The sequence below is a fragment of the Nuphar pumila genome, chromosome 15 (genome assembly GCF_984573655.1).
Source record: "Nuphar pumila chromosome 15, dmNupPumi1.hap1.1, whole genome shotgun sequence".
NCBI lineage: Eukaryota > Viridiplantae > Streptophyta > Magnoliopsida > Nymphaeales > Nymphaeaceae > Nuphar > Nuphar pumila.
The window spans coordinates 2,835,802-2,979,980 of NC_143263.1; the positions used below are offsets into that span (position 1 = coordinate 2,835,802).

The 144,179-nt window shown below is 37.6% G+C and overlaps 4 protein-coding genes and 1 long non-coding RNA gene across 5 annotated transcripts; 1 reads left to right on the top strand and 4 right to left on the bottom strand.

The window, feature by feature from the left end:
* Window positions 1-12,323: 12,323 nt before the first annotated feature.
* LOC149814137 (flavonoid 3',5'-hydroxylase 2-like) lies at window positions 12,324-15,609 on the bottom strand. Its single transcript, XM_089989888.1, has 2 exons — window positions 14,674-15,609; window positions 12,324-12,950 (listed from the first exon to the last, which is right to left on the bottom strand). Exons 1-2 carry the CDS (start codon window positions 15,607-15,609, stop codon window positions 12,324-12,326), a joined length of 1,563 nt encoding a protein of 520 aa, XP_089846014.1.
* A 39,828-nt stretch (window positions 15,610-55,437) lies between these two features.
* On the bottom strand, window positions 55,438-58,541 carry LOC149814138 (splicing factor 3B subunit 6-like protein). Its single transcript, XM_089988678.1, has one exon. It carries the CDS (start codon window positions 58,439-58,441, stop codon window positions 58,070-58,072), a length of 372 nt encoding a protein of 123 aa, XP_089844804.1. The 5' UTR covers window positions 58,442-58,541; the 3' UTR covers window positions 55,438-58,069.
* Window positions 58,542-60,020: 1,479 nt separating this feature from the next.
* LOC149814139 (uncharacterized) lies at window positions 60,021-62,701 on the top strand. The gene is made up of 3 exons (XR_016427918.1): window positions 60,021-60,063; window positions 60,455-60,646; window positions 62,533-62,701. It is a non-coding gene; the product is annotated as an uncharacterized LOC149814139 (long non-coding RNA).
* Window positions 62,702-63,342: 641 nt separating this feature from the next.
* Window positions 63,343-100,680, bottom strand: LOC149814140 (dihydropyrimidinase-like). The gene is made up of 13 exons (XM_089989068.1): window positions 100,150-100,680; window positions 99,314-99,466; window positions 81,961-82,012; window positions 81,520-81,789; window positions 81,164-81,375; window positions 67,738-67,858; window positions 66,147-66,234; window positions 65,969-66,047; window positions 65,506-65,593; window positions 65,327-65,367; window positions 65,159-65,211; window positions 64,084-64,240; window positions 63,343-63,972 (listed from the first exon to the last, which is right to left on the bottom strand). The coding sequence occupies exons 1-13, from the start codon at window positions 100,231-100,233 to the stop codon at window positions 63,784-63,786; spliced, it is 1,587 nt and encodes a 528-aa protein (XP_089845194.1). The 5' UTR covers window positions 100,234-100,680; the 3' UTR covers window positions 63,343-63,783.
* Window positions 100,681-105,059: 4,379 nt separating this feature from the next.
* LOC149814141 (uncharacterized) lies at window positions 105,060-118,475 on the bottom strand. Its single transcript, XM_089989069.1, has 5 exons — window positions 118,340-118,475; window positions 118,105-118,188; window positions 114,754-115,355; window positions 106,475-106,650; window positions 105,060-105,762 (listed from the first exon to the last, which is right to left on the bottom strand). Exons 2-5 carry the CDS (start codon window positions 118,124-118,126, stop codon window positions 105,309-105,311), a joined length of 1,254 nt encoding a protein of 417 aa, XP_089845195.1. The 5' UTR covers window positions 118,127-118,188; window positions 118,340-118,475; the 3' UTR covers window positions 105,060-105,308.
* Between the last annotated feature and the right edge of the window lie 25,704 nt (window positions 118,476-144,179).

The window sequence follows — 144,179 nt, forward strand, 5'->3', positions numbered from 1 at the left end:
AAACTTATTCAAATTCATTCATCATTTAAGATAGAGCAACATCATATTTTTCAAAATTCTTTTCCAAAATCCAAGTGATCTCAAATATCTTTCTTCAAATCTATAGTTTAATTCATTTTTCAAAGATTGAAATTCCAAGTTCAAAGTCCAATTTGACTTTGAAATTTCAAAATTCAATCTTTATATTCTTGATCATTCCAAATTCAAGCTCTAAAATCAAAGTCCAATTTGACTTTGAAATTCATTTATAATTCAAATTCTCAAATCAATTTTGAAATTTCAAAATTCCAATTCAATTCAAAAATTCAATATCAAAGTTCCGTTTAAACTTTGAAATTCTTGATTCATTCTCAAAATCAAGTTCATCTTCTTATCTGCAAAATTCAAAAACCACAGTTTGCGATTGATTCTGAGTCTCAAAAGCTTGACCTTTCCTAAATTTTAAATTTAATCTGGATTTTCAAAACCCAGATCCATAATTCAAAAGTCCCAGTTGGACTTTCAAAATCCCAAAATCCAAAGTTAAATCTCAACTTGGATCTCAGATTTCAGATCAAATCCATTCTAGGATCCAGAACCCAATTCTACACTGGATCTCAGATTTCAGATCCAAATCCATTCTAAGATCCAAAATCCAATTCTACTTTTGGATCTCAGATCCAATTCCATTCTAGGATCCAACACTCAATTCCCCTTTGGATCTCAGACTTTAGATCCAAAATCTATTATAGGATCCAGAATCCAATTATACTTTGGATCTTAGACTTCAGATCCAAATCCATCTTAGGATCTAGAACCCAAATCTACATTTGGATCTCAGACTTCAGATCCACTCCATTTTAGGATCCAGAACCAAAGGTCCATCTTGATTTCTAAATCTCGGATCCCATTTTTTTGTCTAGGATCCGGAATCCAATTCCAATTCTAGATTTCAGTTCCATTTTCGGATCTAATCTGAATCCCTTAAATCCATTTTTATTCTTAAATACCATTTGATTTTCTCAGTCCATTTCAAATTTCAAACTTCAAAATCTAAATTCAATTCCATCTCAAGTATTCCTTTCATTTCCTAAAATCAAGTTCAAAATTTCATTTCTGACATTGAAGCTTATTTCCTTTCATTTCAAAAGCTTCAAATCATTCTCAAAATTCATTCTTCAAAATCTGATTTTACTTCAAAAACTTAAAACTTCTCTGATCTGTCTCAAATTCTAAGTTAGATTCAATCATTTCTTCACTCCCTTATCAGACTCATCTCAGAAACAGTTGGGAATTCTTCAAAACATTTTCAAAAAAAGCATACATCTTCGCATTCGCACAAGCATGATTCTTTGTGCATTTAGGCTTAGAATAAATTCGTAGATAATTTCTTAGCAAAAGCAAAAAAGCATAAATTCGACCCTTGGTTCGATTACCCCTGGTAAAGGCGCCAGGAACGGTCGAACCTCGTACCGACGAGCGGATCCCGTCTCCCAGTTTTCCCGCAAATATTTCAAAAACGGAGGCGAGTTATTTCAAATATTTTCAAAATTAAGGTCAAGTGAGACCCGCAAAAGAATTCATCTTCTCTTCTCTTCTTTTCTTTTCTCTTCTCTCTTTCTTTTCTCTTCTCTCTTTCTTTTCTTTTTTTTATTTTTTTCCCTTCAAAAAGGAGGAAAATAGAGGTTAGAAATGGAAAAGAGAAGGAAAAGAGAGAACATTATGAAAGGAAATTTTTTTTGCGATGATCACACTCGGTGGAGGACTTTTTCACCAGATTTGATGATTTGTTGGGTCGGTTCAACATCATGGTTGTTGAATTGGATGTTGTTCGACGAAAGAATGAACAATTGGAGCGACAGTTGAGAACTGCTCCGGTTGGCGGTGTTGCAACATACGTGGATAAGCCACGTTACAGGCTACCTGAGCCCGCAAAGTATAAAGGCACGCGAGACTCAAAGGATCTCGAGAATTTTATCTACGAGATGGACCAGTTTTTAGAAGCTGTGAGGATAAAGGAGGATGCAAATAGGTTGTGGACCGCAACAATAAACTTTGCGGATGAAGCGACCCTCTGGTGGAGACATAGCTTGGGTGATGTTCGATGGGGATTGATTGCTATAGTCTCATGGGAGGACCTCCAGAAAGAAATGTAAAACTACTTTCTACCTAAAAATCAAGAGAAAATGGCCCACAAAAGGTTGCTGGCATTGAAACAGACAGGGTCAGTGCATGATTATGTCAAGGCATTCTCTTCGATAATGCTGGAAGTGGAGATAATGGATGATCAGGATCAGTTGTTTTACTTTGGCAATGGGCTGCAAAGATGGGAAAACCAAGAACTCATTCGTCATGACCCTGCAACGCTAGCTAAGGTGCTTGTGGTTGCAGAGAAACTTGCCGAGCTTGATAGAAATGACCTTGCATTTCAAGGCAGACAACAAGGAAATGATCGCAACAATCGAAGGGACAACCGAAGAAATGACCAAGGACAAAATGTTGGTCGAGAAAACCAACAGAATCATGGCCGACAAGATGGCCAAAACAATAATCAAAATTGGAATAACTTTCAGGGTGGCAATTATCGTCGCCGTGACTGTCGTATCTGCCATGGGGATCATTGGCAGGATACATGTCCCAATAGAAACCATAGTCAAGGGAATAGAGATAACCGCGCATCCCGAGTTGCGAATGCTGTTCAGGATGAGGAAGATGATCAACCGGCAAAGGCGCCAACAGTTGGCGCAATGCAGATGATGAATGCAATAAAGGTCACAACCGTTGTGGAACCGATAATATGCAAAGAATTGATGTATTTGAAACTTCTGCTCAACGAAAGACTTACCAAGGCATTGGTAGACACTGGTGCCATGCACAACTTCATCTCGCATGAAGAAGCAAAACGGTTGGGATTACAATGGGAACGGAAAGAGAGACGCATGAAAGCGGTTAATTCAGAGGCTAAGGTCATCTATGGCGTCACTCGAGATGTACCATTGCGGATCCATAACTGGTCAGGAAGGATCGCGTTATCAGTCGCACCTATGGATGATTTTAAAGTCATCCTCGGGATGAAATTCTTGAGAAGCAACAAGGCAGTGCCGATGCCCCACCTCAACGTTGTCAGCTTTGAGAGTGAGAGTGAGCTCTGCATGGTTACTGTGATGACAGGAAAGCTCTGTGAGCGCTTGGTGTCTGCGCTCAAGTTGAAAAGAGGCATGAAAAGCGATGACAAGATTTTTCTTGTCACAATCCGCGCTACAGATGAGGCAGAAGAAGTCATGGATGTCCTAGAGGCCTTAGCGCCAGTATTGAAGGAGTTTGGTGATGTTATGTCCGCCGAGATGCCGAAGAAGCTACCTCCGAGGCGGGAGATAGATCATTAGATTGAATTAGTACCGGGTGCACGACCACCCACAATGGCTCCTTATCGCATGGCAATTCTTGAGCTGCAGAAATTACGCAAACAACTGGATGATATGCTCGAAGCAAGGATCATCCAACCATCCAAAGCTCCCTTTGGAGTACCCGTGCTATTGCAAGCAAAGCATGATGGGTCGAAGCGGTTGTGCGTCGACTATAGGGCACTAAACAAAATGACAGTGAAGAACAAGTACCCGCTTCCTTTGATCACAGACTTGTTTGATCAACTTGGAAAAGCAAAGGTCTTCTCTAAGTTGGATTTGAGATCTGGCTACTGGCAAGTTAGAGTTGCAGAAGAAAATGAGTCAAAAACTACTTGTGTAACGCGATATGGGGCGTTTGAATTCTTTGTCATGCACTTTGGCTTGACGAACGCGCCCGCTACCTTTTCGACTCTAATGAATAAGATCTTCTACCCGCACCTTGACAAGTTTGTCGTCGTATACTTGGATGACATAGTGGTGTATAGCGACTCGATGGAGCAGCATGCTCAGCACCTTCAGATTGTGTTTCAGACTCTGAAAGACCACGAGTTGTATGTCAAGCGAGAGAAGTGCCTATTCGGCCAGAAGGAAGTCCATTTTTTGAGGCATATTGTGAGAGGAGGCACTCTCAAAATGGATCATAAGAAGATTAAAGCTATTCAAGCATGGGAGCCACCCTCTAAGGTTCATGAGTTGCATGCCTTCTTGAGGCTTGCAAATTATTATCGGCGCTTCATCAAGGGATACTCCCAGATTGTGGCTGCGCTCACATATCTGTTGAAGAAAGACAGACCATGGCTATGGTCTGATGCCTGCCATAAGGCTTTTGATGGGTTGAAGCATGCCTTGACCGAGGAGTCAGTGCTAAAGTTGCCTGATTGTCGGCAACCATTTGAAGTGTAGACTGATGCGTCTGACTTTGCTATTGGTGGGGCATTGCTTCAAGAAGGACATCCTATCGCATTTGAAAGCCGAAAGTTGAACGACGCTGAACGTCAATACACTGTGCATGAATGCGAGATGTTGGCGGTTGTGCATTATCTCCGCATATGGAGACATTATCTTTTGGGGTCGCAGTTTGTTGTGTGCACCGACAACGTTGCGACAAGCTACTTTCAAACTCAGAAGAAGCTGAGTCCAAGGCAAGCGCGTTGGCAAGATTTCTTGGCAGAATTTGATATGGTCCTCGAGTATATGTCAGGCAGAACCAATGTTGTGGCCGACGCCTTGAATCGAAAGACGGAACTTGCAGCTTTGCTCGCTTGGGAGGGCAGTGTGAGCCAACCGACGAGCGATCTTCTTGAACAAGTGCGAGAATCTTCAAAAAGTGACCCAATGGCTCAATAATTGATCACATTGGTGAAGGAAGGAAAGACACGAAGATTCTGGCTAGAGGATGGTTTGCTCCGCGCTGTGGGCGATCGTCTATATATTTTGCGACAAGATACCTTGAGGAGGCGCTTGATGCACGAGTACCGCGATACTACTTGGGCGGGTCACTCAGGGCAACAGAGGACCATGGCATTGTTGGAACGTGCATTCTACTAGTCGTAGATGCGCGATGACGTAGATGCTTATGTGCAGACTTGTTTGATTTGCCAACAAGACAAGCCCATCAATCAGAGACCTAGTGGACTACTGAAGCCCCTACCTGTGCCAAGTCGTCTGTGGGAGTGCATAACCATGAACTTCATTATGAGCTTGCCGAAAGCACAAGGATGCAGTTCGATTTATGTGGTTGTGGATAGGTTCTTGACGTATGTTGTCTTTGTGCTTGCCTTAGTCACCTGCTCAGCTGCAGATACTGTAAAGTTATTCATGCGGAATATAATCATGCATTGGGGAATTCTTGAGAGCATCGTCAGTGATCGTGATGCACGCTTCACTGACAAGTTTTGGCGAGAAGTGTTTCCCTTAATGGGGACAAACTTGCATTTCAGCACAAGTTTTCACCCCCTAACCGACGAACAGACAGAGAGAATAAATGGCATGCTGGAGGAATACCTGCGACACTTTGTCAGTGCCAACCAAAGGGATTGGGTTGATTTACTTGATGCGGCTCAATTCTGCTACAACCTTCAAAAGAGCGAGTCATCCGACCATAGTCCATTTGAAGTCGCAACCGGACAATAGCCGCAGACTCCGCACTCCCTTGCTGCACGAGGACGTGGCAAAGCACCTTATGCATATCAGTTTGTCAGAAACTGGCAAGATCAGACAGAGTTGGCGAAGGCATATCTAAACAAGGCAACAAAGCGCATGAAGAAATGGGCAGATGAGAAGCATCGTCCAACAGAATTTCGTGTTGAAGATAAAGTGTTGGCCAAGCTTTTTCCTTACCACACAACTATCTTTTGGGGCCACCACCGAGGCCTTATTCACAAGTATGATTGTCCCTTCACAATTATCAAACGTGTGGGGAACTTGTCATACCTGCTGGATTTGCCAGCAAACTTTCAAGTGCATCCGGTATTCCACATATGCAACCTGAAGCCGTTCCACAAAGATAAAGGAGATCCTCAATGGAGCATGCCTCAACGTGCTCTGATCCCGCAGCGGGCTCCTTCAACAGTCAGTGTATCAGGCAGAGAGCCAAATGTCATCCTCAACTATTCCAACAATTATCTAGAGGAAGTCAAAAAGTACTTAGTGCAGTGGAAGGGATTGTCAGAATGTGAAGCTACCTGGGAAAAGGCCAGCAACATGTTTCAGCATCGACAGCCTGTAGAAGGCTACCATGAACAATTGGCGTCGAGGACAACGCCAACTTAGGCGGGGGAGCATGTTCCGGACCACCATGTTTTTCACCTTTTTGCTATGATGTATATACCTCTTTGGCACTCTAGAGTGTCTCACAAGGCCTTACGGCCTAAGCACCCCGTGTATTCGGACACTCTCTTTCCCTCTTGATGTACTTTGCTTTCAAGTATCTATAAAGAAGCTTTTTGCATCCTTGTCTCTTTGCTCTTTTTGTATTTGTGCATATGCGTACTCTTGCTTTCGCTCATGCGCGCGTGTTGTACGTTGCTTGTGCGCTTAAAAGGCCTACCTTCGGTGTTTGTGATTGCCCGAAGCTACGTCATGGGGGTTTTAGCTTCCAAGCCCGTGACAGATAATGACCCTCTTATTTTCCTAGCCAATGACCATGTAAGGATACCCAAGGAAAGGTAAACTGTTTAGAATAGAAAAAAGCATTTTTACAGAAGTCGTTCTTTCAAATATTAATTGTTTCAGCAATGCTGCAGCAATGACAATAAGAACCCGACTAGACGCAGATAGGCTTCCGTAATATTATACGGATTCACAGGTGCTGCTCAGTAAAGAAATTCTCTCAACATGGGTCTCTCTCTCTCTCTCTCTCTCATGAAATAATTCCAAAACATGTGTATAAGTTTTAATTAGAATTCTAAAAATTTAGAAAGACCGTAAATTTTGGATGAGTATTGTGTTGCATTCTAATTGTTCATCTTATTTTGTGGCGAGCAAATAATGAATCATTGGTTTTAAGCTCAGCAGAAAAGATGAGCCTGTTGACAGAAAAGTTGCTGCAGTACCATGCTTGACTTCCAGTTGCAGTCCCATACTTTCATCACATTTTGAGTGAGGCAGCTGTAACTGCTGCAGACATTGAGGGCAGGTGTACATGTTAATAAGCGTTGTTCATGTATAATAGGGCGTTGATGATGTGTAGTATGGCTCACCCAGTGATATTGGTGTTTGAAAGAGGCCGGTGAAGTTGATGTTGGCAGTTAATATGTAATTTTATAATGAGAAAAAATGTTTCGTTACGAGACAAATTTATGCCACTTTAGCTATTAAATTTTATCCATCAATCTCTAAGAGATCCAGCCAATGGGATGAAGAATTCGAATGCATCAGTTGTGTTATAGTCATTCTATTAATCTTCCTCTTCCATAACAGTTTAAGATTGATTTACATCATAGATTAGGTATAACCAGTGTCGTCAGTATCCTCGTGAACCGATTCGTGTCATATCGGCCCAAAATTGATTCGATATGGATCAATTTGACCCTCACCGATTCTTAATATTTTAATAAAATTTCAAAAAATATTATTTTCTTAAATTTTTAATAGTTTTTGTATTAAAAAAAAAAGTATGAATGACCGATTTAACCCGATTCAGTTCAGAATCCGGATGGACCGATTCTATAATTCACATTTAAACTCAATTCAGGTTTGATCATACTGAACATTTGGGTATAACCAAAACCGAATAGCTAAGCGGTGCTCAGGATATAAAATGACCCCTCCCTACGAGTCACATGATTATCTTTTCTTTTTTTTTTCGAGAGAGAGAGAGAGATAAGAATGGCGGTGGACTGGGGGTTGGGGGGAGACACGGCCCTGTCCTACCTCGCCCCATTTGGACTGGGGATGGAGGACATGAAACGGGGATGAAGGTTAAAATCAAAACCCATGCGGATGAAGGCGGGGATCGACTTATGCTTTCCTCTACCCCATCCCCATCCTCTATCATCGCCCTGCCCCGTGCCCGATCTTTCTTTAGAGATGGCAGTGGACCGAGGGAAACTGGAGTCCCATACTGCCTTGCCTCGTTTGGACCGGGGATGGAGGACATGAAACAAGGATGGAGGCGGGAATGAAAGTTAAAATCAAAACCCGTGCGAAGATGGTGGCAGGGATGAAAGGTAAGATTTTGAGACGGGACAAGAGTGAAGACCTTGTCCCCTGCCCCTGACCCAGTCCATTACCATGAGAGAGAAAAGAGAGAGAGAAAGAAAAAGAAGATGGCCGAGAGAACTATTTAGTTAATGGCAATTCAATACTTTTCAACACTACCAATACTTAAGGTAGTACATCTGATAACGCAAAGTCCTTGCCCCCAAACATGGAATTACTCTAGTAATAGCAATTAAATGGAGGGTGGTTCCTTCAACTTATTACCACCTACAGACTTAGGAAGACCAAACCGCGACCCGCATGCACGACTAGGGTGCAGAGTCAACAATACACATGAGAGGCCAACCTTGGTGTAGACACAGCTTTGACCGGCACGGCCTTCTGCAGAAGGATTCGCTCATGTCAATCTTCTCTCCTCCAGGCATCTTCCAGTCGAATGCATGCACCAGCGAGCCTAAACTGTACTCGACGAGAATGACAAAAATATCCTCCATTCAAAAAAAAGAGAAACAACGGTTCAAAAAAAGGATAAAAAATGTCTTCCATCCAGAAAGTCGAGGATGATGTTGACTCTTCAAAGTCTAAACAGCGAAATGAACCTGAAGCTCTCTCTCTTTCTTTTCTATTTGAACTTTTTGTCGTCATCATCTTCTTCTTTCTTCTCCATGAACCACTGTAAAACTCTTTCTCTCTTTCTCTAAAGAAGAAATTAAGGGAGGCAAAGAGTCTGCGGTCCGATGGTGATCGTCATCCTCTTTCTGCTAGCAGTGGCCGGAATGCTGCCCTCATCCAACAGGCAACCGATTGCGGTGGCCCCTCCGTCTCCTTCGAGGGATACCTACAACAAAATCTTCCTCCAGTACACCTACAACGGAGTCTTTTAAAGTATAATCCCTCTACCCCTACATCGGTAATACTTCCGATCAGGACTATGCCTTCCACGCTACCCTGACGTTGCTCAACACGGGCGTTTGCACCCTTAGGTTTTGGCGAGCATTCGTTGGGTTCTGGCACTGCAAGGTCCTTATCTTGACTTCTGACGCCATGCACTCCGACAGGACCCACCTCTCCGCCAAATCAATGGCAAATCGCTATGCAATTTTTGTAAATTGCTAAATCGAGTAGCAATTTACGAAAATCGCGTAGAAAAAAAAAATAGAAAATCGCTATCGAGTAGCGATTTACGAAAATTGCGTAGCGAAAAAAAAAACAAAAAAACCCGGAAAAGGATGTTACGAAAACATCGAGCAAGAAACAACCGAAGGAAACATATATATGAGCGTCACGATCAAACAAAACACTTTATTGTTCTTTTTCGACAGTTAAGGAGGGAAAGAAAAGATATAATTTATACAATGCCCCAAAAAAATTTGTTCTGGGAGGCGCTGCCCCCCCCCCAAAACCCCCCTCTAGAGGCGGCCTCCCTGGACCACTGACCGCGCAGTGGGATCCACGTCGATGGGAGCCCCCGGACCCCCCTCTTGTAAGGGATGAACCAAGCTCCACAACTCATCAAGTTGAACCATGCTACTGTATAGGATTGTCTGTTGGATGTGCACAGAGGCAGTGTGCAGGTCAGTCGGTGCTTGATGGAGCAGTGTAGGATCGTCTGTTGGATGTGCACAGAGGCAAAAAGAGAATGGAGAGAGCGAGAGAGGGTTGATATTCATGGCCTTCTTCAGGGGGGATTCCTTTCTCGGATAATCCTGCAGTGCAGAGACTGGATCTTAAATAAGCATCTTCGGGGTACTTAAGTCTTTGCAACTGCTTTTTTTTTTTAAATCATCATTTTTTATGCTACCAATGAAGGAAAGGGTACTTAAATCTTTGCAATCGCATCGGGCTCCGACGCTAACCGATGCTGACAAATATGGGGATACGAGCCACATGTGCTTACATACATGGCGCTCATTGGGATCCCCGAACACGAGATGCAGCTAACGGCCGTCTTTGGGGGGGGGGACATATATATAACCTCCTTAGCCTACAGTGAGGTCATGAAGTGAAAGAAGATGGTTGGAGTACTCAAGGGAAGCACCCATGTTGGTTGGGAAGCTTTCTTAACAGTCCCTTTCTCTCTTTCATAGGTGTTTTGAAAGATCCTGGGTTTTGAGGTATGATTTATAGATGATGGGACTCAATGTGAAGTTTCATGTTCACTCTTACCAATATGACGAAACTAAGTCATGTTGAATATTCGATTCACAGCCCATGTTGATTCAATAGTTTAATTGGATGGGTGGGTTGAAGAAAACGAGGGTTTATCTAGCTGGTTGCTCCCCCACGTGCCACCCTCCAGTGCTAACGCTCCGCTCCACCTCATCGATCCTTCAAGAGTAAGGAGTGAGTGTGCACGGAATGTACTAAAAAAATTCACACTTTTTTTGTATTAGTTTTTTTTTTTTTTTTTTGTATATTCTTACTGCACAGACGTGATCTCAGCGGTAGAATTCTCACTCAAAATTAGCTTTTGAATCATCCGATGACTCACAAATTTTTAAATTTCCAACTTTATAAAATCATGTTTTTATGCTTTTTCATGGAAAAAAACAAGAACCAATGGTTTGATGCCCCCTATACGCTTCAAAAGGCAATCATATGCCAACAACCGCTGTCTGATCAACTCCCCAAGTATTTATTTATTTATTTTTAAACGGCATGGATATTTATTGATGCCCCCCCTACGTTCTTAGAGAACCTTTAGGTGCATAGATCATACATTGGGGTTTCACCACTTTCGATATCCACCGTCTCAGTACCACCGTGACAGTCAGGTTCCACTGTTCCCTTACATCATTCCCCATGCATGTTGTTTTGATCAAATCTGACCCTACACATGGATTCAGCATGGTAGATTTAATAATAATCAACCCTTGAATTGTACTTTTTTTTTCATTGAAAGTATGTGATTTTTTAAATCACAAAGTTTTGTAATTTATCAACCATTGATCTTTTGAATTGCCAAAACAAAACCTGCACACACATGGGATTTAGTTGGTTTAAATGTCGACCTTCACAATTGAATGATGTAGATCACGTCCATGTAGTCCAAATTTTTTTTTCTATCAAAAATAACTTGCATCAATGAAATCCCAGAGAGGGATACAAAGATCAGATGACTTTGGGTGGGGATGAGTAGAACCGATTTGCCATCCATCAAGACGCCCCTTACCACCAAGATGTGGGGGGAATATTGACAAATCACCATTAGTGGTGATTTTAAATATCATCTGATCCCATTCCGAGAGGAAGTTTTCTTTTTTTTACAGATGTATGGTCATGGTAATACATATTTATGTTGTATTAAACAAAATATATATAAAAAAAAACGCATTACGAAAACCAGCCCAAATTTTCTCTTATTATATTTAACCACTCAAAGTTTTTCAGCAACAATATTACGGACATACAATATTCAAAAATCAATCGCTTAACATTTAACACAAAAAACTGCTGTCCTTTTAGGAATTTTGGTGGAAAAACTCGACCCTTTTAAAACATATGGAGCACGAAAATGATATTTGATCACATTCAACATACTGAGCCTCGACGCTAGTTCGTTATAACTATAGGTTCATTCAATTTCTTTTTTTTTTCTTCGACTCATGATAAGTGGATGATGAATTGATGCTTTCCCTTTAAGTGCTTTTTGTCTGTTCTTTAGCTATATATTGTCTTTCTTTATTTTTATTTGTGTGCAATGTGTTTTCCTGTTTCTAATGTATTATGTGATGTGGGTTTTGCATGATATATATATATATATATATATATATATATATATATATATATATATATATATATATATATATATATATATATATTTCTAAGTTTTTGCTAACCAGGTTTTGGTGGAAAATAAAGGGATGTTTGACAAGTATCAGATACAATTCCAGCATCACGTCTTTTATATTAAGTTGGCAAGTCTATCAAAGAAAAGTTTCTATTTTTTTCAAAATCTTTTGAGATTTTCCTTTACAGAGAAATTCCAAAAACATTATTTTGTGACTATGAGCGTAATCAGGTCCCCCACCCCCACGTGGGTATCACATGATTATGGATAAAGAGAGAAAATAAGATGGCCCGCACAACAATTATTTATTTAATAGCTTCAAGTTCTCAACATTATCATTACTTGAGCATATGTTAGACATTGTCCCCCAACATGGAATTACTTTATTCACAGTAATCAAAAGCAGGGTGGACCCTCCAACTTATTGCTACCAACAGACTTAACAAGACCAAACCGAGACCCACATGCACCACTAGGACGTAGAGTCAACCATACACATGTGGAGCCAACCTGGGTGCGGCCATGGCTTTGACAGGCACGGCCTTCTGCAGCGCAAGGCCGAACAACTCGTTCATGTCAATCTTCTCGCCTCCGGGCATCTTCCAGTCGAATGCGTGCACCAGCGATCCTAAAATGTACTCGACAAGAATGATGCCCATCCGGGTTCCTGCGCATATCCGTCGGCCCGCACCGAAGGGGATGAGCTCGAAGTCATTGCCGCGAGGGTTGATCTTGGAGTGCTGGGCGCTCAAGAACCTGTCCGGGTTGAACTCAAGTGGGTTAGCCCATACAGCCGGGTCCCTGCCAATGCCCCATATGTTGACCATGAGCCTAGTGTTCTTGGGTATGTAGTAGCCGTTGACCTCGCAGGGTTGGGTGGCCACGCGAGGGAGGTTGAGTGGGGTGGAGGGGTGCTTCCGGAAGGTCTCTTTGCATATGGCTTGGAAGTAGGGCAGCCTACGTAGGTCAGACTCCTCCAATCGCCGGTCTCTGCCGATCACACCGTCCATCTCTGCATGAGCTCGCTTGAGGACTGTCGGATTGTGGAGTATCTCAGCCATGGCCCACTCCACTATGCTGGACGATGTGTCCGTCCCGGCTGAGAATAGGTTCTGCAATAATCAAATGGTTAAACTGTTTTAATAAGAAAAAGCGTAAAACTGGGGCCACATACAACCAGACCAGCACTCGAACACGCTGATATTGGATTGCATATCCAACCTATCAGCACAGATCCAAACCCACCCATACAAATCATGTAGTCTGATTGAGGTTAATTATGTGGATCGAGAAAATGATAGCCCAAACCTGACGTTTGTATTTTAAAGAGGGTTTAAGGTTATATCTGGGAGCCCAAGAAGAGAGAGAGAGAGAGATTTAATGAGGGTTTAATTAATGAGGGTACACTGACTGGTGTTTAATAACCCCCATTTGAGAGATGATAATGTTGTAGAGAGTGGAGAACAAAAGAAGCAGATCCATTGTTCAATTCAGGGCAAAACACTTATGGAGTGTTCTACCCAACTAGGGGTAGCCTAGTAGTGGCCGCTGCCTAAAAAAAATGGAGCACCCCTATTAAAGAAGGACACGGATCCCATCATTTGAAATAGGATGGGTTTTATCCGTATGATAAAAACCATCCTATTTCAAATGATGGGATCTGTATTCATTAAAGACGGGACCCGATGTAGTGTGCTCACTACCCAAGAAGAGAGTGGAGATAGGTTGTATTCAACTACATCCTTATGAGCAAGTTGACAACTCCTGCTTCATCTCTCATTTTCTTCTCCACTATCATCACCCCTTTCATCTTCTCTCCAACAATGGATAAAAAACAAAGCCTTTATATATATATATATAATGTTTCTTAAGATACACAAAATTAGGTTAAGTGGGCTCGTTTAGCTCGGACTTTCATAAACTCATGCACTGCTCAACTGGATGTAAGAAGCGAGCTGAGCTTGAATTCCCTTTGTTCGGCTTATTTACCAGCCAGTTCAGATAAGATTATCCTTTTTTTCTAGTTGAGTCCAATGGGTGAGAGAGTCAAACTCGATAAAGAAAATTGGTGATCCTTCAACGTAGTAAATGAGAGAGAGGATCAGGTGCATATGTGTGCTTCTGCACCTAATCACTCACTATCTTTAGGATACAGTCAGATGTGAGGTCCAACAGTAGGTGGGTGATCAGGTGCAGTAGCACACTTAAAGTGTGCAACCGCACTGCATCTATCTCAATTCAGTAGCGAGGAGTCAGCTACACTTGCGTGGTGGGAAGCTCAGGCACAATGTGATCTCGCGCTTTTTTGTCTGCTGCTGCACCTGACCACCCACCATCTTTGGGCTAACAACAGCAGATGATGGGTGATCAGGTGCAGCAACACATAAAGTGTGGAATCACATATTGCATCTGACCTCAATCCATTTGCGTGGGTGCTGCTTGATTCAGTTCCGAACATCCAAGGTTGCCCATAAATTAATTATGTATGGGTGCGATGGAAAGCACGTCAAGTAACTCACAGGGACTCTGCCTTTTTCACTATAGGCGGCAACGGGAAGCCGGTCAGGTGCAGCAGCACGATCAAAGTATGCAATGTGATTGCAGTTGATCTGTAGTCTGGCAGTGGTTTGTCACTTGACATGAGATGATCACGGTTCCAAATACCAGGGCATCCTTCGCACAAGGTTGAAGTTGAGTGTACTCTCCAGTGAACCGGAAGAACTTTAAGGGTTTTTCCAAACTTAAGTGACCCAGCTCTAGGTGAGGGTTTTCCTTCATAAAAAATAAAACTATATATAATTATAGTGTATACTCTTAATATGTGCAACTACTTACAAGCAGCAAGGCCTTGATGTTGGTCAAGCTGAGCTTCTCGCCATCCTCACCACCTTTATCATCATCACATTCATACTGCATCACCACGTCCAACAGATCGGGTTTTTCTTTCCTCTCTTCCCTCGTGGCCTCGTGCTCCTTTATCATCCTCCTGATCAGAGAGTCCCACCTCTTGTGCAACCTATTCATGCCTCCCTCTATCCCCTGAACGTCCATCCATGCGATTGACGGTATGAAGTCGCCGACGTTGAACAGCCCAGCCGACGTCATGAGCTCCACCACAATGTCCTTGAACTCGTTCGACGACTCACTCGCTTCCCTCTCGAACAACCTCTTGCTCAGTACCACCATCCCAATCATGTTGGCCATCACGCGAGACAGCATCTCCGGTATATCCACGGGCTCGGCCCGGCGAGCGTGGCCCAGCACGGCCTGTACCATGTGGACCATCTCGGCCCTTCGGACGCCCGCCCAGTCATCCAGGGCCTTCCCGCCCAGCATGTGGAGGTTGCACACCTTGCGCAGCAGCTTCCACCTAGGCCCGTAGTCGGCGAAGACGAGGTCCTGGGAGTTGTAGGCCAGGTGGGTCGCGCCCGCATTGGGTGGTCGGTTCGAGAAGCTCGTGTCGAGCGTCTTGAGGAAGGCTCGGGCCGCGGCGGGGTTCGATGCCACGACCATGCCGCTGGTGCCGAGCTTGAGATACATGACGGGGCCGTAGAGCTTGGCGAGGTGGAAGAGGGAGACGTGGGGCATGGTGCCTAGCAATGGCAGGCAGCCAATGAGAGGCCATCCCTTTGGCCCGGGTGGTAGACGTCGCATGTTACCGATGCTTCCAATAAAGGAAGAGATAAAGTAACGTGTTACAAGGAACAGGACTACACATAGCGTAAAGTCATTAAGTGAAAGATGGAACAAGTTCTCAAGGAAGGCACCCATGACGGTTTCTCTCTCTAGCCTGTGTGTAGTGCACTCAAGCTATGGGATTGAACTTACTAATAGTTGTGTCGAGCACTCAAAAAACAGTTGAGCACGTGAGGGTAGGCAGTCACCTAACTCATAAGCTATGGGATTTCCCAGGCTTAGTGGTTGTTTTAAATTGTTTCCATAGCGCTGCCTAGAAAATAACCTTGTAGTTGGAATAAAAAAAAAAATCTTAAATTTTTTTTTTCAAAAAAAAATCTTTTTCGTTTAGAATGATTGAAACATCAATACATTTTTTTTTCCTACCTTCAAACGTGTCCTAAAAGAAAGAGATGACGTACCAAGGAAAAGGAAAAAGAAGAAAGAACACAATTACACATGCACAGTTCTATAAACCTTTCTCTCCATAAATATATGATGATTTCAATCTTTCACCTCCAAGGTAGCAACCAAGTTTCGATTTCTACCCAACTTTGTACAAAAAGAAATCAAAGCACATCAAGGCTATGTCGGGGAGCCTTGAATGGGAGGTATCTTGCGTTTTTTCCCTGTACTTTCATGCTCTCAATTGTTTGGGAATGACACTACATTCAACTTGCAACGTCCCAACCAAAAGGTGGCGTGCACTAACTGCTCCTGCCAGCACCAGTCTCACTGTTCTCAAACAGTAAGAGACTATGAGATCATGGCTAAAGCCGCAACACAACCTCTGATTCAAAGCTCCCAAACACAGCCTAAAATATTGTCTGATCTGCTCTTAAAGTATGTGTTTTTTTAAATGGCCTGTAAAGAAGGCGCTAACCCAAGTATTGTATAATTGTAATAAAAATAAAATTTTAAAATTATGTGGGTACGAGTTTGAAATTCTATTTTCATGACTCAGCAAAACCCAAACCTGAACCCAGTTATTAGTTATATGAGCGAGTCTGAAACAACCCTGACCCGACCCATTGACAGCCCTATGTACAAATGGTCATTTCAGGTTCCTAAATGACTTCACATTATATGCAGACCATCGCTGCATGTAGGCATGCAGCGACCTACCTGAGCAAAAACATCTTGGAATTTTTTTTTAAATGGGTGTGGTGTCCATATCTCAAAAAATGTTGAGATGGATGGTAAGCAGTAGGGGAGTAAGCAAGCAGTGCCACTGCATAAAAAATTAACCTCTTAATTAATAATGCTCAAAAAACTTTGGCCAACTTTCAAATGCCACCAAACCCCGGTTATCTGCCCCTGTTATTTATTAACAAGTTTCAGCTTGGCTATCCCAGGCTGTTGGGAATGGAGTAATAATTGTGGAGTTTTATACTGCGGATACCAAAACCTCTCAACCCGTAACAGAACATCCCAACCAAAACGATGGTTTCCCTCCATTATCCACCCCAGCTAAAAAAAATCAATTTGCTGGTAGAACAATGCCCAGTTTTTTTTCAAGAGTAATAGGGAAACCACCTTCCAGGATCATAGACCTAGTGGCGCTATCTGAGCTTGCAGTACTTATGATCGCTTTCTCGGTTAATGCATAGTTTAATTTTTTTTACTGCACTTAGTTTGAACTATATATACCAAATCAATTCGAGAAAACATTAGAACTCAGAGAGAGAGAGAGAGAGACATCTGCCTTACGTCTGATAGAATATGATGCAAAAGGGGGTTACGTGAATGGGTAACCATAAGTCATGGGTTAGTGGGTATGCGTTAGAGACGTTTTAGAATCCACGATTGTGTTGTGGTTCTTAAACTTAAGGAGTAAGTTATGTAATTCATGAGTTATAAATGGGTCATGAGTAGTGGCTATTAATGACGAAGTGACCATTATAGGTTTACCTTTTTAGCTATAAATAGGGTCTTGGAGGTTGTATGAGACATGTAATCTCTCACCTTTTGCTTTTACTTTGTGTTAAAGATTTTCAATATTTTACTCCATTGTTAAGTTAATATTTTATATTGTTGCTGCATATATCTTTGCTTTATTCCAACAAGTTTGGTATCAAAGTCTCAGGTCCGATTAAGCTGGGTGTGTTTGAGCATTGCGAAGATCATTGCCGAAGCTGAATCTTCAAGTTGGTTGGTAATTACGTGGTGTAATTCACGATGTCTAACGGTACAAATCTAAACTCTATAAATCTCTCACATGCCTTGGTACCCATTTTTAATGGAGAAAATTATGAATTTTGGAGTATTAAAATGAAGACGTTTTTCATTTCTCAAGATCTTTGGGATCTAGTTGAAAATAGTTTTGTAGAGACACAAAGCTCAAAAGCAACAGAAAAGGCAGCAAGTGAATGCATAGTTTTTTTTTTTACTGCACTTAGTTTGAACTATATATACCAAATCAATTCGAAAAAACATTAGAACTCAAGAGAGAGAGAGACATCTGCCATACGTCGCCATCAACACTACCTCACAGCTTGAGCCCGACCATTCCATTGACCACATATATGTCCTACGTGTCCTAACCACACCGTCACACAAATATGCATGACCCAATTATACTAACTGTTTTTTCAATTTAGCATCCATGTCACAAAGACACGAGGACATGAAGCTGCATTTTCTAGCTGCATATATTACCTAGCTGCATTTTCTGAACCAAGTCCATCATTTTTTTTTTTTTGAGAATAAGTCCATTATCAGTGTTATTCAGGTTTATCCGACTCTTCCAACTAGCCGTTCTGGAAGACATCCATTACCCTGTAATAAGAAATATGCAAATATGAATTGCTTGTTTCTAACCTGCCAGATCCACAGATGCATATTATTGCTATTCCTCTCTTTATATTCACTTCTCTTTCTTAGATGTAGTCACTCCAAGCATGCTTTCAAAAGGAAATGATGATAGTTCCTGCTGGATCTATCATTTTCTTCAGACTACTTAGCTGCTAAGCTTAATCTGCCAATACTTGCACATGGAAAAAGGAACTTCAAATATGTATTCCATTGACCATCATGAGGTTTGGGCTTCAAACCAATTTCCCATTTTTTTTTCAGAGGAAAACCAATTTCCCATATTCAATTATCATCACGGACAACATTATAAAGCTTATCTTTTATTTCACATCAGAAACACTACCCTCCAGCAGTCGAATAATATCTCTAGTTCCATAGCTTGGCTTATTTCCCAATCCTCAGTCAAGTACGTAAAAAAATTGCTCAATTAGAACTAGGCATGTGTGTAAATTCTGTAAGACATCCCAATAATCTTAACCAAGTGATTATTTTGTCATTAGGTAGCCTTCAACCATAAGGTAGGGCAAATTATCTTGATAAAAGCTAATCAAAAACATTCTTTCCATGCTTCAGCAAGAAAATATTTGCTCATTAGGAATGACTGCAGAGGACATCAATTCTTAGGAAATACAGTACATCTCTTTTCCATTATTTTCCTTTGTTGGCGAGAGGAAATCAATTAAGGATCTGAACCAGTAGTCACACAACTGGAGCCTTTCGTTTTCGATGACTGACTACCATAACCGTTAGCAAAGGATACTATCCTTGCGAGCAAAACCATAAATGAAGGTTGTGGCTTTTCCAGTCAAGGACTTGAAAACAATAAAATGGATATGCATAACCTATTTCATGAAGCACAAACATAACGGGATGAATATGTCATGGAACCCAGACAAGGAAGACCAGCTTTTCTGGAAAGTCTCTAACAATATCTCTATTATAGAAGCATGGCAGCAGTTAAGACAGAGAGGTGATAGCCTGCGATAAGTCGATTTCATTTGGTATCCCAAAAACATACCCAGAGCTGCCTTAACCTTGCGATTTGCTATCGAAGGTAGCTTGCTCTCTCAAGACGTCTTATACACCTTGGATTTCAAAGGGCTAGCAGTTATATGATATTTGAAGATAAGGAGTTTTCTAGTCAAGAAATTATCAGATTTTGTCTTAACTCGGTAAGAGAGGTCGATCTTTACATTGGAAGGAATTATGTGCAGCCAATTTTAATGAAGTGGTGTAATGCTGGGTGGTGAATTCCCCCAAGGGATAAATGGGTGAAGGTGAATGTGTATAGCATATTCCAGTGTCATCGGCTTATTGGATTAATCATCAGAGATAGCTTCAGAAAGTTGTTGAATGCAAGGTGGATGCAGGGAGATTCATTGATGCAAAGCAGGGAATGGTGTTGGAGTGTTTTTTCTAAACCATATCGATCAAGACAATATGTGATCATTGAATCTTTCCATAGAGATGTCGGTTGGTTCAATCAACAGTTGGAAGGGCGGGATAGACTGGGCCTGGTAAGCACAGAATTGTTACATTCCCTTCACCGTTTCAAGAGGCTTCATATTGTTCAAGTGGACAAATCTTGTAATATCATAGCTAAGTCTCTTGCTAATTTAGCTATCATTAATAGTCGGTCCATTTGGAAGGATAAACCACCTGATTGGGTTTGAATGTAAGATCTTTGAGTCCTCTATTAATGGACCGGTAGGGGTTGGCCTAACCCCAGCTTTATACTCCAAAAAAAAAAAAAAAACAGGAATTTCTTGTAATAAACGTTAGAAATTGGATGACTATAATATCAGATATTAGATATATAATTAGAACCTAATGGTTGCCTTTAGAGGTTTAGAGAATAACCTGGATTGTGGAAGCCTATTTGGTGACAGTGGTTCTCCACCTTGTGGATCTCACCACTTCGACAAAGCTTGACAGAGAGACTACCAAGGTAATGACCCGTAACTTCAAACAAGAAGATGAAATTTTGAAAAGTCATATTACCTCAGAACACTCTGTGCTACCCTAATGCCAGGATTTTTATTACTTCTAATGGGGCAACATCTACCCCATATAACAAACAGGAGATAAGACAATCTGAAGGCTTCATTGATCGCTGGAAATTTCTGAATGTGACACAAATAGGAAAAACCAAACCACCCCATGTGGTCAAAATCAAAATTTTATATATTTTGTGATTGAAACACATCAATTTGCTCAAGAATCAAGGCAGTACAGAACACAGTTTTCCTATTTGTGTTCTGTATCCAAATGGAGCAATCTTCAGTCACATTTGACAGCTATGTCACAGGGACCCGGCCAACTAAGTGCCGCACCCGCGTCGGGTGCGGGTGCGCGTGGGGCACCCGGTGCGGTCAACCTGACCTTGGGTGCAGTCAACGCACCCAGGGTCATTTATGTCTAACTTTTGGACTTTATATATATTTATATTTTATATTTTTGACGCACCCCCGCACCCAAGTTTTTTTAAAGTGCCACACCCCTGCACCCGCACCCATGTGACATAGTTTGACAGTATCCAAATGGAGCCATGTGCATTCATACCAGTCATGCCCTACGAGCCACAAAGGTGAAGGGCTATTACAAGCTAGTTGCAAGTGTCAAAATGTAAAATGTAACATATATAATATATATAATAATATTATTGTATTAGATTATTATTATTATATTTTTTTTTATTTTCTCTTTTTTCTTTTTTTTTATTTCTTTTATTTTATTTATTGTCTAGTTCATTTTGAACTAAACATTACATTCAAGTCAAGTCCCAACTAGGACTTTACTAGCAATATAGACGCATGAAGCCCCTATTGAAAAGGTTTCGCTTTTTGGTAAAATGCTCTTTTCGTAAATACTAAGTCATTTACGTATGGCCTTGCTATGGCCTAGGGCTTCCAACAACCTTGATGGATGCAAGGTACGCACAACGGTGCATATTCATTTTCCGAGTTAAGCGTAGCGATTTCCCGTCAAAGAGGGGAGATGCCGCTGAAATGAATAAAAGAAACGCACGCTTTCTCCGTCAAATAGAGGAAGTGATGCAAAAAATTTTGAAGAAGCTAAGAATAGCTCAGAAAGAACGTAGCAGGATGCTCCGTCATATAGAGGAGTACTACCCAGTTCATGGAATGCTTTTTAAAACGTAGAAAGGTTCGTCGCAACACTGCCGATAGAGCAGGGGAGGTGCTGACGGAATGGTTGGCAGAAGAGCTGTCGGAACCGGTTGAATGGCACAATGATGTCTGTTGTTGGAACGATGTCAGAATGGCTCGTCTCCCAAATGCCTGTAAGGGCACCTTACTCGTAAGGGCCGCTGAGCCGGAGTAGAGGTTGCGCCTTGACTAGGTTTGGACTCGTTGCGTAAAAATACGCCGAGCAGCCAATCTATTTAGATCGAGTCATATGCATGCTTATTGAGAACGGTTACACAACCAGACTCGTAAGGGTCGCAGAGCCAGAGTATGTTGTTTCCACCCGGAAGAGGTGTGATGCTCGTGATGGCCGCAGTGCCGAGAGCGGTGTTCAGCATGCATATGAATAAGACTTAAGGTCGCATATACCCCGCGGTTGAAAATCCTGTTAGGGGTATCCCCCTCAGTTAATGACTGTTTTGGGGCATACTGAATGGGGTCGGGTACATACTCCCATAGTGTTGAGGCACGAGCTGCCTAAATGGCATGCAATATCGGTCCAAGTAATTGTAAGACTGGCAGACCCCTTCAAGAATTATGCTCACTGTGGAATGACAGTGATGGTACAACCTTGAGTGACATGTATTTTACTTTGGACCTAATAGAGTCCACGATGGCCTCAGTCACTCATGGGTTTTGGGGTCGTAGTTATCCTTAAGATCTTAGGATTGAACCCAACTATTGCAAGTAGAGGATGCATCCGAATATGGGCTTAGTCGGGTTCTCTCAGTTGAAACACACTGCCCTACTATGGATAAGGTCAACAGGCCTTTGGGGTATTTAAAATACATAGAATAATCAACCCCCAGAACGTCGAGTTGATGCCCGGACAATTGCTTCGCCTGCGTATCACGGGTGAAAGAGGTTAATTATCGAAATAATGCATTAGCTCTAGGTTCAGCGATGCTTGAATGTATGAGTGTATGGACGTTGTTGAGTCAGTCCTGCATAACGTTTGTGAAGGTGTCATGGTCGGTATACGATTGGACCGACTGGGCAAAGTCTCGTGTTGTATCTGCACGACTAAGCAAAGCTCGAGAAGTTGTTCTTAGATACGTGGGATACAGATGTGTCAAGTATGAAGACTTGAGCTAGACATCCCTTTGAGACCCGGAAGAGGTCAAGGCTAAGTCGTGGAGACTTGAGCGGTTATCCAAATCACAACCCTGAAGAGGCTTGCGCTAAGTCATGAAAACTTGGGCGGATGCTCAAATCATAGCCCTGAAGAGACTCTTGCGATATATGCTAAGTCATGGAGGCTTGAGCGTCGTTATTACGAACTGCGAACCTGAGTGGTCAACTCATTTACTTGAGTTGAATGGATATGTGATTGCTTGCTTACCAGACCATCAGTGGTTCTGACCCCATTTAATGGGGATTTCATGTGTTGGACCTGCGTTGCGATATGCGGAGCAAGGTGGCATTGAGTTCCAGGGTTTCTCTAGACCGAGTTATACTGCTTCCTTTTATTGAATCTATACTGCTTTTTCAAGCAGTGATATTGTAATAAACATGTGGTTTTTGATAAAATGGAACACTTTGGTGATCAATGAGTTGCTTGGCTACATACATGTAATGTGCCCGAGGTTTTCTAAAACTGACGACTCATTATCGTCTAATTCCGCTGCTAAAAGTTTTTCTAAGTTCCGCTGCAAAGAAAAAAAAAAGAAATTCATGAAAATTTTAACATAGCTTTGTTTTGGAAATCCGGAGCGTTACAATGTATATGCCAAGAATAGTAGGAGTAAGTTTATTGTGTTATCGATTTATGTTAATGACATTTTAATTACAGAAAATAACATAGACTTGATAAATATGACTAAGTCATTGTTAAGTTCTGGATTTGAAATGAAGGATATGGGTGAAACTTCATATATCGTTGAAATTAAAATATAAAGAAATAAAAAATCGAGATTGCTATGTCTAAGTCAAGAAAAATATCTTAACCACGTTCTAAAGAAATTTAGAATGAAAAGTATCAAGGCAAATGATATTCTTGTAGTAAAAGGTCTAAAACTAAGTAAGAATGATTGTCCAAAAAATGGATCAGAAAAGTTGAATGTTCCCTATGCTCAGGCAATTAGAAGCCTTATGTATGCAATGCTTTGCATTAGACCTGATTTAAGTTTTACAGTAAATTTAGTGAGTAGATATCAAAGTAATCATAGTCTCTCTCATTGGGAAGCAGTGAAAAGAATTGTTCGATATCTAAAGAAAATTAAAGAACTCAAATTGTGCTATCAGTCAGATAGTGTAAAGCTTGATGGGTTATTCAGATGTTGGCTTCACTGATGATAGAGATGAAGTAAAGTCTACATCTAATTATGTATTTATATTAGGAGGTGGGGCAATTGCATGATCATGCAAGAAAGAATGGTGTGTGGCACAACATACCTAGGAAGCTGAGTATATTGCCTATAACATGGGAGTCATTTTTGGTGTGTGGATAAATCGCTTTCTAAATTAGTTGAAAATGAATATTTCAAAAGATCTAATTCAACTCCATTGTTACAACAAAGTTGTTATAAGACTGATACAATCAGGAGTTGAAAGCTCTAAAAGTAAGCATATTGAAGTTAAATATCAATATATTCATGATATGCTTATTAAAAATAAAAATGATAATGGATTATATTCTTTTAAGTAACATGGTAGCAGATCCACTAACTAAAGCAGCCACAAAGGATGATTTTACTAAACATATGAGTCAGATGAGACTCAAGTATGTCTAAGTGGTGAATAAATAAATATCACTCAAAAAGTGTGTATGCAAGGTTCTGTTTGAGAATCAAGCATAGAAATGCAGGATATCCCTTATGGTCAAGTGGGAGATGTATGATCATATGGCCATAAGATAACTCTTTGGAGGCCAAACCAACAATCACTTTCTCTCAACAATCACAATCGTTCGTGCATGTAAAAGTTAAATTATATACATTTTACATATAAAATAATCAGATAATAAAACTTGTTTAAGATATAGTTACAAGTATAAAACACCAAGCGATTGTCTTTTAAAGCTTAATGGATTTCTTTCAGGGATGTGTCTCAAGCTTGAACCTCCTCAGGAATGTTTTCTATCAAAAATTTATACAACAACAACAACTACTACTACGCCTTCATCCCAAAACAATTGGGGTCGGCGATATTTCTATCAAAAAAAAAATCTTAAATTTTTTTTTTCAAAAAAAAAAAATTTTCGTTTAGAATGATTGAAACATCAATACATTTTTTTTTCCTACCTTCAAACGTGTCCTAAAAGAAAGAGATGACGTACCAAGGAAAAGGAAAAAAAAGAAAGAACACAATTACACATGCACAGTTCTATAAACCTTTCTCTCCATAAATATATGATGATTTCAATCTTTCACCTCCAAGGTAGCAACCAAGTTTCGATTTCTACCCAACTTTGTACAAAAAGAAATCAAAGCACATCAAGGCTATGTCGGGGAGCCTTGAATGGGAGGTATCTTGCGTTTTTTCCCTGTACTTTCATGCTCTCAATTGTTTGGGAATGACACTACATTCAACTTGCAACGTCCCAACCAAAAGGTGGCGTGCACTAACTGCTCCTGCCAGCACCAGTCTCACTGTTCTCAAACAGTAAGAGACTATGAGATCATGGCTAAAGCCGCAACACAACCTCTGATTCAAAGCTCCCAAACACAGCCTAAAATATTGTCTGATCTGCTCTTAAAGTATGTGTTTTTTTAAATGGCCTGTAAAGAAGGCGCTAACCCAAGTATTGTATAATTGTAATAAAAATAAAATTTTAAAATTATGTGGGTACGAGTTTGAAATTCTATTTTCATGACTCAGCAAAACCCAAACCTGAACCCAGTTATTAGTTATATGAGCGAGTCTGAAACAACCCTGACCCGACCCATTGACAGCCCTATGTACAAATGGTCATTTCAGGTTCCTAAATGACTTCACATTATATGCAGACCATCGCTGCATGTAGGCATGCAGCGACCTACCTGAGCAAAAACATCTTGGAATTTTTTTTTAAATGGGTGTGGTGTCCATATCTCAAAAAATGTTGAGATGGATGGTAAGCAGTAGGGGAGTAAGCAAGCAGTGCCACTGCATAAAAAATTAACCTCTTAATTAATAATGCTCAAAAAACTTTGGCCAACTTTCAAATGCCACCAAACCCCGGTTATCTGCCCCTGTTATTTATTAACAAGTTTCAGCTTGGCTATCCCAGGCTGTTGGGAATGGAGTAATAATTGTGGAGTTTTATACTGCGGATACCAAAACCTCTCAACCCGTAACAGAACATCCCAACCAAAACGATGGTTTCCCTCCATTATCCACCCCAGCTAAAAAAAATCAATTTGCTGGTAGAACAATGCCCAGTTTTTTTTCAAGAGTAATAGGGAAACCACCTTCCAGGATCATAGACCTAGTGGCGCTATCTGAGCTTGCAGTACTTATGATCGCTTTCTCGGTTAATGCATAGTTTAATTTTTTTTACTGCACTTAGTTTGAACTATATATACCAAATCAATTCGAGAAAACATTAGAACTCAGAGAGAGAGAGAGAGAGAGACATCTGCCTTACGTCTGATAGAATATGATGCAAAAGGGGGTTACGTGAATGGGTAACCATAAGTCATGGGTTAGTGGGTATGCGTTAGAGACGTTTTAGAATCCACGATTGTGTTGTGGTTCTTAAACTTAAGGAGTAAGTTATGTAATTCATGAGTTATAAATGGGTCATGAGTAGTAGCTATTAATGACGAAGTGACCATTATAGGTTTACCTTTTTAGCTATAAATAGGGTCTTGGAGGTTGTACGAGACATGTAATCTCTCACCTTTTGCTTTTACTTTGTGTTAAAGATTTTCAATATTTTACTCCATTGTTAAGTTAATATTTTATATTGTTGCTGCATATATCTTTGCTTTATTCCAACAAGTTTGGTATCAAAGTCTCAGGTCCGATTAAGCTGGGTGTGTTTGAGCATTGCGAAGATCATTGCCGAAGCTGAATCTTCAAGTTGGTTGGTAATTACGTGGTGTAATTCACGATGTCTAACGGTACAAATCTAAACTCTATAAATCTCTCACATGCCTTGGTACCCATTTTTAATGGAGAAAATTATGAATTTTGGAGTATTAAAATGAAGACGTTTTTCATTTCTCAAGATCTTTGGGATCTAGTTGAAAATAGTTTTGTAGAGACACAAAGCTCAAAAGCAACAGAAAAGGCAGCAAGTGAATGCATAGTTTTTTTTTTTACTGCACTTAGTTTGAACTATATATACCAAATCAATTCGAAAAAACATTAGAACTCAAGAGAGAGAGAGACATCTGCCATACGTCGCCATCAACACTACCTCACAGCTTGAGCCCGACCATTCCATTGACCACATATATGTCCTACGTGTCCTAACCACACCGTCACACAAATATGCATGACCCAATTATACTAACTGTTTTTTCAATTTAGCATCCATGTCACAAAGACACGAGGACATGAAGCTGCATTTTCTAGCTGCATATATTACCTAGCTGCATTTTCTGAACCAAGTCCATCATTTTTTTTTTTTTGAGAATAAGTCCATTATCAGTGTTATTCAGGTTTATCCGACTCTTCCAACTAGCCGTTCTGGAAGACATCCATTACCCTGTAATAAGAAATATGCAAATATGAATTGCTTGTTTCTAACCTGCCAGATCCACAGATGCATATTATTGCTATTCCTCTCTTTATATTCACTTCTCTTTCTTAGATGTAGTCACTCCAAGCATGCTTTCAAAAGGAAATGATGATAGTTCCTGCTGGATCTATCATTTTCTTCAGACTACTTAGCTGCTAAGCTTAATCTGCCAATACTTGCACATGGAAAAAGGAACTTCAAATATGTATTCCATTGACCATCATGAGGTTTGGGCTTCAAACCAATTTCCCATTTTTTTTTCAGAGGAAAACCAATTTCCCATATTCAATTATCATCACGGACAACATTATAAAGCTTATCTTTTATTTCACATCAGAAACACTACCCTCCAGCAGTCGAATAATATCTCTAGTTCCATAGCTTGGCTTATTTCCCAATCCTCAGTCAAGTACGTAAAAAAATTGCTCAATTAGAACTAGGCATGTGTGTAAATTCTGTAAGACATCCCAATAATCTTAACCAAGTGATTATTTTGTCATTAGGTAGCCTTCAACCATAAGGTAGGGCAAATTATCTTGATAAAAGCTAATCAAAAACATTCTTTCCATGCTTCAGCAAGAAAATATTTGCTCATTAGGAATGACTGCAGAGGACATCAATTCTTAGGAAATACAGTACATCTCTTTTCCATTATTTTCCTTTGTTGGCGAGAGGAAATCAATTAAGGATCTGAACCAGTAGTCACACAACTGGAGCCTTTCGTTTTCGATGACTGACTACCATAACCGTTAGCAAAGGATACTATCCTTGCGAGCAAAACCATAAATGAAGGTTGTGGCTTTTCCAGTCAAGGACTTGAAAACAATAAAATGGATATGCATAACCTATTTCATGAAGCACAAACATAACGGGATGAATATGTCATGGAACCCAGACAAGGAAGACCAGCTTTTCTGGAAAGTCTCTAACAATATCTCTATTATAGAAGCATGGCAGCAGTTAAGACAGAGAGGTGATAGCCTGCGATAAGTCGATTTCATTTGGTATCCCAAAAACATACCCAGAGCTGCCTTAACCTTGCGATTTGCTATCGAAGGTAGCTTGCTCTCTCAAGACGTCTTATACACCTTGGATTTCAAAGGGCTAGCAGTTATATGATATTTGAAGATAAGGAGTTTTCTAGTCAAGAAATTATCAGATTTTGTCTTAACTCGGTAAGAGAGGTCGATCTTTACATTGGAAGGAATTATGTGCAGCCAATTTTAATGAAGTGGTGTAATGCTGGGTGGTGAATTCCCCCAAGGGATAAATGGGTGAAGGTGAATGTGTATAGCATATTCCAGTGTCATCGGCTTATTGGATTAATCATCAGAGATAGCTTCAGAAAGTTGTTGAATGCAAGGTGGATGCAGGGAGATTCATTGATGCAAAGCAGGGAATGGTGTTGGAGTGTTTTTTCTAAACCATATCGATCAAGACTATATGTGATCATTGAATCTTTCCATAGAGATGTCGGTTGGTTCAATCAACAGTTGGAAGGGCGGGATAGACTGGGCCTGGTAAGCACAGAATTGTTACATTCCCTTCACCGTTTCAAGAGGCTTCATATTGTTCAAGTGGACAAATCTTGTAATATCATAGCTAAGTCTCTTGCTAATTTAGCTATCATTAATAGTCGGTCCATTTGGAAGGATAAACCACCTGATTGGGTTTGAATGTAAGATCTTTGAGTCCTCTATTAATGGACCGGTAGGGGTTGGCCTAACCCCAGCTTTATACTCCAAAAAAAAAAAAAAAACAGGAATTTCTTGTAATAAACGTTAGAAATTGGATGACTATAATATCAGATATTAGATATATAATTAGAACCTAATGGTTGCCTTTAGAGGTTTAGAGAATAACCTGGATTGTGGAAGCCTATTTGGTGACAGTGGTTCTCCACCTTGGGGATCTCACCACTTCGACAAAGCTTGACAGAGAGACTACCAAGGTAATGACCCGTAACTTCAAACAAGAAGATGAAATTTTGAAAAGTCATATTACCTCAGAACACTCTGTGCTACCCTAATGCCAGGATTTTTATTACTTCTAATGGGGCAACATCTACCCCATATAACAAACAGGAGATAAGACAATCTGAAGGCTTCATTGATCGCTGGAAATTTCTGAATGTGACACAAATAGGAAAAACCAAACCACCCCATGTGGTCAAAATCAAAATTTTATATATTTTGTGATTGAAACACATCAATTTGCTCAAGAATCAAGGCAGTACAGAACACAGTTTTCCTATTTGTGTTCTGTATCCAAATGGAGCAATCTTCAGTCACATTTGACAGCTATGTCACAGGGACCCGGCCAACTAAGTGCCGCACCCGCGTCGGGTGCGGGTGCGCGTGGGGCACCCGGTGCGGTCAACCTGACCTTGGGTGCAGTCAACGCACCCAGGGTCATTTATGTCTAACTTTTGGACTTTATATATATTTATATTTTATATTTTTGACGCACCCCCGCACCCAAGTTTTTTTAAAGTGCCACACCCCTGCACCCGCACCCATGTGACATAGTTTGACAGTATCCAAATGGAGCCATGTGCATTCATACCAGTCATGCCCTACGAGCCACAAAGGTGAAGGGCTATTACAAGCTAGTTGCAAGTGTCAAAATGTAAAATGTAACATATATAATATATATAATAATATTATTGTATTATATTATTATTATTATATTTTTTTTTATTTTCTCTTTTTTCTTTTTTTTTATTTCTTTTATTTTATTTATTGTCTAGTTCATTTTGAACTAAACATTACATTCAAGTCAAGTCCCAACTAGGACTTTACTAGCAATATAGACGCATGAAGCCCCTATTGAAAAGGTTTCGCTTTTTGGTAAAATGCTCTTTTCGTAAATACTAAGTCGTTTACGTATGGCCTTGCTATGGCCTAGGGCTTCCAACAACCTTGATGGATGCAAGGTACGCACAACGGTGCATATTCATTTTCCGAGTTAAGCGTAGCGATTTCCCGTCAAAGAGGGGAGATGCCGCTGAAATGAATAAAAGAAACGCACGCTTTCTCCGTCAAATAGAGGAAGTGATGCAAAAAATTTTGAAGAAGCTAAGAATAGCTCAAAAAAGAACGTAGCAGGATGCTCCGTCATATAGAGGAGTACAACCCAGTTCATGGAATGCTTTCTAAAACGTAGAAAGGTTCGTCGCAACACTGCCGATAGAGCAGGGGAGGTGCTGACGGAATGGTTGGCAGAAGAGCTGTCGGAACCGGTTGAATGGCACAATGATGTCTGTTGTTGGAACGATGTCAGAATGGCTCGTCTCCCAAATGCCTGTAAGGGCACCTTACTCGTAAGGGCCGCTGAGCCGGAGTAGAGGTTGCGCCTTGACTAGGTTTGGACTCGTTGCGTAAAAATACGCCGAGCAGCCAATCTATTTAGATCGAGTCATATGCATGCTTATTGAGAACGGTTACACAACCAGACTCGTAAGGGTCGCAGAGCCAGAGTATGTTGTTTCCACCCGGAAGAGGTTTCAGCATGCATATGAATAAGACTTAAGGTCGCATATACCCCGCGGTTGAAAATCCTGTTAGGGATATCCCCCTCAGTTAATGACTGTTTTGGGGCATACTGAATGGGGTCGGGTACATACTCCCATAGTGTTGAGGCACGAGCTGCCTAAATGGAATGCAATATCGATCCAAGTAATTGTAAGACTGGCAGACCCCTTCAAGAATTATGCTCACTGTGGAATGACAGTGATGGTACAACCTTGAGTGACATGTATTTTACTTTGGACCTAATAGAGTCATCGATGGCCTCAGTCACTCATGGGTTTTGGGGTCGTAGTTATCCTTAAGATTTTAGGATTGAACCCAACTATTGCAAGTAGAGGATGCATCTGAATATGGGCTTAGTAGGGTTCTCTCAGTTGAAACACACTGCTCTACTATGGATAAGGTCAACAGGCCTCTGGGGTATTTAAAATACATAGAATAATCAACCCCCAGAACGTCGAGTTGATGCCCGGACAATTGCTTCGCCTGCGTATCAAGGGTGAAAGAGGTTAATTATCGAAATAATGCATTAGCTCTAGGTTCAGCGATGCTTGAATGTATGAGTGTATGGACGTTGTTGAGTCAGTCCTGCATAACCTTTGTGAAGGTGTCATGGTCGGTATACGATTGAACCGACTGGGCAAAGTCTCGTGTTGTATCTGCATGACTAAGCAAAGCTCGAGAAGTTGTTCTTAGATACGTGGGATACAGATGTGTCAAGTATGAAGACTTGAGCTAGACATCCCTTTGAGACCCGGAAGAGGTCAAGGCTAAGTCGTGGAGACTTGAGCGGTTATCCAAATCACAACCCTGAAGAGGCTTGCGCTAAGTCATGAAAACTTGGGCGGATGTTCAACTCATAGCCCTGAAGAGACTCTTGCGATATACGCTAAGTCATGGAGGCTTGAGCGTCGTTATTACGAACTGCGAACCTGAGTGGTCAACGCATTTACTTGAGTTGAATGGATATGTGATTGCTTGCTTACCAGACCATCAGTGGTTCTGACCCCATTTAATGGGGATTTCAGGTGTTGGACCTGCGTTGCGATATGCGGAGCAAGGTGGCATTGAGTTCCAGGGTTTCTCTAGACAGAGTTATACTGCTTCCTTTTATTGAACCAATACTGCTTTTTCAAGCAGTGATATTGTAATAAACATGTGGTTTTTGATAAAATGGAACACTTTGGTGATCAATGAGTTGCTTGGCTACATACATGTAATGTGCCCGAGGTTTTCTAAAACTGACGACTCATTATCGTCTAATTCCGCTGCTAAAAGTTTTTCTAAGTTCCGCTGCAAAGAAAAAAAAAAGAAATTCATGAAAATTTTAACATAGCTTTGTTTTGGAAATCCGGAGCGTTACAATGTATATGCCAAGAATAGTAGGAGTAAGTTTATTGTGTTATCGATTTATGTTAATGACATTTTAATTACAGAAAATAACATAGACTTGATAAATATGACTAAGTCATTGTTAAGTTCTGGATTTGAAATGAAGGATATGGGTGAAACTTCATATATCGTTGAAATTAAAATATAAAGAAATAAAAAATCGAGATTGCTATGTCTAAGTCAAGAAAAATATCTTAACCACGTTCTAAAGAAATTTAGAATGAAAAGTATCAAGGCAAATGATATTCTTGTAGTAAAAGGTCTAAAACTAAGTAAGAATGATTGTCCAAAAAATGGATCAGAAAAGTTGAATGTTCCCTATGCTCAGGCAATTAGAAGCCTTATGTATGCAATGCTTTGCATTAGACCTGATTTAAGTTTTACAGTAAATTTAGTGAGTAGATATCAAAGTAATCATAGTCTCTCTCATTGGGAAGCAGTGAAAAGAATTGTTCGATATCTAAAGAAAATTAAAGAACTCAAATTGTGCTATCAGTCAGATAGTGTAAAGCTTGATGGGTTATTCAGATGTTGGCTTCACTGATGATAGAGATGAAGTAAAGTCTACATCTAATTATGTATTTATATTAGGAGGTGGGGCAATTGCATGATCATGCAAGAAAGAATGGTGTGTGGCACAACATACCTAGGAAGCTGAGTATATTGCCTATAACATGGGAGTCATTTTTGGTGTGGATAAATCGCTTTCTAAATTAGTTGAAAATGAATATTTCAAAAGATCTAATTCAACTCCATTGTTACAACAAAGTTGTTATAAGACTGATACAATCAGGAGTTGAAAGCTCTAAAAGTAAGCATATTGAAGTTAAATATCAATATATTCATGATATGCTTATTAAAAATAAAAATGATAATGGATTATATTCTTTTAAGTAACATGGTAGCAGATCCACTAACTAAAGCAGCCACAAAGGATGATTTTACTAAACATATGAGTCAGATGAGACTCAAGTATGTCTAAGTGGTGAATAAATAAATATCACTCAAAAAGTGTGTATGCAAGGTTCTGTTTGAGAATCAAGCATAGAAATGCAGGATATCCCTTATGGTCAAGTGGGAGATGTATGATCATATGGCCATAAGATAACTCTTTGGAGGCCAAACCAACAATCACTTTCTCTCAACAATCACAATCGTTCGTGCATGTAAAAGTTAAATTATATACATTTTACATATAAAATAATCAGATAATAAAACTTGTTTAAGATATAGTTACAAGTATAAAACACCAAGCGATTGTCTTTTAAAGCTTAATGGATTTCTTTCAGGGATGTGTCTCAAGCTTGAACCTCCTCAGGAATGTTTTCTAACAAAAATTTATACAACAACAACAACTACTACTACGCCTTCATCCCAAAACAATTGGGGTCGGCGATATTTCTATCAAAAAAAAATCTTAAATTTTTTTTTTCAAAAAAAAATCTTTTTCGTTTAGAATGATTGAAACATCAATACATTTTTTTTTCCTACCTTCAAACGTGTCCTAAAAGAAAGAGATGACGTACCAAGGAAAAGGAAAAAGAAGAAAGAACACAATTACACATGCACAGTTCTATAAACCTTTCTCTCCATAAATATATGATGATTTCAATCTTTCACCTCCAAGGTAGCAACCAAGTTTCGATTTCTACCCAACTTTGTACAAAAAGAAATCAAAGCACATCAAGGCTATGTCGGGGAGCCTTGAATGGGAGGTATCTTGCGTTTTTTCCCTGTACTTTCATGCTCTCAATTGTTTGGGAATGACACTACATTCAACTTGCAACGTCCCAACCAAAAGGTGGCGTGCACTAACTGCTCCTGCCAGCACCAGTCTCACTGTTCTCAAACAGTAAGAGACTATGAGATCATGGCTAAAGCCGCAACACAACCTCTGATTCAAAGCTCCCAAACACAGCCTAAAATATTGTCTGATCTGCTCTTAAAGTATGTGTTTTTTTAAATGGCCTGTAAAGAAGGCGCTAACCCAAGTATTGTATAATTGTAATAAAAATAAAATTTTAAAATTATGTGGGTACGAGTTTGAAATTCTATTTTCATGACTCAGCAAAACCCAAACCTGAACCCAGTTATTAGTTATATGAGCGAGTCTGAAACAACCCTGACCCGACCCATTGACAGCCCTATGTACAAATGGTCATTTCAGGTTCCTAAATGACTTCACATTATATGCAGACCATCGCTGCATGTAGGCATGCAGCGACCTACCTGAGCAAAAACATCTTGGAATTTTTTTTTAAATGGGTGTGGTGTCCATATCTCAAAAAATGTTGAGATGGATGGTAAGCAGTAGGGGAGTAAGCAAGCAGTGCCACTGCATAAAAAATTAACCTCTTAATTAATAATGCTCAAAAAACTTTGGCCAACTTTCAAATGCCACCAAACCCCGGTTATCTGCCCCTGTTATTTATTAACAAGTTTCAGCTTGGCTATCCCAGGCTGTTGGGAATGGAGTAATAATTGTGGAGTTTTATACTGCGGATACCAAAACCTCTCAACCCGTAACAGAACATCCCAACCAAAACGATGGTTTCCCTCCATTATCCACCCCAGCTAAAAAAAATCAATTTGCTGGTAGAACAATGCCCAGTTTTTTTTCAAGAGTAATAGGGAAACCACCTTCCAGGATCATAGACCTAGTGGCGCTATCTGAGCTTGCAGTACTTATGATCGCTTTCTCGGTTAATGCATAGTTTAATTTTTTTTACTGCACTTAGTTTGAACTATATATACCAAATCAATTCGAGAAAACATTAGAACTCAGAGAGAGAGAGAGAGAGAGAGAGAGAGACATCTGCCTTACGTCTGATAGAATATGATGCAAAAGGGGGTTACGTGAATGGGTAACCATAAGTCATGGGTTAGTGGGTATGCGTTAGAGACGTTTTAGAATCCACGATTGTGTTGTGGTTCTTAAACTTAAGGAGTAAGTTATGTAATTCATGAGTTATAAATGGGTCATGAGTAGTGGCTATTAATGACGAAGTGACCATTATAGGTTTACCTTTTTAGCTATAAATAGGGTCTTGGAGGTTGTACGAGACATGTAATCTCTCACCTTTTGCTTTTACTTTGTGTTAAAGATTTTCAATATTTTACTCCATTGTTAAGTTAATATTTTATATTGTTGCTGCATATATCTTTGCTTTATTCCAACAAGTTTGGTATCAAAGTCCCAGGTCCGATTAAGCTGGGTGTGTTTGAGCATTGCGAAGATCATTGCCGAAGCTGAATCTTCAAGTTGGTTGGTAATTACGTGGTGTAATTCACGATGTCTAACGGTACAAATCTAAACTCTATAAATCTCTCACATGCCTTGGTACCCATTTTTAATGGAGAAAATTATGAATTTTGGAGTATTAAAATGAAGACGTTTTTCATTTCTCAAGATCTTTGGGATCTAGTTGAAAATAGTTTTGTAGAGACACAAAGCTCAAAAGCAACAGAAAAGGCAGCAAGTGAATGCATAGTTTTTTTTTTTACTGCACTTAGTTTGAACTATATATACCAAATCAATTCGAAAAAACATTAGAACTCAAGAGAGAGAGAGACATCTGCCATACGTCGCCATCAACACTACCTCACAGCTTGAGCCCGACCATTCCATTGACCACATATATGTCCTACGTGTCCTAACCACACCGTCACACAAATATGCATGACCCAATTATACTAACTGTTTTTTCAATTTAGCATCCATGTCACAAAGACACGAGGACATGAAGCTGCATTTTCTAGCTGCATATATTACCTAGCTGCATTTTCTGAACCAAGTCCATCATTTTTTTTTTTTTGAGAATAAGTCCATTATCAGTGTTATTCAGGTTTATCCGACTCTTCCAACTAGCCGTTCTGGAAGACATCCATTACCCTGTAATAAGAAATATGCAAATATGAATTGCTTGTTTCTAACCTGCCAGATCCACAGATGCATATTATTGCTATTCCTCTCTTTATATTCACTTCTCTTTCTTAGATGTAGTCACTCCAAGCATGCTTTCAAAAGGAAATGATGATAGTTCCTGCTGGATCTATCATTTTCTTCAGACTACTTAGCTGCTAAGCTTAATCTGCCAATACTTGCACATGGAAAAAGGAACTTCAAATATGTATTCCATTGACCATCATGAGGTTTGGGCTTCAAACCAATTTCCCATTTTTTTTTCAGAGGAAAACCAATTTCCCATATTCAATTATCATCACGGACAACATTATAAAGCTTATCTTTTATTTCACATCAGAAACACTACCCTCCAGCAGTCGAATAATATCTCTAGTTCCATAGCTTGGCTTATTTCCCAATCCTCAGTCAAGTACGTAAAAAAATTGCTCAATTAGAACTAGGCATGTGTGTAAATTCTGTAAGACATCCCAATAATCTTAACCAAGTGATTATTTTGTCATTAGGTAGCCTTCAACCATAAGGTAGGGCAAATTATCTTGATAAAAGCTAATCAAAAACATTCTTTCCATGCTTCAGCAAGAAAATATTTGCTCATTAGGAATGACTGCAGAGGACATCAATTCTTAGGAAATACAGTACATCTCTTTTCCATTATTTTCCTTTGTTGGCGAGAGGAAATCAATTAAGGATCTGAACCAGTAGTCACACAACTGGAGCCTTTCGTTTTCGATGACTGACTACCATAACCGTTAGCAAAGGATACTATCCTTGCGAGCAAAACCATAAATGAAGGTTGTGGCTTTTCCAGTCAAGGACTTGAAAACAATAAAATGGATATGCATAACCTATTTCATGAAGCACAAACATAACGGGATGAATATGTCATGGAACCCAGACAAGGAAGACCAGCTTTTCTGGAAAGTCTCTAACAATATCTCTATTATAGAAGCATGGCAGCAGTTAAGACAGAGAGGTGATAGCCTGCGATAAGTCGATTTCATTTGGTATCCCAAAAACATACCCAGAGCTGCCTTAACCTTGCGATTTGCTATCGAAGGTAGCTTGCTCTCTCAAGACGTCTTATACACCTTGGATTTCAAAGGGCTAGCAGTTATATGATATTTGAAGATAAGGAGTTTTCTAGTCAAGAAATTATCAGATTTTGTCTTAACTCGGTAAGAGAGGTCGATCTTTACATTGGAAGGAATTATGTGCAGCCAATTTTAATGAAGTGGTGTAATGCTGGGTGGTGAATTCCCCCAAGGGATAAATGGGTGAAGGTGAATGTGTATAGCATATTCCAGTGTCATCGGCTTATTGGATTAATCATCAGAGATAGCTTCAGAAAGTTGTTGAATGCAAGGTGGATGCAGGGAGATTCATTGATGCAAAGCAGGGAATGGTGTTGGAGTGTTTTTTCTAAACCATATCGATCAAGACAATATGTGATCATTGAATCTTTCCATAGAGATGTCGGTTGGTTCAATCAACAGTTGGAAGGGCGGGATAGACTGGGCCTGGTAAGCACAGAATTGTTACATTCCCTTCACCGTTTCAAGAGGCTTCATATTGTTCAAGTGGACAAATCTTGTAATATCATAGCTAAGTCTCTTGCTAATTTAGCTATCATTAATAGTCGGTCCATTTGGAAGGATAAACCACCTGATTGGGTTTGAATGTAAGATCTTTGAGTCCTCTATTAATGGACCGGTAGGGGTTGGCCTAACCCCAGCTTTATACTCCAAAAAAAAAAAAAAAACAGGAATTTCTTGTAATAAACGTTAGAAATTGGATGACTATAATATCAGATATTAGATATATAATTAGAACCTAATGGTTGCCTTTAGAGGTTTAGAGAATAACCTGGATTGTGGAAGCCTATTTGGTGACAGTGGTTCTCCACCTTGTGGATCTCACCACTTCGACAAAGCTTGACAGAGAGACTACCAAGGTAATGACCCGTAACTTCAAACAAGAAGATGAAATTTTGAAAAGTCATATTACCTCAGAACACTCTGTGCTACCCTAATGCCAGGATTTTTATTACTTCTAATGGGGCAACATCTACCCCATATAACAAACAGGAGATAAGACAATCTGAAGGCTTCATTGATCGCTGGAAATTTCTGAATGTGACACAAATAGGAAAAACCAAACCACCCCATGTGGTCAAAATCAAAATTTTATATATTTTGTGATTGAAACACATCAATTTGCTCAAGAATCAAGGCAGTACAGAACACAGTTTTCCTATTTGTGTTCTGTATCCAAATGGAGCAATCTTCAGTCACATTTGACAGCTATGTCACAGGGACCCGGCCAACTAAGTGCCGCACCCGCGTCGGGTGCGGGTGCGCGTGGGGCACCCGGTGCGGTCAACCTGACCTTGGGTGCAGTCAACGCACCCAGGGTCATTTATGTCTAACTTTTGGACTTTATATATATTTATATTTTATATTTTTGACGCACCCCCGCACCCAAGTTTTTTTAAAGTGCCACACCCCTGCACCCGCACCCATGTGACATAGTTTGACAGTATCCAAATGGAGCCATGTGCATTCATACCAGTCATGCCCTACGAGCCACAAAGGTGAAGGGCTATTACAAGCTAGTTGCAAGTGTCAAAATGTAAAATGTAACATATATAATATATATAATAATATTATTGTATTAGATTATTATTATTATATTTTTTTTTATTTTCTCTTTTTTCTTTTTTTTTATTTCTTTTATTTTATTTATTGTCTAGTTCATTTTGAACTAAACATTACATTCAAGTCAAGTCCCAACTAGGACTTTACTAGCAATATAGACGCATGAAGCCCCTATTGAAAAGGTTTCGCTTTTTGGTAAAATGCTCTTTTCGTAAATACTAAGTCATTTACGTATGGCCTTGCTATGGCCTAGGGCTTCCAACAACCTTGATGGATGCAAGGTACGCACAACGGTGCATATTCATTTTCCGAGTTAAGCGTAGCGATTTCCCGTCAAAGAGGGGAGATGCCGCTGAAATGAATAAAAGAAACGCACGCTTTCTCCGTCAAATAGAGGAAGTGATGCAAAAAATTTTGAAGAAGCTAAGAATAGCTCAGAAAGAACGTAGCAGGATGCTCCGTCATATAGAGGAGTACTACCCAGTTCATGGAATGCTTTTTAAAACGTAGAAAGGTTCGTCGCAACACTGCCGATAGAGCAGGGGAGGTGCTGACGGAATGGTTGGCAGAAGAGCTGTCGGAACCGGTTGAATGGCACAATGATGTCTGTTGTTGGAACGATGTCAGAATGGCTCGTCTCCCAAATGCCTGTAAGGGCACCTTACTCGTAAGGGCCGCTGAGCCGGAGTAGAGGTTGCGCCTTGACTAGGTTTGGACTCGTTGCGTAAAAATACGCCGAGCAGCCAATCTATTTAGATCGAGTCATATGCATGCTTATTGAGAACGGTTACACAACCAGACTCGTAAGGGTCGCAGAGCCAGAGTATGTTGTTTCCACCCGGAAGAGGTGTGATGCTCGTGATGGCCGCAGTGCCGAGAGCGGTGTTCAGCATGCATATGAATAAGACTTAAGGTCGCATATACCCCGCGGTTGAAAATCCTGTTAGGGGTATCCCCCTCAGTTAATGACTGTTTTGGGGCATACTGAATGGGGTCGGGTACATACTCCCATAGTGTTGAGGCACGAGCTGCCTAAATGAAATGCAATATCGGTCCAAGTAATTGTAAGACTGGCAGACCCCTTCAAGAATTATGCTCACTGTGGAATGACAGTGATGGTACAACCTTGAGTGACATGTATTTTACTTTGGACCTAATAGAGTCCACGATGGCCTCAGTCACTCATGGGTTTTGGGGTCGTAGTTATCCTTAAGATCTTAGGATTGAACCCAACTATTGCAAGTAGAGGATGCATCCGAATATGGGCTTAGTCGGGTTCTCTCAGTTGAAACACACTGCCCTACTATGGATAAGGTCAACAGGCCTTTGGGGTATTTAAAATACATAGAATAATCAACCCCCAGAACGTCGAGTTGATGCCCGGACAATTGCTTCGCCTGCGTATCACGGGTGAAAGAGGTTAATTATCGAAATAATGCATTAGCTCTAGGTTCAGCGATGCTTGAATGTATGAGTGTATGGACGTTGTTGAGTCAGTCCTGCATAACGTTTGTGAAGGTGTCATGGTCGGTATACGATTGGACCGACTGGGCAAAGTCTCGTGTTGTATCTGCACGACTAAGCAAAGCTCGAGAAGTTGTTCTTAGATACGTGGGATACAGATGTGTCAAGTATGAAGACTTGAGCTAGACATCCCTTTGAGACCCGGAAGAGGTCAAGGCTAAGTCGTGGAGACTTGAGCGGTTATCCAAATCACAACCCTGAAGAGGCTTGCGCTAAGTCATGAAAACTTGGGCGGATGCTCAAATCATAGCCCTGAAGAGACTCTTGCGATATACGCTAAGTCATGGAGGCTTGAGCGTCGTTATTACGAACTGCGAACCTGAGTGGTCAACTCATTTACTTGAGTTGAATGGATATGTGATTGCTTGCTTACCAGACCATCAGTGGTTCTGACCCCATTTAATGGGGATTTCATGTGTTGGACCTGCGTTGCGATATGCGGAGCAAGGTGGCATTGAGTTCCAGGGTTTCTCTAGACCGAGTTATACTGCTTCCTTTTATTGAATCTATACTGCTTTTTCAAGCAGTGATATTGTAATAAACATGTGGTTTTTGATAAAATGGAACACTTTGGTGATCAATGAGTTGCTTGGCTACATACATGTAATGTGCCCGAGGTTTTCTAAAACTGACGACTCATTATCGTCTAATTCCGCTGCTAAAAGTTTTTCTAAGTTCCGCTGCAAAGAAAAAAAAAAGAAATTCATGAAAATTTTAACATAGCTTTGTTTTGGAAATCCGGAGCGTTACAATGTATATGCCAAGAATAGTAGGAGTAAGTTTATTGTGTTATCGATTTATGTTAATGACATTTTAATTACAGAAAATAACATAGACTTGATAAATATGACTAAGTCATTGTTAAGTTCTGGATTTGAAATGAAGGATATGGGTGAAACTTCATATATCGTTGAAATTAAAATATAAAGAAATAAAAAATCGAGATTGCTATGTCTAAGTCAAGAAAAATATCTTAACCACGTTCTAAAGAAATTTAGAATGAAAAGTATCAAGGCAAATGATATTCTTGTAGTAAAAGGTCTAAAACTAAGTAAGAATGATTGTCCAAAAAATGGATCAGAAAAGTTGAATGTTCCCTATGCTCAGGCAATTAGAAGCCTTATGTATGCAATGCTTTGCATTAGACCTGATTTAAGTTTTACAGTAAATTTAGTGAGTAGATATCAAAGTAATCATAGTCTCTCTCATTGGGAAGCAGTGAAAAGAATTGTTCGATATCTAAAGAAAATTAAAGAACTCAAATTGTGCTATCAGTCAGATAGTGTAAAGCTTGATGGGTTATTCAGATGTTGGCTTCACTAATGATAGAGATGAAGTCAAGTCTACATCTAATTATGTATTTATATTAGGAGGTGGGGCAATTGCATGATCATGCAAGAAAGAATGGTGTGTGGCACAACATACCTAGGAAGCTGAGTATATTGCCTATAACATGGGAGTCATTTTTGGTGTGGATAAATCGCTTTCTAAATTAGTTGAAAATGAATATTTCAAAAGATCTAATTCAACTCCATTGTTACAACAAAGTTGTTATAAGACTGATACAATCAGGAGTTGAAAGCTCTAAAAGTAAGCATATTGAAGTTAAATATCAATATATTCATGATATGCTTATTAAAAATAAAAATGATAATGGATTATATTCTTTTAAGTAACATGGTAGCAGATCCACTAACTAAAGCAGCCACAAAGGATGATTTTACTAAACATATGAGTCAGATGAGACTCAAGTATGTCTAAGTGGTGAGTAAATAAATATCACTCAAAAAGTGTGTATGCAAGGTTCTGTTTGAGAATCAAGCATAGAAATGCAGGATATCCCTTATGGTCAAGTGGGAGATGTATGATCATATGGCCATAAGATAACTCTTTGGAGGCCAAACCAACAATCACTTTCTCTCAACAATCACAATCGTTCGTGCATGTAAAAGTTAAATTATATACATTTTACATATAAAATAATCAGATAATAAAACTCGTTTAAGATATAGTTACAAGTATAAAACACCAAGCGATTGTCTTTTAAAGCTTAATGGATTTCTTTCAGGGATGTGTCTCAAGCTTGAACCTCCTCAGGAATGTTTTCTATCAAAAATTTATACAACAACAACAACTACTACTACGCCTTCATCCCAAAACAATTGGGGTCGGCGATATTTCTATCAAAAAAAAAATCTTAAATTTTTTTTTCAAAAAAAAAAAAATTTCGTTTAGAATGATTGAAACATCAATACATTTTTTTTCCTACCTTCAAACGTGTCCTAAAAGAAAGAGATGACGTACCAAGGAAAAGGAAAAAAAAGAAAGAACACAATTACACATGCACAGTTCTATAAACCTTTCTCTCCATAAATATATGATGATTTCAATCTTTCACCTCCAAGGTAGCAACCAAGTTTCGATTTCTACCCAACTTTGTACAAAAAGAAATCAAAGCACATCAAGGCTATGTCGGGGAGCCTTGAATGGGAGGTATCTTGCGTTTTTTCCCTGTACTTTCATGCTCTCAATTGTTTGGGAATGACACTACATTCAACTTGCAACGTCCCAACCAAAAGGTGGCGTGCACTAACTGCTCCTGCCAGCACCAGTCTCACTGTTCTCAAACAGTAAGAGACTATGAGATCATGGCTAAAGCCGCAACACAACCTCTGATTCAAAGCTCCCAAACACAGCCTAAAATATTGTCTGATCTGCTCTTAAAGTATGTGTTTTTTTAAATGGCCTGTAAAGAAGGCGCTAACCCAAGTATTGTATAATTGTAATAAAAATAAAATTTTAAAATTATGTGGGTACGAGTTTGAAATTCTATTTTCATGACTCAGCAAAACCCAAACCTGAACCCAGTTATTAGTTATATGAGCGAGTCTGAAACAACCCTGACCCGACCCATTGACAGCCCTATGTACAAATGGTCATTTCAGGTTCCTAAATGACTTCACATTATATGCAGACCATCGCTGCATGTAGGCATGCAGCGACCTACCTGAGCAAAAACATCTTGGAATTTTTTTTTAAATGGGTGTGGTGTCCATATCTCAAAAAATGTTGAGATGGATGGTAAGCAGTAGGGGAGTAAGCAAGCAGTGCCACTGCATAAAAAATTAACCTCTTAATTAATAATGCTCAAAAAACTTTGGCCAACTTTCAAATGCCACCAAACCCCGGTTATCTGCCCCTGTTATTTATTAACAAGTTTCAGCTTGGCTATCCCAGGCTGTTGGGAATGGAGTAATAATTGTGGAGTTTTATACTGCGGATACCAAAACCTCTCAACCCGTAACAGAACATCCCAACCAAAACGATGGTTTCCCTCCATTATCCACCCCAGCTAAAAAAAATCAATTTGCTGGTAGAACAATGCCCAGTTTTTTTTCAAGAGTAATAGGGAAACCACCTTCCAGGATCATAGACCTAGTGGCGCTATCTGAGCTTGCAGTACTTATGATCGCTTTCTCGGTTAATGCATAGTTTAATTTTTTTTACTGCACTTAGTTTGAACTATATATACCAAATCAATTCGAGAAAACATTAGAACTCAGAGAGAGAGAGAGAGAGAGAGAGAGAGACATCTGCCTTACGTCTGATAGAATATGATGCAAAAGGGGGTTACGTGAATGGGTAACCATAAGTCATGGGTTAGTGGGTATGCGTTAGAGACGTTTTAGAATCCACGATTGTGTTGTGGTTCTTAAACTTAAGGAGTAAGTTATGTAATTCATGAGTTATAAATGGGTCATGAGTAGTGGCTATTAATGACGAAGTGACCATTATAGGTTTACCTTTTTAGCTATAAATAGGGTCTTGGAGGTTGTACGAGACATGTAATCTCTCACCTTTTGCTTTTACTTTGTGTTAAAGATTTTCAATATTTTACTCCATTGTTAAGTTAATATTTTATATTGTTGCTGCATATATCTTTGCTTTATTCCAACAAGTTTGGTATCAAAGTCCCAGGTCCGATTAAGCTGGGTGTGTTTGAGCATTGCGAAGATCATTGCCGAAGCTGAATCTTCAAGTTGGTTGGTAATTACGTGGTGTAATTCACGATGTCTAACGGTACAAATCTAAACTCTATAAATCTCTCACATGCCTTGGTACCCATTTTTAATGGAGAAAATTATGAATTTTGGAGTATTAAAATGAAGACGTTTTTCATTTCTCAAGATCTTTGGGATCTAGTTGAAAATAGTTTTGTAGAGACACAAAGCTCAAAAGCAACAGAAAAGGCAGCAAGTGAATGCATAGTTTTTTTTTTTACTGCACTTAGTTTGAACTATATATACCAAATCAATTCGAAAAAACATTAGAACTCAAGAGAGAGAGAGACATCTGCCATACGTCGCCATCAACACTACCTCACAGCTTGAGCCCGACCATTCCATTGACCACATATATGTCCTACGTGTCCTAACCACACCGTCACACAAATATGCATGACCCAATTATACTAACTGTTTTTTCAATTTAGCATCCATGTCACAAAGACACGAGGACATGAAGCTGCATTTTCTAGCTGCATATATTACCTAGCTGCATTTTCTGAACCAAGTCCATCATTTTTTTTTTTTTGAGAATAAGTCCATTATCAGTGTTATTCAGGTTTATCCGACTCTTCCAACTAGCCGTTCTGGAAGACATCCATTACCCTGTAATAAGAAATATGCAAATATGAATTGCTTGTTTCTAACCTGCCAGATCCACAGATGCATATTATTGCTATTCCTCTCTTTATATTCACTTCTCTTTCTTAGATGTAGTCACTCCAAGCATGCTTTCAAAAGGAAATGATGATAGTTCCTGCTGGATCTATCATTTTCTTCAGACTACTTAGCTGCTAAGCTTAATCTGCCAATACTTGCACATGGAAAAAGGAACTTCAAATATGTATTCCATTGACCATCATGAGGTTTGGGCTTCAAACCAATTTCCCATTTTTTTTTCAGAGGAAAACCAATTTCCCATATTCAATTATCATCACGGACAACATTATAAAGCTTATCTTTTATTTCACATCAGAAACACTACCCTCCAGCAGTCGAATAATATCTCTAGTTCCATAGCTTGGCTTATTTCCCAATCCTCAGTCAAGTACGTAAAAAAATTGCTCAATTAGAACTAGGCATGTGTGTAAATTCTGTAAGACATCCCAATAATCTTAACCAAGTGATTATTTTGTCATTAGGTAGCCTTCAACCATAAGGTAGGGCAAATTATCTTGATAAAAGCTAATCAAAAACATTCTTTCCATGCTTCAGCAAGAAAATATTTGCTCATTAGGAATGACTGCAGAGGACATCAATTCTTAGGAAATACAGTACATCTCTTTTCCATTATTTTCCTTTGTTGGCGAGAGGAAATCAATTAAGGATCTGAACCAGTAGTCACACAACTGGAGCCTTTCGTTTTCGATGACTGACTACCATAACCGTTAGCAAAGGATACTATCCTTGCGAGCAAAACCATAAATGAAGGTTGTGGCTTTTCCAGTCAAGGACTTGAAAACAATAAAATGGATATGCATAACCTATTTCATGAAGCACAAACATAACGGGATGAATATGTCATGGAACCCAGACAAGGAAGACCAGCTTTTCTGGAAAGTCTCTAACAATATCTCTATTATAGAAGCATGGCAGCAGTTAAGACAGAGAGGTGATAGCCTGCGATAAGTCGATTTCATTTGGTATCCCAAAAACATACCCAGAGCTGCCTTAACCTTGCGATTTGCTATCGAAGGTAGCTTGCTCTCTCAAGACGTCTTATACACCTTGGATTTCAAAGGGCTAGCAGTTATATGATATTTGAAGATAAGGAGTTTTCTAGTCAAGAAATTATCAGATTTTGTCTTAACTCGGTAAGAGAGGTCGATCTTTACATTGGAAGGAATTATGTGCAGCCAATTTTAATGAAGTGGTGTAATGCTGGGTGGTGAATTCCCCCAAGGGATAAATGGGTGAAGGTGAATGTGTATAGCATATTCCAGTGTCATCGGCTTATTGGATTAATCATCAGAGATAGCTTCAGAAAGTTGTTGAATGCAAGGTGGATGCAGGGAGATTCATTGATGCAAAGCAGGGAATGGTGTTGGAGTGTTTTTTCTAAACCATATCGATCAAGACTATATGTGATCATTGAATCTTTCCATAGAGATGTCGGTTGGTTCAATCAACAGTTGGAAGGGCGGGATAGACTGGGCCTGGTAAGCACAGAATTGTTACATTCCCTTCACCGTTTCAAGAGGCTTCATATTGTTCAAGTGGACAAATCTTGTAATATCATAGCTAAGTCTCTTGCTAATTTAGCTATCATTAATAGTCGGTCCATTTGGAAGGATAAACCACCTGATTGGGTTTGAATGTAAGATCTTTGAGTCCTCTATTAATGGACCGGTAGGGGTTGGCCTAACCCCAGCTTTATACTCCAAAAAAAAAAAAAAAACAGGAATTTCTTGTAATAAACGTTAGAAATTGGATGACTATAATATCAGATATTAGATATATAATTAGAACCTAATGGTTGCCTTTAGAGGTTTAGAGAATAACCTGGATTGTGGAAGCCTATTTGGTGACAGTGGTTCTCCACCTTGGGGATCTCACCACTTCGACAAAGCTTGACAGAGAGACTACCAAGGTAATGACCCGTAACTTCAAACAAGAAGATGAAATTTTGAAAAGTCATATTACCTCAGAACACTCTGTGCTACCCTAATGCCAGGATTTTTATTACTTCTAATGGGGCAACATCTACCCCATATAACAAACAGGAGATAAGACAATCTGAAGGCTTCATTGATCGCTGGAAATTTCTGAATGTGACACAAATAGGAAAAACCAAACCACCCCATGTGGTCAAAATCAAAATTTTATATATTTTGTGATTGAAACACATCAATTTGCTCAAGAATCAAGGCAGTACAGAACACAGTTTTCCTATTTGTGTTCTGTATCCAAATGGAGCAATCTTCAGTCACATTTGACAGCTATGTCACAGGGACCCGGCCAACTAAGTGCCGCACCCGCGTCGGGTGCGGGTGCACGTGGGGCACCCGGTGCGGTCAACCTGACCTTGGGTGCAGTCAACGCACCCAGGGTCATTTATGTCTAACTTTTGGACTTTATATATATTTATATTTTATATTTTTGACGCACCCCCGCACCCAAGTTTTTTGAAAGTGCCACACCCCTGCACCCGCACCCATGTGACATAGTTTGACAGTATCCAAATGGAGCCATGTGCATTCATACCAGTCATGCCCTACGAGCCACAAAGGTGAAGGGCTATTACAAGCTAGTTGCAAGTGTCAAAATGTAAAATGTAACATATATAATATATATAATAATATTATTGTATTATATTATTATTATTATATATTTTTTTATTTTCTCTTTTTTCTTTTTTTTATTTCTTTTATTTTATTTATTGTCTAGTTCATTTTGAACTAAACATTACATTCAAGTCAAGTCCCAACTAGGACTTTACTAGCAATATAGTCGTTGAACCTAGTCCAACGGCTATATTTAGGGCCGTTGGATCAAGGAGAGCTCTCCTTCATCTCTTTCACTTGTATAAATAGGGGTGATCCCCCTCCACTTTGTACCAATGCTTCTTAAGCATTTCTTGTGAAGAAATAAAGATTTATTTATTTTAGTGTGATTCTTTCATTTTTGAAGTGTCTCCAATAGACACTCATTTGAAGATTTCTCGTGCTTTTGCGGAAGGCCACCAATTCATTACATGGTATTAAAGCATTGAAGATCTTTCGATCTTGAAGATTCCTGCCTCGTTTTTCGTGCTCCCTTTGCAAAGAGTGTTTTATCTTCTTATTCGTGACTCAAGAGATCATTTTAGAAAAAGAAAAGACTTTGGAGAAAGCTTGGCTACAAAATTTTGAGATTGTGCTCATTATTCTCCTCTCTTATCTTTTTCTTTCTCTTCTTTTTCTTCTCTCATCTATTCTTTTTTTTTCACACCCTTGTAAAAGATGGATGACAATGATAAGAACACCATTATACACAGAAAATTAAATGACACCAACTATGTAACGTGGGCTTCAATCGTGAAGCACCACATTTGAGGAAAAGGATTGTGGGGTATAATTGATGGTTCCAATTCGGAACCAAAACTAATTCTCACAAAAGTTGAGAATGACAAAGAAGTATCTCTTACTCTCACGAAAGGAGAGAAGGATAAGGCATTGGCAACCTATGAAAAAAAATGAAAAGAATAGAGAATAAGACACGCCAAGATTATGTCATGGTTAATTAATAGCGTTGACATCAAAAAATGCTCTAGTCTTGCTAAATTTGAGCATGTTGATAAAGCTTGAGAATATCTTAAAAATATATATTCCCTTAAAGATATTGCACATGCGTGCAATTTACAAGACAAAGTCTGGAAGATGACTGAAAAAGATAAAACTATTAGAGAATATTACAATGAGTTATCCGAACTTTGAGAGGAATGGACTCTTCTTGAGCCAAAATGGCATTGTTCCAAAGATATTGAGCTTCGCCAAAAGCAACTCAATATGAAACATGGTTATCGATTTATAAACAGTTTAATACCGAAATTTGAGTCGACCAAATTGGCTCTTCTACATAGAAAAGTTTTCTCTATAATTGAAACAATAGAGGAGCTAACTATGGAGGAAAACAAACTTAGAAATAATATTCTAAAAACTGAAGATGACTCTATTCTAGCTCTGTCAAGACCGGGTAACTATGTGCGCACTTATAGGCCTCCTCACTTTGGTAGACAAGGTAGTGATTTTGACAAAAGAAAAGTCATTTGTCATCATTGTCATGAGTCGGGGCACTATAGGCCTTAATGTCCTAAGCTAAAGAGAAGAGACAAAAAGAAGGTTGCATCGGTCGGATCATAATCAAAAAATCAAGATGCACCAGTTTTTATGGCTCAATTGATGAAAATTCTTCAACCTTTTCTCAAAGGAGCATCCGCCTCAAGTGAAGCCTTAATTGGAGCAGTTGTTTCATCATTCTCCGATCTCAGTAACTTTTCTTAGCTCCTTGATTCTGGTATCTCTTTTCATATGACCTCAAATGTCAATAGCTTATCTGAATGTCTTAAAAGTAACTCAAGTGTGTCAAAAGTTTTCACAACTGATGGGATCTCTCTTGAAATAGAAGGAATAGAAAATTTTAAAAAACTTCTTAAAACAAATAAATTTTTTCTCCCAGAAGTTAGATATATTCCTAAGCTAAATTTAAAGTTGTTATCTGGTTCTCAAATATCTAATTATGGGTGTAATATCTCATTCTCTTCTCGTAGTTGTTCGGTACAGGATCGTCAGTCAGGGAAGCTGATTGGGGAAGGCCATAAAGAAGGAGGACTCTATTACATGAATTTTTTTGAATTGCCTAAGAATGTTTTTTGTTATAATGTTTAAAAACTAGAGTTGGATTTATAACACAAAAGACTTGGTCATCCTCATATGTCTAAAATCCAACATTTTCCAAGTTTAGAAAAAATTTGTAATTCTAAAAGTTTTACTTGTAAAGACTATATCACTGGCAAAATAAAAAGATTACTATTTCATGATAGAATTTTTGTTTTCTCTAGACCACTTGATTTAATACATTCGGATGTTTGGGGTCCTACGCCAGTTATTTCAAAAGGTTAATATGCATATTATATTATTTTTGTCGATGACTATTCTAGGCATACTTGGATTTACTTCCTTAAGTACAAATCCGAGGTTTTTTCACATTTTCAAACATTTCATAAAATTGTTAAAAATAAATTTCAAAATGATATTTTCATTTTTCGCACTGATTAATGGAGGAGAATTTATGTCCAAAGAATTCAAGACTATATCAACTTACATGACATTACACAACAAAGATCTTGTCCACATACACCACAACAAAATGGTCTGACCGAACGTAAACATCGACACATCATGGAAACTACTAGGACCTTACTAATAGTAAATCAGGTTTCAAAAGATTTTTTGGCGGAAGTTACCCTAACTACTACCTATCTTATTAATCGAATGACATCTTCTTCTTTAAAAAATATAACTCCAATTGAAAAACTTGTCAACTTATCGCTTATTATTCTAGATTAAGAGTCTTTGGATGCAAATGTTTTGTTTTCACCAACAAGAACGACAAACTCTCTTCTCGTGCAATTCCTTGTGCCTTCTTAGGATATGTCGATAATAAAAAAGGTTATAAGTGTTTTGATTTCCAAAATAAAAAAATTATATGTATCAAGAAATGTATCTTTCCTAGAGAAAGAAAGTTTTTTTGAATTCGAAAAACCCAAGGAAGTCACTGAATATTCTTTTTTAATAGATTTGACTTCAAAATCCAATGAATGAGATCTTGAATGTGACTTTGACAATGATCAAAGTCCTATTGTTGTTAACCATAATGATGATAACGAATAGCAAACTCATAGAGATAGTCTACAATATCCAAGACGTAAAGAGTCAAATCTTCCATGTGCATTAAAAAAATATTTTGAAGTACCAACCAAAAAGTCATCTAGAATTTCTAGACCTCCTGGAAAATTTGTGTCATACGAATCCTTTTCACCCACATACAGGCCAGTTATTGCATTAATATAATCATACGTAGAACTGTCATCCTATTCTCAAGCCAAAAACCATATAGAATGGGTAGAAGTCGTGAAAACAAAATTGGACGCATTAGAAAAGGCTAACACTTAGACCATTCAAGATATTCTTCCAAGTAAGAAACCTATAGGCTATTGATGGGTATACAAAGTCAAAACTAAGAGTGATAGAACTCTTGAAAGGTATAAAGTCCGTTTAGCGGCCAAAAGGTATGACCAAAAATACGACATCGATTATGAAGAAACTTTTGCCCATGTTGCTCGTACGACCACTGTCAGAACTTTAATAGCTTTGGCCTCCATCAGAAAATGGTCTATATTTCAAATGGATGTCAAAAATATTTTTCTCAATGAAAGTCCAATTGAAGAATTATACATGGAAGCTCCACCTAGTATTAGTATCCCTAAGGGTAAAACTCTTTGTTTAGAAAAAGCATGTTATGGTCTTAAACAGGCACCAAAAGCCTAGTATGACATATTTAGTCGTGTTATGACTGATACAATCTTGTTTGACTGACACTGCTTTGTTTATTAAGAATTCTCCTTCTCTGTATGGATGATATGATCATCACCGGAGGCGACAATCAAGCAGTTGTAAACATCAAAACTTTTATTAAAACTCATTTTGAAATGACTGACTTAGGTTTATTAAGATATTTTTTAGGAATTAAAGTTGTTTATTCCCCTCATGGGTATTTAATATCTCAGTCTAAATTTACCTTTGATATTGTTTTCAGGTCTGGAATTACAGATGACAAAAAATAACACTCCAGAAGTTGTCAACATCAATTGATGATCCCACTCCTTATAGACAGCTTATCGGAGCATTTTCCTATCTCCCCATTACTTGGCTAGATACAACACACGTACACACAGCTAGTCAATTTCAACATGCTCTCACCTCTATTCGCATGGGAGCAGTCTTGTGCATTATTAGATACATAAAGTCCTCCCTTTCACGAGGACTCTTCTTATCTGCTTCGTCGTCTTTAGATTTAATTGCCTATATTGATGCAGACTCAAGAGGTGATCCCAATAATAGACACTCAATCACTGGTTTTTGTATTTTCTTAGGTGAATCATTAATTTCATGGAGATGCAAAAAACAGAAGAAGGTCTCTCTCTCCTCCACCGAAGCTGAATATAGAGTCATGGCCACCACGACAATGAAAGTAGTTTGGCTCGGACGTCTGCTAGCTGACATGAGAGATGAAGCAATACAAGCTTCAAAAATGTGATGTGACAACAAGAGTGCGGTCTATATTGCCAATAATTGGACATTTTATGAACGCACCAAACATATTGAGATGGATTGCCACTATGTCAAAGAAGAATATCTACATGGAACCATTGATTTGCCTTATGTTACATCAGAATACCAATTAGTAGACTTATTCACTAAACCTCTTGTTGCTCCCAAATTTCACTTTCTCTTAAATAAACTTTCGCTCATTGTACCGTAAGTTTGAGGGAGAGCGTTAAAATGTAAAATATAACATATATAATATATATAATAATAATATAATATTATATTATTATTATTTATTTTTTTATTTCCCGGAAGCGACGCGTCACACCGGCGCCCGGGTGTGGTGTCAAATAGGCAAGGGTTCCCTCACTTTGTTGGACGGGTGGGGGTAAAGAAGTTAGTCCAAGACCATAAAATTAGGTTAGCCACTTGGAACATAGGATCTTTAACTGGTAAGTTGGTAGAGTTAGTGGATGCTATGTGTAGGAGAAAGATTGATATTTTATGTTTACAAGAGACCAAATGGGTAGGTGAGAAAGCAAAAGTGATAGAACATTGGGGATCTAAGATTTGGTATACAGGAATAAATAGGAATAGGAATGGAGTAGGGATTGTTATGAGTCGTGAGTTTATAGATAATGTAGTTGAGGTCCGTAGGAAGGGTGATAGGATTTTACTTATTAAATTAGTATTAGGTTCGAAGATTATTAATATTATTAGTGTTTATGCACCTCAAGTAGGTTTAGATGATTCCATTAAGCGTCAATTTTGGGAAGATTTAGATGGAGTAGTACAAGGGATATCTTATGGAGAAAGGCTTTTCATCGGCGGTGACCTTAATGGGCATGTAGGCATTAGTAGGGATGGATTTGAGAGTATCCATGGAGGCTATGGTATAGGAGAAAGAAACGAAAGTGAAGAAAGGATTTTAGATTTTGGTTTGTCCCATGATATGATCTTAGCAAACACTTGGTTTAGGAAGAGAGAGTCTCACCTAGTAACATTTAAAAGTGGGGTTAATACGAGTCAGATAGATTTTTTCCTACTTAGAAAGAGAGATAGGGGTTGTTGCATCGATTGTAAGGTGATTGTAAGGTTATATCGGGAGAAAGTGTAGCTACACAACATAGAGTCTTAATTTTAGATCTTAGAATTAGAAAATGTCGCAAAAGGGATAGACATAGGATAGATCCTAGAATTAAGTGGTGGGCACTGTAAGGAGCTAAACAAAAAATGTTTGTAGAGCAGGTAGTTAAGGAAGTTGATTGGTGTCTCGAGGAGGATTCAGAGTCAATGTGGAATAAGATAGCGGGTGGCATGAGAAAGGTGGCTAAGGAGGTATTGGGTGAGTCTAAAGGTGGTGCACCACTAGGTAAGGATACATCGTGGTAGAACGAGGATGTCAAATTAGCTATTAAGGTTAAAAGAGAGTGTTATAGACATCTAAGTAAGAGTCGTGATAATGAGAATTTGAAGAAGTATATGATAGCAAAGAAGGAAGCTAAAAAAGTAGTTCGGAACGCGAGGGATAAGGTATATAAGGAGGTTTATGACAAGTTGGATAACAAAGAGGACGAGAAGGATATTTATAGGCTTGCAAAGATGAGAGATAGGAAATCGAGGGATCTGGGTATGGTTAGATGTATCAAAGATGAAACGCAAAGGGTTTTAGTCAAAGATGAGGAGATTAAGGAGAGATGGAAAGATTATTTTGATAAGCTATTTAATGAAAGTCATGCTCAAGATCTTGGAGACTTGTCCATTCCTTTTCATGAGATGAACTGTGACTTCATGCGCAAGATTCAAAAGAAAGAAATTGCAGAGGCTTTGAAGAAAATGAAATCAAGAAGGGCAGTTGGCCCAGATGGTATACCTATCGAGGCTTGGAAATGCTTGGGAGAGAAAGGTTTAGAATGGTTGACAAATCTTTTTAACTTGATTTGGCGAACAAATAAGATGCCTAATGAGTGGAGGAAGAGTACTTTGGTGCCTTTATATAAGAATAAGGGTGATATACAAGATTGCACAAATTATCGTGGTATAAAACTCATGAGTCATACTATGAAACTTTGAGAGAGGGTGATTGAGTCTAGGTTGAGGAAGGTTGTCATGATATCGGAGAATCAATTTGGTTTTATGCCTGGAAGATCAACTATGGAAGCTATACATCTTCTTAGACAACTTATTGAAAGATATAGAGAGAGGAACAAAGATTTGCATATGGTTTTTATTGATTTAGAGAAGGCATACGATAGAGTACCTAGGGATGTTCTCTGGTGGACAATGATGAAGAAAGGTGTTTCCCTAAAGTACATTAGTATAATTAAAGATATGTATGAAGGAGTAGTAACCAATGTCCGCACTTGTGGAGGGGTGACAACCAATTTTCCGATAACGGTTGGGTTACATCAAGGATCTGCTTTAAGCCCTTTCCTATTTGCTATAGTGATGGATGAGCTTACGAGATCAATTCAAGAAAATGTGTCGTGGTGTATGTTGTTTGCTGATGATATTGTTTTGATTGATGAGTCTAGAGCTGGGGTTAATGCTAAGTTAGAATTATGGAGACAGACATTGGAAGAAAGAGGTTTTAAGTTGAGTAAGAGTAAGACAGAATACATGGAATGTCAGTTTAGTAAGCAACGAAGTAGTGATGGGAGTCTAGTGAAGCTTGGTGAGCAAGAAATACCGGTGGATGATTGTTTCAAATATTTGGGATCTATCATTCAAAAGTATGGAGAAATTGATGGAGATGTAAATCATAGGATAAAGGTTGGGTGGATGAAATGGAAAAGTGCAACTGGAGTATTGTGCGATCGTAGAATGCCATTGCGGTTGAAGGAAAAGTTTTATAGGACGACTATTAGGCCCGCTTTACTATATGGTACGGAATGTTGGACTGCCAAGAGACATCATATTCAAAAAATGAGTGTAGTTGAGATGCGTATGCTGAGATGGATGTGTGGAAATACAATAAAAGATAAGATTCGGAATGAGGAGATACGTAAGAAGGTAGGCGTTGCACCCATTGAAAATAAGATGAGAGAGAATCGTTTACGGTGGTTTAGACATATTCGGTGAAGGCCTAATGATGCTCCAGTTAGAAGGATGGAGAAATGGGAAAATATATTAGTTAAAAGAGGTCAGGGTAGGCCTAGGAAGACATGGATGGAGGTGATAGGAAAGGATATGAATGCTTTGAACCACGCCGAGGACATGGCATTGGATAGAAATGATTGGAGGAGAAGGATTCATGTGGAAGACCCAGAATGATTTTCTTTTTTGGTTCATATCGCCGACCACAATTGTTTTGGGATGAAGGCGTAGTTGTTGTTGTTGTTTGTTGTTTTTATTTTATTTATTGTCTAGTTTATTTTGAACTAGACATTATATTCTAGTCAAGTCCCAACTAGGACTTGGCTAGTAATGTAGTTGTTAGACCTAGTCCAACGGCTATATTTAGAGTCGTTGGACTAGGTCCAACAACTCTCAAGGAGAGCTCTAAAAGAGCTCTCCTTCATCTCTTCCACTTGTATAAATATGGGTGATCCCCCTCCACTTTGTATCAATGCTTCTTAAATCTTTCTTGTGAAGAAATAAAGATTTATTTATTTTAGTGTGATTCTTCCATTTTTACCCTTTTATGGGTTATGCTTGAAGTGTCTCCAATAGACACTCTTTTGAAGATTTCTCATGCTTTTGTGGAAGACCACCATTTTATTACAGCGAGCTCCTGAAACCAAACAATATAAGGGGAGTGGACCTCTTCCCTCGTTCATCGAAGCAACAAGAATCAAGACAGCACTAAGGATTTGGCAAGATCAAGCGGGCAATCACATGCTATCCATCAAGTATGAGGAAGATGAACCTCCAAAGATGCAAAAGGAATTATATTCTTAGATGGTAATATCAAAGAGGCCAAAAGAAAGGACAAATCTATGGCACTCTATGTCACAAGGACTCTTCAACTAGGTGCCGCACCCACGTCGCACCCGCACCCGATGTGGTCAACCTGACCCTAGGTGCAGTCAACGCACCTAGGGTCATTTATGTCCAATTTTTGGACTTTATATATATAATTTTTTATATTTTTTCTGCACCCCTGCACCCAAGTTTTTTGAAAGTGCCGCACCTGCACCCATGTGACATAGATGGCACTGCATATCCATTACCTTGATAGAGGAATGGATCAAATGATGACAGAACCATATGTTTTTTTGAGACAAAACAAGTGTCTCACAAGGCTTACAAGTGATTACCTGAAGAACCATAAAGTGGACTCCTAAAGAAGGTGAAAGATCATTAACATGGAAGCGGAACGGTCTGGAGATACAAGTGCTTACTTTGTTAAAAGACAAACACAGATTGGAGGGTAATATTATTTGGTGAAGACCAACTCCTCCAGAATGAAAATGCAGATCCTGCAACCTTCATCGAGTAGAAGGTTAGTTTCTGCAAGCCAAGGAATGTCTCTTTTAAGCACCTTTAGATGCTTGAAAAATGACATCTTTCCTCTATTCCAAGATACAAAATGCTCTTTCATTAAATAGAAATAAATAACCCCTTCTTGTAATTGATCTCCAAAGGACATCCTCATGCTTGCGAAACCTCTAATTTCAACTCATTATCCTGTCAAGGTATTATAGAAAAGATCATGGCCGATGTACTGTAAAACCCAAGAAGGTTATACCAGAGCTGATATCAAATGACCACAGAGCCTTTTCAAAATAGTGGAAGAATTATGCACAGACTATGGAGCAGAGGCTACAGACTGTTCATGCGGAAAGAGATTAAGATAACTGACACAAATTCAGCTGAGAACCACAAGATTTCCAACTTCAATAAGAGCAAATGCAAATGCAAAAGTTGGTAAGGATAGGAAAACATGTAAGACCAATCCTAAAGGTGATCATCATCATCATCAACAACAACAACAACAACATCCGAGTTCAACACTTCAAAATCAACTTCATATACAGGGCCTGAATTCATAATAATCTACAACCCATGCAACAAAAGCTAAAATTTCATATATCAGTATTAGACCTCCCACCAGACCAATCAATTTTACAAAGTATAATGCCACTAAATATAACCCTTAGAATCATCAAACCACATAAACATGAAAACCCCCAGCATGCATACAATTAACTGATCCAAATATCAAACAAAGAAAGCACAAAGAACGGGCAAATTGCATCACCACCACCATCATAGTTCCCCAATTCGAACTTTTTTCAGAGCACATAACATTACTCACCACTACCATCAAAAACCCTACACTCGACTTCCCCCAAAATCCACAATCAAACAAGTTGTCCAGTTCCAATACAAAATCAATACCATAACCAGTCCTCAAACCCTAGGTTCCCAAATAAGAAACATTATGGTAACACATAATACATCCAAAGCAAAATCCACAAACCCAAAAACCGGGTGGGAAAAAAATAACTTCACAAACTAAAAAATCCATTCCGACAACCATAAGAAACCAAATCACAACCAATGATGGAAAACCCATGGATAAGCAAACGCACAATCGATTCCGTATTCCAAAGGAACACACCCCAAATTTTCACAAATTATCACCACTAAAACAACAGTAGTGCAACAACAAAGAAATCCTAATTTCCTTCATTTGGTATGATCGAAATCCTACGTAACAAGGTCCCATATAAGCAAGAAAACACAGAGAAAACAGAAAAAAGAAAACAATTCTAGCAGACCCCAACTTGATATACAAACATATAATTCGCCCCTCAACCTCATAAAAGATCAACAACAACCCCCCCCCCCCCCCTCCAATTGGGTACACCCACAAAATAAAAACATAAAACAAGAAAACGCCCAATCAGAAAATCGATCGAGAGAGAAAAGCAATGAGAAGAAGATGAAAAGAAGAGGTAAAAAACCACCCGATTCCTCGATTGAATGGAGATCGAAAATCCGACTGGGGGACGGGGTCGTCGTTCTACTTATCTTTGGAGATGCCGTACTTCTCCTGGAGGCGGGCGAGATCGTCCTCCTTCTTCTTCTGGTCGACCTTCTTGGACATCTTAGCCTGCTGGTAGTAGAGGACGATGAGGTAGCGGTTGGCGACGTTGAAGCCGGAGAGGTGGTCGACGGCTGTCTTGGCGTCGTAGATGTCCTCGTAGACCACGAAGGCTGTGCCCCTCGTCTCCTTGCTGGTGCCCACCCGTATCTGACGGATGGCTCCGTACTTGCCGAAGATGTCGTACATCTCTTCGCTCGATATGTTGAAGGGCAGGTTCCGAACGTACAGCACCCTGTTCACCTCCGGCGGCAGCCGTGTGTTCGCCTTCCTTAAGCTGATCGTCGCCATTGCTGCAGATTTGCAGTACTCTCCCTACCTCACAAAACCTCAAACCTCTCTCGCTATATATATATATCCCACAAGACCTTCTTTCCCTCTCTTCCTCTCTCTCTCGGGTGTCATAGAGATGCAGTTTAGGATTTATATGCAACTTGAGGAATTGTGGTGTTCATAGATCGGACTCAGATGAACATGGGTCCGGACCATGGATAGGTTACTGTTTTTGTTTTTTAAATAGATGGACATGTTAGTGTTAAGATATGATGCTTGAAGCTATACTTTGATGGGGGACTAGAGAGTGACCAAGTTTTGGACAGCAAAACCAATTTAATCGATTGCCCTTCATTAGGGAGTACTAGGGCTTATCAATGGGTCTGGTTTGTATCGAGTACTCTATCAGACCCGAACCCAAATTTGTTGAGCGATTGCCCTTCATTAGGTTTGATAATAGTAACGTTCGAACCAAATCTGACCCATTTACATCCCTACGATTTAGAGAGAATCATGCACGCGAACCGCACTTAGGGGAAAGAGAAATGGTGTTTTGGAATTCTTTCACTATGAATGATTAGCTAGCAAGCTCAGGGGAATGAGAAGAGGTGTTTTGGAGTTCCTTCACTCACCATGATTAGCGATAGTTAGAGACAATGAGACAAATATCTGCATTAGGGTATCCTCATCCAGGTAAAATCTCGCAATAAATTAAAAGTTTGATTGTTTGTGAAAATCTCACGAAAATATGAGCATATGCTAAATTTTTTAATTACAATTACACATAAAAGTTAATAAAGATATAAAATTCATCAATGACTAGGAACGTCTTTGAAAATTTTGTGATAAAATTGTGATCTTTACAAAGTATTGCCAATATTGATGTGGTTAGAAATATCCGAATAGATAAGATGACATGCTTCTACAATGAACCTTATCAATCTTACTAGAAAATAATCAGTCACTTCTTCAAATTTCTCACTCTTTGTGTATGTATGATTTATTGAAACAAATTTGTTGTCTACATTTTGGTAGTGATATTTATAAATCAGCTATAGGAAAGAGATCATTCAGTGTTTAATGCGTCCAACTAGAACCCCAAACTGACCTCATGTGACCATATCTGGACCCAACCCATGGGTCCAATAAATCATCGTGTCATGCGAGCTAAAACCTGAAGCTTTTCCTTCAGCCCACACCTACGTGTGTCCAACCTGGTCTAAAATTCAACCCAATTACCTAGTCTAAATCTACGTATATAAATTCAAAAGAAAAAGAAAAGGGAAAAAACAGACAAGAAAGATTCGCCCAAAGAAGTTGGACCCGGATCATGCCTGGTAGGGTCCGGATACAGTTGGAGGTCCCTAACCTCCCAAACCAGCTCTCTCTCTCTCTCTCAAATTGTCTAACTGAACCGCGTGGATTACTCCAAAACGTTGGGTCCTCCTCCTGCCTCTCCCCCCCCCCCCCCCCCCCCCGTTGGAACTGCCCACAATTGAGAGCCACCCACCTTGTGGGGCACCCCTTGCCCCCAATCCATCCCTTATTTTTTTCCTATTTAACCACCCCAACGCCCCCCAAACTTCCACCTCCCATTCCCACCCTTTCATTCTTACGGATCCATGGATCAGAGGAACGAGGTAGTAAGGACCAGCATCAACCCACCTCTCTCTCTCTCTCATACATTAAGTATGGCTAACCGTTGAGATTAATGGGTTGTCAATTTTTTCATGGTTTATGATGATAAGTTCTGCTTTTCTTTTAACCTAAATTTTGTATGTGGTAAATCTTTTTTACTATTTAATTGTTGGTTGATGGTGCCATGTTGCATCTTCTATAATACCGTGTATAGCATTAATCATAAGGACACAATAAGCACCGAAGATTGTAACGGAATGCATGGGACATCGTGGATGCGCTGATATTGAAATAACGATCAATTCATAAGATTTTGGTTCAATGCTATCATTAGTAGACAAGGTGGCTGCCTCATTTTATGCCTAATTAATCTTATTATGTATAATTTTGCAGCAGAAGCCATGGATGTCTGTTCCACAATTCGGTGGTTGGGATCAAAAGTCTGGCAAGCCGGACTATTCCATGGTGTTCTCGCGGGCGCGGGCGAACCGCAAACAGCTCAAGGCCAACATAAACCGGCCGGTTAGCCTCGGCAATGAAGAGGAACTCAAGGCTCTCCACCATGAAGCCATTCATCATCAAACGGTAGTCATCCATATCTATTCTCTTCCTCCTCTTCAAATTTCAACTGCACTGAATTGATCGATATTTCATGGCCTCATACACCCAAGCGCATCCACATATATGTCCTTACATTTTATAAGGTAACATTCGGTCATGTCGACCTGACCGCCTGAATGACCTGGAAATCATCGGCGCAGGTCATATTGACCCAATCCAATTTCATATGTGTTCAGCATGGTCTAAATGCTAGGGATAGTCTCTTTATTTGCTTTTCTTTTTTCGCAGAAAAAAATGGTTTTTTTTTTTTACGAAAAATTAATCTTACTACTTCTTAAAGATGGAAGAGGAGCACTGGTGTGCCAAAATAATTTACTTTAAAAACTTTTTCAAAATTACATTGAGGTTCTGTTAGGTTCAAATGTCATTTTTAATATATTTGGTCATACATAATACCCCTCGTCATGCACAAAAGAGAGAATGAGAGAGATATTGAGCATTTGTATCTTGATGAGGAAGTTAGAGGCAATCTATAGGGTCGTTATATTAGAAATTAAAAAGATCCTAACAAAGCTACCAAAATCAACTTGAGAGAGAGAGATAGTCCTATGGAGATATGGGGGCCTTCCCAATTTGCCACAAAGAGAGTAGGGAATCCTACCAAAATTACCAAATTTATAATAAAAGTTATCCAAAATCATGTAATAGGCAATAGAGAGAGAGTGTGTTCTCTGTGGTAAAGTGCGAATATATTAATATTTTAAAAATAACTAAATTAGATAAAATTGTAGATATTTTTAAAAGTTGCCAAATTTCAATACTACACGAAGGTCGTCTTCATAATGAAGGACGCGGCCTTTTGCTATTCTTATATGATTTTTTAACCCAGCCATTCAAAGAGTGTGAGGACATGTGCTTATTTTAGGTAAGGGATCTTGATATATATATATATATATATATATAGAGAGAGAGAGAGAGAGCACTTGCTTTCTTCAATCTTAAGTTGAAGGTGGAGATATTGGTTATGATGATTGAACAAAAACTCATTTTTTTAAGAAAGAGCACATAATAGGTATTATTTCTTTTTCTGTTTTCATAAACTATATATATATAAGCAAACTTAGTTTTGGATTCTATGACCATCCTCTAAATTGGGTGTTGTTTTTCGTATTGCCCCGTCCATAAGGACAGGCCATTGATCTAATAGTACCATTTAAGCATAATATAACAAAACAGAAATGGGTGATGAGGAGTCACCCCCAAACGAGACCCAACAGAAAGCAGAGTATATGACCCGAGAAATTCCTGCACATTGTATAGGCCATCGATTTTCAAAGCCTTACAAAATCTTTTCTATGCTCGGACAATCCAAGAGCCAATTCTCACTATGCAAATCATCCAGATCACATGAGTAAGGTTAGTTTCATAAAAAAATAATGAAAAAATAAAAAATATGTAAAAAATGTCTCACTTAACGCGCACACACTATATATAGGAAAAGTGGTAGCTGCTTGATCCATAGGGGCTTAAACGAAATGCATGTGTGCTGCACGTCCATCAACTAAAAAGATTAAGCACACAGCTGTGAATCTGTTTTGTCAGCATCGGCCTGTATCCCGAAATTAGAGACAAATGACCTGAGTCTGCTAATTTTCAAAATGAAAATGGTGAAAAATAGCTTTTTAATACTGTTTTAATATTTTTTTAAAATAGTATTTTAATATTTTGACACGTGTCTTTCCCTGGTTAAAAGTTGGGCAATTTAGATCGATTCACCTATCGTTTGATTCACCTAAATCATTTGGAAAATGATTCTGGGTCTGAGACGATACTGACATTGGTTTTGAGCTAAAGGTGGAGACATGGTTGACTAAATTACTGATTCGGTTCCTACTGTTGTTCACTTGCAGAGGAAGAAGCTACTCACTTATTTATGCTGCATCAAGGCGTAAACATGTCAGATGCAGTCAGTTCAGCCATAATCCATGTCATGGGAAAGTAGTAGTTATCATGAAACACTTTCACATGCAATCTCAGCATAGAGTATGGCAGCTTACGTGGAGTTAAGGAGTGTATTGTTTTTATGAGAGTGCATATACAAATAGATGATCACCATTTTTATTCATTTTTCTTTTGGATTATATTGATCTGATATACGAAACTCATAAAGATTTGCTCCATATCCCTTATTTCTCTATATAAGCATGCTGCAACTCTAGGAAGAAAATACCACCTGCACTAATTTTAAAACTTCCGTTTCAAATTTGCTGCTAGTTCTATTTAAGACAGGAATCATCAACTTTTTTAAAATATCGCGATAAAATCTTGATGTTTTCAAAGGGCAATATTATACCGAGGAAAAAACAATATTTTTCAAAATGTTGCCTGTTTTGAAAATATCCTGATTTTAACCTGTTATTTAACAGGATAAAAGCACCTTTTGCCTAGCTTTTTATTATTTTATACTTTTATTTTTATTATTTATATATATTTATATAACCCAATATTTTGATAAGCGTGATTTTTCAAAAAATCATGAGATTTTTTCATTCGCCAACATTTTCCCCAGAACGAGATTGTTGACTGCTTAAAAGTGGGCCATTTCGGTTCAAGAAGACTGGTTGGTTAGTTTCCAACAAATGAAATGGGAAAGAACAAACAACAAATGGCCTACCTGTATCCATCTTAAATAAAATCGATAATGATCTACAATCATGACATAATACTTAAGGCAAATATATTTTCGCATAATTTGCACTACATTTTCAGGGCTTTATTCAATCAGATCTTAGACAAGCTGTTAACAACGACCTCAACCAAATAGCATGACAGCTTAAATGTTCCACACTTCCACTAACAGTGGGTTTCATCCATCAGTTCGATCAATGTTATTTATCAATATATCTACAATGTGTCTTACCTAGGAAATCAGGGAAACTTCAGTTTGATATACAAATGGATAAAACTATCCAGGATATTCCAAAAGTTGGGAAAACTTTCCCGGTTAGCAAGGCTCCTGAGTTGTAGATAAGGGTTTAAGTTCTTTTTTCCAATTAATTTCAGGACATATCCGGTAGATTTTGTGTTGGTTTTCATCAATACTAATGAAAACATAGAAGCGTAGCTTCCCAATTCCATCCTTGGATAAAGGATCATGTGCATCACATACTTCTATGCCGCTGAACAGGAGCGCGAAGAGATGAAAGATATGCCAAATCAGCTTTTCTATTGCCATCAAATAGATAGCTGAAAGGAGCCATTGGTATGTACCTCCCAGAACCAGGTTCAACCTTAAGTTCACCATTCTCCCACACAACCTTCCCTCTTGAAATCGTTACTTCAATTTTTCCCTACATTCGGGATCACAAACAGCCACTTTAAGGATGATGATACACAACCAATGAAAAATACCAATAAAAGATTAGACTATTTTTGAGTATTTGATAGCACAAGCACTGTACCTTCCCTTTCATGCCCTCATACACGTTCGTGTCTGACCTAGAGTGGTGAGTCTTTGCGGATATTTCAAAACTTGAATTTGGGTTCAGAATGATTAAATCTGCATCCGAACCAACCATGATTGCTCCCTTTCTTGGGTATATATTGAATATCTGAGCACTGAAACAGTTGTCCAGAGATGTTAGACGCACCACACTCATAAGTTGAAATCATTAAACACAACGTTTCAGAAGGTTTGCACATCCCAGAAAAATGCAGAACTGAGAAACTATGCAGCCATACATAGCATGGAAGCATATTCACAAACAAATAGATATCTTCAAACATTTTCTAATAATTAGTACAATAGAAAGAAAAAAGTTCAAAAAGTAATGACATTCTCACAACATGACACTTTCAAAATATATTAAAAAAATTATTTTCATATATTTATGTTTTGTTACCAATGGGAGCTCTGCTTGTTTGGTAGGAGCTGTTAGTGCACGTCGCCTTGTGTTGGGAACCTGCAGGTTCAAAACCCAATGGTACCTTGTATAACTGGTGGGGGTCTGCCTAACCCCAGCTTGTCTATCAAATATATATATATATATATATATATATATATATATATATATATATATATGTTCTGTTGGCAGACTTCCTCAAACTTCCAATTTTCTATTTTTCAGACTCCAAGTGGTTCCCCCTGAAAACTGAATGCGACATATTTTCTTCTATGAAAAGTATCACATGTTGAAAATTAAAAAAAAAAAAAAACTGATTACTCTGCATGGGAATTTCTGATCAAAACATGAATCTTTAACTCTGAGAAAAATACTTGTGCTGTTTCATAAGGTACAAGTACATGGACCACCAGATAAACATCTTTGTTGATAAAGGATTATGCTGTGAAATATGATATTCCTCTTTTCTTTTTTTGTAGTTGTTATAGAAAGTGGCATAATTTATCCCCTACCAAATGAAATTATTCTTTGAACGAGAAAATGTTCACTGTCAACCCTTTCCAGTAATGGCAATGCCGCTTGATTCTTCAATCACTAAATTCAACAGCATGGAGCAAGTGCAAAAAGCTCATACCAGGTAGTGCTTGTTATTCGCACATAATCAGTAGGAGATATCTGACCAGATTCCTGAATACACAGATCACAAAGTCTTCATAATCCTTGCATGGCCAATGAACAAATAGAATCTCAAGATCACATGTTACTCATTCAACAGAATATGCAATAAATAAATTTAGCTTACCACCATTAAATACCAAACCAAATGCATCCTCTCCTCAATACCTGAGGCAGTAACAAGAGTTGAAAGGTTAAATTATATTAGAGTGCATAGTAAATAACAGAATATCCAGTACACTACTGAGTTTGCTTTTGGTGAAAATATTGAATAATGAGACACCAATTAAACCAAACAAAAATTACCATTAACACCATTTGGGATTTTACGAAAATCATCTATTCCAAGAGCTTTCTGCGTGGAGTTGAATGTACAATGGTCTGTTCCCACCAGCTTCAAAAAAAATAAAAAAAGTTTGTATGATCAGGAAATGGATGTACCAATCATTACAAGAATATACCAATCAGCGGGGGAAGATATTTGCAAGAAAATAAATATTTTGAAAATTAGATTAAAAGCAGACCCTGAAACTAAAAGCTGTCAAATTTATGGAAATATGAACATGTTTAGATGCAACAATGTAAAATGGGATGACCGGAGCATGTTGATTGAAGAGATGATGTTATTAAGAAGACAATTGGAAAAAACAATCATTCATGATATTGCCATGAGCAGAAAATCTATGGTCTGAAGAACCCAATTCCTAGGTTCTAGTAAATGGATTACAGAAACTACAAAAATTAATAGATGAGCTGGGATAGAGGAAACCTGCAGAATTCCTGTTGAAAGAGCAGCTTGAAGTGATTTTTCATGTCCAGACTCCCTTATTGGAGGGCTCATAACATATCTGGAGCACCAAGCAACTATTCATTATCGTTGACAAAGGAATTGTAGAAAAGAACCAAAACCAAAGGGCCTGGGAAAGATTGTAACTTGGAGTTCATACTTTGAGGCAGTAGTAAAATCAGGGTCCCAAAGTTTTGAATCATCCAGAGCAAGGCCAGAAACTACAGGCTCTCCAATTACTATCTGCCCTGCAATGTCAAGCAGAAGTGAGGCACAACCCAAGTTTAAAGTTTCAAACAATTCTCTGACAGATGACATGACAAATAGGTTGCAAATAGGGATCTCAATGGATCTGATTCTATCCAATATCTGACAGAACCCAACTCCATTTAATCAGATTTGGTAAGCCAAAACTATATCCAAGTATAATTGGATGTGGATATGGTTTTAATTTTTTGCTACCGAATCCAATGGATATCCGGATTTGATGGATATCCAAATCCGACTACATGTAAAAGATTGGATTTGATATGAGCTTTTCACCACCCGAATTTGAATCTGATTCCGAATCCATTTAGCCAACATCCAATTAGTCGGATCTGGTATTGGCCACATCCGACCTGTATCCAAACCATTTACATCCCTAGTTGCAAACCCTCGAGTTACAAGCAAACGTCTAATTAGAAGAAGCATGAAACATAGTTAAGCAACCAAGTCCCAAGTCTAAGTGTGAAATCAAGTGTCCGAGAAAAAACAACAGTAGCACTGGTTTCTGAAGCACACCTTAAATTATTTGTAATGTAGCCAGTGATGATGTTTCACAAAATCAAGAAGTTGAACAATTTACATAGTAAAAGTTTAAAAGCACTTAAACTTGCAAATAAATAACTTACAATCATATGAGTAACAGACACCGAATATGTGAACAACCAAGGTGTATGATTATAAGAAGCAATAAACATAAAAGTATAATTTTAAAAGGTAAATAATAGATCACCATTAATCAGCAACCAGCATGAGTTTAAATTCTCAACTAGTCAAATGAAGATACAATAAACAGATGCACGAGCCCTCATAGGGCCCCATAAACAAGAAGGATGCAAATGGAGTGAAAAATTAAAATCCAAGATCTAGTTCACCAATGCAGTTAATATTTATTAATAGTTTAATAAAAAACTGATATAAAATGCCAATTCATCTAATGGCTTTTCTTGAATTGTTTCATGAATGTTTACTAGTTGAAGAAAGTGATAATTCTCCTCATACCTTTTATAGCGGCATTAATACTAAAGCAAAACCAGGCATGTATAATCTTGAAGAAGTACTCATGATTTTCTTTCCAATCTACCCGGTTAAAGAAATAAGATCACAGGCATTATATCATTGATCAGCCTACATTTGTATTTATGTCTTTATGCATCATAAAGACCTATGCAAAAAGCATTGTATATGGTCAATGACCAGTCAGAGCAATCTTGATTCTAATTAGATCTATGGATTAGTTCAACTTTTCAATTTTCGTCATTTTTTGGAAAATCACAGGAGCTCAATCTGCAGATAACTCACCAATCCATTGATTCACTCAGAGGAATAAATAAATAAGACTAGATAAAATTTTCTGAGATTATAGTTTGTCATCAGATAGTTGAGTACATTTGCAGTTTACTAATATGAGAAGATGCAAGCATGGTTGGTTTTACAATTAAATTGACAAAAACAAGAAAACTCGTGACTCAAGGATACTTAAATACCAGATTTTCGAGCTTTAGCTATCTCTTCCATTGCATCAATGCTCATCACATGAACAACATATAAGGGTGTATTTACAAATCTTGCTAACCGAATAGCTCTAGCAGTTGCTTCTCCTTCCAGCTGCATAAGTGTGAGACAGAATGACAAATAATCGGTGAAATAATTCAATATTGAGCCAGAACAGTAGAATGGAAAATTTACATTGGGAAAATTAATATAATTGTCAGAGATATTAACCATATAGCAACAAAGCACATCTTACTAAAGTTTCTTTAGGTAAGAAATCATGAAAAAGTATATTTCAATCAATTTGATAGCACATTCATTGACAAAAAGTCTTTCATAGCAAAGAACATTGGAGCATAAACTAATAATGTAACTGAAAATTAATTTATCGTGTACTGCAAGAAGGCACTTGAAGGAGGTGTGCAACTTGGAACATATTGTAAGCAATGTCCAAAATCTCAAGAAAATCTTGGTGAGGGAAAATCTCACAATACATAAAGTATATGCTATAAAGAAAATATCAAAAAAAAAAATGGAAGTGTTTTATTCTGTTGATAACTTAATATTGTTACAAAAATGTGATATTTTTTAGGTGATGTTTTCAGAATATTGCATCTTTTTGGAACTATACTGGTTTTTGCATCAGTGAAATCGTGATATTATTTTCACTGTATATATATGATGCGCTAATTGAAAAACCAATCTGATTTTGCATCATTCATTTTTTTCACCAAATTAACTATAGATATCACATTTATAGGGTCCAACATATTGATAGAAAATCATTATATTTTCTATATGGTACAGTACTATCATATACATATGTACATACATACGCTAATTGAAAAACCAATCTGATTTTGCATCATTCATTTTTTTAACCAAATTAACTATAGATATCACATTTATAGGGTCCCAATCCATGAAGCACCAACATATTGATAGAAAATCATTATATTTTCTATATGGTACAGTACTATATACACACACACATATCTTTGGTACTAGCGATAGAACAACACTATCCAATAGCTCCATTAGTACATTCCATTGAATTTTTTGTGGATGTAACCATATAGGCAGGACCTCCCTTTTTTCTTTTGGGATATGGTGAACATGTATCAAATTAGGGGATTTTGATGTTCAGACAGATCACCAAAAGAATCAAAAAATCAATGGCTCGCAATACTCCAAGCTTCCACAGTCAGAAATTCATTTTTTACCATAGTTATCGGACTCTTCTTAGAACCTCAGAAACATGAAAGCACTAGCTTCTTTCATGCTTCCAAAACTTTATAAGACACTAACCTACAAAAATTAAAAGGCTTGCATCTCTCATTATGAAAATGAACTTCCTTGATATTGTAAATGTCTCCAATCATACAGTCCAAATGGTGTAATAGATGATCCCCATAGAGTTGGTAGTACTACATTATTTGGAGAAAAAACTAAAAGGTCGTAGCTGTAAATGTTATCTTACAGTAGAGATGTCAATGGTTTGGATTTGGGTTGGATATTTATAGTGCAATATTATTTAGTAAAAATTAAAAGATCATAACCGTAAATATTATCTTACAGCAGGGATGTCAATGGTTTGAACTTCAGATTTGGGTTGGACATCCAACCAAATCCATTTATTCAAATTGGGTATGGAAAATAGCATCTGATTGGTAATAGATTCAGATTCTGTATAGAGTTTTACCTCCGAATCAAAACCATATGACTACATATAAAATTTATATCCAATTAGCTACTTAAGCTAGTTGGATCCAGATTTTGTATGAGCTTTTCCCATTTGAATCTGAATTTGACTCCAAATCCAGTTATACAATATCTGGCTATGTCAGACTCTGTAATGCCTACATATGAACTGAATCCAACCATTCATATCCCTATCTTAGGGTGTGCTTATTATCTTCGTCATCATTATTGTTGTTGTTATTATTATTTACTACTAGATATACTTTGGATCAAGTTGTTTTGACATAAAAGCCCAAATCTTTGTATTGTGAAATTTTGGTCCATTGTGGGCAATTGGCTTTTGATTGCTATTAATTGAATACCTATCTAACTATCAAAAATATCTTTGTCTAAAACACTTTTTCACAAAAACTATAGAAATCACATCTGTGGAGTCGGACCCACGAACCACTCAATAGATTGTTAAAAAACCAATTACTAGATAGCATTGTTAAATTACATGTAATCTATATATATATATATATATATAGTTTAATATACCCAATAGGGGTATTTTAGTCATTTCACAAGTACCCGATAGGGGTACTTGTTATTTTCCCCTTTTTTTGTATTTATTTTGCACTTTCTTTTTTTCTTTTTTATTTTAGTTTTTTATCCACATAAGGGGCCCCACCATTGAGTCGATGGGGCCCCCAACGGTCACATTTGTGACCGTTGGGGGCTCCCAACCACTCCATGGGGAGCCCCTTTTGTGGCACTTCTTTTTAGGCCATAAGGCCACCCCTCACTCCCTTTCTTTTTGTATATATAGGGGTGCCCCCCTCTTGTATTCTTCACTCTTGAGAGCTCTCTCTCTTTTCAATAAGACACATTTATATTTTTATGTTGTGTTGTCCCTTTGTGGATTTGGGTATCATCTCTTTTGTTTGTCCATTGGTGGACATTGTAAGTGCTTATAGCACTCTTTGTTTTTCCGCATATCTCATTACATGGTATCAGAGCCTTGTGCTTTTGATTCTTAATATAGCTAGTTGAGTAGTTATATATTGTTTATTGTGTATCTCTTTTTGTTTGTCTTCTTGTGAGAGATTAAATGGAAGGGGAACAAAAGATTGATCTCTCCTTCAAGTTTAATGGCTCCAACTATATGATGTGGGCCGCCGCCATGGAGAACAACCTCAAGGGTAAAAAGCTTTGGGGATATGTTATGGGCACCATTCCGGAACCACAACTCCAACTCACCAAGATGGATGGTGATCAAGAAAAAGCTCTTGAAGGAAATGCTCGCATGAAGGCCATTGAAGATCACCAATCTAAAGTGGAAGATTGGGAAAGTAAGCATGCCAAGATTCTTGCTTGGTTCATGAACAATGTGGAGCTCAAAATTTGCGCCAACATTGCTAAATTTCGGATGGCTAATGAAACATGGTTCTTTATGAAAGGTATGTTTACTCAAAAAGGCCTTGTTCGTCAATTCTTCCTCCAAGAAAAAATCCGGACTATCAAGCAAGGAGAAATGAGTGTGAGAGATTACTTTAGCACTCTTGGACCCTTATGGAATAAACTATCTTTACTATAACCAAAGTGGGTTTCTAGTGTAGATGTAGAACTAAGAAGAGAACAAATGAAAAAAGAACACTTTTTCCAATTTCTACATGGGCTTAGGCCCGAATATGAACAAGTTAGATCTTCCCTCCTTCATAGATCTAAGCCTCTTCCCTTGGAAGATGTCATAGCCGAAATATGCCAAGAAGAAACTTGTCTTGGCATGATTAAAGGAGGAGATGACGTTTTAGCCGTGTCTAAACCCGGCAACCATGTGAAAGCCTATAAGCCTCCACACTTTGGGAGGCAAAATAACTATAATGGCAACTATAGAAAAGTCATTTGTCATCATTGCCAAGAACCGGGTCATATAAGACCTAATTGCCCTAAGTTGAATGAAGGGCCTAAGAATAAGGTTGCCTCCGTTGAAGAAGCTACTCAAAAGAAGGAGGAAACTATCAAAGGGAATGAGTCTTTTTCTCTTGCTCAACTATCAGAAGCACTACAAATTTTACTCAAATCACCATCAACCGCGGGTGCCGCCATAGCTTCTTCTTCTCCTCCAGGTATGTCTTATTGGATCCTTGATTCTGGAGCTTCCTTTCATATGACCCCTCTTGAAAATGGGCTTTTTGATTTGTGTAATAACTCTAAAAACTCCTATGTTTCAACTGTCGATGGTACATCTTTACAAGTAAAAAGTTTTGGAACTTTAAATTTTTCCAAAGATTTCTTTGTGCCAAACGTAAGAGTGGCACCTCAACTTAATTTAAATCTCCTCTTTGTTGCTCAAATATGTGATCATGGATGTGAAATCTCCTTCTCAACTAAGGATTGCTCTATACAGGATCTCCAGTCCGGGAAGCAGATTGGGCAAGGCCATAGGAGGGGAGATCTTTATTACATGAGAACCTTGAAACTTCCCACTAACTCTTTTTGTAACCATGTCCAAGATAAAAATATTTAAACTTGGCATCAAAGACTTGGACATCCAAGTTTCTCAAAAATGTATTCCTTTCCTTTTGGAAAGAAATTTTGTAATAAGAAACATTTTGTTTGCAAGAATTGTATTTTTGGTAAAATGAAATCCACTCCTTTTCCAAATCGAACTTTTGTGTCCAAAAGACCTTTTGAGTTAGTCCATTCAGACATTTGGGGCCCTTCTCCGGTCATGTCTAAAGGAAGATACTCCTATTATGTTACTTTCATTGATGACTTCACTAGATATGTGTGGATCTACTTTCTCAATTTAAAATCCAAAGTCTTTGACTTCTTCAAGAAATTTCATATGATAGTCAAAAATCAATTTTCAAGTAATATTTCTACTCTTAGATCTGATTCGGGTGGAGAGTATCTATCACATGAATTTCAAAATTATTTAGAAATGAATGGAATTTGTCATCAAAGATCGTGTCCTACGACTACTCAACAAAATGGTTTAGCCGAAAGAAAGCATAGACGCATCTTGGAAACCACTAGGACACTTCTTATCTCCAAAGAAATTCCAAAAAGTTTTTGGGCGGAAGCCGCCTTAACCTCAACTTACTTGATAAATAGAATGATATCTTCATCCTTACAAAATACATCTCCATATAAAAAACTATTTGAAAGAACACCCGATTTCAATAGATTAAGAATTTTTTGGTGTAAATGTTGTGTCCTTACACATAAAAGAGACAAATTATCTCCTAAAGCTATTGAATGTATTTTCTTAGGATATGGAGAAAATCAAAAGGGTTTTAGATGTTTTGACCTTAAAAATAACAAACTCTATGTATCCAAAGATGTAACCTTCTTGAAAAATGAAAATGGTTTTGAGAAAACTAAAGATATTGATGAAAGCGAATATGCTTTCTTATTTGACCTTCTCTCTCATGAAGATGAGACTCCTCAAGAAGAGGAAATCTCTAATGAGTTGTTCAATGATCTTGAGGATATTCCTCTTAACAATGTTGAAAATGAAAGTGATAGACCAATCCAAACCTATGTTAAGCGTGGTCAACAAACTCAAATGAGTGCCTTAGAAAAATACTCTCAAGGTTCCAACATAGAAGAAACCTTTTTAAGGAGATCCGGCCGAATCTCCAATCCTCCTAATAAGTTTGTTTCTTATGAGTCTCTAACTCCAAGGTATAGAGCATGTCTAATTGCGTTACACTCATTTCATGAACCTTCACACTATAATGAAGCCAAAAACATTCCCCAATGGGTTGAAGCCATGAACTTAGAACTTAATGCCCTTGAAAAGGCAAAAACTTGGGAAATAACTTCATTACCCACTGGAAAGAGATCGATTGGATGTAGATGGGTCTTCAAAATTAAAACTAAAAGTGATGGTTCATTAGAACGCTATAAAGCCCGATTAGTAACAAAAGGATACGCTCAAGAATACGGTATAGACTATGAAGAAACTTTCGCACCCGTAGCTAGGATGACTAGTATTAGGACTCTTATCGTCGTTGCGTCAGTTAAAAATAGCCTATCTATCAATTAGATGTTAAGAATGCATTTCTAAATGGCGAATTAAATGAAGAGGTTTACATGGATCCTCCACCAGGGGTATGTATTGGGAAAAATAAAATTTTCAAACTTAAAAAGGCATTGTATGGTCTAAAGCAAGCCCCAAAGGCTTGGCATGATAGATTTAGCAATGTAATGACAAGTTTGAATTTTCGTTCATGCTATACTGACATTGCTTTGTTTGTGAAGAGTGCAGGGTCTTCAGTAGTTATTCTACTACTTTATGTAGGCATTAATGATATTAAGAAAGTTTTAAAAGAAAATTTTGACATGTCTGACCTTGGCTTCTTAAAATATTCTTTAGGAATTGAAGTAGCGTACTCTCCTTGAGGGTACATTCTCTCTCAGATGAAACTTGTTGCTGACATTTGTTCCAAGTTTGGTATCTCCGATGATAAGAAGACAGAAACCCCTGAAGTCATCAATGCAAAGTTAAGGTCGAAAGATGGAACACTCATCGAGGATCCTACTCCCTACCGTCAACTTGTTGGGTCTCTAACCTACTTATCCATCACTCGGCCAGACATAGCTCATGTTGTCCACTCAGTCAGTCAGTTTCAACATGCACCTACAACCATGCACATGAGTGCAGTCTTAAGGATCGTCAGATACATAAAAAACACCATAACTAAGAGAGTTTTTATTTCTTCCTCTTCATCACTTGATTTAATTGCTTATACTGATGTTGATTGGGGAGAAAATCTCAATGACAGAGTCTCAACTACAGGTTTTTTGTGTTTTCTTAGGTGACTCTATGATTTCTTGGAGATGCAAGAAGCAGCACAAAGTATCATTGTCCTCAACAGAAGCGGAATATCGTGCTATGGCCACTACAACCATGGAGCTTGTATGGCTAAGAAGTCTCCTCAGTGATATGGGCATTGTCATCTGTAAGTTTTTCACCTGTAGAGAAAGGAGAGAGAGGGAGACGAAGAAGAAACGCAAGTTTTCTTTCAGCTGTTACGCTTTCTGTTTTTCTCATTACTTAAAATCGTGACCTAAAGGATGTTTTATAATGTTACAACACAATGATGTGGATCCAGGTCTGGTGTATCCAGACCCGATAGTTTAAGTGGGTTATAATACATGACTATGGATATGTGTCCATGGTTGTACACAATCCATGGATCGGGTCCACCTTTTTCACCCCCCCTCAAGTTGATCATGGTTTTGGACCATGAACAACTTGCCTTTAAGCATCCAAAAACGATTCTTTGTTAACCCTTTGGTAAATAGATCTGCAACTTGTCTCTCAGTATTGACGAACTCAGGTTCAATCTCTTTTTCTTCAACCTTCTGTCTCACAAAGTGTTGGTCGATCTCAATGTGCTTGGCACGACTATGATGTATTGGATTGAATGACATGTTGATAGCACTTTGGTTGTCACATAGCAAAGTAGTATGGGAAATCTTTTCTCCTACTTCGGTTAGTAGGTGCTTGATCTATGTGACTTCAGCAGTAGCAGCAGCCATAGATCTATACTCAGCCTCAGTGCTTGATCTAGCGATGGCCTTTTGTTTTCTACTGCTCCAAGAGACTAAATTTTTTCCGATGAAGACGCAATATCCTGATGTAGATCTTCGTTCATCAGGATCTCTTGCCCAGTCTGCATCACAATATACAGTGAGTCTGTGCTCATCTTTGCCATATGACTGTGGTGAATATATCAATCCATCTCCAATAGTCCCTTTCAGATATCTAAGGATCCTCTTGACCGCTTCCATATGTCCAGTACGTGGCGCATGCATAAATTGAAACACTTGATTGACTGAATAAACAATATCAGGTCTGGTGAATGTGAGGTATTGTAACATTCCTATTATGCTTCGATACCTGGTGGGGTCATCACAGAGATCTCCATCCTGAGAGCTAAGTTTTTGATTAAGCACACTCGGAGTTCCCAGAGGTTTGCAGTCTTGCATGCCTGCCTTGCTGAGAACGTCTACGGTGTATTTGTGCTGAGTGAGTGTCAAGCCATGAGCCTGGTTATCAACTTCTACGCCAAGAAAGTAACGTAGAACTCCAAGATCCTTCATTTTGAACCTCTGACCTAGTAAATCTTTTACTTCTTGGATGTGGGTCGCAGAGTTTCCTGTGATGACAATATCATCGACATAAATTAATAACAGAGTGCTCACAGTCTGACTTCTAAAGATAAATAATGAGTGGTCCAGCATGGAACGTGAAAATCCATGTTTCTGAATCTCTAGCGAGAAGCTATCAAACCATGAGTGAGATGCTTGCTTCAGACCATAGATAGCTCTTTTTAACCTGCACACATGAGTTTTACAATTTTGTTCTTGATACCCAGGGGGTTGCTCCATGTATACTTCCTCCTTTAAGTCCCCATGTAAGAATGCATTTTTTACATCAAGCTGACTCAACTTCCATCCATGTTCAACAGCCAGGGAAATAATAATTCGGATTGTTCCCATTCTTACAACCGGACTAAAAGTCTCATCATAGTCTTGTCCTACTTCTTGAGTGAATCCTTTTGCCACAAGCCTTGCCTTGTATCGTTCAATAGTTCCATCTGGCTTGTGCTTTATTTTGTAGACCCATTTACATCCAACAACATTTTTGTCAGGTGGACTGGGAACAACTTCCCAGGTTCCACATTCATGCAAGGCTTGCATTTCATCATTCATGGCTTCTACCCACTTGGTAGAAGTGGCTGTCTGGTAGTACATAGTGGGCTCTTCTTCCTTATTGAGAGCAGTTAAGAAGAGTTGAAAATCCAATGAGAAGTTGTTATAGCTGACCCACCTGTCAATGGGATGTCGTATGCGGTTTGATTTTCTGACCTCAAGAGTACGAGAATGAGTTAGATTGCCGTCTGAGACATGATCTGAATGACTTGATGTTGTCGGTCTCTGTCTAGAATAGACAATGCCTTTGTATATGCCTGGTACTTCTTCTGTATTCTGTGATCCCGACGTCCCAGTGTCTTCAAAACTCTCTTCTTCTTGCTGTACACAATCTGAGGAGCATGCTTTGTTGCAATCAACAAAAAGTTCTGAACTCAACCACGGATAGTAAACTTCAGTTGGCATATTCGTTGCATCAGCTCCGTCATCAAATTTTTGTTCATCAAAAACAACATTTCTTGAGATTCTGATACGTTTGTTGATGGGATCATAACACCTATATCCTTTGTAGTCATCTGCATATCCCATAAACCTACATTTCTAGGCTTTGTCCTGAAACTTGTTTCTCAGGGACTTATCAATATGCACATAGCAAACACAACCAAAGACACGTAAATCATGATAACTAGGATGAGCTCCAAAAAGACAGTGATAAGGGGACTTATTTTCCAAAACAACCATGGGCAGCCTATTTATCACATGAACGGCAGAATGAAAGGCTTCTGTCCATAGGTTGATAGGGAGATGACTGTCATGAAGCATACTCATGGCACTTTCAACAATATGTCTATGTTTTCGTTCAGCAATCCCATTTTGTTGAGGGGTGTGGGAGCAGGACACCCTTCTTCCTATTCCATTATTTCGAAGAAAAGAAACAAAATCACGGGATGAGAATTCCCCACCTCCATCACATTGGAAAAATTGAATGGACTCAGAAAATTGATTTTTGACCAAGGAAAGAAAATTTTGAAACAAAGAGAAGACTTCCGACTTATTCTTTATGAAATATATCCAAGTATATCGAGAATAACTATCAACAAAGATTAGATAGTATCTGCTCCCAGATCCAGAGACAATTGGGGCGGGTCCCCATACATCAGAACAAATAATCTCAAAAGGTTTTGAAGCTCTCTTATTAATGGAATGGAAAGGCAATACATGACTCTTACATGAAAGACAACTGGAACACTTATGATTGCTCTCATTCCCATTAAGACTTTCTTTTGGAATGAGATTATTAGAAACAAGTTTCTTAATGAAATGACTCCCACAATGTCCTAAGTCCTAACCGACTATGCCATAAGAACGGCTTATTACATTCAGAAATACTAAAAACACTGGCAGAAGAAGATGAACACAACTCTAACGAAGGCTTTGAATTCAGATGAGCAGGGCAGACAGCATGACATGGAGCTTCTTCAAAGACATACATATTGCCTCGTCTTTTTCCTTCAGCGAATGTTTCCCTCGTGCGTAGGTCCTTGACCTGCACAGAGAAGGGAGTAAATTCAACTGAAGCATTATTATCATCAATAAGCTTGGAGACAGAGACGATGTTTTTCTTAATGTCAGGAGCATGAAGAACATCAGAAAGAGTAAGAGTGAAATGTGACATGGGAATGACAGTTTTTCCAACATGAGTAACAGGATGGTGGGATCCATCTCCAGTAACAATCTTACTTTTTCCAAAATAAGGAATAGGATTAGAAATCTTACCTGCATCACATGTCACATGAGTCGCTGCTCCTGAGTCAACAAACCAAGTGCCTTCATCACTCTGTTTCAATTTCAACTCTGACAAGGCAGATATTAGTAGATCTTTGATGTCTCCACTATCTCTGGTATTTGTGAACTTTCTTTTCATTTCTGTCTGTGGGCCTTTTCCTTTATTCTCTGGATTGTGCCAACAATTCGCCTTGATATGCCCCTTTTTGTTACAAAAGAAGCAAGTGGGGACGGATCTTGATCCCTGTGCATGGACAGACATATTTGGAGTGGGAAGCAAACCACGCCCTTCGTATCCATTTCGCCCTTGTCCTCCTCGTCCTCTACCATAAGTCACTCCTGTGGCAAAAACTTCTTGAGAATTTGTGTGGATGTGAGTTTCTTCGGAGAATCCCTTCAGAGTCATTTCATACTGAATCAATTTCGCCCGTAACGCATCGAAGGAAGGAAGAGCAGGAAGGCACAATAGTGAAGTGACTATCATATTGTAGTCAGATCCCAATCCACTCAGAGTTTGTTGCACCATGTCGTTGTCGCTTACGGCACATCCTATAACTGCAAGTTGATCTGTGATGGTCTTTATCTTGTTCAAATATTCCATGATGGTCATGGATTCTTTTCTTAACAACTGAAATTCCCTTTTAAGGAAAACCATCCTTGCTTGAGAAACCTGCGAATATGTCTGAACCAGTCGCTCCCAGAGTTGTAGCGCTGTACAATTGTCGGGAATGGCAACTAGAACTTCTTGAGACAGGGTTGAGGTGATGTATGCAACAACTAATTGATCTTTCCTTTCCCAATTGAGAAATTCTACATTTTTGACGTACACGATCGAACTCACCCCTTGATCATCTTTCTCTTCTCTCGGGACAAATTCTGGTGGAACAAGAGTGGTTCCGTCCAGGTGACCTAAGAGACCTTGACTCCTTATAAAAGGAATGATTTGTCTCTTACAAATCAAGAAATTGGAGGTATTCAACTTTTCAGAGACGAGTTGGTTGAGGAAGCTTGAAGAAAGATTTGATTGAGAGTGATAAGGGTCCATTTGAAAAGAAACAACGAGAATGTCGACCAGAGTGTTCACAAAAAGTTCAGCCTTTTTTTTTTTTTGGAATCGCAGGCTGTCGGATGCAGGGAACTCGGTTTCTGAACCTTTTCTGTGCAGTCCAAAAACTGAGATTGATGAGATGAAGGATGCCTTCACACGTTAAAGGAACTCCTTTTTTTTTATAAGAATAGAAATCGATAATCAAAGGATAAGTTTCACAGTATAGCAGTAAAAAAAATCGATAATGCAAAGACAGACTTAGAGGGGATTAGGTAGGGCTGATCAAGAAAAGAAATTAAGGAGATACTGTGGGTGTCTGTGTTTACGTAAACGTGAATCACAGATTCACAAAAAAAAAATGAAACCCACGTGAATAGAGGTCACGTGGATCACGGTTTCACCAAGGGAAGAAACCCAAGTGAGGTGTGGGTACACAGTAAATTTCAGAAAGAGGGGAGGAAATGGGGAAGAACACAAGAAAAAAAAGCGTGAGGTGTGGGTACACAATAGATTTCAGAAAGAGGGGAGGAAATGGGGAAGAACAAAGGAGAAAAGAAAGGGAAAAGGAAGAACCTCGATTTTCCGATCTCGCTCTTGCCGGAATCCTTCTCAGCCTCAGTCGGATCTATGCTCTGATACCATGTAAGTTTTTCACCTGTAGAGAAAGGAGAGAGAGGAAGAGAGAGGGAGACGAAGAAGAAACGCAAGTTTTCTTTCAGCTGTTACGCTTTCTGTTTTTCTCATTACTTAAAATCGTGACCTAAAGGATGTTTTATAATGTTACAACACAATGATGTGGATCCAGGTCTGGTGTATCGAGACCCGATAGTTTAAGTGGGTTATAATACATGACTATGGATATGTGTCCATGGCTGTACACAATCCATGGATCGGGTCCACCTTTTTCACTCCACTCCTTCGAAGATGTGTTGTCACAACAAAAGCGCAATCTATATCGCAAGCAATCATACCTTCCATGAGCGTACTAAGCACATCGAGATAGACTGCCATTACGTGCATGATGAATACCTAAGAGGAACCATAACACTACCTTACGTCACATCCGAGTATCAGTTGGTGGACTTCTTCACTAAAGCCCTTGTTGCTCCTCGTTTTATGTTTCTCCTTAACAAGCTTTCGATTATATCCCGTAAAGCTTGAGGGACGGTGTTAAATTACATGTAATCTATATATATTTATATATATATATAGTTTAATATACCCAATAGGGGTATTTTAGTCATTTCACAAGTACCCGATAGGGGTACTTGTTATTTTCCCCTTTTTTGTATTTATTTTGCACTTTCTTTTTTTCTTTTTTATTTTAGTTTTTTATCCACATAAGGGGCCCCACCATTGAGAAGATGGGGCTCCCAACGACTTCATGGGGAGCCCCTTTTGTGACACTTCTTTTTAGGCCATAAGGCCACCCCTCACTCCCTTTCTTTTTGTATATATAGGGGTGCCCCCCTCTTGTATTCTTCACTCTTGAGAGCTCTCTCTCTTTTCAATAAGAGACATTTATATTTTTATGTTGTGTTGTCCCTTTGTCGATTTGGGTATCATCTCTTTTGTTTGTCCATTGGTGGACATTGTAAGTGCTTATAGCACTCTTTGTTTTTCCGCATATCTCATTACAAGCATGGCACTATCATTACTACTAGATAAACTTTTGTAATATATATCACAGAATTTTTTTGTCATAAAAAATGAAGGTTTTATGGCTAATATTAAAAATCTAGTTAATATTGAACAATCCAAAAAGTATAGATAATATAGAATTGTGAAACATGGGCAAAGTACCATTGACAAATCACATAGAAAAACTGAGAAAAATGTAGTACCTGAAACACACACATATAAGCAGCAGCTTGCATCTACATCCCCAAGATCACATGCATATTTGCATTTAAAATTATGTTTCAGTTGTAAGGATGCAATACTAAGAAACAGAATACAATGTTTCAGATACATCTTTCTCAGTTTTTCTATGTGATTGTTCCATGCGGCACTCTAGTCATGTTACACTATTCTATAATTATTTATACTTTTTGGATTGTTCATAATATTAACTAGTTTAATATCTACACATATCCAAAACTTTGTTTTTTATTACCAAAAAATACACTGATATAGTGGCAGGATTTGCAATCAGCAACAAGCAGCACAACCATGAATTTGCAGTGCTTCACTGAGCAAAGACCTATCAGGGCATTAGTTTAGATGAATACCAAAGGAGGCCTTGAAAGTGCATGTCCCTCTGGACCAGTTATACCAAGATCAATCATCCTTTTTTGTCCTTCCTCAACAGCATCTCCATTTTCAGCATGAACCTGAGCCAATGCGCCAAGGGCCTTGCATTTTTTAAAGCTTTGCAACAAAAGCTCATCCTTGACCATAAGGGACCCCTTGTAGGCCATGAAAAATTTGAAAGAATTGATACCTAGTAGTTAAAACAGTACTGCTTAGGATAGCATTAAAGCAAATTCATTGCAAAAACAGGTCTAAAATAAAGTTACTCTGATAACCATAAAGGCTCTACTCATCAGACCGACAGTGATATTAAAGCAAGAAGAAACATGCAAACCTTTTTCCCTGACCATGATTTCCATATCTCTTGAAACATCATCATCCCATTTTGTGATAGCCATATGAAAGCCATAATCCATGCAAGCTTTCTCTGCTTTATTTGAATAGGATTCAAAGCCTGCTGTTAGACTCCCATTTGCAGGTATTATAAAATCAATGTGCATTGTTGTTCCCCCAGCTAATGCAGCAGCTTGTCCACTGAAAAAGTCATCAATTGTCTCTGTACCCATGAATTCCATTTCCAAGTGTGTGTGTGGATCAATTCCTCCTATCATCAATAGAGGGGCAAAAGGGGAAAATAGTGGAGATGAAAAAGAAAAAAATAAGGTCAATGTTTACACAAAAATTTACTAAAAAAACTGCAAAAGGAATGGCTTTTGCTTTAGAATTCAAAGCATATAATCCTCTTTTAGCAAGCAAAAGGATGTTTCTTACTCACCTGGCATAACATATTTTCCAGTGGCATCAATGACAGTGACATCTTCACCAACCTGAAATGATCATATAAAGAAGTGTCAATAGACTCAATATCCTGGTGACGATTTTGAAAACAATATTTTTAAATCAAGAACTACGCACCAAATAATAATTTAAAACCAGTTTTTGCACTCGTTGCAGAGTAGCAAGTCGGATCGTCTCCTCAGAGAACGGAACTTAGGCAAAATAATTCACTAAACTTAACTTTATTAATAACTGGGAAGAGAAAGTTACATTAGTCTTAATAACAAGCTAACTGAAAAACAATAGAAAGGACAGAAATAATAAAAATTCTAATTATGCTCGGACCCTCTAGCAAAATCCAGGGGGCTTGATAACCATATTCTTTTACATCCACCTCAGCCCACCTCCTCCTTTGCTATCACAGTAGGGGCGTATAATAAAAAAATAAAAAGCCAAGGAAACTACTACCCAAATATATTCAAACTAAACAATGGATGATAGACTGATAGTATAATTAAGAGGGACAATAAATTAAAAGGAAACTATGTTAAGGGTTACAAAATTTTAGAAAACTATCAAAATTACGAAATAAAGAGGGTTCTATGTTAAAGAGGGACAATGGAATTAACTAAATTGACTAGATTAACTATTAAAAACATGAATCCAATGAAAGAAAAATCTAACTAACAATTTAAAAACTGTCACATGGGTGCGGGTGCGGGTGCAGGGATGCGGCACTTTAAAAAACCTTGGGTGTGGGGGTGCGGAAGGGCAAAAATATAAAAAATTATATATATAATTTTGAAGTTTTAACAGTTAACAACAGTAACACTAATGAAATAAAAAACAATTATCATAATATCATTCATCATGCATGCAATAAATCAAATTAACAATCTATAATTTTACTATACATCATAAAAACTAACACCACAATTAAATCAACCTAAATATATTATAGAAATAATCAAATAAGTAAAGCAAAAAAAACTAAATTACATATCAAAAGTATATCCTACAATGTATATGATGATTAAGTAATAGATTTTAATAATTTTTTGCTTCATCATCAAATGTATCATAAGAAGGAATATTGCGCTCAGATAAATCCATGTTTGCAATGTTGAAATCATGCTCTCCCTCTAAGTCACACTCTTCTGGGTTTACATCCCAAAATTTGGATGTTTCTTGTCTGCATTACAAACCCAATTTGAAAATGTTAAATACAATACAAGTATATTTAAATGAAAAACTAAGAAATAGTCAAATAACTAAGAGAGTAAATTAGTACATGTATTCATCATTGGTTCGCGAAAGTAGTCGAAGATTTGAATGAACATATACTAAATCCTTTACACGCTTGCTGGTGAGTTTGTTTCTCTTCATGTTGTGAATTTGAGAATATGTGTTTCAATTTCTTTCACAACAAGATGAACTAGCAGGCTGGGATAGCAATCTCAATGCAAGATGTTGGAGAAGAGGTGTTTCTTATCTAAATGTTGACCATCATGTGATAGGATCTATATTATCCTCCTCTCTCGCGAGTAATGTATGTCCATATAATCTCGAAGATGCAAATTTTTCGAACTCTTGTGTGACTTGATTTAGAATATGTGCTTCTGGATAAAGTCTTGTCATACACATATTTCTATGTCTTGATAGCTCTGGGTTTAAATTTGGAGGGACACGCCTAATACCACATTTCTACCACTTTTTTGCATAATATTTTGGATTAAAAGATAGTGTCATGCAATGCAAAGGAGTGTTGCCCTTATCCCATCTTCTGACTAAAATTTAATGAATATGGTTAAAAAAATTTGAATCATCAAATGTAGGATTTTTTTCCTTCATGATTAAAAACTACAACTTGTATTTTTTCAATCATATTATCCCATATTTCATAAACTTTGTGGAGCATGGGTTCATCCTTATCAACTTATCTCAACATTTCTCAAATAAGTTGCGTAAATTGAAGGAAGTATACGACTCTGTCCCAAAACTCATCATCAACAATGAATTTCTTAATTTCTTGAGCCTTGGCATCATCATCAGCACGATAGAATGTCCAATTTTCATCAGTTACCATGCTAACCAAAGCATTATTCACTTCCTTAATCATCTTCACCATCACAATGATGGACGTAAAACGTGTTTCAATGACCTTCAACAATTTCAGGTCAGAATGCCTATTAAATATAGCATTAGCATGATGGTGTTTAACAATAAAATTCTTAATGCTTTTGACATTTCTTTCTAAATCTTCAATCTAAGATCATAAAGCATATGTGGGTGAATTTTCTTCTTTTGGGGGGTTGCAGATGCTCTTGATAGCCAGATTCAAGTTGTGTGCTACACAGGGAGTTCAAAAAATATGAGGGTACTTACTCTCCAAACTCAATGTTGCACTTTTACAAACTTGAGCGTTGTCTGGAATAATTTGTACTACTTTATGATCATCCACTTCTTTTATGACTTCTATAAACAACCCCTTCAAATACCCGCATTTTTATATTCCCTAGATGCATCAACTGCCTTTAATAATACTGGGTCACTAAGCGAAGAAGTAATGAAATTGATTAATTGACGTCTTTGAATATTTGTCCACCCATCAGAAACAATAGAAACTTCATTTTGCTCCCATGAATATTTTTTAATCTCTAGCAACCTCTGCACATTTGCCCTCTCTTCTGCAAGAAGTGTGGTTCATAGTTTTTTTAAGCTTAGAGCTACATAGCCACTCAAATTATAATTTGCCAAAGAAGTGACTAAATCCTTCCAATAAGGATTTCTAACTGCATTAAATGGGAGTAAACTAGAATAAAAATACCTCCTTACTTTTTTATCCATCTCCTCCCTTCCATATATATTGAATGGTGTTGATATCGTTCATATTTCTCTACCTCCTACATTCACTTTTTTTTAGCATCTTCTTGGAAGCTTCCAAATGACATATTAATTGCACAAGAATCACTTATTGTCTTTCTCTTCTCATATTCTTCTTGTATTGTCTTCGCATTGCCTCATCAACTTTTCTACATCCTAAAATGCCATGTTCAGGTATCTTCAACAAATGAGCCTTAATTCATGTGTAAGACCCAACAAAATCTCTTTCACATAGCTTGCATCGAAATCTCTTGTTTTCACCACCTCCTCCAGCTTTTGCAAGCTTATCTGCATGTACCCATAATGGTCCCGCATCATCACTCCCACTACAACTATCAGCAACACTAGTAGCAGAACTCATATGTAGGGATAACGATGACACAAGTTCTTTCCCTTTATCCGTCATTGTCCTGAAAACACAAAAAAAAAGTTATAACTTGTATTAAAATCAATCAATTGTGCAGTATGCACACAATCAAGAACAACCACGAAAGTGTTAAAATGTAGCTCCTAAAATCATTGTAAATATAAATATATATATTTATATACATAGAGATATATTTACATATAATATATTATATGTACATATATCTCTATATATATAAATATATATATATATTTATATATTTTTACCCGAAAGGGCATTTCTGTCATTTCCTGTTTTGCGCATATTCACTTTTAGAATATGCTGTAATTTTCTTTTTATTTTTACTTTTGTAATTTCTTTTTTCTTTTTCTTTTTTGATTTCTTTTATGTGCATTGGGGGTCCCCCAATAAAGTCGTTGGGGGCCCCCAATGGTCACAATCTGGCCGTTGGGGGCTCCCAACGACTCCTTTGGGAGCCCCCCCTTTGCACCTTCTAACATTTGTATAAATAGGGGTGTTCCCCCCTTGTATTTCCCAAGCTTGAGAGACTCAAGCACTTGCTTTTATTTATGAAATACATGCATTATTGTATGTTTATTATTTATACGCTTTTTGCGTATTTTGTTCAAGTGTTGTGAGAGTGCCTTCGTGCACTTCTTTTATAAAGTATTTGTGTTTGTATGCGTATTGTCTCTTCGTAGACAATTTTACATGGTATCAGAGCTCGGTTGGTGATTGAAGATCTTGGGATCCTCCCTTGTTTGAGTGCCTCGAAAACCGTGCCTTCGGATCTTTAGAGATTGAAGTGGTGGATTTTGCTTCTCCAATATTTTAGAAGGATCTTGTGCAAACGAGAAGTTGAAACATTGTATTGGTACGCTCTTTTTTCTTTCTCTTTACGCATTAATGGGTGAGAAAGAGTCTCACTTTGCCCTTGGCTTCAAGTTGAATGGGTCCAACTATCATATTTGGGCCGGGAATATGGAGGCCCACATAAAAGGAAAAGGATTGTGGGGTTATGTGCAAGGAACAATTCTGGAACCGGAACCCAAGATAACCATAATGGACGGTGATGAAATCAAGATTCTTGAGGGAGAGGAAAGGACCAAAGCTCTTGAAGAATACTCCAAGAAGCACGACGAATGGGAAATGAAGAACTTCAAGATTCTTTCTTGGTTCTTCGCATCCGTCGAAACAAAGATTAATGCCAACATTATCAAATTCAAAAAAGCATCAGAAGCTTGGCATTATCTCGAGAAAATGTATACATCAAGAGATCTTTCCCATAAGTATTACCTTCAAAAGAAGGCCCTCTCCCTTACTCAAGGTGAAATGTCTATTAGGGAATATTTTGCCAATCTTTCCTCTATTTGGGATGAGCTTTCTATGCTTGAACCAAAATGGAGTGGAGAGGCAATTGAACTCCGCCACAAGCAACTTGAAGAAGATCGTTTCTTCAACTTTTTGAATGGGTTGAGACCGGAATTTGAGCAAATAAGGTCATCACTCCTCTCATCATTTACTCCTCCCTCTCTTGAAGATGTTCTCACCAAACTAAGTGGTGAGGAGACTCGTATGAGTTTGTGTAAACAAGGATCAAGTGTTCTTATGGTTCCTTGTAATCATGAAGAAAACAATGAAGTCAATGCCGTATCAAGACCCGGAAATAATGTAAAGACCTATCGTCCTCCTCATTTCAAATTCCAAAATCAAGGAGGAGATGGTGGACAAAGAGGAAAGAGGGACTATAGCAAGACTATTTGTCACCTTTGTAAGGAACCGGGGCATATCAAGCCCGTTTGTCCTAAATGGAAGAGGCTTCTCGCTATGGCCACCACGGGTGTTCCACAAAAGGAAGAGGCATCATCAAGTGGGTCACTCTCATTAAATCAAATAGTGGAAGCCCTTCAACCTCTTCTCAAGGGAGCTACATCCGGTGCCGCCGTGTCTACCTCTTCCATTCCAGGTAAAGTCTCTTGGCTTTTGGACTCAGGTGCATCTTTTCATATGTCCCCAAACATGTTTTCACTTTCCGATTTTTCAAAAAACGTTTCTCCATCCTTTGTTTCCACTGCGGATGGAACCTCTCTTGAAATTAAAGTAATAGGTAATTTTGAAACTCAAGGTTTTTTCATTCCAAAAATTAGATTTATACCTAAACTTAATTTAAATCTTCTCTCTGTTTCTCAACTCTCGGACCTTGGATGCGATATTAAATTTTCATGTGACAAATGCTTAATACAGGATCGCCGGTCCGGGAAATTGATTGGGGAAGGCTTTAGAAAAGGAGACTTATACTATATGGAATTTCTTCAAGTTCCAAAATCATTTTGTAATGTTGCCCAGAACAAAGATATAAACATATGGCACAAAAGACTTGGTCATCCTAATGTTACCAAGTTATCTTATTTACATTTTGCAAAAGATCTATGTAAAAGTTCACTTTCTTGTAATGATTGTATTCTCGAAAAAATGCAAAGTTTACCGTTTGAGCAAAGAACTATGTTCTCATCTAAAACCTTCGAAATTGTCCATTCCGATGTTTGGGGACCCGCACCTGTTGTTTCAAAAGGAGGCTTTTCTTACTATGTTATTTTTGTGGATGATTTCTCCAGGTATTCATGGATCTATTTCCTTAAGTACAAACATGAAGTTTTTACATGTTTTAAAACCTTTCACTCAATGATCAAGAATCAATTCAACAGTAATATAAAGATTTTTAGAAGTGATTCTGGAGGAGAATATCTCTCCAACCAATTTAAAACATATCTTGAGGATCACGGTATTATTCACCAAAGGTCTTGTCCTAAAACCCCTCAACAGAATGGGTTGGCCGAAAGAAAACATAGGCACATCATTGAGACCACTAGGACCCTGCTTATTTCTCAAAACATTCCTAAAAATTTTTGGGCTGAAGCAGCTCTCGCTTCTGTTTATCTGATAAATCGCTTACCATCTAGGATATTAGGAAAAATATCCTCTTTTGAGATCTTATATAAGCTTGAACCTGATTATAATAGGTTACGTGTTTTTGGGTGTAAATGTTTTATACTTACGGATAAAAATGACAAGCTCTCTCCCAAAGCTATCCCCTGCGCCTTTCTTGGTTATTCCGAAACTCAAAAAGGGTTTCGTTGCTATGATCTTCGAGATGACAAGTTATATGTTTCTAGAAATGTAACGTTTTTAGAAAATGAGAGTGGATTTGAGAAAAATGTTTCTCAACAAGAAAATTTTGATTACTCTTTCCTTTTTTATTTATTGGCTAGTAATGATGATATATCTAGTGATGATGATCACGATGAGGAAAATGATGGTGATGTTGAAGAACATAACCCTCTCAATGATCAAGAAAACAGAATTTCAAGTGAACCGATAATCTACTCCCGTAGAAACCAAGACACCTTTAGAAGTGCCATAGACCAATATAGTGAGCTTGCTCCTACTCTCGATCGCCGCAAATCTGAGAGGAATAGGAGACCGCCAACTCGTTTTGTCTCTTTTGATTCTTTTTCACCTCGGTATAGGGCTTGTCTTAGTGCCATTCACTCTTATTTTGAGCCAAGAAATTTTGAAGAAGCTAAAAAATGTATAGAATGGCAAGAAGCCATGCAAAAAGAACTTAGTGCTCTGAAAAGGGCTGAAACTTGGGATTTCCAAACTCTACCCATAGGAAAGAAAACTATAGGTTGTCGATGGATGTTTAAAGTTAAAACTAAGAGCGACGGATCTCTAGAAATGTATAAAGCTCGCTTAGTTGCTAAAGGGTATGGGCAAGAGTATGGAATTGATTATGAAGAAACTTTTGCTCCTGTAGCCCGAATGGTTACAGTTAGATATCTCATTACTATTGCATCTATTAAAAATTGGAATATTTTTCAAATGGATGTGAAAAATGTTTTTCTAAATGGCGACCTTAACGAAGAGGTGTATATGGAAGCTCCACCTGGCATGAAGATTCCTAAAGATAAAGTACTTCGTCTTCGAAAGGCTCTTTATGGTTTGAAGCAGGCCCCCAAAGCCTGGTATGACAGGTTTACCAGTGTAATGCTGGAAAATGGTTTCTCATCATGTTATACTGATACTGCTCTATTTACTAGAAAATCTAAAGCAGGGATTGTAATATTGTTATTATATGTTGATGACATGTTAATTACAGGTGATGATATTCAAGGAGTCAAGGGTATTAAGTCCGTCTTGACTTCAAAATTTGAGATGTCAGACTTAGGTTTTCTGACATATTTTCTTGGAATTGATGTTGCCTATTCGCAACGTGGTTATTTTCTATCTCAGTCTAAACTTGCTTGTGAGATTATTGACAGATCAGGGATTTCTGATGACAAAGTATGTGAAACTCCTGAAGTTGTGGGAGCCAAAATGAAGATTGACGACGGTGTTCCTCTAACTGATCTTACTCCCTACAGACAGTTGGTAGGTTCTTTAATGTATCTTAGCATTACTCGACCCGATTTGTCACATGCTATACACATCGCCAGTCAGTTTCAACATGCTCCTACAACCGTCCATATGGGTGTTGTACTTCGCATCATCAGATACTTGAAGGGAACGGTGAATAAGGGAGTATTCCTATCATCTTCTTCTGAATTAAAATTGCTTGCTTATACTGACTCAGATTGGGGAGGTGACCCTAGTAACCGTCACTCCACCACTGGTTTTTGTATTTTTTTAGGAGAATCCTTGATCTCGTGGCGATGTAAAAAGCAACAGAAGGTCTCATTATCATTCACTGAAGCCGAATACAGAGCCATGGCATCTACCACCATGGAAATAGTATGGATTCGACGTCTTTTGGAAGATATGGGAGTAGTTGTCAAAGAACCAACAAAGCTATGCTGTGACAATAAAAGTGTCATCTACATTGCCAAGAACCACACATTTCACGAGCGAACAAAGCATATAGAGATGGATTGTCATTATGTCCGAGAGGAATACTTGAAGAAGGTCATTGATCTGCCATATGTGACATCTGAGTATCAACTTGCCGACTTCTTCACAAAAGCTCTATGTTCGCCCAGATTTCATTTCCTTCTTGACAAACTTGCGGTTATCACACCGTAAGTTTGAGGGGGGGTGTTAAAATGTAGCTCCTAAAATCATTGTAAATATAAATATATATATTTATATACATAGAGATATATTTACATATAATATATTATATGTACATATATCTCTATATATATAAATATATATATTTATATATTTTTACCCGAAAGGGCATTTCTGTCATTTCCTGTTTTGCGCATATTCACTTTTAGAATATGCTGTAATTTTCTTTTTATTTTTACTTTTGTAATTTCTTTTTTCTTTTTATTTTTTGATTTCTTTTATGTGCATTCAATAACAGAAACAAAATCTACAAAAAGGTACAAAATCAGAAAAATCACACCTCTAAATTCTTGGTGTCCAGTTAATTCATTATGAACAAAAAATTCTAAGTCTCCGTTCATTAAGAAAAAAAAATTGTCTCCAGTTCATTCATTAAGAAAAAAAGAATCCTCTCCAGTTCATTCATTGAGAAAAAAAATCTAAGTCCACAAAATAGAAAGAATATTAATCCAGCAAAGCCACTCCTCACAAAAACGACAAGTAGATCACAATAACTCCAGTCACATATTTTATCACAATAACTCCAGTCACAAAATCAGACAAAAATCCATAGTTGGTCCCATCTAACTTCACTGGAGTGAGTTGAATTGGGTCTCCCTTCTCCATACTACCGCAACCCCCAAACTACAATAACAAGGAAGTTGCACAAAACAACTATACCCACAAAGGAAGTACACCAAATATGGAGAGAACACTAACAGTTTTATCAGCAACACAACAAGTACGATATTAAATAAACCTTCAACAAAAATTAGACAGCCAAAAACACCACTCAATGCTGAGAAAAACAGTCAGCCAATCATACCAATCTCAATGTTGTGAAAAAAAGCACTATCGAAGCACCAAATATACTTGAAAACAACCCAACAGCAACACTAAGAGTACCCTGAATCAAACTAAGGCAGAAAACCCACAAAATCAGTCTATCTGATAGCTTATATAGATTGAAGTTTGCTTACCACCTCTAATAAATACCCAAAAACTTTACCAAAAAGAGAGGTCGAGTGAGAGAGACAGAGAGAAGAGACAATGAGAGATGGAGAGTGAGTGAGAGTGAGATAGAGAGCAAGTGAGAGAGACAGAGAGAAGAGAGGCAGTGAGAGTAACGAAGAGCGAGTGCGAGTGAGAGAGAAGAGAGAGAGCGAGTACCTGAGGAGGAGAGGTCGGAAGACATCGGCATCGGCATCGGCATCGGCATCGGCATCGGCATCGGTGTCGGCGTCGACGTCGACGTCGACGTCGACGTCGACGTCGGGGTCGGGGTCGGGGTCGGGGTCGGGGTCGGGTCAGGGTCAGGGTCAGGGTCAGGGTCAGGGTCAGGGTCAGGGTCGTCGTCTGCTGCAGGAGAAACTCGGGCAGGAGGAAAATTAGGGCAAAAAAAGTTTGCCCTAATCCTCCTCCCCTCAACCCTTTTCATCGGGCATTTTTTTTGTCCAAAAATTGAACACAAATGACCTTGGGTGCGTTGACCGCACCCAGGGTCTCGTTGACCGCACCGGGTGCCGCACTCGCACCGCGTCGCATCAACGCGGGTGCACACCCAGTTTGTTGAGTCCCTGTGACAGTTTAAAAACTAATTTAACTAAAGCAAGAAATAACTAAGAACATTAACTAATAACTAAAGCAAATCAAGAAATCAAATAACCGAATTTCAAGAATTGAAGAAAGCTAACATACCAGCTAAATGATAAAAGTAAATAACAAACTACAACTAATCTAATAACAAATAACTACTATACGGAATCTAAGAAATAACAAAATAAAAACTAACTTAGATCTAGAAAATTATCAATAATCGGATTCAAGACTATTTAATAACTAAAGAAAGAACAAGACTAACTAATGAATAACAAATGTATCTAAACTAATAACTAATGAAGAAACATGTTGTACGGACATTAACTTAATAATCTGAAAAATAAAAGAACTAACTTAGATTACCTAATATAATTAATTAACAATGAATTAAAAGAAAAGCAATAAATCAGCTATTGTTATTTTTTTAATCTAAACTAACAAAACTACAAACTTTAAATGAGAATTGAACGGACGTGAATTATTAAATTAAACTGACTGAATTAAAAATTAAAGCTACTACAATGATGAGAATAACGTAAACTATGATAAGAAAAAAAATGATAATTGATAAAAAGGATGATTCGGCTACAATAATTTATTCTAATCTAATGTCTAATTAAATTTAATTGAACTAATCTAATCTAATTTAATTTAATTTAATAACTCCGCCTGTGTATAACTGTTTAGTTATACACTGTCGGTCCCAAGCCCAGATAAAGGAGGAGGGTTGTGGTAGGCCAGTGACAGCCAACATAAAAACTTAGTCACACCCTATGAATATGAACCAATATGAGAATTTTGTTGGGGTGTTCCCTACTGAGCGACGCGTTGTACTCTATAGGCCCGGAGGCAGTGATAAATGGGCAAGGGTTGCTAGGTCGTCTCCCAGAAGCGACGCGTCACACAGGCGCCCGGGTGTGGTGTCAAATAGGCAAGGGTTCCCTCACTTTGTTGGGCAGGTGGGGGTAAAGAAGATAATTCAAGACCATAAAATTAGGTTAGCCACTTGGAACATAGGGTCTTTAACTGGTAAGTTGGTAGAGTTAGTATATGTTATGTGTAGGAGAAAATTTGATATTTTATGTCTACAAGAAACCAAATGGGTAGGTGAGAAAGCAAAAGTGATAGAACCTTGAGGAAATAAGATTTGATATACAGGAATAAATAGAAATAGGAATGGAGTAGGGATTATTATTAGTCGTGAGTTTATAGATAATGTAGTTGAGGTCCGTAGGAAGGGTGATAGGATTTTACTTATTAAATTAGTATTAGGTACGGATATTATTAATATTATTAGTGTTTATGCACCTCAAGTAGGTTTAGATGATTCCATTAAGCGTCAATTTTGGGAAGATTTAGATGGAGTAGTACAAGGGATATCTTATGGAGAAAAGCTTTTAATCGGCGGTGACCTTAATGGACATGTAGGCATTAGTAGAGATGGATTTGAGAGTATCCATGGAGGCTATGGTATAGGAGAAAGAAACGAAAGTGGAGAAAGGATTTTAGATTTTGGTTTGTCCTATGATATGATCTTAGCAAACACATGGTTTAGGAAGAGGGAGTCTCACCTAGTAACATTTAAAAGTGGGGTTAATACGAGTCAGATAGGTTTTTTTCTACTTAGAAAGAGAGATAAGGGTTGTTGCATCGACTGTAAGGTTATACTGGGAGAAAGTGTAGCTACACAACATAGAGTCTTAATTTTAGATCTTAGAATTAGAAAATGCCGCAAAAGGGATAGACAGGATAGATCCTAGAATTAAGTGGTGGGCACTGAAAGGAGCAAAACAAGGAATGTTTGTAGAGCAAGTAGTTAAGGAAGTTGATTGGTGTCTCAAGGAGGATTCAGAATCAATGTGGAATAAGATAGTGGGTGGCATGAGAAAGGTGGCTAAGGAGGTATTGGATGAGTCTAAAGGTGGTGCACCGCTAGGTAAAGATACATCATGGTGGAACGAGAATGTCAAATTAGCTATTAAGGTTAAAAGAGAGTGTTATAGAAATCTAAGTAAGAGTTGTGGTAATGAGAATTTGGAGAAGTATATGATAGCAAAGAAGGAAGCTAAAAAAAATAGTTCGAAACGCGAGGGATAAGGTATATAAGGAGGTTTATGACAAGTTGGATACCAAAGAGGGCGAGAAGGATATTTATAGGCTTGTAAAGATGAGAGATAGGAAATCGAGGGATCTGGGTATGGTTAGATATATCAAAGATGAAACACAAAGGGTTTTAGTCAAAGATGAGGAGATTAAGGAGAGATGGAAACATTATTTTGATAAGCTTTTTAATGGAAGTCATGCTCAGGATCTTGGAGACTTCTCCATTCCTTTTCATGAGATGAATCGTGACTTCATGCGCAAGATTCAAAAGAAAGAAATTGCATAGGCTTTGAAGAAAATGAAATCAAGAAGGGCAGTTGGCCCAGATGGTATACCTATCGAGGCTTGGAAATGCTTGGGTGAGAAAGGTTTAGAATGGTTGACAAATCTTTTTAACAAGATTTGGCGGACAAATAAGATGACTAATGAGTGGAGGAAGAGTACTTTGGTGCCTCTATATAAGAATAAGGCTGATATACAAGATTGCACAAACTGTCGTGGTATAAAACTCATGAGTCATAGTATGAAACTTTGGGAGAGGGTGATTGAGTATAGGTTGAGGAAGGTTGTCATGATATCGAAGAATCAATTTGGTTTTATGCCTGGAAGATCAACTATGGAAGCTATCCATCTTCTTAGACAACTTATTGAGAGATATAGAGAGAGGAACAAAGATTTGCATATGGTTTTTATTGATTTGGAGAAGGCATACGATAGAGTACCTAGGGATGTTCTCTGGTGGACAATGATGAAGAAAGGTGTTTCTAAGTACATTAGTATAATTAAAGATATGTATGAAGGAGTAGTAACCAATGTTCGCACTGTGGAGGGGTGACAACCAATTTTCCTATAACGGTTGGGTTACATCAAGAATTTGTATTAAGCCCTTTCCTATTTGCTATAGTGATGGATGAGCTTACGAGATCAATTCAAGAAAATGTGTCGTGGTATATGTTGTTTGTTGATGATATCGTTTTGATTGATGAGTCTAGAGCTGGGGTTAATGCTAAGTTAGAATTATGAAGACAGACATTGGAAGCAAGAGGTTTTAAGTTGAGTAAGAGTAAGACAGAATATATGAAATGTTGGTTTAGTAAGCAACGAAGTAGTGATGGGAGTGTAGTGAAGCTTGGTGAGCAAGAAATACCGGTGGATGATTGTTTCAAATATTTGGGATCTAGCATTCAAAAGTATGGAGAAATTGATGGAGATGTAAATCATAGGATAAAGGTTGGGTGGATAAAACGGAAAAGTGCAACTGGATTGTTGTGCGATCGTAGAATGCCATTGCGGTTGAAGGGAAAGTTTTATAGGACGACAATTAGGTCCGCTTTACTGTATGGTACGAAATGTTGGGTTGCCAAGAGACATCATATTCAAAAAATGAGTGTAGTTGAGATACGTATGCTTAGATGGATGTGTAGAAATACAATAAAAGATAAGATTCGGAACAAGGAGATATGTAAGAAAGTAGGCATTGCATCCATTGAAAATAAGATGAGAGAGAATCATTTACGGTGGTTTGGACATATTTGGCGAAGGCCGAATGATGCTCCAGTTAGAAGGATGGAGAAATGGGAAAATATATTAGTTAAAAGAGGTCGGGTAGGCCTAAGAAGACTTGGATGGAGATGATAGGAAAGGATATGAATGCTTTGAACCTCACCGAGGACATGGCATTGGATAGAAATGATTGGAGGAGAAGGATTCATGTGGAAGACCCAGAATGATTTTCTTTTTTGGTTCATATCGCCGACCCCAATTGTTTTGGGATGAAGGCGTGGTTGTTGTTGTTGTTGTTGTTTGAACTAATCTAATTTAATCTCATTAACTAAAACTAACACTAACCTAAGTACTGGAAAACAAGGTTTAACATGAATTAAAAACTATAATAAAAAAATCATGATTAATATCTAATTTAGCTAAATTACTCTATTTAATTAAAACTGATACTTACAATAAAACAACTATTATCTAAACTAATTACTAAAATTAAATTTCAAGAAATAAAATGATAATTTAACTACTAATAAACTCAAAAAATAAACTATCCTATTTAGATGAAATAAACTATTTTATTTATTCTATCTAATTAACTATCAATTTTTCTAATTTAATCTATTAATTAAACAAAACTAATTTAAGCAATTAAAAAAATCAAGAACATGAATTGAACAATAAATAAACTAGCCTAATACTGAAAATAAACAGAAAATATTCAGATCTAATTGCGAAAATTAAAAAAAAATAAAAGAAAACTACCAAAACCCTAAATTGGTTAATTCATTTTAATCTAAATAATTTAATCAAATAAATACCGAAAATAAAGAACCTATTCTAAATTAATTCTACACTAAATCTACACCTAAACTATCTAAAAATCACGAAAATCATAAAAAGAAACTATTATACAACTAACAGTTTCAAGAAAATATAAAAAATATGAAGAAAAACACTAAAAATCGAAACACCCTAATTTTTGCCTAATTTATTTTTAGAAAAACCTAAATCTAAAAATCAAGAAACTCATATATGATCTAAATCTAATCTAATCAAATCAAAAATATAAATAAACTACGCTACGAATCTATACATACAAATTTTACAAAACAGAACTTTCCTGACGGGCTTTTTCAGTTAAGTTTTTTATCCGAATGAAACCAGACTCGACCAAAACACCAAAAAGAAAACGATCTGACATCGTAAACGTATTCTAGACACAAAATAACACCTAATACCAAAAACTCAAAGAAAAACGAAAAAGAAAATAAGTCAAGATTGGGTTCTTTATACAAAATAAGGGTTTAAAAACCGAAAAGTAGAGAGGGTGAGGAAGGCGCACCTCAAGGGTTGCCCGACGAATGTGGGGATAGAGTGGAGCGGACTTAAACCTTGGTTTTCATGCCATGAACATCTTTTTTGCTGCTGGAATTCGTTTTTGGCTGCAGCATGTTGGAGACCGAGTTGATGAAGAGGAAAATCGATGGTGGGAAAAATGAGACCGGTCGGTTGCAGAGAGATTTTTCGGCCGCCGATCGTGAAGGTAGATGGTGGTTCGCACCAAATCCAAGTTGAAAGTCTCCAGCTGTGTGCACCTGCAACAAAAACGAAACCAAAACAACGAAAAGAAATACACAAACAATGGAGAGGAAGAAGATCAAAAGTCGCAGACGAGGAAGAACAAGGGGGAAGAAGAAGAAATCAGAAAGCAAAAAGGAAGAAAGGGTTTGAGAGAGAGGGTAGTGTGAAACCCTAGGGGAAGACAATGAACACAGGTCTCAACGTTCCCCATATGTAGAAAACTTTTTACAAATTCCAAATCAAGGCCTATTTTACACTATTTATAAATTAGTACCCAGAACTTCTAAAAATTGCTAAAAACTACTTATGCCATTTTCAAATAGAGCTTTTGTGAAAGTATTCAAGTATGGATATTGGATTTGGGTCAGAAAGACGTATGGACCAGATTGAATATCCATTTGGCACGATTTGGATCGGATCTAGATCCAGATCACATCGGTATGGATCTGATTTCTCAGAAATGCTCTAATTTCTTCGTTTTAACTCTGATTCTGACGAAATTTGAATTGTAGCTCCTTCACACCTAAAACAACATAAACAAGCTATAAAAGTTCATATGAATGCATGATTTTGTAATAATATGATATGCATTTCATGCAGTATCACCTGGGACTGCTCCATAAAAGAAATCAGGCATCATTTGATTGTTTCAGAACCGAGGTCCGCAGTGAAGGACTTAGAACTGGATATGAAACCCAGTGTTTGATGAGAGAGAGAGAGACATGGATCTCTGGCCCGACTATCCCTCTTTGGGCAAGAAATTCATGAATCTGGGGTTGTTCTTTGAATCTCAGAGCATGTCATATTTTTGCCAAGAAAACATGGATTTGGTGAGGGTCCCACTGTTAAAATATGTAATATCATATAAAATCTCATATGTAATCTCATAGGCATCTCATAGGCATGTAATCTCATGTAATAACTTTTTCTTTTTTAGTTACTTTTTGGTTTAGTTATTTCTAGTTGAAACATAACTAGAAATAACTAAAACACTCATCTTAGGACCCTTTTAGACTTCACCTTTTTGACTAGTCAAAAAGTGCTTTTTGATCAAATCAAAAAGGTGAAGCTCCAAGGGAGCCATTGGGATCCCAACGGGATGACTCCCTTGAGGCTCATCTCTTCCTCTCTATAAATATGGGGACTATTCCCCTTTGTATTTCATGCTTGTAGTGTGGGATTTATTCCCAAACTTATGAATCTATTTTGAGTATTTTGAATACCCCTTTTTGGGTATTGTGTTTGTTCTTGAGTTGAAGCCCTCTTTGTGAACCTTTATGGTTTTTGTGATTTCTTTGTGAGAGCTTGTTGAGAGACACTCTTGTTGCGGATTACGCTTTTTTACACCCACAACAAATCCGATCCTCAGATATCACATAATCAAACTAAACAAGAATGATCACAAGATTAACAAAATAAAAGTTCAGTCATGACGTTATAAGTTAGAAGTTCATAAGTTTGGGAATAAATCCCACACTAGAAGCATGCTAAATTATGAGTTTCGTCTCTGTACACTTCAATGGACAAGAAAAATAGTGTGCTTATACATGCATAGAACAGTAAAAATGTCATGCTACTAAAAATTTTAATCTGCTCATGTGCCAAACATGAAAACAAGTGTGTACGGTGTGAAACATCTGGCCTTTACACTAAGTTATAAAGTCATAGGCTATGTGACACAGTTGCATCTAAAGTGGCCACAACATTGACGCAGGTGTTGGTATGACTTCAGCGTGGCTGGGTGTGGTCTAACTGTAAACTTGCTATGATGCACAGGTTACTGGAGGAAGAGAAAGAACATAGAAGGAAATATGCAGCCATAACCCCAAGTTCTTTTTTTTATCTCCAAAAAGAAAACTTGTTTCTTTCTATATGGCATGGGGAACTTCCTATGGTTCTATTCATAATCAACCTTCAAACAAAAAAATCAAACATTTGTAATATTTTACAACACAGAGATTAGGGACATGCCACACAATACAAAGATGCGACCTTTAATGGGTGTTATAACTTGAATGATGAAGATAACCCTGATAGGGATTTTATTTCCAGCATACTTAAACATATGCCAGATCAACCGTCGCATACCAGACTACTTTTGGGTTCAGATTTTATTCAAAGACAAAATTTAATTGAGCCGATAATCGTCTTTAGTTTTTTTTTTTGCATCTTAACTTCAGAGGCACAGAAAATTATATATGTTTCCTCTCACATTGATGTGTGGATGCACAGCAGCAATGATCTCATCCTCGAGGTAAACATCAGCAACTTCTTGAAGGTGAGCATTAACCACAGTTCCACCTTTGATCAAGAGCTTCGTCGTAGATTTAAACTCTCCACATCCGAATGATTCTGCTTCGCAGAACTGTTGTTTGCAAGATTTCACAAAAACAAAACGTCACGAGTAATGAAAATTTAAAACAGAATGAAGAACATAAAGAATAAATATAAATAAATAGCCTGATTAATAAATAAAGATTTATATCAATTGCTTCAAAGTTTGAACGATGCAAAGGGATATAAATGTGAAATAACTAAAAACTTGTCAAATTTGGGAGATTTTAAATATAGGAATCCTAAAATTGAAGTCAGAAATCGAAATTGAAGAGATTACAAGAAGTGAAGATAAAATAGAATATAAAGACTACAGTTTTTACGAGTTGGAAGATTAAAATTGAGGGGATGAGAAAAGGATAAAGGAGGATCAAAAACTGAAATCAAGAAGTTACTTATCCAATCTTAAGAAATCATAACATGCAAAGAAGCGATGCGCTTACTTCCGAAAGGACGGATTTTGAGGTTATGAATTAGAGTAAGAATTTCTTTCAAAAAAAAGAATTAGGGTAAGAATGAACGAAATTCGGGAAAAATCACAAACTAAGGGCACTGAAATCTAAAGAAGGACAAACAAACAAAAACTAAAAATGCAAAATTACAGAACTTGAACAAAATCCAAACATATGAAGAGAGAAGAAGAGCTCCATCTCGGAAACGAACGCGATTTTAGGGCACGAAAACGATGAAAATCCGAAGGGAAAAACTACTTACTTCAGAATTGGGATGAGATTCCGCTATTTGGAGCAGGAAAAGAGAAAAGATGAGCAGTGAAGGAATCGAGGAGGCGAACTCCATGTCTCTTTGAATTCAGTGGAATCCAAAGTCCGGTCGGGGAACGGGACGACTTCGGCTCGATTTGAGCAAGCGAAGATCGACGACGCCCACGACTCGGATCGATCGTTCTGAGTCAACTGACCGTTCGGCAACGTGTCGGGAGAGAAGGCTCTCGGGAGTCTCGAAATGGTGTTTGGGTAAGGGCCTGAGGTTTCTGGACCTGGACTTGGCTTTCCAAATCCCGGGAGTTCAAACGGGCATCAACTTCGATGAGGTGTTTGGCAAAGTTGCATTATTGGAAAGGGTGATAGTCTTTTGGGTGAAAAGATCAGGTGCAATATGATTGCACAAATATTTGTGCATTAAGCACCTGATCACCCTCCCTCTCGGGGAGAGGCCTGTCTGGTGTGGGACCCAAGACCTGATGGAGGGTGATGGGTGCTTAATGCACAATTTTTTGTGCTATCATATTGCACCCGATCCTGACTTGTCTTTTGGCCAGTGTTGCAACTTCTCATCCATCCAATGCAACTTACCTGGCTCTTTCTAAAGTTCTAAACTTGTTCCTCTTTTTTTTTCTTTTATATTTTTTTTTTATTTATTACTCGAACAAGAAGAAAACTTGTCTAGGATCAATGACCTTGTTGTGTTAGATCAAGTCTTGCTGTTGACTAGGGATGGCAGTGGGGCAAGGCGGGGGACAAGGTCTCCACCCCTGCCCGCCTCAAGATTTTATCCTCCACCCCTGCCTCCATCCCCGGCAGGGAATGGATTTTATCCTCCATCCCTGTCTTCTTCCCCGTTTCATGTCCTCCATCCCCGGTTCAAACGGGGATGAGGTGGGGCGGGGATATTGCGGGGAAAAGTGGTCGGGGCAGGGTTGGGGCAGGGAAAAGTGCATGTCCATCCCCGCCTCCACCCCCGGACGGAGATGGATTTTAACCTTCGTCCCTGCCTCCATCCCCGTTTCATACCCTTCATTCCCGGTCCAAACGGGGCGAGGCAGGGCGGGGCTCCGCTTTCCCCCGGTTCACTGCCATCCCTACGGTTGACATCCACAGCCTTTTTTTTTCTTTTTTCTTTTTTTTTCTTTTTTATTTATTACTCGAAGAAGAAACCGCATCTAGGACAAATGACTTGGTTGGGTTACTTCAGTCTTCTGTGCCTGCAATAGCACCAATGGGGGTTCCGGTTGTCTGGTAGGTGCTGCTAGTGCACGTCACTTTGTGTTGGGCCGTTGCAGGCTCAAAACCCAATGGTATAGTTGTATAACTGATAGGGGTCTGCCTAACCCCAACTCGCCTTTCAAAAAAAAAAAACTAGAAAGAGACAATAGCAAGAATTGAACCTTTACCAGTTGGATGTGACATCCGAATCCCAACCCAACTCGGCTAACTCCCTCGGGAGTTCTGGACTTGGTAGCCTCAAGGCCAAGTAGTGAATTTTTTATTTAAATTTTTGAATATTCATATCAGGCGAAAAGCATGCAAAGTACGGATATGAAGATTCTCATCATTATCTTCACATATTTTTAGATAGAGAAAATTTCCATAGTACGGATGGCAAAATGGTCGATAAATATATAAAAAAAAATCATGTGAAAATTTTTTCTCATGTTTGGAAGCGCGTGAAAAGATTTCATATTCTGTTTCCCACATTTTGACGTGATAAAACTTTTATTGGGGAGAGGAGCAGCCAGGCAAGAGGTCCAATGGGAGTTTTAAATTCCCCCCCACCCCCAGCTAGTCCCAATGTAGGTCCGTCTCTTGTGACAAGGGCATGTTGGCGTACCAATAATACGCGAAGAAAATCGATTTTAATAAGGAATTTTCGCAAATTGGTCCCTGCCTTATAGCCAATTTGCAAAATAGTCAGTCTTATGTCATTTCGCAAATCAGCCCTTCCGTTTCTCATTATTTGCAAGGGTTAGTGAAAAGGAATGGACCGATTTGCAATATGGCATAAGGGGGCAGGAACTATTTTGTAAATCAGCTATGAGGCAAGAACCAATTTGTAAAAAACCCTTTTAACAACGGAAAGCAGCCCCAACGTTACATTTGTTTGCTAGGCATTAACACTATAAAATGTTCTACCGGAACACTGGATCTGCTTCGTTACATTTGACATGCGTTTCTGTGGAAAAAGTGTTGTTCCTACGGCGTAGAGACATGTTCTAAAATCAGAGGCTCAGGTTGGAATGTTAACGGTTAGATTAGAGGAGGATCTAGGCATTACCAAGTCTGACTTAATTGGGTTTGGCTAATCAGGTTCCGAGTCAGATTCGGATTCGGATGAAAAAAAATAAAACCAAAACTGGATCTGATTAGCTTTAAACCTGGTATTTGCACTTAATCGGATCAGGTTTTTAGTCAGATTCAGGTTCGGGTTTGAATGCAAAACTTAATACCAAACCGGTCTAAGGAACTCGGATTCGAGTTGGGTATCGGGTTGCACCCGAACCAGTTACATCCTACGCTCAGGATGGGTTTAAAATTTAAATCCCGATGCTATCAAAAAATTTTGGACTTTTGAATATGAGATCTTTGGTTTATAGGCATTTCGAGAAGCTCAAATCTTTGGGTTTGTGGGGGTGTAAAATATGGTGTTTGATGTATCACGGACATGGTGTGGGGGGCCCACACAAAGGCGCCCCAATATGGAAGGGTGCAATCGGGCCCCAAAGTTTAGAATCATGGACCAAGTTCGTGTGTCAATTTAGAATCTAAGAGCTTGGATTAACGGTGCTTGTGTTAAATCCAGGGGAAGAGGTTGAAAGCAGATGCATTATTGGGGGGCCGAGTGCTTAGCAAAGTACTTGATCTCCAGTGGATAGCTGCCACGCGTCGCAGGGACTCATAGGCATCTGCCACATGTATTGGGGCAACGGCAGCCTGATCCAGTAGAGTAATTTGCCAAGTACTTGGCCTGACGACTGGATCAGGCCCCGAGCAGGTTGGGGAACTGAAGAACAGGTCGAATGATTTGTTCATCGATTTTTTTTATAACTTGAACAAACTGCACTCGGCACAAAGACCTGATCATGCTGGCTGAGCCTGCTATACATACAGTCATCATACCAACAGCGTAAATTTCTGAGGGTAGGACCCCCCATCCACCGGAACGTCAGCTTGTGAGGGCAACACCCCGGAGAATCGAACTTTAATCACTTAACGGCCAAGGCCCACTCCACTTAGCCAAACCCCCTTGGGGGCTTTGTTCATCACAAATATTGAATAATTTGAAAATATGATAATTTCACTTTCAGAGGTGGGCCACCTAAGGTAGACTCCTCGCGGGGCCCCACCCCCACCTTTTTAGCGAGGGTTCCATGTAGTAAATCAATAAATAAATAAATAAATATATGATAATTTCAAAGTATTTATAACAAATATTGGCAATGCTTTGAAATTATTACATTTTTATTACGATGCATTAAAAGATGTCAATTCTCACAAAGTCATAGCGCTTACAGTGAGTGAGTCTCTCTCTCTTTCTCTCTTTCTCTCTTGCGAAGCATATGGCTGAGAGCTTTATTATCTTTCAGAGATCAAAATGGGAATGCAGGAAATTATGATCAGTGGTTGCAATGGGCGATTGCACCAAATGGTGTATTCCACACCCACAATGTGTATAGATCGTTGCTCCCTCCAGGGGCGGATTGGTTTTCTGAGTGTGCGTTATGGGGTAAGGGCCCTTCCCCAAGATCTTGGGTCTTGGCTTGGTTAATTTTGCATGATAGGATTAAGACTCACCGTTATATAAAGAAGTTGGGTTTTCAGAAGAAACTACTTTTCATTTATTCTGGTCCTGCCCAATCTTTGTGGCCCTATTTAATAGGACGTGGAGATCTCCAGACGTAATTGTCAAAGAGGAGTCTTTTGTGCTTGATCTGCTCCTGGGCTTTATTGAAATTAGACGATACAAGCGGTGGAGACTGATCTAGAAGACATGGTTGCTTACTACTTGGTGGTTTGTTTGGATAGCACGCAATGATGCTACTTTCCATCAAATTTCGGTCATCCTTAATAATCTTATCCATAAAATCCTGGTTGATGTATATGCGATTCTACGTATGCATCTTAGAGACCTCTCCTTCCGTCTGAACAACGTTCACTCATCGGTGGTTTCTTCTAATCCAGCGGATCCTGGTTGAGCATGGCTTTGTTGTTTGTTGCTAGCTGTCTGTAGTTTCTTTTTCTTTAGCTTTTATTTTTCTATATTTTTAGTTTTGCTTTCTATTTTGTTTGGTTCATGGGTTCAACATTTTGTTCATCTTCATGAGTGATAATGTTGATCCTCTCTCTCAAAGGCAAGGTGGGGTTAGGCATACCCATGTCACTTAGCAAAACTATATACCCATGGATTTCAAGGTCGTGACAATCCAACACTTGTGGTTACCGTGAGTTGACACAATGTACATGAAAAAAAAAACTTCAAAAACATACTCCTGGATTTGTAGCAGTGGATTTTCAGAAAGGATCACCTCAATCACCTTTCGGACCAATCCCAAGAAAATGTTGGCTGTGAGCCCGGATCAGGACATAGGCCCCACAATCAACACATACACATGGGAACACCATGGGCTGGACAGATGATCAGGTCATCACCCCGATCACTTGATTCCATTTTCCAAACAAGGGATAAGGGTCGTGGTTTATAAGGTTTGGTGCACAACACCTACCCTGCAACATTATTATGGTGTTAGAGAAGATAGAAATAGGCATGGCTGGTACAGTCCTGGATAGTTCCATTCCCACCTGAACCTGGCTGCACCAGTGCCAGAGGAATAGGCTGCATGCAGTATCTGTTATATGTTTGTGTGTGTGTGCATAAGAACCAGCTGATGCCAAATGAAAGCAATACCATAATTACCAGTCGCGCATAATTGCGACAAATATATAATGTCCAAGCATGTTGTTCACCTTCAACTGTCAAGAGAAGTCAGTTACAGGTTAGAAGCTGAAAGTCTCTAGGAAAACCAAGCCTAAGTTTAAGCAGGGGATCTGAGTGTCCCGCAGCACTTAAATTATTGCACTACTGATTTCCCTTCCTTTCTAGGAAATTTTTTACAGGTAGTGGCTCACCACTAATCATATTCAGGAAGCCCACTCAAAGTATGGACAGACAGCACCCCTTGTTGCAGACCAGTTCCCGCACCCGAAGAAGAAACTTCCTTGCTTTGGCCCAGGCTTCCTTATCATGCGCTTACTGGTCTTCACACCACAGTAGCAGTACTTACCCTTCTCCTTGCTGAAATCAACAGATGGATGGAGCTGGAAGATGGCAGATGGCTGTTTTGTATTCTGATAGTTAGAGGGTGTTTGACATGACAGGGAATGTGCGGGTGTTTGCCACATGAGCGAGTCAGTTATCGAGAACCTTAACCCTCTCCGCATGAGATTAGCAAGCAGCCTGGCAGTGTTCCTAGCATCATCCAGGCCACAATGAGCACGGCCTTCCCAAGCTAGCCCAGCCAGCTGGACAGCCTCCTTGAGGTTGCAGCGGACATCACCAAATACTTCACGGAATGGAACCCTGAGATTGATCCACCTGTTCATAAGCCCCAAACAGTTGAATTCAATGTTAAGCAAGGATTTTGGGTCACACTATCCTGACACTAAAATCATGAATCTAGCACCAAGACCTCCAAAAAATACAAATATAGCAGCTCTTTTGGAGATGCATCCAGCAGGACTGTATATTGTATTAGCCTCACATAACAGAGAATGGAAGCTTGGTCCTCAATGTACTGCCATTTTCAGATCAATCCCCCAATATAATGCCAGCCATACAACAAAAGCGAACTTCCCATAAATGCCAATAAGATTTTTGTCCCATGCATGTCCATTGGTGGCTGGATGTCAAGATACAGTCAGCAGTAGCTTTAATGACCAACAATTAGGACATAAAAGTGAATTTGCTCAGACCAAAAATGAAACCCTCCCTTTAGAAAATGGCTAAAAATGTTTCAAGTCCAAAATTCATATCCAACTGGGTTCCATAAAATTCCATACCAACTTTTCTGATGTGCCAAACAATCAATACAAAGCTGCTAGGAGTTTTTTTTTGCCTAAATAACACTATGAAGAGTTCACAAGATTTTCTGCACTGCGGTGGAAAAACAACAGTTATTTTGTTTTCGACAATCAAATGCATTGAGATAGAGCACACAGTTTCCACACGAAAAGGGAAAAGCTAATCATGAAACAAGTCAGCAACAAAATTTGATGAATGATGCAATTCATAAATATAGCATTGTCACCTGTTAAAATAAGGTGGCTTCCTTATCATTTTGAATCTGCATTCTGATTCTAACATAACCCGACAGTCCCAATTAGACCATGTCACAATAGCAAAATTTGTATGCTTAATTCCATTATCTTCCAGCCACTTATCATGCATAAGGAGTGCTTCACTCAAAGGAACACCTCTATCCACCTGATCACAAATTTCAGTCAAATTATAAACAACAAATCACATAGAATTGATAAAACAAAGAGACAAGGTGGCTGAAATTCCATTTTTCAGGAAAAATACATTTGACATAAGCATTATATACAAGTAATGAGAATCCATCTTTCAAAATAGCACAAAAAATACAACATTTCTAACTTGGCCATGTGCCCTGACTCCCTTGCAAAGCACCAAGAATGGACATTCTATCGCCTACTAGATTTACACTCCCAAAGGCACCAAAAAACACTCTTTACCATAAAGTCTAACATTGAAGATTATGTCAAAGATTGGAAATCCACGAACAATGGTTGTGGGCACGGTGCACCACAATCTACATCAATCCCCTCCAAGAAATGATTCCAGAGAAAAAAGAAAAAAACACATCCACATGAGGGAAGCAATCTCACATAAGACAAAACATTATCAGAGTCTAAAGAGGCCACCAAAACCCAATCCCACATGCATCATATTCGATTTAGAGCACTCATCAGAGTCAAGTCCAACAAGGCAATCTCAAAAGGAGACATCTTATTTTGTTCTTGAATAATCCTTGAAGTTTGTGAGCTTACTCTAGTTCATTTTATCTTGAGTCTTAGATTTCTCATGAAACTGCTGCCAATGTGAAAGGCCAAAAGCTACAAAAATCCAGCAAGGTGCACTACACAAAGCACATCTTCAGAATTAGTGCCCCTGCCATCTAAAAAGACAGCTATTAGTTGTAGGTTACTCAAGAAGATAAAAACACAAGGGATAGTACTATTGTCAGGCAAAAAAATGAAACTTATAGCCAAAGGCACAACCAGCAACTGGGTGTTGAATTTGCTAAAGACTAAAGTGTTTGTTCCAATACAAATACAAGATATAACATGACTTGACTTACGGATATATCCATTAGGCATTGGGATAAACATCATTTAGATAGGAGAAATGCATCCTTGAATGCAGGTTCAGAAGAAGATATGCATATGAAGTTATATAATAAATCCTTACAAAAGGAATCGATTTTACTTCACAAACTGCTGTATTAACTCAAACAAGATTCGTGAGATCAGTTTGTCAAACTCAATTCAACCATGAGTTGGTTTTCAACGTTCACCATGATCTATTATTGTTTAAGATATCTGATTCAAGTGTTAACACTATGTACTGCTACTAGTTAACTGGCTCTGTGTGTGTGTACGTGAATCAGTACAATTCTGCCAATCATACATAAACTAGAAGACCATATAGTTAAGAGGAAATTTAACTAGTAAAATCTCCAGGATAACATGAAAACAGGTTGAGGAATGATCCAAGATTTTTCAAGGATCATTTTGCCCCATGGATCTTCCATAAGCACATATCCTTGTAAAGAAAATGAAGCCTTCAAACAAGAACAAATTTCCACCAAGAAGCCAAATGGACAAGCACAAAGAGCCACTATGGGCACACTCACAAAGGCCACTAAGGGCATACACACCAAAGAAGGCTCACAAAATATATAATTAATATTTTATTAATTCACTCAAGGTATGCACGATGCATACCAAACAATGAGGGGGTGAGCCCTTTATATACACCAAATGAGAGGGAAGGAGGAAGCTCACTAGCCGTTAGACCAGCTCTAACGGCTAGTCAACATGATTTGACTGAAAAAAACAAAAAATAATATTTACAAGAAAGAAATAAAAAATAATATATATAATATACATATATATACACATACATACATATGCATGCATACATATACATAGACACATATAGTATAAATATTATATATGTACAAGGCATACAATTTTAACACACTCTCTCAAACTTACGATATAATGACCGAAAGTTTATCAAGAAGTGAAACCTATGAGTTGGGAGAGGTTTGGTAAACAAGTTTGTCAACTGATACTCTGATGTGACAAAGGGCAGGTCAATGTTGCCTTAAAGATACTCCTCTCCTACATAGTGACAATATATGTCAATATATTTTATTTTTTCGTGAAACGTATGGTTGTTGGCAATGTAGATCATACTCTTGTTGTCACAACACATTTTTGAAACTCTTTTTATTTGAGTTTTCATGTCTGCCAGCAATCTTCTTAACCAGACTACCTTCATCGTAGTCATGGTCATATCCCGATATTCGGCCTCTAACGATGAAAGTGAGACCATCTATTCCTTCTTGCACCTCCACGAGATAAGAGATTCACCTAGAAAAACATAAAAACCCGTGGTTGAGTGACTATTATTGGGATCACCTCCCCAATCAACATCTGTATAAGCAATTAAATCCAATGTAGATGAAGACGACAAAAAAATGCCTCTAGAAATAGAATTTTTAATATATCTAATGATTTGAAAAATATCTCCCATGTGAATGGATATAGAAACATACTGAAATTGAGTAGTTGTATGAACAGGTTGAACTATGTCTGGTCTAGTGATTGATAGGTAAGAGAGTGCTCCAATCAATTGTTGATAAGGCGTTGGGTCTTAAAGAGGTTCTTCATCAACAATTCTCATCTTGACATTAGTAACCTCGAGAGTATTAACTCTCTTATCATCTGTAATGTCAAACCTGAAAATAATATTAAAAGCAAATTTAGACTGAGATAACAAATACCATATAAGATAATAAGCAACTTTAATTCCTAAAAAGTATCTTTAAAAAACCAAATCAATCATTTCAAAATTGTTTTGAAGAAGTTTTTTTATATTTTCAACTCTCTGTTTATCTCCCCCAGTGATGATCATATCAACCACATATAGGAGTAGAATGGCAATACATGCATTGGATTCCATAACAAACAAAGTTATGTCAATCAAGCAAGATCTAAAATCAATATCAAGCATAACCTTACTAAATCTATTATACTATGCTTTTTGTGCTTGCTTCAAGCCATAAAGAGCCTTACTCAAGCGACGAGCCTTCCCTTCAGGAATGCTCATACTCGGTGGTGGCTCCATATACACTTCTTCAACTAATTCCCTATTAAGAAAGGCATTATTAATGTTCATTTGATATATAGGCTAATTCCTAATGAAAGCAACTTCTATAAGGGTCCTAACAATGGTCATTCAGGCAATAGAGGCAAAGGTTTCTTCGCAATATTTTTCATATTTTTCAGAATATCCGTTGGCTACTAATCTGACTTTATATCTCTCAAGGGTCTCATGACTCTTGGTTTTTACTTTATATACCCACCTACAACATATAGATTTTTTTCTTATGAAAGATTTTGAAGCATCCAAGTTTTGGTTTTCTCTATGGCTTCTAATTCTACTCGCATAGCTTTCACCCACTCAGAATGTTCTTTAGTTTGGGCATAGGACGAGGGCTCTACATAAGAATGAATTAACGCAATACATGTCTTGTATTTGGATGAAAAAGACTCATAAAATACAAACTTTTTTGGGAGCTTTGACGCTCTAAATGATCTCCTAGATTGCACCTCATGTTCACTTTCAATGTTTGAATATTTCTCAAGTGCACGTGGAGGTTTTTGAATCCGACGTCTAGTGTACTGCAAATAGGTTTTATCACCATGGGATTGCTCTTTACTGATCATTTCATCTCTCAATTCATTGTCATTATCAAGACCAAACTCACAATCACAATTATCAATATCATGCTTTGAAATAAAATCAAATAGAAAATAATACTCAGTTACTTCCTTAGATTTTTCACAATCAAAGAAATTTTTATTTTTCAAAAAATACACATTTCTTAAAACATACAATTTTTTAATTTTAGAATCAAAACACCTATAACCTTTTTGGTTATCCACATATCTAAAAAAGGCACAAGTAATAGCCCAGGGAGATAGCTTGTCATTTTTGTTGGTTAAGATAAAACAGTTGCATCCAAAGACTCTTAATTTGGAATAATCAGTAGCTTGAAAAAAATTTCAACAGGGGATATGTTTTGTAGTGATGACGATGGCATCTTGTTTATAAGATACACAACGGTTAAAGCAATTTTAGACGAAAAAACTTTAGGTACATGACTTACAATAAGTAAAGTTCTTGTGGTTTCTACAATATGTCTATGTTTTCTTTCAGCCAAACCATTTTGTTGAACTTTGTGTGGGCAAGATCTTTGATGTGTGATGCCATGTAAATTAAGATAATCTTTAAATTCTTTTAAAGAAACTCTCCCCTTAATCACTGTAAAAGATAGAAATATCATTTTTAAACATATTTTTTACCAAGTTATGAAAAAATTGGAAATACAAATAGACTTCAAACTTATGTCTAAGTAAATCCAAGAATAACTAGAAAAATTATCCACAAATATCACATAATATGCATATCCACCTTTTGATATGATCGGTATTGGACCCTAAACATCTGAATGGACTAACTCAAGTAGTCTAGTAGAAACATAAGTCCTATCATGAAATGGTAATTTCTTCATTTTACCAATAATACAATCATTACAAGTCAAATTGTCAATGTTACAAAGAAATTTCAAATTTGAAAAATATGAAATTTTGGATACATTTGGATGTCTTAATCTTTTATGTCACAAATCAAAATCTAATTTTTAAACATTACAACAAAATATATTCTTGGGTACTTCCAAAAAGTCTATGTAGTACAAGTCACATTTCTCTATGGCGTTCTCCAATAAGCTTCCCTCACTGTCAATCCTGCACCGAACAACCATTTGATGAGGAGACATTACATCCATGGTTTGATATTTGAGAAACCAACAAAAGATTTAAATTCAGTTTAAAAATATATCTAATTTTTGAATTGAACATATTTTGGAGTTTTAAAGATTTCTTTCAAAATTTCTTATTTCTTTGATTTCAAGAGATGTACCATCGACAATGAAGACAATAGACATGCTTGAATTAGTACAACATTTGAATTAAATATCAAGGTTGGGAGTCATGAAATTCTGCACCGGAATCAATAAACCAAGGAGACTTATTGGGATCGAGGTAGGATAAGACCACAACTCTGGTTGAGGAAGATGATCCTTTAAGAAGAGCTTGAAGTGCTTCCACCAATTGAGATAGAGTCATGCTTCCAATGGATGTGTCTTGGGGATTGATCATGTCCTTAGTTTCTTGAGGTGGACCAACCGAAGTCACCTTCTTTTCCTCCACATTTCTTAACTTGGGATCTAAGGGTTTGATATGTCCAGGTTCATGGCAATAGTAACAAATGATTTTCCTCTTGTTGTCATACTCATTGCCTTCTCTCTCAAAGTGAAGTGGTTTGTATGTGCGAGTATAAATTCTCGACCTAAATACAACCAAGACGGATTCATCATCATTCTTGATAGTGTGTCTCTTCAACCTATTTTTCTCTATACTTAGCTCTTTAATCGCATCAATAATAGAGGGAACCCTTTATGGAGAAAAGTCAACTTGGTGGCTTCAAACTCGGGTTGCAACCCATATATGAATTGATAGAAACGCTTTGCATTTATTTGTTTTTGTCGGAGCTCTATCTCCAAAGGGAAATGACACTTTGGTTCAAGAAGAGTCAATTTTTCTAAAGTTTGGATAAAGCATTATAATATTATCTAATGCTCATATCCCCTTGAGTCATGGTTTTAATCTTATCTTGTAGATTGCACACATGTGCAATATCTTTAAGAGAATACACATTCTTGAGAGTGTCTTTTCAACCTATTTTCCTTTATACTTAGCTCTTTAATCGTATCAACAATAGAGGGAACATTTCCTTTATTGAGAAAAGTGAATTTGGTGGCTTCAAACTTGGGTTGCAACCCATTTATAAATTGATAGAAATGCGTTGCATCTATTTGTTTTTGTCGGAGTTCTATCTGCAAATGGCAATGACACTTTGGTTCAAAAAGAGTCAATTTTTCTAAAGTTAAAGCATTATAGTATTCTCTAATGCTCATATCCCTTTGAGTAATGGTTTTAATATTATCTTGTAGATCGCACACATGTTCAATATCTTTAAAAGAATACATATTTTTGAGGTAGTCTCATGCATCATTGGAATACTCAAACTTTGTTAGGCTAGAGCATTTCTTAATGTCTATATTATTGATAAGCCAAGACATTATTTTCGCATTTCATTCTCTACTCTTTCTATTTTTTCTCATAATCAATTACGGCATCGATCCTCTCATCATCTTGAAGTGCAACATCCTTCCCGTTCTCTGCTTTGGTGAGGAGTAGTTTAGGTTCCGGGTCGGATCCATCCATTGATCCCCACAAGCCCTTGCACAAAATATGGTATTTCATGATTGAAGACTTTGATATGAACAATGGTGACACTCTCCTTGTCCTCCATGGTTACAAAGAAAGAGAGAGGAGAGTGAGGGAGAGAAAAAGAGAAAGGGAAGAGATAGAGAGAGGTTGATGTAGTAGAGCACGCCCACTTGAGCCACCACGAGCACTTGAGGAGCGATCCATGGGCACACGAACAATAAGGTTGTCAACTCCAAAGATCAAGAGCACTATGACTGATATCATCATGTAAAAGAAAGTGAAGCCTTTAAACAAGAACAAATGTCCACCAAGAAGCCAAATGGACAAGCACAAAGAGTCACTATGGACACACTCACAAAGGCCACTAGGGGCACACACCAAAGAAGGCTCACAAAATATAAAATTAATATTTTATTAATTCACTCAAGGTATGCAAGATGCATACCAAACAATGAGGAGGTGACCCCTTTGTATACACAAAATGAGAGGGAAGGAGAAAGCTCACTAGCCGTTAGACTAGGTCTAACAACTAGATTAACTAGCCATTACACCAGCTCTAAGGGCTAGTCAACATGATTTGACTAAAAAAAATAAAAAATAATATTTACAAGAAAGAAATAAAAATTAATATATATATATATATATTATACATAGACATACATAGACATAGACATCTCATATATACATTATATATGTACAAGGCATATAATGTTAACAATCCTCACATGAAAAAAGTTGCATAATTTCTGCACAAGGTTTAAATCTGTAAAGTTTATGAGGGTCATAATGACATTTTTCCTTTTAACCTTTTTGTCCAAAGAAAAAAAAACTTACGAAGTACAATTTGATGATGTAAAATTCTCTGGAACTCTTCAGTATAAAATATAACATGAGATGCTAGCACTCAATTTCTAGTGCTATCATTAGTAGTGCTATTAACCTTTTGCTGAAATTTCAGTACTCCCGATAGTGGACCAGATAAAACATAGCATGCAAGTCCTACCAGCCAATGTTGTCAAAATCGTCCTGAATTGGCCTATTTAAATCGAATCGGCTCAAAGACAATTCAAAAGGGGCTGATTCAAGGTTGATTCAAATTCATTATTTTTTAATATCCTTTTAACAATTTTAACATTTTAACTTTTTTTTAATAACACGTGTCATCTGATGATAAAACGAGACCGATTTGAGATCGATTCACTTTTTTCATTTTTTTTTTAAGAAAGTGATTCACCTAGTGAACCGATTTTAACAACATAGCTACCAGCACATCCTCCATGCGCCAGGTTTTATTCAACTGGATTTCCAATACCACCAGTAGCCTCTCGACACAGATAGTGGAGGAAAGCAAACCATTATTTTAGATGAATGAATTTTATGAAAATGCTTACTCACTGAATTTCCAATATTACCATGAGAAGAACAATAAGGCATGGAAAAGCTACCAATACAGTAAATCCATTCCAAGTAATTTATTAGAAAATGATATACATGCACGTCAGTTCAAAGGTGGAGTCAATGTCTTGTCTTTGAAAGTCTTTCTATCGATAATCACAAAACCTGTTTATATAAAAAATAAAAATGGGGCTAAATGTAATATCAATGCCTAAAAGTAAGAATACAAAGAAGTAATAACTTATTTCACAACGGAAGTTTTGCATGTCAATATGCAAATTCATTTCTATCATGAAGAAGAAATGGAGTATCCGTGCAAAAGTAACTCCAAACATGGATGGCTTTAGTAATTGAAATACCAGAAACTACATAATATATCATAAAATAAGATAACAAAGCACACAAACAATCACTTACAATAACATGAATGAGAAAAGAGTGTAATACCTCTTAGACAAGAACAGAAAACTCATCTAAAATACATAGGAATGGAAAGAAAACTATAAGGAGGACAAACAACCTGAATCTGCTGGATGCCAGTGAGCTCCTTGCAGAAATCTGTCAGATGCTGATGATAAGCAGGTCGAACATACGTCTGAAAATATCCTTCCAGCTGCTCAGTCATGCTGTTTACTATAACAGATGGAAACTCAATAATCTCTTGTGGATGAGGATTATTTTCCTTGTCACAAGTTGCCTCAAAATCAATGACTACAAAGTACTGAAATTCTTGAAACTGGACATCTGGTGGATAAGCTAGAGGCTGCATCCCGTATGGCACATACTGTATTTCACTTTCCGATGGGAAAGAATAATCCCTGTTAAATGGATAAAAATAGCTCTCTCGGAAGGCATGCCACTGGTTCTGTTGCATCTTTTCATAGTCATCATGAAAGTTTGGCCATGCAAAGAAATCTTGTTGGTATACAGGCCTACAATAGCCATCATTTGGTGGTCCAATGGTCCCATTACTTAATGAATTTTCAGCTGCTAACACCTTCCCTGGTCCATCCTTGAGTTCAGGCAGCCCTTCACTTGCATCCCCATCACCTTGCAGTTTGCAGCTAAAAGCCTTATTCTGCAGGCATAATAAGGATGCCACATGGCTCCTTTGCATTTTTTCTGCATTTAGAAAGAATATATTTGAGAAAATTAAAAGTTCAGATCTTGGCCTGTTTTAATAAACCTCCAAGTTCTATTCTTTTAGATATAAAGGACCTCCATTTAAACTAGTAGGTTCCTTGATGTCCAAATTAGGGTGGATTTCCCTCCTATTAGTTAAAAAAGGAAATACTCACTAAACCAGGTTAAGTTTACATCCCAAAGCATAGCCTTTACAATAGTTTGAAAACAGCACAATTTATCGTGATATTTCCAAAAGGCAAATAATTCCAAAAAACATGATAACTTCAAAATTTTCCTATTCTGAATATATTGCAATTTAATAATGATAATTGTGTTGTTCGATATGGTCATAGACTTCTAAATGGTCCTGTAAGCTTGTAAGGCTGGACTTTTGAAAGTGTGAAAATAAATAAAACAATAAGGAATATGTACATGTGCACATATCATTTATATGTATATATATAGAGAGAGAGTATCAAAATTCTCAAAAACTTATTTTGATAATAAAAAATTTAAATACTAAAAGTTATCTCAGCAAACAAAATCATGAAACTAATTGAAGAGTCACCCAAACAACACTGATTAAGAAATAATTTAACTGTTTGTTAGTGTTTGCTATCCAAACAGCAAGAATGGGTTACAAGGTTTTGCTCATTGCCAGATTTCGAATAACTAGGTTTTTTTATGTCCCACCAGATGCCCCCTAATTGTTTCTCATGTGCGAGTCCTTGCATATGCAACAAAACAATTTTGCCAAAAATATTCCTAGCAGATTTAGGCAATATAAACAACTATACCCCCGGGAGAAAGGAAAAACAAAATTACCAATTAGAAGAATCTTTCAAAAAAAAAAATTACGAAGTTATGGAATTAAGCAGAAAGATGAATGAAAACAAAAGGTGCTCAATTTTCTCAAGATACAACAGAATTTTGAGCACACAATGATATGCTACGTTTCAAATTGTTCATAACTATTAACTAAGAATGTCATATGAATGTTCGGATAACCCTCAACAACATCAAAACTTATGCATACATATTTTATTATTATTCTAATAACAGAGAGAAATAGAGAGAGGAACAAAGATTTGCATATGGTTTTTATTGATTTGGAGAAGGCATACGATAGAGTACCTAGGGACGCTCTCTAGTGGACAATGATGGAAAAAAGTGTTTCTCTCAAGTACATTAGTATAATTAAAGATATGTATGAAGGAGTAGTAACCAATGTCCACACTTGTGGAGGGTGACAACCAATTTTCCTATAACGGTTGGGTTACATCAAGGATTTGCTTTAAGCCCTTTCCTATTTGCTATAGTGATGGATGAACTTATGAGATCAATTCAAGAAAATGTGTCGTGGTGTATATTGTTTGCTGATGATATTGTTTTGATTGATGAGTCTAAAGTTGGGGTTAATGCTAAGTTAGAATTATCGAGACAGACATTGGAAGCAAGAGGTTTTAAGTTGAGTAAGAGTAAGACAAAATATATGGAATGTCGGTTTAGTAAGCAACGAAGTAGTAATGGGAGTGTAGTGAAGCTTGGTGAGCAAGAAATACCGGTGGATGATTGTTTCAAATATTTGGGATCTATCATTCAAAAGTATGGAGAAATTGATGGAGATGTAAATCATAGGATAAAGGTTGGGTGAATGAAATGGAAAAGTGCAACTGGAGTGTTGTGCGATCGTAGAATACCATTGCGGTTGAAGGGAAAGTTTTATAGGATGACTATTAGGCCCGCTTTACTATATGGTACGGAATGTTGAGCTGCCAAAAGACATCATATTCAAAAAATGAGTGTAGCTGAGATGCGTATGCTTAGATGGATGTGTGGAAATATAATAAAAGATAAGATTTGGAACGAGGAGATACGTAAGAAGGTAGGCGTTGCACCCATTGAAAATAAGATGAGAGAGAATCGTTTACGGTGGTTTGGACATATTCGGTGAAGGCCTAATGATGCTTCAGTTAGAAGGATGGAGAAATGGGAAAATATATTAGTTAAAACTTAAAAGAGGTCGGGGTAGGCCTAGGAAGACATGGATGGAGATGATAGGAAAGGATATGAATGCTTTGAACCTCACCGAGGACATGGCATTGAATAGAAATGATTGGAGGAGAATGATTCATGTGGAAGACCAGAATGATTTTCTTTTTTGGTTCATATCGCCAACCCCAATTGTTTTGGGATGAAGGCGTAGTTGTAGTTGTTGTTGTTGTTGTTATTGTTGTATTCTAATAACAGGTTGAAATTGAAAACACAGAACACAATCAGAATCTTCATCAATTACAAGGTCATCACAGCCACAAATAAATAAGAACATGATTAAAATTCCTCCCGCGGAGCACACGGCGATGTCATCCAATGACTGCGAACGGATATCAAAGAATCCAAAGTGGCATTTCTAGTAAATCAAAGGGAAGATCCAAAGTGCAAACTCTATAACGCTTAAGTGAAAGAACAACAGAGATTACATCAGAAAAACCTAAAGAAATCCATGACCCACATTGAAATTCCTCCTTTTCCTCCCTCTGCACAACCAAAACCCGCAAAAACACCAACCCCCACAAACCATCGACCTCGACCAGACCCATCTCAAAAACCAAATATCCCCCCCCCCCTCCATACCCGTACTCTACCACAACCATCAACTCAACATCAACCGAAAAACAAAATTCAACAAAAAAATAATAAATTAAATAAGCAAAACGATTGCACAGTCCAACTCTAACAATCTTACCCGTGCTCTCTTCCTCAATCATGATCCTGTTTGAAATTATAATATTCCAGTAGATATGTCTTGAAATTCCCTAGATCTCCCCTCCTGACTCATAAAAAAAACGTTTTAATTGATCGATCAATGCAGATATATATAGAGAGAAAGAACATAGAGATTAAGCAGGAACTACCAAATTGAAAGTAGATAGAAATAACCCAAAAAGGAAAAGGCAAAAACCAAAGGAAGAGATTCTTACATGTCTAATTGGGAGAAGCAAAGGGAGCGATCGAATCACATTACCGGTTTTTGCATTGGGGAAGGCAGAATACGAGCAATTTCAGAGCGTTTTTTAGAGAGAGAGAGAGAGAGAGTGGGCCCACCCACCTTTTTTTACTTATCTCAGGCAGGTAGCCGTATCGGGGTTGGAAACTTTCCCCCTTTCATGGCAAACATGTTAACGTAACCGACTGACTAATGTCGCGATACCGAGACGGATTAGGGACTCGTGAATCGGTTTTGATGACTCGGTTTGTGGGTAGGCCAAGTATATTCCGGATCGGGTGCAATCACATGGCACCGAATTTGTGCATTAAGCACCTGATCTCCCTCTTTCAGGCTTTGGGCCCCACAGCTGACAGGCCCTGTCCCAAAGATGGAGGGTGATTAGGTGCTTAATGCACAAATATTTGTGCAATAATCATATTTCACCTGATATTTTCACTGTCAAGTGGGGCTTGAGCCTAGTAAAAAACTTGCATGTGCCCAGCAACTCAACTAAGATGTGTCATGGTTAAAGCTTCACACTGTGGGGCACCAAATCAACAGGACCATAGTGACAAAAGTAAAAAAACTGCAAAATATCCGCAGCCAAAAACTCGTGAGAAATTGATTTTTTTTTTAAATCTCATGTTTTTTGGGCAAAATCCATGCAATATTAAAAATATAAAAAACTATAAGGAAATATAAATAAAAAACATTCAAAAATAAAAAACACACTGTTTTTTCATGATAAATACTCGATAAGAACACACACCATGTTTAAAATGCGATATTTATGTTTTTTATGAAAAACTCATGAGAAATTATCGTTGTTAACTTTAGGGTATTTCTCTCAAGATTTTCATAAATCTCTCGTTAGCGGACCCGATCCTTTCAGACACCAACAAATGCATTTAATTGCGTTACAATGCAAAGCTCCAGGCAGGCTTGGGTCTATGTTAGTCTTTGTCAGGTGTAGTTCCAAATACATTATTTAAGTCCTGTATTTGAAAATGTTGTGATTTGTTGGTGTCTGATCCCTGCTAGTAAAAATAACTAAAATACCTTTAAGAATGGCAGTGGACCGGAGAGAAATGGGGTCCCGTCCTGCCTCGCCCCATTTGGACCAAGGATGGAGGATATGAAACGATGATGAAGGCAAGGATGGAGGTTAAAATAAAAACTCGTGCAGAGATGAAGGCGGGGATGGAGGACAAAATTTTAAGACGCGACAAAGGTGGAGACCTTGTCCCCCGCTTCTACCCCAATCCACTGCCATCCCTAACCCCACCAGTTATATAATGTACCATTGAGTTTTGAACATGCAATGTCCGAACACAAGGTGACAACAGCTCCTACCAAACAAGGGGAGCCACATTGGTACCAATACCCACATTGTCATTATTATTTAAAAGCAAGCTGGAGTTAGGCATACTCCTACCAGTTATACAACTATACCATTGGGTTTTGAACATGCTACGTTCCAACACAAGGTAACGTGCAAGTAGCTGCTCCTACCAGACAAGCTGATTCCCCGTTGGCAATACTCACACTGTCCTTGTTACAAATGAAACAACCAACTTCTATAGTTGTCTAGGAACCGGTCCATCACATAACCCGAGGAGTTACGGAGTCGTACTCCCTTGTAACGGCTTTACCGGTACCTTGTAGTGTTTTTCACAAGTTTTCCTAATATTCGATGTTAGCATCCAATTTAGTACTTGGTTTCTTTATGTTTCTTCTTTCACCTTACTTTGAACCACAAAGGCCAACAAGCTCTAGCTTTCCACAAAAAATACTTGAGGGGCCCACATGCCCAAAGAATCCTTTTTTTTTTTCAGCCTCATTCTTTTTATATAGATGTACGCTAAATGTCTATGAGATGACATAAAATTTTGTAATTGGAGTGTCCAAAACTTGCCCCTTAAATAGTGTGAGATGACTAGGTAACTTGCACTAGACAAATTATTATATAGGAATTTTTTCAATACACCCCAAACTTTTTGGTCTAATTCATTTGCACACCAAAAGTTTTTAGCAAATGTCTGCCAAAGTTTTCTTATTGTTTAATCAGTTTTCTTATTGTTTAATCAGATTACCTCAATCACAAACCGCCGTTGGATTGTTCTAGGGTTAACACTACCTTATGTTTTAAAGTTACCATTTTACTCTTATAACTAGTGAAATAGAATTATTATCTTACCCTTATTTTAGAAGTATAAACAAAGTAAGTTTGACCATAGATATAAGGCTGTCAACAAAATTATTCAATGTAAAAGGTTTACTAGCTACAATGATACTTGAACTCTTGCAAATAAAAAACAGAATACTAACCACTGCACCATACATGTGTCAATGGATCAGGTTTGGTGGTACTGGGTCCAAACTCAGGTCCAATCCAACCTACAATAAGAAAGAGAGAGAAGTCACGACTCACCACCCTTAATATATATATATATATATATATATATATTGAGAGAGTGAGAGAGAGAGAATTCAGAACTCACCGCCCTTGTGTTAAATGAAAAAAAAATGAAAGTTTCCTAAAAGCTAGGCCTCCTTGTATGGGAAGGCGTGTGTAGCATGGTCATTTTAATAAATTTAAAACAGAATTTATTATATCTAACTAAACTGGGGATCATTTGATTAACAAAGGTAAAATCTTTGGTGAGCATTGTGAAACGTTTGATATGCGAATGAATTAGACCAAAAAGTTTGGGGTATTTGAAATTTTCTCTTGTTATATTTAAAATGAAAAATGAGCAAAATACTGGTGAAGTTTTAATATCATATTTGGCATCAGCTAAAATATCGCAGGTCTCCTAATCTAACATCTAACACGCACGTCATAATCCCAAACAATATTGACTGTTTTTTAAATAAATTTACCATGTTGTATACAAAACTTTTCAACCATGCAACAACTTCAAGATATTCAATAAAAATGACAATTCTTATAAATGACGGTATCACAATAATATCAATCCAATTCAGATTTAACATGATGTTGTAAATAAATAAATCAGTATTTTGTGTCTTAAAAGTTCTAATTCTTAGCATTTTGTAGTAAAACATATATCTTAAAATTTAATTCTTTTAGATTTTTTAATAAAAGTACTTGTCAATATTGTGGCAAGCTCAATATATGTGATTGTCATATATTTAACATGCATACAAAAAAATTAGTTCTTATATTTTAAAAATAAAAAAGGTTAACGAGTATGGTTTTAAACACAATTATTTGCTTAACGAGCCTACCAATTACAATTTACATGTTGCATAGAAAATGTGATGCATCCATGAGTTGCATGGCACTTAATTAAAATATATAAAACCTAACATGAGTAAATTTGATGCAGTGGTTGTGTGGTGCAAAACCTATTTGCTGGATGATTATATTTGATACATTTTTTTCTTTTTAGCTTTTTCACTTGAGTTGTGCCTTTTTAAGGATTCTCTCTCTCTCCTCTGTTATGCATCTACTTACATATTTTTTAAAAAATGAGTTTGACCATAGCTTATTTTATACATATCATTAAGGCAAATAAACAAGCTTAAGGCATGTTTAGACTCGTCTCGTTTATTCGAGAATTTTTACAAGTATTTTAATATAGTATTAAGGAATTTACCATTCGAAAATGATGTACACTAATGAATTAGCGGTTTAGTGTTTATTTAAAACATTAAATTACGAATTTATGACTTTTTGAATAAAAGTATCTGGATCTGGATCCCAGGCCATGTGATCAGGATTTGGGTCTTGTTTGTGGACCCAATCCGAGGTTGAACCATTGAGTTTGAACTTGTGAGGGGGTCTGAACTCGAACGAACTTGTGTTGGTTTACAAGACTTCGATCCACTCCATTTGGATCTTTGAATGAGTTAGATCAACCTAAATAGATTTGGGTAAGGTTTAGACCCATATCAGGGTATAAACCAGATATAGGAGATATTTAGATCCATTTGAAGACCCAAATGGATCCCACTAAATTAAAAATTACTTTTTGGATCTATTTGGAACCCAAACGAATCTCAATAAAACAAATTGAGTTTAGGATCCATTTAAAAGACCGAAACAGGTCTCACTAAAAAAACAAAAAATTGGATCCACTTGGAGACCCAATTGGATCCCGTTAAATGAAAAAGTTTTTTAGATCCATTTGAGACTCAAATGGATTCTATTACAGTAAAATGATTGTTTTGATTCACCTAAGATCCAAATAGATCTCCCTCTAAAGAAATGGTTTTTTGGATCCATTTGAAGACCCAAATGAATCCCACTAAATAAAACAAGGGTGTGGATCCATTTGAGTTCCAAACATATCCTATTTAATACAAAAAAATATTTTTAAGGACAAGATATCTGTCAGTTAAAGAGAATATTTTGTTTCCATAAGGAGCTGTAGATTAATTTGATGTTGGTGTAATTGGACATTTAGTAGGCAGTCCACTTCATGCTAAGTTGTGTATCAATCTGATAATGGTTTTTGAAACAGGGTGAGTGGATGTTCGAATTTCTAATTAGTTGTGCATAAAATTGATATATATATATATATATATATATATATATATATATATATATATATATATATATATATATATATATATATATATATATATATATATATATACACACACATACACTGGTTATAATACTATTGAGATTGCGTGGTGTGATTTCTAAATGAATCAGTTGGGTCAATATATCAAATAGGTACTCGATGTGGGTACTTGAGGCTAGTAATTGGTGTACACTGAAAAAATTAGATATGACGAGAAAACCTAAGCTAAATGGTTGTGTGCTAGACAACTTCAAAGGCACCAGAACACTTGAGTGGGCTTGTGAAAATAATTTATGAAAATGGGGTTTGGGTTTGTGAATGACTAAGGAGTGGATCTACGGTATGGCAGTAGAAGGAAAATGAGAAATGCATTGTACCTCGGGGAAGAAATTAAATAATGAAATCAAGCTACTCATTTTTTAGCTTACCTTGGGAGACGGTAGGTGGTACAAACTTCGAGGACATGTGTTTTGGTTCGAGCGTAAAGCGACTCGTTGGTCCCCAGTCCTCGGAGTTGGGGGGACCCGAACTACCAATATGTCCTAGGCAGTAGCTCTTTGTTCTTCTGCAGAAGTTAGTGATGCATCCTGTTTTGGTTTGGCCTTTGGGAGGTTCTCTCGGTCACTGACCGCTCCCTTGGGATTTCAGTCTCAGTTAGAAGGTTTGGGTTAATAACACAACTTTGAATAATATACCCTCGAACGTTCTCTTCTGTGATGGTTGTCTCAGCCCGCGAGTACCCGCGGGATAAGAAAAGATAAACATCAATTAGAATATTTTAGGTATCACAGTGAATGGAGTTACTAGGAAGACATTTTTATATTCTTTCAGCATATTCTAAACTTGTGATGAAATGAAATCTTGAAATGTGTAGATATGAGATAATCAAATTCATATTATGGTTGTTACATGAATGTTATGTATGACTGTTATTGTTGTTGCAGAATATGCTTTATTTGCTTAATGCTTTACTTGCTTAATTGTTGTGCTTTCATAAAATGCTTTACTTGCTTAAATATAATTGTTGCAGAATCTGTTTGTCTGCTTAGATATATGTCTGTTATTGCTGTTACATAGTCTTCTCTGTGTACTTCTTAATAGGCTGAAAATTCACACACGACAACCACATCACATACTAGATTCATGATATATCTGCATTAAGAGTACAATTTTTTACTTAGACGTGGTAGTCTAATTCCTATAATTTTTATCATTTTCAAGCAAAAAATAGACCTATGAGCGACGCGGGATGATGCGCTGACCAAGACTTGATCTACTTGTTTCCTGACGGTCCTACTATCTTTCAGATTGGAATCTTTGTTTTGAGACTCATAATGTGAAAACTCTAATGTTTGATTACATTATTATTGAAATTAAAATAAATGGTGTGGTTTGCTTTTACCTTCCTGTATCGTTCTGAAATGTTTAACCCTGGAATTATTAGTTGTTTCCGCTATATATATATATATATATATAATTGGGTTAAAAATTTCAGGGCGTTATATATATATATATAATGTTTATATATTTCACTTAAAATTATATGCATTTTATATATTATGCATAATAGTTCATATTATATATACATATATATCATGCAAATTTCCCTTTATATTTATATTATATGCATTATTTTTTTATATATTACACATAAAATATGTACATATTTTATCTATATGAGCTCACCCGATTCGAACAGTACCCCGTGTTTGTGCTCGACTTGTTTAAGCTGAACGAGTTGCCCGTGGCTCTGCTTGCCAATTATACAAACGAATCACGAATGAGTTTGCGATGGGTCCAACCAAGCTGAGTCAGAAGATGTTCAGTTCGTTTACCAATCCTCTTTTATTCAAAGTTATAAACTACAAAACACTTTCTTTATGAGTTTAATCATTATATGTTAATTGTTTAGTAACTTGCAAACTTGCAAGTTTGACTTGACATGATACAACCCTTTTAATTCAATATTAATTAAGCGTCGTAACAGTTTCTATTTCCTTCTTTTTTTAGGATTCCCAGTCAATATTTATTGTGAATCTTTTTCATGCTTGATTTGGTGTGGTTGAGTACAATTCTACTACTAATATTTCAAAATGTTTTAAAAACTTAAAAACATATGACGGTATACTATATAACATTGCAACAAACTGAACCATTAACAACGAGATAAAGAGAAAGAGCACACAAGAGAAGACATGATTTATGTGGTTCTGCACTCAGACCCACATCCAGGAGCGAATGAGGAATGAAAAACCTCTAGCAATATGTAAGAAAATGTAAAGGCCAGATACAAAGCTATCAAACACTAATCACTAATACACCCAAAACTCTCATGCCCTATCCTCAGAGGAGGTGGCTATATATACATATATGTAGGGATGCACACCAGCTGAGTTCGTGCTGAAACTTGGCTCGTTTCAAAATTTTCATGTTCAAGCTTGGCTCGAGCTCGGAGCCAAGCTTTGACAGCATTGTTCAAACTCAGCTTCGTTCTGAGTTCGAGCCGAGCTAGAAAAACATTCTAAAAAGGTATATACAGTGAGAATGCGAGAATCAAACTTTTTTTTTGTTTAATGTGACAGAGAGAAATATACAAATACTAAAACCCTTAGATTAGCGTCCAGCGAAAAAAATATCAGGCATGGAATTCGATCTCAGCACATTTGGTGGAAGAGGCTAACGCCCTACCCAATAAGCTAACAGTAACTCATATGATTTAGATTGGAAACATGTGTATATGTGTGTGTGTGTGAGCCTAATTGAGCTTTTCGAGCTTAATCAAGTTCAGTGGCTTGATCAAGCTCGGCTCGTCTATGCACATTGTGCATCCCTATATATGACTAAGGCCATAAAATTCTAGCTGGTATAAAAGGAAAAATTACAAAATTAAATACTACTTAGCATAAAAGAAAAAATTACAAAACTAGACATGTACATACCGTAGAGGGACTGCCCCTGCACACCCAAAGGGGTTTGTGGTGGGATATGGTATCTGGCCTAACAACCCAATCCCTCGGCTACCACCACAAACCCCCTATTTGATTATTAGTTTGTAATACAAAAGCATATGAATAGAAAAAAAAATTGCTAATTGAAAGAATAAATAATTTGTGAGAATCTTAAAACATCCACCACAAACCCCCATTGAAAATTTTCATTGTGCAGTAACCAAATTATTTTGGGTGCGAGTCCATAATTCAATACACCCACAATAATCATGTTTTTGCATGTAAAATTAATGTTTTAGTATTCTCACAAATTATTCACTCTTTCAATTAACAATTTCTTTCTATTCACGTGCTTTTACATTAAAAACTAATAATCAAATACTTTGCATATTGTAGTATCTCAAACAAATATTAATACTTATAATTTTTGTATTATGATGCCCAAATTTTATATAATCTTAGATGTCTAGTTTTTTTGTTTTTTTGAAAAGCAAGCAGGGGTTAGGCAGACCCGACCAGTTACAATAAGCTAATTGCCAATTAGATTAAAAACACGAAGTCTTAGATTTCGTAAATAGAGATGAAAAACACAAAGGCATAACAATAATTAGTTAACGTAATGTTTGATCGACAAGATAAATCCAATTGAAGTGGTTATGATGTCTTAAGCTTCTCAAAATAAGTTGAAAAACTGGATCCAGGCTTTACTAATACTTTATTCTATTCATTTACCCAACAAAACTGCCCCTAGGATCAGAGACCTAGCCACACAGGCTCTGTATGCCATACTATCACAGTCTTGGCAGCGTAAAACTCCGTGGGCTTACCCCTTGCCTCCAGAGAGTCGCCACACTTCGGCTTGCCCAAGAAGTGACACCCATGAAATTTGAACCTATACCGTCTGCCTAATGGCGCAGACCCAACCCACTACGTCAAACCCTTTTGGGGCACTTTGGTCATTTGATGAAAAAAAAAGTCAAAGACGCAACATGATGGGCACTTTGGTCATTTGATGAACAAAAAAATTCAGCTGTTTGATGCATTCTCCAAAGTTAGTAGAAAGCCAAGCTTCTATTTAGGCAAGTCAAATAAATCTCTCCCTATACCTAAGGGCGCTGTTAGACCCACACGGTTACAATAACCTGACTGCCACTACTCAGGATTTTATATTTGGTACACTCGGTTGTACTGTACCTTCTAGCGAAAAGTCGTTAAATGAATATTTGCAAGGATGTGTTATGCATGGATCGTCTACCAATCATGATTTTCTTTTTTTCTTTTTTTAAAGGCAAGCTGGGGTTAGGCAGACCACAGTGATAAAAGTTAATAACGACAAAATATCGTTTGTCAAAAACTCGAGGTTTTGAAATGTTCATGAATCTTGCGTTTTTTTTCAACAAATCTCTGCAATAAAAAATAAATTAAAAATAAAAATTTTATAAGAAAATATAAATAAAATACATTTGAAAATAAAAATCTCGAGGGTTTTCACAATAAATATCTGCTAAAAATGTAAAATCTCACGATATTCGTCACACTTTGAAAATCTTGCGAGAAATTACCGTTTTACTTTCAAGTAATTTCTCATGATATTATCCAGAGATTTTATAAATCTCACGATATTTGTCACAGAGAGGCAGACTTCCACCTGTTATTATTCACTGGGGTTTGAACCTGCAGAGTCCCACCACAAGGAGACGTGCACTGACAGCTCCTACCAACCACATGGAGGCCGCCGTTGGTCAAGAATCATGATTTTCAATCTAGTGGTTTGAAAGTAAAAACATGAATTATTTTGCACGGCAAAATTTCAATGCATTGTGTATCTTTTTTTCTTTAAACAATTAAAAGAACTCGTATATCCTTTTCTTGAAGGAAAAAATACCTATACATGCAACAAGATTTGACAAGCCAAACCATATTTTTTTACTAAACAAACCATGTAGGTTAGGTTATAATCGTTATATATATATATATATATATATATATATATATATATATTTTTTCGATAACTGGAAAGACCACCTCACTTGTGACTTCACTGCATAGAGACCCCATGTCCCCTCTGCCCAGCAGGGAGTATATCCAGCTTTGGCTTTTGCACCGAAGGACTTGCACCTACAGGGGATATTTGATTGCGCGGAAAGAACTGTGTAGAACAGTCCTGTCTAGACAATGTTGGCCAATCCTGCAGAGGTGTCCTGTGCAAGTTGAGTTTTTATCTCAGGTGTTTTGTATTTTGTTTTGGGTTTTTGTGTTAGGTATTTTAGATGCACGTTTGAAAGCAGGAATCATGTAGGAAAAGTGAACCTGCGGTTTGTTCGGTGATTTTAAACAAGCAAAAATGTTTTGCTGAAAAATATTTTAAAAACCATACATATTTTGATAGGAAACACTCCTCTAACAAGGCGGAGGTCTTGGGGTTGAGCCCCTAGCCCTGAACCCTGGAGACGAAGAAGAGGGCCTGATCAGGATCGCCTGCCTTGCTGAAGGCGAAGATGAGGTCATTGCAGAGGAGCATCCTGCTCATCGCAGAGGAGGGGTCGAAATGGATGCCCAGGCACCACATCTCCAAGAGCAAGTGGAGAGCCTTGAGGTCGTCATTGCAGGTGGAGGCCTTATAGAGCTTTTGCGACATGCTGAGGGAGTGGATGAGGATGGAGTAGAGGAGATGGTAGGATGTTGAAAGGTGCATTCAAGATTGGCAGCGTAGTTGGAGCATTGGAAGTTTATATCCTTATTTCTTGCCTTACATGTCGAGATTTCATTTAGCCGCTGAAGATCTTTTTTGTTGTTTCCCTTATCTTCTCTCAATAGAAAGATGTTCTTTCTGTGTTGGCTTGTAACTACCTATCATCATTCTTTTGTGAAGGCTGTTTATCTCTATACATATTAAATGAGAGGAAAATAAATAAAAACCAAGACAACTACTATGTTGTTTTCTTTGTGGGCGTAGGTCCTTGGACCAAACCATGTAATTTGCTTATTCCTTTGACTTTTTTTTTTCCAACATGGTATCAGAGTCAGGTTGGTAGTCCATTGTCCATTCGTGTGCAAGCTTCCCAATTACAGATAATCAAGTGCTGGAATTAACAATCGAGTGGATGAAAAAATTGTCGTGCATGAGCAATCTAGTCTTGCAAACAAGATTACTTCAGTCCTCTTAAATGGCTATAATTACTTGGCATGGTCTAAATCTGACATTCTCTACCTGAGCGACAAATCAAAGCTGGAGTATATCACCGAAGATCTTCCCAAACCTAATGAAAGTGATCCATCCTTCAAAGAAGGAAGAACCAATAATCACTTGGTTATGTCTTGGTTGCTCAACTCTATGCTCCACACACAAGCGAAAAACTTTCTTTTGAAAAACTCATATAAAAAACTCTCATAAGCAAAACTTTCTTTTTCCTATGAAAGTTTTTCTTGCTTCCAAACGTACCTTTAAGAAAAAGAGTGGCAGAGACAGAAATCCAAATTAGGGTGGACACGAGAGTGGGGTCTCTGAGAAAGAGAGAGAGAGCGTTAAGGGGAAGGGGGTCACAGCATTTGGGCCCAAAGGGGATTTCCAGGTCACCCTGGCCCATACGTAGCTCCGGTCCTGGGTGAAAAACTACAGGACACTTTTTAAGTGTTCCGCTGGACACCCAAGATGCCATGCTCTAGGCATCCCGTACATTCAAGATCGTGGGTCACTGCAGCCGAAACAATCAAACGCACTCACAAGTTTGGGACTTGTGACGTTCAATTCAGCTTGGTCGTGTTCATCAATCACCCCTTCAAGATGGCTGGAGAGGTTTAGATTATATCTATAATAGGATTTATGCACCAATAAATAAATAAGAAACAAGTGGTTTATTTATAACATTATTTTCATTAACCAACTGGGGCTCCACTTGTTTGGCAGGAGCAGTTAGTGCACGTCACCTTGTGTTGGGACGTTGCAAGTTCGAACCCCAAATAGTATAATTGTATAACTGATAAGGGTCTGCCTAACCCCACAGCTTTCTCTATAGAAAAAAACATTTTTTTCATTTATTTGTTTTAAACAATAATCATTTGCCTTGATGATATCAACGAGTTTTTTTTGAGAGGCAAGCTAAGTTAGGCAGACCCCACCAGTTACAAAACATACCATTGGGTTTTGAACTTGCAGCGTCCCAACACATTGGTGACGTGCACTGACATCTACTATCAAACAAACGGAACCCCGTTGGTACGATCGATGTCAAAGAGTTGCATCAGTTGTATACTCTCATAAACAAATGAAGGCACATGAAATTAGCGATGTCAATGGGTGGTTTACCCAGATCCGACCCCAACCAAACCCTATAGGGTCTGGATATGGTGACAAATAAGAAGACCCAAGTTTGGACCTGAAGGCACGATTAATACATGAACCCGGGTATAGTTTGTGAAATTTTATATCAGACCCGGGCCTGACCCCAGTTTCAATTAAGACCCGCAATTTGCTAATGGTTGGTCCCACCATCTCCAGGATGCATGATGGCACCCAGTTGGGCTGAGTACTTTGCCAAGTACTTGGCCTAAGTACTGCATCTGTTTTCCCTTGGCCAACAGTTATCTGGTTTTAGTTCAATTGAACACGCTAGTAGAACCAACTTTTTTTTTTAATAAAAAATTCAAGTTATTGGATTCTACAGATATGATCTACATGACTGGTTTAGTAAAAGACATGCTTTGACTAACGGGGGCTCAGCTTGTCTGGTAAGAGCAGCTAGTGCACGTCACCTTGTGTTGGGACGTTGTAGGTTCAAAACCCAATGTTATAGTTGTATAACACTACAAGAAAAACGTTATTTAACGACAAAAATAATTTGTCGCAACGTTGAGACGGATTAGCGAGAGAAAACTATTCATCCCTAAAATTTGAATTAGTTGCAGAATTTGCGACGAAAAAATTTTATCACAAACACTATCGCAAATTTGCGACAGACAAATTTCGTCTCACACTCCATTGCAACTTCACGACGGATAAGCGACATCATTTTTTTATCGCTACTCTGTTGTAAAATTGCGACGGTGTTTGCGACAACATTTTTTCATCGCTAAATTTTCTGTAAAACCTTAATCCGAGCCCCTTTCTGTTTCATTTTGTCGCTTGTCACCCGCCACCCTCTCCTTCACCTCCTCCTTCTTCCCTCACTCCAACTCTCGCAGTCGTGTGCCACCACTGCCGACCCCCGAGCAATGACGTCGTTGTGTGTCGTGTGCCACCGACGATGACCTCTGAGCACCGACGTTGTCGTGTGCCGACGACCCCCAAACAACCTGACTCGTTGACAACGCCTCGTGGTGCGACAGGGTCCGAACACAATGGGGCTCTCACCCTCTTTGGCACCCCCTTCCAGGAGACTTGGGTCCAGTCCATCAGTGAAGATGCTTCTACATACTACAATTCGGTAGGCGAAGCCTACCGATTCTCAAGCTGGACTATTCTCGGTTCGCTCGTTGTTACTAAGGGAATCCTTATAAGTTTATTTTCCTCCACTTATTGATATGCTTCAACTCAGCGGGTGGCATCACCTGACCTAGGGTCGCTAAGCTAAGACGATAAATTGTCTTTAGAGTTCCAGCAAACTTCTGACGCTTCATATGAGTTGCGGCAATCCACCGCACACAAAGTGCATGGCTATGGTAATCCACCGCTTGCCTCACCACATCGTGCCGTGAGCCAACATTTCAGTTGATGGCACGCCCATAAAAAAAGTACTCATTTATGCTTTGCAGGTGCGTAGTTGAGCTAATTGTGTGATGCTTAGTGTTAAGCATCGCATGCGGCTAAAAATGTCATGAAAAAAGAAATAAGAAAAATGCAAAGGCAAAATCATACAAATCGGGTAAATACCTGTGGTGAGTAAGTCATGCATGTGCATCACAGGTTATTTAATTTCTTGGATGCAACACTTTTCCGTTCACACACTCACTTAGTTGTAGATATCTAGGACTGCTTTGTTGGAGTTCGAAGATCATGCTAAGCATGATTTGAATGTATAAAAATAGAAGTACTCTTATTTTTTGAGTTCGGATTCCATGCTAGTCATGGTAGTAGTTAACGGGATATTGAAGTGTGTTTGTTGCAGGTACATGTTTGACATTATTGCGGTATGAATGAGTGATTGTATTGTCATGTTTGATATGATTGTATTCATGCTTACATGAAGTTATTTTCAATTTAATTATACCTTTCATGTGAAATTGTATCATGAAAACATGCTTCAAATGAATGTATTGTGTTGATGAATGTGATTTCATCATTCTAAATATCTTTATGATGAGTGTAAATATGATGTGATGACTTTGCACATAAAAATATTAAGTTATCAATATATGCATCATAGTTCTTGTGATTGAATGACATTATATATATATATATATATATATATATATATATATATATATATATATATCAAATCATTACATCTACCATCAATGCATGATAAATTAGATATTTTCTTCATCATAGCATTCTTATGATTTTGTTTTAACTCGTTATGATAATATCCATAACATCATAGGACAAAATGGCTGCAAACCATGAATAGATGTACCGTAGGATAGTTGACAATGAGGTATCGCTTGAATATATGGATGGTGTTGACAGTTTTATTGAATTTGTAATGGCAAGTGGATCTCACTGGTCGGATTAGGCTCCTCTGTATAATAAGTAAGAACAATCGATTTATAAAACCTCATGGCGTTAGACATCACCTATACACGAAGGGTTTTGTGAGTAATTATCATAATTTGATGCTTTATGGTAAATAATTTTGGAATAATTTTGACGCACGGGTGGATGTGGTGCGCGATAATTCATATATGGATTTAATATTTGATGTCGCAGAACCAGAACTGGGTTCTGCTATGGGTCCTAGTGATGTACCAACTTAGGTAAAGGAAAAAGCAGCAAACGATGCAGCTAGCAGATTTTATGAATTACTTAGAGATGTTGATGAGCCACTTTGGAATGGTTGCGAGAGTCACACTATCTTGTCTGCAATTCTTCAACTATTGAATTTGAAGTCCAAGTATAATTTGAGTCAATCATGTTTTCACTGTTTGTGCTTTATTGTGAAGAGTATGTTGCCTAAAGATGAGAAATTGCCACAAAATTTTTAGCATGCGAAGGTTATGATCAACGCTCTAGGTATGGGATATCAAAAGATAGATGCTTGTTCAAATCACTGCATGTTGTGTTTCAAAGATCAAGAAAATAGCAGATCATGTTCATCATGTGGGCATCTTCGATTTAAGCCAAAGACAAGAGGCAATGGTAGCACAAGGTCAAAAGAAGTGTTATAGAAGTCGCTCCACTAATTCTCTCTCACCTCTATATTGCAACGATTGTATATGTCTTCGAGAACAACTAAACACATGAGATGACATACAAAAAAATTTTGACATAATGAAGACAAGATCACGTATTCTGTTGAAGTGGAAGCTTGAAAGCATTTTGATCGTACTCATCAGACCTTCGCAATGAAAGTGAGAAATGTTAGGCTCGGTTTATGTACAAATGGATTTAATCCATTTAAGGGTAGATCAACTCAATACTCGTGTTGACCAGTATTTGTCACCCCATACAACCTTCCTACAAACTTTTGTATGAAGCGTCAAAATCTTTTTTTGTTTTTATTGATCTCTGGTCTGACTTCTCTGGGCCAAAATCTTGATGTATATTTAAGGTCATTGATTGATGAACTTAAAATACTGTGGGATGATGGTGTTCTCACGTACAATGCTCACAAAAAACAAAACTGTAATATGAAGGTTGTTGTTCTATAGACAATGAGTGACTTCCCTGCATATGGTATGTTATCTGGTTGGAGCACACATGGGAGGTTGACATGTCCATACTGCGTGGAGGATACAATATCTTTTAGATTGATGCATAGAAGGAAGTCGTGTTGGTTTGATTATCATCGTCGATTTCTACCCAACGACCATCCATTCTGATGATAAAGGAATGTGTTTCAAGCAGGCACAAATGAAATGAAAGGTCAACCTTCACGGTTGTCTGACATAGAAATTTTAAGATAATTGTGATACTTTCTATATAGACTAACAGATGCTCGTAGTCTGACGCCCTTTCTTGGATTTGGGAAGGATCATAATTGGACAAAGAAATCTTTTTTTGAGAACTATCATATTGGCCGACCTTATTGGTACGAAATAATTTGGATGTGATATATGTGGAGAAAAATGTGTTTGATAAAGTGTTCAATACGATAATGAATGTCAAAGGGAAAATGAAAGATAATTCAAAGGCCCGTATGAATTTAAAAGTAATATGTAAACAACTAAAATTGAAACTCAAAGAATACAACGACAAAGTACTAAAACCAAAGGCAATGTACGTGCTTGGACTAGATCAAGTAAAGAAGATATGTCAATGGTTGAGACAGTTGAGATTTCCATATGGATATGTCTCTAACATTGCTCAAGCTGTGAAGATAGACGATGGACAATTATATAGGTTGAAGTACCATGATTGTCATGTCATTATGCAACGGTTGATTCTTTTAGCATTTTATGATATATTAGACAAACCTATATGGGGGGTATTATCCGAGTTGAGTAGATTTTTTAGAACATTGGGCACATCAGAAGTTGTAGTAATTGAGGTAAAGAATTTTGAGGATTTTGTCATCACTACTATTTGTCAGCTGGAGAAGATATTCCTGCCAGCATTTTTTGAGGTTATGGAATATGTGATCATACATTTGCCATATGAACTTAGGGTTGGTAGTCCTGTGCAATATCGATGGATGTACCCATTTGAAAGTTATATATTTTTTTATATTTTTCTCTCTAATGGTATTGGAAATTTATTGTATTATGAGATATATATTGTTGATAGATGCATGTTTGACCTCAAAAAAAAAAGGTTTGAAATAAAGCAAGAGTGGAGGGTTCAATTTGTGAGATGTATATTTTAGAAGAGATTTTAAATTTCTCATATATGTACTTTGAACATCACATTCTAACATGTTACACTTGCCCACCTTGTAATGATGATAGGGAACAAGTTATTGTGGCTGACAAACTATCGATATTTAAACCACTTGGGCATGCCTTTGACAGTTGCCGGTCAAGACTGTTGGAAGATCAAGAGCAAGATGCAACATAAATCTATATCTTTTTTAATTGCTCAGCGATCAACCCTTACATCGAGTAAGTATACTTAATATGTTACACTAAGTTCTCTACATACGTACATGGTTCGGTAATATAATTCTTTGTTAAGTGCAGACGATTTGATCTGGAGTTGCGAAGAGAACTTCCATATCTTACTAATTCAGAAGTATAGAAATAACACGAAAATAAGTTTGTGGCATGGATAAAAGAGTTGATAAGGATGATGACATGCATTCTTTTCGTGTAAACAACAATATGTTACTTAATTGGTCGTGATCACAGTCATTGTTTATGCTTATAGGTCCGCCATGGTAATGTTAATGACGAAGGAATATGTGATTTACAAAATGGTCCAACCAAAGTTGTGTAATGTTACAACGAATACATTGTAAATGGTCATCAATTTCATACAAAAGACTACAGTGTAAACAAGTCAATGATGAATAGTGGTGTGTGTGTCAAGGGTAGCAGATATGGTGAAAATAAACATGACTACTGTAGTGTTATAGAAGAAATAATGGAGTTGACTTACTTAAGCATAAATAACAAGGTAACTTTATTCATGTGTCATTGGTTTGATCCCGCAACAACAATAGTCGACAATGCCTCAGGCATTATGCAAATGAATCAGAAATCAAGGTTTGGAACATATAAACTATTCATATTAGCCTTTCAAGCTCAACAAGTTTACTATACTTCATATCCGAATAAAAAGAAGTTAGATAGAAATGAATGTTGTGCAGTTTGCAAGGTGAAGTCTAAACTATATCCTGAGTATGATCAGTTACAGGAAGACAAGATTGCTGAATATGGTGATTATTATCAATCGGATGATATGTATGACTTCTTTTATGGTCACGATGTCACACATGGTCTGCATGTCACATCTTCATTGTCTTATGGCACACGTATGGAAGAATGTGATCCAAATAATATACCAAGTGGATATGCGCCCAATGAAGAAGATGAAGATGACGAAGAGGAAGAGGAGAAAGAAGAAGAATATGAAAGTCAAATAAGTGATGAGGACGCATACTCAGGCTAGTGAAATACATCTTGTAATACATACACATCACTTTCTCATATGCTCTTATGTTTTTATTTCAGAAACCATGCTAGTCATGTTTGTAGTTAGCAGGATATTGGAGTGTGTTTATTGAAGGTACATGTTTGACATTGTTATGATGTGAATAATTTGAATGTATTACAATTTTTGATGTAACTATATGCATGCTTGTATGAAGTTATTTTCGATTTAATTATGTATCCATGTTCATGGAATTGCATATCATGTTACGTTTTATGCATACATATCATGTACATGCACAGTTAATGCATAGTTATGAAACTGATTCATGTAGGACATTTAAATCTTTATATTTCATGTGTGTCATGTCTATGGTAAGATCAAAGTTATGTAACTGATCTAAATGACATTTTTATTTGTTAGAATATAGTTCGTGGAGGTCATAGGGGTCGAACACCCAGTTCTCGAGGACCAAGTAGAGGTCGTGATAGCTAATCTCAACCTTCATTTCCACGTAATGCTTCGATAGGTATATCATTTAAAAAATTATATACTTAATCAGTTTAAATGTGCATTATGTGAATTTCTAACTCATTTTTCTATAAATGATGTTTCGCCTGCACATGACCCACCTACACCAGCTATTCATACACATCACGAAACAACGCCGGATGGAGGGTCTTCTCAGTCTGACACACGATGACTCATTCAAATAATATATATCGATAGTTGACTGTAAGTATTTCATTTTCACTTATCCAATACTTATATTATAAATAGTGTATATCGATATTCGATTGTTAATGTATACCATTTTTTGTGCAGTGCGTGGTTCGATCCACAAGAAGTAATATGACAAATTAAGCAGTCACTAGTTCAACATCTTTCAGGACTGATCACTCAATGTAAAGAGTACCTGAATGAGGTATTGGACAGATTGTGGTCCTCATTCATGATATATAATCATTTATCATAGCTGATGTATTTCATATTTTATTTTTTGTTATAGTTGTGTGTACTAACTTTCTCAAATTATTTATAGGCTTCGAATCGCTTCGCGATTGCGAAGGAGGAGCAGGACGCGAGATGGGTGTGACAGAAGGTGGTTGTCAGTCAATTTGCTGACATGATGCACAATATGAAGACTACAACAATAAAAGCATCTTGTGGGATAGATGATCCAGTGTAGTGGAAGAGCCATGACCCTTCTACGGTCAGGCCAGATTAATGGGATACAATGCACGACAAGTAGGCGGGCCATGAATTTTGAAACCACTCAGCAAAGGCTGCACAAAACCGAGCGAAGATGTCCAATGTTCATCTACAAATAGGTGGATCTAGGACTTTTGGGAGCCACCAGAAGAAAATGATAACTCATCAATATATATATATATATATATATATATATATATATATATATATATATATATATATATATATTATCAAATTTATAAGTATTGTTGCATACTTTTTAATTATTTTTTTATCATTTAACCTCACAGGAAGCAGAAAAATGAGGCATTGTGCCTTACAAGGATGTGTTTATTGAAACACATAAATGTAAGAGCACAAGAGAGATCGTAACAGATAAGGCAAGAGCGACAATGATATGTATTTATTGTATTAATAAACATTGTAATAGACAAGTTACCATGTACATTATATTTTTTAATTATTAATCCATATTGTAATCATTGCTTTATAGGATACATACGAGCAACAGATGGTAGAGCGATATGGTGATGACTCTACTCAGCATTCACCTTTTGATCCTGCAACATGAGTGACTGCAACCAGTGAACCAAAAAAGGGTCATGTGTTTGAGAGTAATATGAACACCACACCAGTCATTGCCTTCTTCAACAAGAGCTCTCAGAGTTCTTCGACCAACATCAACTCCCAGCGTTCGATTAACCCAACTAACTCTTGGGATGGTGTTCGCCAGCTTGTTAAGGACACAGTGTGTGACTCTTTACATGAAGTCATTTCCGACGTTGTCATAATAAGTTGTGCAGCTTTTTTCCGGACAGGGGAACTTCGTTTGCAGGTGCCTGTCAGGTATGAAAGTATCATGTCATTTGTTTCATGTCGTTGGATTTCAAGCAAATATATGCATAATTTTATCACTATGAAATTGTTTGACTGTCTTATAACACATATATGCATGATTGAATCACTCTGAAAGTTTTTTGACAACCTTAGAACACATATGAGCATGATTTCATCACTATGAAAGTTTTTTGACTTCCTTATAACACATATATGCATGATTGAATCACTATGAAAGTTTTTTGACAGCCTTAGAACACATATAAGCATGATTTCATCACTATGAAAGTTTTTTTACTGCCTTATAACACACATATGCATGATTGGATCACTATGAAAGTATTTTGACAACCTTAGAACACATATATAAGCATGATTTCATCGCTATGAAATTGTTTGAATGTCTTATAACACATATATCAACGATTGAATCACTATGAAAGTTTTTTGACAACCTTAGAACACATATAAGTATGATTTTATCACTATGAAAGTTTTTTGATTGCCTTATAACACATATATGCATGATTAAATCACTATGAAAGTTTTTTAACAACCTTAGAACACATATATGCATGATTGAAACACTATGAAAGTTTTTGACAACTTTAGAACACATATATAAGCATGATTTCATCACTATGAAATTGTTTGACTGCCTTATAACACATATATGCATGATTGAATCACTATGAAAGTTTTTTTAGTGCTTTATAACACATATATACATGATTGAATCACTATGAAAGTTATTTGACAACCTTAGAACACATATAAGCATGATTTCATCACTATGAAAGTTTTTTGACTGCCTTATAACACATATATGCATGATTGAATCACTATAAAAGTTTTTTGACAACCTTAGAACACATATATGCAGGATTGAATCACTATGAAAGTTTTTTGACAACCTTAGAACACATATATAAGCATGATTTCATCACTATGAAATTGTTTAACTGTCTTATAACACTTATATGCATGATTGAATCACTATGAAAGTTTTTTTACAACTTTAAAATACATATAAGCATGATTTCATCACTATGAAAGTTTTTTGACTATTTTATAACACATATATGCATGATTATGATACATAACACATTTATTTGACAACCTTATAAACCATATATGCATGCTTGAATCACTATGACATTTTTTTGACAACCTTAGAACATATATCCGCATGATTGAATCACTATGATTTTTTTTGTCACCCTTAGAACACATATCTGAATTTTGTTAATGTCCTTCACTTTATTGCTAGTCTACGTGTCATTCATCCATGTTGCTTTGATTGCCTCAGATTAGGTGAATTGTATATAATTTATTTCATTATATTTTGTTTATCAATACTAACCTTTCAGTTCTTTTGTAAGATGCTGGAGATAATCAACATAGAGGTGCTGATGGAGGCATGGATGAAGGAGCAGATCGAGACAATGAAGAGGATAATACTTTGAATCTTGGCGATTATTAGATTCATGTGTTAAATTTGTTGTTTCAAATGAAACTCTTTGTATATGTTCACTTGTAAATAATTAGAACTTGGTGAGGATTATAGTGGATCGCTAATTTTTTCCCCTTGTAAGTTGTGTTAAATTTGTTTCACCTGCTTTGTATATGTATTTTTTATGTGTACTTTATTTTTTATATACAGGATATATAAATTGTATAGCGAGAAAATTTTTCTTGATATTTATATTTCAAACAAATTTTTTTTTGATGGATTGGTGATGGATAATATCTGTCGCTAATTAGTATCTGTTTTCAATTTAGCGATGGATTAGGGACGGATATTTATCCATCGTAAAACTGAATCGACTGATGTTTTGCGATGGATTATAATTTGTCGTCAATCTGTCACTACAATAGCGACGAAATTAGCGATGGATGTGTATCTGTCACAAAACCAAATCTCTGTGGATTAGCGATGCCCTGGCGATGGTTTATGGCATTCACTAATATGTCATAAATTAGTGACGAAAGTAGCGAGAGATATGTTCTGCCACTAATTAGCAACTAAGAAATTGTGATAAAAGGTATTCGTCGCTAGTCCATCGTTAAACTGTTCATCAAGGGATTTATGACAAATTAGTGATGGATTATGTCTGTCGCTAATCCACAGATTTCTTGTAGTGTAACTGGTGGGGGTCGGCCTAACTCCAGTTTGCCTTTCCAAAAAAAAATTTGTTTGGCAATACTATGGCTACTTTCTTTTTTGATTTATAATTCAAAGAAATTGCATCCAACACGTAGTCCTAGTTGTGTTGGCTCAGCCTGCCATACCTATAGTTTTCATGCCAGCGACATAAAAGTCTAAGGTTAGGACTCTTACTCTTGCGGCCTATGTTGGGCATTGGTTTGTTAAGCGGGGTGACACCTTTGGGAATCAAACCTTGATCACTTATCTAGCAGCAAAAGCCTCACCACACTATGCCAAGCGCCCTTGGGGTAGATTGTAGCTATGTTACTCCCATTGTCCCACATCATCATCATTGTAAGCCTTTTGTGGGCCCATGCCACATTTCTATAGCTCATTTGGAAAGTGGATGGCGGGGATGACTTGGGACCTTCAATCAACATTTAAATAGAGTCCTTGTATTGGCATGATATTGTATCTATATTTACTTGAAAAAAATCATCCCTAAAGCTGGAGACCTAGTCGCACTAGCTTTGTTTGTAACACCCTAGAAATCTTAACCTGAAATTTAAAAAATTTGGTTTTTTTTTTTAACTCTAAACAACAAAAAATGATATTTTTTATACAAAGGTTGAAAAACTTTGGAGCGAATTACTTGTATGAATCAACAATGTAAGATCATAGAATCATTCATGAATTATATATAAAAAACCAAAATGATTTACATTTTTAAATGTAATCATTTACAAAAAATACAAAGTTATAATTAAATAAGTACTTATAATCATAATGAATCAAAATCCTAAGTCTATCCCTAGATCCTCAGAGGTCCTGGTTCTCGGCGTCGCCCTTGTATCTCGTCATCGATTGTGAAACATATTAATCACCTAAAGTTACTTTAAAGAGTTAGACTCGCAAAAGCATTGTAGGTATACATCAATCCTAGGTAGTTACATAACATTAAAATATATATTTTCAAAGAAGATTTCATGGTTCATCAAGGCACAACACATTTCAATATAACTCATCAAGGCATAAAATAGTTTAACAGAAAACAATACATGTTTCAAAATTAATAAGTGCGAAGTAACATGCAAATTTATTCAGAATATGACTGTGTATTATCAGAACATATTTTCATTTCAAAACTATATAAATAGTAAGATATTTGTTTCTCTTTATTATAGTCCACTCGAGTACTCAGATACATATAACGCAACAAAAAATAACACTTTGAATGTTTATTATGCTATGTGTTTTATGTTTCTCGAAGGTCTAACTCTCTAGGGTCCAAAGCGGGCGGTCCGAGACTGTGAGAAGTTCCTGCAATAGTAAATGTTCAGTATGAGATGCATCCTAGACTAGCTACAGTAGCTGAAAAATCTATCACCTATGATACTTTGATAGCCCTGATCACCTAACCTCCGAGTGACTAGAGACTATTGGGATGCCTCTTGCTCCCATAAAACATAATATTGTCACTCAAGGCTTGTATCGCCTATGTAATGTCCCCAAAATTTGACTCGAAATTTTTGATTTTTTTTAACAAATAACACAGCGGACTAACAATTAACTTATTTGGTCAAATAGTAAGTGAGTTACAGGGTAAAACAAAGAATACTTTTGCAAAGTTTAATATCATCAATAATGGAATGTCCAACATTATTACAAAATCATAAATAACATATAAAAATATTTATCAGGGTTATGCAAGATCACAATTAATGAATCTCATGGCTCTGCTCACGATGTCGCCGCAATACACTCCATGTACCTTATTCACTTCCTACGAAAAATAAGAGAGGTAGAAGCATCAGACTATGACCAGTCTCAGTAAGTAACATTCTATAATTGTATATGTGCATAGTGCCATGTGTACATATAGTATTCAACTGTCTAAATAAATGAAATGTCTACATTTGTATATACTACATGAACTGCACAACAGTAACAATTCACCAAGTTTTGAACTAAAATATTTACCATCTCGAAAAACCAACAGTACAAAAGTAATGAGGCAAAGAGTTAGATTTGACTTATTAACTCGCATTGTGGGTACGCACAGGCTAAACATCACAGCAAACCAAGACCACTCGCGGTTCATTAAATTTTATTATGTGACCTGAGTGACTGGCTGTATGGATACCCAATGGAAACAGTTCACGACCGAGAGAGTATTCCTCAATGGAAATATCTAGAATTTGGATGCATTCTGAAAACTTTTGCAGAAGACTTTGACATACCACCTAGGACATATTGGTAGCCCTGGCCTCCCTAACTCCGAGGATTGGGGATCGAGTAAGACACCTTGCTCTTAAAAATACAAGAATGTCTGGCAGAGTTTGTACTGTCTACCTATCTATGTAGACCACGAGTTCGGTAACATACATCATCTTTCAGGTATACCCAACACCTAGGGAATCCAGTAACATCTACAGTCTTTCAAATATATCTAAAAATCCCAAATTTAAGAGTGTTTCTTTCACAAATTGGTATATTATTCTGTTTACCATCATGGTACCTCATGGAGACACCAAACTTCCATCCCGCACTCGGGTGGTGACTAGTATAAGTGGGTCCATCAAGGTGCGAATAAGCACTCGGATAAACCTCCACCAATCACAAGCTCATATTCACCTAACACTCTCTTTTATCACATGCTCAATCTCTTAACGACTCGTATGCACATGCCATGTGTTGTGGGGATTTTTCTCGGCCAGTTTCGTAGACTTCTTGCAGTCCATCCCAGAGCCTAACCTACACGTGTGTAGCTCATTCCGGGTAGCATCCATTATTATCTTATGTGTCTGTCATGTTTTATTTATTTATCATCATTTGTTTTTTGTACCAGTCACAACAAATCAGTGGCTGTCGTAAAAAAAAAATTGTAGTCTGCTAAGTCAACAGACCCAGCCGACCTACTATGGTAGTAGTGCCAAGCTGTTGAGGGGTGACAACGGTTGGGGTCAAGATGACCCAACCAACGTTGCACAGTAATCGTCGGCTACCCATAACATCAGACTGAAGACTGGTTATAGGAAAACTCAGTCCATTGTACTTTGAATAGTGATACTAATTGAGTGTTGCGCACCCAGCCGCATGTGTTAAGTATAATTAGTTTTTTTTTTACATATCTGCGTATTATTCATCATATGAATGATATTCCTGTGCATATAAAATTTTTGACATAACTGTATATCAATCAAGCAATGAACGATAATTCTGCGCATCAAAATTTTTTCGACATAACTGCATACAAATCAAGCAATGAACAATAATTTTGTGCATATAAAAGTTTTTAATACAACTGCATATCGAAGCTAAACAATAATATGCAATTTTTTTTTAAAGTCTACAAATAAAAAACAAAACAATAATACACAAACCATATTGATAACAGTTAGAAAATTGAAAACAAAACAATAATACACAAATTATTATTATTTTTATGACAAATCTATAAATCAAAAACAAAATGATAAACAAGTATTGGTAACAGTCTAAAAATTGAAGCTAAACGATAATACATAATTTAAATTTTTTATGACAATCTACAAATCGAAGATAACAATAATACGCAAAAAAAAATTTGATGACAATATGCAAATCAAAAACCAAAATGATAATACACAAAAAAATTATTGCTGGCAGTCTAGGAATCAGAAACAATATGATAATACATAGATAAATATTGATGATTTATTACTGCAGATTTCCATTTTCTTGACTGTCGATTAGAAAAATTCATAATCAAAATATGATAATCGCTATATGATCGGATGCTACAGTTTAAGTCCATGATCATGTTGATTTGAACATCTCACGTGAAGTATAATAAATGCTCTCTGATCTAATATTGCATGTATTAAATTCCTGATCATATAGGCCTAAGCAAGACATAGCAAATAAATATCACAATTAAAAACTTGTGGTTTAAGCAGTTGTGA

Bases quoted from the DNA above. Each gene is read 5' to 3' on its own strand.
- LOC149814137 (XM_089989888.1), bottom strand. From the start codon at position 15,609: ATGGGTGCCTTCCTTGAGAACTTGTTCCATCTTTCACTTAATGACTTT. The intron at 12,951-14,673 runs GTAAGTAGTTGC...TGATTATTGCAG, and splicing joins ACATCAAGGCCTTGCTGCTT to AACCTATTCTCAGCCGGGAC.
- LOC149814138 (XM_089988678.1), bottom strand. From the start codon at position 58,441: ATGGCGACGATCAGCTTAAGGAAGGCGAACACACGGCTGCCGCCGGAG.
- LOC149814140 (XM_089989068.1), bottom strand. From the start codon at position 100,233: ATGGAGTTCGCCTCCTCGATTCCTTCACTGCTCATCTTTTCTCTTTTC. The intron at 65,594-65,968 runs GTTTCCTCTATC...TTTTTTTTGAAG, and splicing joins TTTCAACAGGAATTCTGCAG to CTGGTGGGAACAGACCATTG. The intron at 63,973-64,083 runs GTACAGTGCTTG...TCCCGAATGTAG, and splicing joins ATGAGGGCATGAAAGGGAAG to GGAAAAATTGAAGTAACGAT.
- LOC149814141 (XM_089989069.1), bottom strand. From the start codon at position 118,126: ATGATTGAGGAAGAGAGCACGG. The intron at 115,356-118,104 runs GTAAGATTGTTA...TTCTAAATGCAG, and splicing joins GATTGAGGAAGAGAGCACGG to AAAAAATGCAAAGGAGCCAT. The intron at 105,763-106,474 runs GTGACAATGCTA...GCTTATGAACAG, and splicing joins AAGCCACCTTATTTTAACAG to GTGGATCAATCTCAGGGTTC.